The 144,179-nt window shown below is 40.4% G+C and overlaps 1 protein-coding gene and 1 long non-coding RNA gene across 6 annotated transcripts; one reads left to right on the top strand and one right to left on the bottom strand.

The window, feature by feature from the left end:
* Positions 1-54,739: 54,739 nt before the first annotated feature.
* Positions 54,740-73,155, bottom strand: LOC147651952 (uncharacterized). Of its 2 annotated transcripts, XR_015290079.1 has the most exons (4): positions 72,342-73,155; positions 63,898-64,222; positions 57,108-57,244; positions 54,740-56,984 (listed from the first exon to the last, which is right to left on the bottom strand). It is a non-coding gene; the product is annotated as an uncharacterized LOC147651952 (long non-coding RNA). The 2 variants fall into 2 exon arrangements; XR_015290078.1 differs by lacking the exon at positions 57,108-57,244 and having other exon boundaries at positions 72,342-72,812.
* On the top strand, positions 72,636-110,978 carry LOC111931566 (uncharacterized). Of its 4 annotated transcripts, XM_086900587.1 has the most exons (7): positions 72,636-72,661; positions 73,482-73,606; positions 74,451-74,733; positions 75,680-75,832; positions 76,341-76,456; positions 96,671-96,744; positions 110,865-110,978. In XM_086900587.1, the coding sequence occupies exons 4-7, from the start codon at positions 75,762-75,764 to the stop codon at positions 110,883-110,885; spliced, it is 282 nt and encodes a 93-aa protein (XP_086756713.1). In that variant the 5' UTR covers positions 72,636-72,661; positions 73,482-73,606; positions 74,451-74,733; positions 75,680-75,761; the 3' UTR covers positions 110,886-110,978. The 4 variants fall into 4 exon arrangements, 1 of the variants encoding a protein (XP_086756713.1); XR_015290077.1 differs by lacking the exons at positions 72,636-72,661; positions 75,680-75,832; positions 110,865-110,978 and adding exons at positions 73,045-73,104; positions 102,053-103,614; XR_015290076.1 differs by lacking the exons at positions 72,636-72,661; positions 75,680-75,832; positions 76,341-76,456; positions 110,865-110,978 and adding exons at positions 73,167-73,276; positions 102,053-103,416.
* Positions 110,979-144,179: the final 33,201 nt, after the last annotated feature.

Raw genomic sequence — 144,179 nt, 5'->3', positions numbered from 1 at the left:
TGGATATTCTGTAGTAGCAGTGTTCCCCATTCAACAGCCATGGCAGGAGTAAGACACCTGTAATTAGTTCATAAAACCAAGGAGAGCATAATGCAGATGTAACCTTCTGAAGGATTTGACTAAAATAGATATAAAATAGTCTTCCAGAGCTTTCTGAACTGCAGTTTTAGGCCTTTTCTTTTAGATTATCTGGTACTTAAGAAGGACTAGAGGACAAATAGAAAAAGGAAGGAAAGAACTGATTTAGGCTATTGCTTCTCTCTGCAAACTAAAATCTCATCAGGAGCACAATCTGTCTTCAACATTTTCTGTTCTTTCCTTGTTTTTCACTGACTCTCTGTGTTTAGACATTTCAACTTATTTAGAAAGTCTAGCTTCAGTTATTTTCTTTTGTAAGTTTGGAGAAGAAGTGAGCTTATGGAATAATCAATGTGTTGCCCCATTGCAAATTTGAGGTGTGTTCTGTTTCTGTCTCTGTAGATTGATCCAATTGCTGCTTATTGGTGCTACTTAGAGAAAATCTGCTTTTGTTAAAGTTAGTAGTGACAATAATATGCAGTTAGTTACTGACTTTTTGGGACAGCAGCTATTTCAGATGAGAATGCATTAATTTTTAAAGAGCTTCTGGTACTCTATAGTACAAAAATTTGTTTCAGGCTATATATCTGCCTGGTTTTACTCCTGGTTTTGTTATCACAATTAAAATGCTGTGCTCAAATAAAGACATCTGCAGCTGGTATTGTAGCATATCCCTAAATCCTTCTGGACAGGAAAGGAATGGCAATGTGTGCTCACATTATTTTAGAAGCATTGTGTGCAAGGCTTTCTAAACTTTCCTTTTCCTGAGACTGTTCACCAGGAAACCTTTTCCAGGTTTCTTTCACTTCTGTTCTATTTGCGACTTTTAAAGTATAGATATTGGTGTTCCCGGCCATGCAAAAACTATGGGGGAAAAAGAAAATTATTGTGGTTCCTAAAATTAGCTAAGCATATTTCTGACAGTCCCTGGGGGAAATGCTTTTAAAGGATAGTTGGGGTTTTGGTGGATTTTTTTTGATAGGTGGGAAGAAAGCAGTGTATGGACGAGTCACCCAGAGTCTGACTTCAGCTCAAACAACATACTGCTTTGGGGGCTAGATTCATAGAAGAAGTCAGTTTTTGAAGATAAAACACTTTGTTTCGCTTTTTGACATTAAGCTGGATTTTGAGTGTTTGGAAATGTTTGTATTTTTTTCCTTGCCTGTTCACTGTGCCAAGTGAATTCAGTGAGACTTTGCCAAGTGAATTCAGTGAGACTTCTGTTTATTGTTAAATCTTTGTATTAGGAAGATGCCTGACTGAAAGGTAAATGTTCCACTAATGAACACAAGAAGGCAGATTGCAAGTATTTGGAAAAGCACAGGATGCAAACTGTTCCTGCAGATATCAAGGTTCTACCATGTGTGGGATAATAGATAAAATACTATTTTGTCAGGGTACCGTAGTAACATCAAAATGCCCCAAGATTTCTTCAAGGCAAAGAAACTTGAGTCACAAACAGATTGTCTCATACAGAGAATTATATCAGTGTTACATTTAATTTAACTTTATTCATACTTGGAAGTGTGCCTATATAAGTGCTTATATAGGACAAGGATAACTTGTTACAATGTGGGCTTTTGAGTCCTGCTTTAGCTTGATAAATTGAAAGTACCAATAGAAGGATGCAGAATACCATGGGGGTGGCAGCATCAACCAGAATGCTGATGGCTTGCTAAAGCCACCAGGTAGCCTTTGAAATATGTGCTCAGGTTCCCTCTTCCTGGCTTGTCTGTACTCATCCTCAGGACTTTCCCTGGCTCAGTAGGTTTCAAGCATGGTTTAGGTTTTGAGGTCCAAAGTAGTGACTTAATTCAGCCTTTTCAAATTTTAAATTATATCTTCAATTCTTGTGAACCTGAAAATGACTAAATATGTCTGCACCTTTTGTCATTTTGGGTTTTTTCACCTGATTTTGGACAGTACAGGCTTCAAGTGGATCTTAGTCTACACTGACCTTGTCTGCATGTAGACAAAAGAAAAGGCTGCAATTCAGTGTGAGTGGGTATGAGGGAAGGCTTAATTTAATCCACTCTGTGGTGTTCAGAACAAGTACAGTGCTGGGTGTTGAAAAAGAAAATACAAAAATCATGGTTGATATTTCTTTTATAATCTATTCCAAAAGTGAGATGCAAATCTGTAGGCACAGTCCAGAGTAACAATCAGTGGATGTATTTCCTTATTCCATTATTCATCTCTTTCACAAGATTCTTTTGTTTCTGAATGCCAAAGACTCCCTAAGTCTTCACTACAAAATTAGATGTTAAGATGAACTTTTATATGTCTCAAAAAATTATGGAAAGCTATGTCTCTCTGTTATTTTGGCAGGGTTTTTTTGCTTTTCAGGCTAATGGAAAATGGCCTTTACAAAACATTGTTATGTCCCTGTTTTAATTTTACCCTTGTTTTCTTTTGACTTGATATATGTTCCTTTCTTATAGGTATAACTCATGTTCTATGATGTTAATTAGAATGAGCACATACAGTAGGCAGGGTAATTTATCTTGTATGTACAGTTAGAAATCAGATTTTTGGGCAAATGACTGCATTTTTGGCATGGAAAGCATTGGGACATATGGACATGTGATTGAATGTAAAAGAGCTAATTTAGTTTGTAACTCTTCTGACCGTGTCTCGGAATGGAAGCGAGAAATAAGTCACAGATTTGTATAAATTAAGGCTGTAAATGACTACTGTGATTATTTCATGAGCACTGACCTCGCCTGCATGCTGGTTTTCAATCCAACACCTTTGTTTGAATTAGACCAGGTACTGTGTTTAAACCTATTCAGTTGTGATTTCAAGGTGTGCAGAGAAAAAGAATTCTGGGTAAGCTATTAATGAACCTTACCATAACAAATTTCTTACCTGAATATGCCTGTCTTCAGGTTCAGTTGTTGCAGCCTTGTTCTCTCTTTAATTATGACACTGAAGAGCTTTCCCTGCAGATCCCTATTACACCACAATGAAATCCTCCCCTAGCCACACCTCTAGAATAAACAACCTCCAGAATTTTTTAAGTTCAAAATCTTAAGTAATCATTTTGTGGTAGGTGCTTTATAAATATTTTTAATTTTTCCATATTCCTATTAAAAGCTGGGCGTCAGAACTTTATGTGCCATTCCTGCAGGTCTTTTTCTGTAGACAAGTACAAGACTAAAATACTTATTTACATCTCAGTGTTTCTTTGCTTTAGAAGGTTTAGCTCTTTCAAGCTGTTGCAGTCTGTGCTGAGTTTTCCATTTTTGAATGTCTGATAGATGTAAATTGGCTATGGAAATTCTGTCTATAGCTGCACCTTCACTGCTAAAGAAGGATAGGCACAAATCATTGCTGTTATCAAAAACTTCAAGACATTGGAAACCTGTATCACCATCTGAAGGTATTTATAGATTTGCTGTGTCTGTGGTTTTGGTCACAGGTCTACAACAGAATTTCAAAAGATACAATCTTGGGTAGAGCCTTTTGAGAGCCAGCAAAGAGGGAACTCATGGGAGGAAGATGTGAAAAAAAGTTGGTGGCAGGGATGTGAGTTTCATACGGTGATTAAAGTTTGGCAAAACATGATGGGGATTGTGATGCCATCTGTTCTCTCTGTCTCCATTTGATTACATCCTCTTGGGATCAGTGGCAGCTTGATATTCCAGTGGACCTGGAGACAGCACTAGATAGTAGATCAGTAGATTTGATGGTAAATTTTGCACATTTCAGTCCTGATCTTTTCCTCTTTAGTGTCAGATTAAGGATGGCACAGCCAAGGGAAAAGCATAAAAAAGCCCACTTTGTCCAGGTTTCATGTTAAACTTCATCCCTGCCCTCCTTGTGTTTCTGTGTTGGGTTTTGCCCCATCCCCTGTCACTCATGGGTCAGAGGCTGATTGACTGCAGTCTGTCTGTGGCAATTCATTATTTACCACTCCACTTTTTAGTCACCTGTAGTCTTCATGGTAACAATTTTATGGATGGCTTTTTATCAAGTTATTGACAACATTTTAAAATAGATATTCAGTAAGCAATCACTTTGGCATTCACACTTGAAACAGTCTCTTAACAATATTAATTTAACAGTTAAAATTTTATTTTGAGAGCTTTATAATTGGATGGATTTAAATTGATTTATGGCCAGTCACATACTCTTTGATATAATCCTGGTTTCTAGCAATATTCAACTACTCTTACACACTAGAGCAAAGTTTATATTAGGTACAGCTAAAGGAAAGTAGGCTTATGTCAAGGGCTTCTGAAAACCCTCCCTCATAAAGAGAGTGTAAGTGGCTAGAACTGTTGTTTCATTTCAATGGCAAACACAAGAAACTAATAAATGCAGATTACCTAAGTAAATCAAAATTAGGGTGCTTCTGTTGAAGTGCAAATCTGCTGTCATAAAAATTTCTATAAAGTTATCTAATTTCCATAAGTAGGCTTTCTATTGGATAATGATTTATTCATCTAATGTTTCTCCGGAGATCTGCAAGAGAAGATATCTTGAATAAAAATAAATCCTCATTTTTTTTAATTTCTGTATAAAAGGTTGACACTGCTTTCTAAAGATTTCAGAATAAATTTTTTGTTTCTATTATACTTTTGTTTCAGAAAAAAGAGGTTACTCAGTCTATTCAGCTCTGTGGTCCATGGATTGTTACCTGCCATATATATATTTTTGCAATTGTTTCATCTCTCCAAGGTGTGAGAGGGGGACCTTTCAGATGTCCTGTAAAACATCCAGTTAAAATTGTATTTGAGGCTACCAGACTGAACAAGAACTGTTCTTTTGTTTCAATCCTGCAAATTGTATGAAACGAGAGACTGGTAAATGTTTGGGTTTGCTACTCGAGGCTGGTTTTTGTTCTGCACGTACTCATCATTCTTACTGAGTGACAGTGGGAATGACAGCGAGACGTATGCTGAAATAAAATCACTGAAATAGTTGGGGGAAAAACTGTGGTTGCAGGCTCGAGCTTTCTCTGCTATAGTCTTCAATAAAAGAAATTCTTAATTCTGGTTGCTCTTTTTTTTTTCTTTTTTTTTTTTTTTTTCCTTTTTGCTCTATTATTCTACTGGTGTTGGCAGTGTACACTGTGATCCTTGTAGCAGACTTCTGACTAAATGCTTAAGTAAAGCTTTTATTGTCCAGAAGTGGAGATGAGAATGAGTTCATCAGGATATTTCATCTCTTGGTAAAAGCAGTAGGAGTAGTTGGAAAGGAATAGGAGGAATATTGGTAACACTAAGCTTTTGTGCTTGTGAAAAGAGGGAAGGAATCCTGAAGACTGGTGGAAGCACCAAATGCTCTGCCAGGTCTGCAAGCCACAGCTGAAAGGCAGAGGGTGGCTGGAATATTAGTCAGACCTGTTTGCAGGCAAAATAGCCTTCTAATATTTCCATGTGGCTGGAAACAAAAGCAGAAGCATATCCACAGGCCCACCTTTTCAGGATGAGATAATGCCCTTGCTCTTAAAGCCACAAGCTGCCTTCCCAGAGAACTGTTCTTGGGAGAGTCTGAGATAAATAATGGATCTACAGAGTGGCCTTTGCTGTTAAAGCACGAGGAACACACGAGGATGATGGGAGTATCTGTGCTCTCTGAGCTGTGCAGTGTAACCTGCACTTCAGCTGAGGTACCCTGTCAGTGAGCACTAAAACTGCTTGCAAAAAAATCCCCCACTGCTGCAGATAACTTTATGACACTGCCTTGAATATGACAGAACATCAATAGCCCTTGCTGAAACAGGACTTCAGATAAGGTGAGCCTCGGGCTATATGTACTCATTGTTATGGTTCTCTTTCCAATCTGGCATTTCAAAAAGTTATTGCAAATATTTTCTGAGTGGGGCCCTTGGCTGGCATTTGCCAGTGCAGCACTCCTGCAAGGCAGTCCAGCTCCTCTGATATCACAGGAATGCTTTAGACTGCGTCCTCAATAAGTGACTAACCTTGCTTCTGGAGTGTCATGTCCAGAAAATGTTCCAAGATGAAACTTCATTTCCATAGAATGTTTGGAAAATCTTGTCAGTGCAGTGGTCTTGCAGTGAAGTGAGTAATGAAGCTCACTTGAAGTGACTCATTTTCAGAGGCAGCTTTTTGTCCCAGGTGAGGGCAGAGAAACCTTCTGACAGGTTGTGCCAGGCATTTGAACATTTGCTTGTGACACTCTGAAATACAGGCATGGTGAGAAACTTGCTCTGTTTTCTTAGGGATAAAAGTTCCAGGGTTTTAGTTCTTTCTTAAATGTTGTGGCTTCAAAATTATAATTACAGATATTTAGACACCTTTTAAAACAATTACAGGATATTTCATGTAATTTTTTATTCTTTCAAAGGTAATATACAGGTCTATGTGGAAATGTTTATTAACTACTTGCTTTCTAGTTATGTAATAGGAATGGAGTTTAGGTGATGCACATCCAATTGCTTGAGAACTGACATATATTAAAAAACTGTCAGATTATTTTCTTCTTAATGTTAGGTCCAGAGGCACCTGGATCTTCACAGTGGGTAGACATTAAGTTGGACAGTGTGCTGCAATGGAGCATAAATGTTTTCCTTTTGTTGTTATTTCTTAAAGAAAGAAGCAATGGTACTTTGTAGAAATAATTTAAAAGAAATAGACTATGATCAGTCTTCATGGTTTGAATACTACGAAAAAGATTCCAAGTGATATTTACAGAGTCACACTCAGGATGTGAGGCTTTTGTGTGTATTTGCTGCTCAATGGGGACAGTAGGAAGTGTTTGACATTATGTAGACAATATTGAAGTGAAGGAAAAAGTTGTTTCTGCACAATATCTTTCTGTGAATTGAAAAGCACTGTTGTGATGTGGCACTGCATAAATGGCAAATATTTAAATGATGTGCTTGTAAGAATAAAACAGTGATGCTACCTGATGCTGTGTCTAATAATTTTTAGAGATAGAGTTGCTGCAGTTTCTCAGTATCTTTCATGGTGTCACTAAAGAATTTATATGAAATGTCTATTTTTCTGGGGTTTTGTTAGCTCCTGTATACTTATATTTATTGTATCTGGCTCAGTATATTGTTTGTCTTTTATAATCTATATCACCTTCCCAGCCCATCAGTGCATTAGCTGACTGCAGGGCTGGTGATTTCGCTGTGCCTAATGGAAGGCAAATGCTTTTTATGTTCATTTTTAGTCAAATGATGTTGGCTGAGTTGTGAGCTAAGCAATTCATATGAGAGGAGGTATGTGGATTTACACCGAGAGTGAGGCCTAACAGCAAACTCCAGGAATGAGCTTAAAAAAGGTGCAATATTGTGGACACCTGAAAACTTCTTGAAATTGTATTGACTTCAAATTGTGTCAGTTTTCTGTGGCAGAACAGTGTTCTGCTGCCTGCAGTCACCATGCTTATGCTAAAGCTTCAGTTCCTTTCTGTGAAGAGATTCTTCTATGATCCAAATTTGCCAGCAAGTTTTCCCTGGGCACAGGAAGGGAACCCTTACTATAGTGGTTGTCTTTATTCAGCCATATGCCAACATTCTTTTCACTTGTTTTAAAAAAGGAAAGAAGCTGGGACAGCTTCTGATTTCTAAAAGTCTGAAAATAACAAAGTTGGAGTACCTGTGTTAAATTGGTGCCAGAAGGAAGAGGTTTGGTTCTAGTTCTTGCTGCCTAAAAATAAGTAAATAAGACTACTTAGCTTGCTCTCTTTTTAATTTTTTTAAATTTTAAAAAAAAATGTATTAAAGCCACTAAACTGTAGATGTAATAGAATTTAGCAGAATTACCCTCTGTAGAGCCAGATAGCCAAGATATAATGAAATATAAGTCTATTATCTTTACACCAAATGGGACAATCAAATGCAGAACTAATCCTCTGTGTGAAATAGTAAATAGAATGAGCAGTATATATTAGCTGCTGAGGAGGAAAAAAACATGTGGCAAGGGAAATTTTTGCATTAGATTTTAATCCTATGGTGTATTTTACATTTCTCAAGAGTATTGGGCATCTTCATTTCTGGAGCTATAGCATTTTAAAGAGAGGAGCTACCCAGGTAACAGGTTTTAACTATTCACTGTCAACTTTCAGGCCTAAGATTGTTTCTTTCTATTTTTAAAAAAGCCTTTATATTGTTTTAAAAAAAATACTTAGAACTTTGTTTAATTGACTGTAGTGCTTAAACAGTTTACAACTTCTCCTAAATTGATTTTACTGTTCTAATTAAGCCTAGTTTTGACATCTACTGTATTAGTATAGGCCACATAAAAATTAGACCCTCAAATTACAGCTCTTTCCCATCTTGTACCTCTTGTTTTTGGTAAATGAAGGCTCAGCACAAGGTGTGACTATATGGCTGAGAGAGCCAGGTAATGTGACAGTGGATCAGTCACCTCTCTGCTTTGTTTTGTCTGTCTTCAGGGCAGTGGGGAGCAAGCCCACAGCGATCTCCCTGCTGGCTTGGGGAGAATTGGTGTTTTCCTGTCACTGTGTCACACAGGAGCTGCCATAACACATGGATTGTGTGTGTGGATAGTGAACCTCTTTCCTGTCAAATTATTCCAGTCTAAGAGGAATATCGTGGGTTTGGTTCCAAATCATTATCTCATTGTGTATCTTTTAAAGCTAAAGCGTGAACATTATGAAAGGTACTATTTAGCATGACACATTGAACATGAAGGCTGGATGCTTAGCAAGCAAGAGAGCATCTGGAACTAGATAATTCTCAGAAAAGTGGAAAACCATCTGTGCTAGGCAGCCATAAATTAATCAAGCCCAAGACAAAAAGCTCCTCAGAATCCCAACAGGAAATACTGAAGCTCAGCTGCTTTCTTTTCCTGTGATCACTGCTTGCTCTTCAATGCTTCAGCACTCGTGGCTCAGATCAGTCAGACCAAGCACTACTACAATCTTTGCTGTATTCTAATTGTCAGCAAAAGTTTGCAGTAATAAGTTACTCAAAGTTTGCAGTAATGAGTTGCTTAACTGTGAATGGTATGTGAGTGGTATAGAAAGCAAAACAGCAGGAGAGGAGAGGTGTTTGCTTCTGCTTCACTGAAAGTATTGATGAGGACTTTGTTTATGTTGGTACAAGAGCAGCATTGGTCAGAAGGGGAAAACATTAGAGATACACCTACTAAAATCTCTTTGAAACTGATGAGATAGCTGGTAGCTAAATGCATTATTAAATACCATTTTCAATAAACAGGTTTTGGGGCTAGCTTTACTACTGCAAAGATGGCTTGTATATTGCAAATGGTCCTTCACTATAACCTAGAATTAATCATCTGTTCCTTGGAGCTATTGCCCCAAGTAAAAAAATAAATACACCAAAACAGAAAAATTAATGTTGGCATTCATAAATAATGTATTGTGCAGTTCTTATAAGGCACCCATGGCAAAGTTCCAGCAACGAAAGCTTTGGTACCTCTGAGCTGCCTGTTATCTCTGAGGGAAGCAATTGTGGTTATTTAGTGCAGGAGAGTTAGATTTAGAGACTGCAATAGCCATGAGGACAGTGTGAAGTATGTGGGAGTGGGAAGCATGTATCTGCTAACTGTACAGATTATTACTCACAGCATGCATGCAAGGAGATCTTTAGATTATCAGGCTCATGTTTTCTATTAAATGTTTTGATTGTCCATTGGCCATGTGTCAGTAGAAAAGTGATTCACACCCTCTAATTCATGCTTCCCATCCAAAGTGCAGATTGATGGTGCTCTACAGGAGCCTGCATCTTTATCTCCCTGCAGAAATCACACCGTCACACTCCAAGTGTCCCTTATATCCTCAGGTTTGTGCTGTTTAGTCAGAGCTGTGTTCTCTTTGCCTGTTGTTTCAAGGCAATACAGTGTATTGGCTGTCTGCACTGCCAAATTGCCCCACGCATGTTTGGATAGGTGCACCCCTCTTTTCTTCCTGGCTCCCTCCCTCTCCAAAAAAAAGGAAAAAAAATATAAAAAAGGTGGCTCCAGAACTGACAGCTTTTTTGGCTCCAGAACTGACAGCTTTTTTCATCCCCTTATGTATGAACGAGGCAGCTAAGCAGGAGTTGGGGGTGGGTCTGGAGAGGTAGGCTGGTCTCCTCTGTGTGTGTGTGTGCAGAACAAAATACTGACTGGCCACGAGTCCTGGTGGTGCCACAAGAACTTGAAGTGATCATGACTGCATTTCTCTTTTATTTTAGAATAGGTCTCTCTCTGATAGCAGTAAGACAAGTTTGCTTAATACTCTTCTGCTCTGAGAAGTTTTAACTGTGGTGGAGGACCCAGATGGATTGATGATATGTTGGGGGTTTTTTACTTTATTTTTGTGAGGTGAGTTGTTTATCCCTCTTACTGAGCTGACTCAGCTTTATTGGAAGAGCTGAAAAAAATTATGCCAAAAGCAAACTGTAGAGAGAACAAGAGATGATTTTTTTTTTATTTTTCTTGCCTGCATGTCTCTGGCAATGGAATAAAACCAGGACAACTCTGATGGCTCCTTACACTCTGTTTTATCTTCTATCTCTGTTTTGCCTTTCTAAGAGCCTGGGAGGGCCCCTGCTCTTCAGAGAGGGATTTGGTGAAGTAAGGCCATGCATGTGCTGGGGACACAGCTCACTGAACAGCCTTTGCCTTGCCTCCATGCTCACTGCCTGGAGCCCTCTGGAGAACTCAGGTTCTCTCCCCTGTTTTCCAGTGGGAGGCAGATGTTCTGGGCAGCAGGTAACCACCTTTTGACAGTAAATGAGGACCCCAAAGCTGGGAAGTATTCCTGGGTTCCTTGCTTTTTTTTTCTTCAAAAAATGCTCTCTTCTGCAATATAGATTATTAATTTTGGACACCATAAGAAATAAAAATCTACTTAGTAAGCATGGAATTAGAGATCAAATTACTTGGGCAGTTTGCCAGAATGGGAAGTTAAATAGATTACAGATAAAGCCTTATTAATTAGTATCAAATCTGCTTTGGTGCCATATGGATCACAGTACTTTTTCCCTTTGCCTCTTCTTCTTGTCATTATCTCTCCATTTCCTTTTCTCTTTCTGATGTGTGCAAGTGATTGTGTTACTCTAAAAAGATTAAAAAATGGCTTAATCATATTGAAAGAAAATGCTATGAATCCTCTTGATTTTAATAGCAGTGAAATTTAAATACAGAAAAGTGCTCTAATTGGCAGGTAAAAAGTGTTGGGGTCAAATAGTTTTTATCTTATGGAGGAAAGATTAGTAAAGTGGTCCCAATTAATTCTGAGGTTCATTTCATCAGATCAGCAAAGTAGTGCTCTAGTTGTACTGTAATTAGCATTTTATATTTTACAGAAACATGTAAAAGAGTGCTTGAATACTTAGTTTTTAGTTTTATTTTTTAAAGAATGTCCTAAAGACAAAAACATTTAAATGTAGTACAGCAATTCAGAAGAGGGCAAAACTGAATTTTTAAAAACAACAGAACTTGTATTTTGGTATATTTGGTTTTGGAGAAACTTGCTTAATTCATCTGTGTCCCTATTTTTTAGCCAGTTTAATTATGTGCCATGATGGCAATTCAGCTCAATGCTTGAAAATTCTGAAAATTTGAAAACAAAAACCAAAATAATACCCCAAGAAACCTCTTTTATTTTCTAGATTAAAGGAGCAAAATTTTGATGAAATTGCCAAAACTTTGATTTTGAAGAATATGCACAGGGAGAGGCATCCATTATTTGCCACTGTGAGTTTTCCTTTTGGAACTTGACAGCTTCTCTGAGTTTTACTGTTTGGTGGATAATCCTCTCACAGTTGCTCTTCCATGGAAGGCTAGAAATTAAGTTCTCCTCTTTACCTTTTCCACCATCACTTTTAATGTCCATAACAGACAGGAGATTTTCAATTCCAGGAAGATAAATATGGAACCATATAAATTGACCAACAGTCGAGCTGGTAGACTTACAGCTGCTCTTGTTGCAAAATATGCTTTTATCATTTCTGTAAAACAAATATACAGATGTAATTTGGTGGAACAGAAGGGAAGATGGAAAAAGTTACGGGTTATTTATATGCACACAGATGTCTATATTCACATTATATTAAAATATTATACACTGAAATGTACACCACCAATAACTTTGTGCACAATCCATGCACTCACGATAAAAAGTAGCAGATTTAATTTTTATGAACACTTCCCTCAATACGTGAAAGATCAGAAATTATGTGAACAAAAGTATGTGCTGAAACACAAAAAAAATTCCTCTTTATTCCAAGTGAAAAGCCACACCTTTCCAAATCTTGTTATGCTCAGGGAAGCAGCTTCTGTGAGGTGAGATGCAGGATAAGTAACAAGGTTGTTAAAGAGTTAGAGAGAACAGGGAATATTTTTGAAAGAATGAGAGCACTGCATGGAAATAGATATCCATAATAGAAAGTTATGACATTTGGCAATACTGTGCAGCACAAATTGGGGTTTGTAATGATTCCAGAGAGCCTTCCCAAATCTTTATAGAGCTTGAATTAATCATGTGCCAGAGAAGCACATCAGAGCTACAGGAAACCAGATGATGTGATGGTTCTGTTCACCTCATATATTGTTTTAAGTTCTGCTGTGGTATTTGAGGGCTGGAATTCAGAAACTGGACTTAGGCAGGAGTGTTGTATATTTGTAAGTTTTCTATGTGAATATAGCATAAATTTTAAATCAAAAGCAATAGGTTAGTGATGGGAAGTGCAGCCTGGAGTGCTCAGGTGGGCTTTTCGAATTTGTCATAGTGGTAAATATATATATATATATATATAAACACATCATTCAGGACTTATAAACCGCCTTCTTTTGTGTTACTTTTGAGCATGGTTTAGGTATATCTATCTCCATATAAAATAGCATTTTAATTGGCACTGAAGCATTATCTTTTTGTATTAGTTTAATAGACTTTAAAACTGGATTTGTGGTCATAAATAGACCAGCACATCAATAGTATTAGAAGGACTTGTTGATCTGGAAAGATCAGACAGTCTGGAGACTGAACATTATTTATGCTTCAACAGTCTTGTTCTGCCCATCACTTCATTCACTGGAAATTCATAAAATGATCAGCTCAAATAAATGTCCAAATCCCTGTTCCACCTTGGAAATTTTTTCTTTTCTTCCTCCCACAAACTTTCAGAGAACACGTTAGAACAACATGAAGGTTTCTCGCACTTTGTCTGGTTTAGCTTGATCAGAAGCTTTTGGCACTGCTATGTGTACTGGCACTTGGTTCCTCTTCAACATCAGATCCTGATCACATGAAAGCCTGAATCATTCTTCATGCTTCCAGGGCTTGCCCTAAAAATACACAAGAAATATATATTATGTAATGCCTGTCTTCTGTCTCAGGCTAAATAAGTGTTAATTAAAAGCAGGAAAGAGCACCTTAAGTTAAAAGAAAGAAAAAAGCTTTTGAGGCTTCTGTGTTTTGGTTTAGTTAAAAAAACCAAACAAACTCAAAAAACCAAGAACAAAGAAAAAAAAAAAACCAACAAAAAAATAACAAAAAAACCCACAGAAACCACCCCCCCAAAAAATCCAGACAGGAAACAGCATAATTTCTTGTCCCATGTAAAGGTAAGGAAAATAATTATATCATGTTCCTGCTTCAGTACCCTTCAGTCCATCAGAAATGCTTTTAGTGCAAGTGAAAGTTTGTAATTACTTCTCAGCTGCTCTGATCGCTCATTACACAACAGACTCTTACAAGGAGAAGAGATCATTTGCCTGTCAAGATTTAGTCACAGTCATTAGCACTCACCTTTATCTTGACAGAGAATAAAATGTTTTACTATAAGCTGCTAGTGATACATTCTGTGCACTGCTGCATTTCCTAAACAGGGAACCAATTAGAACTGCTATTACCCTGTACCCTCTCCTGGTGTATGTGGACACTTATTTTATTTCACTGAGCAATATCTTTTTATTGTTCACCCTTTCTGTCACACTTAGATATGCACAAGCACAATAATGAGAAGGTCACAAGTACTAGGTCAGAGTAAGGATTGGGGCACAAGATAAAGCACAGGTGCTCACTTCTGATGCATTTTGGTTACATAATTTTATACTGACTGCTGGGTGTCAGAACTATAGCACAAAGAATTCAGGCTCTATGTCATGAAACTATATGGAAAAAGGGTTAAATATATTTTAATCATCTTTGGTGATATGTGAATGTGTCTGGGCCTTACCAGGTATTTTGTTCCTGCTTCGAGTTCCTCTGTAGTGTGAAGGTCCCACAGAGGCAGGGAGAGGCAGAGTAACACCACTCACAGTCCTGTGATTTCCTTTGGGTGGAAATAACTGCACTGCACTTGAGTGCTCCTCCACAGCTCACTGATACCAGCTGGGGATACTGACAGTGCTCAAACACCTTTGGATCTGTAATTTCAGAAAGGATTTTTGTTGGTGTAAACTAATACAGCTCTGCTGGCTCAAAATTTTGATTGAGTCTGAAGCCTTCAATTATTAAACAATTGTATTTTTACACATTGGGAAATTCAATTCTCAAGTATCCTTAAAAATTTAAAAGGAGTGAAGTCCACGTGTTAATTTTAGATCAGCCCAGTGAACTGGGATTGTGTGATCTCTTCCAGTCCTAATTTCAGGGAACTAAAATTATTGCATCAGGAACGTGTTCCTTCCTCCTCATACTTGTTCTTTTATTCCTTTTTATGTTGTCATTAGTACCAAAAGTGCAAGCAATAGTGCTTTATTTAGTCAGGATTATTGTTTGGGGTTTTTTTAATGTATAGCCTTGGCCCATAGAGACAGTCAGTCATGAAAGAACCAGCTTAGTGGGAGAAAGAGCTTAGTCTGAGAGAACTGGTTTGTGCTTTTGGAAAACAGGATAGAAAAATGTAAAAATATTTGAAATCAGACTTTAGTGCTGTGCTACACTGAACTAAAACCCGCTGTTGAATCCTTGTCCCCAGAAAGTACTATTCACTGAGCCAGCCTCTCAGGGCTGTTCAACAGAGTGTGCTGCACTACATTAGGGTTGGTTTTTTATTTGTTTTCTTTTCTGGTCACTGGAATGGAGAGAGGAATGAGATTATCTAACAGCATTTGACACAGTAAAATCCTCCCCTTATTACTGAGGCTGTAGCAGTGAACAAATGCCTGTCTGGGAAGAGGTTATGGAGAACACCTGATGGTGAGACAGGAATAAACCCTCTCCCAAAGTCTGCACAGCACTGGGTAGCTGTGTGGACTAGTGATGGAAGGGAAAAGGCGGTGGGAGGGCAGGGAGTGTCATGTTCCTGTGTTCAGGGCTTTGGAGTGATGTAGGTCCTCGTTTTACAGACATGTATGGGTCTTCTTGCAGTTTTGGAAGTACTTTAGCACTTACATGGCATGTACTTTATGACTAATGTGAATATGACCTAGATATGGCCTGTTTAATCCTCCTCATAGTTGCATCTGAGGTAGAGTTAAGGCTTCTCTTTCAATTTTTTTAGTTTGTGAGTGAGCTGAGAGAAGGCAGCCTACACAGCATACAGCCCTGGGTGCCTTCTTCAGTGAAATATTGTCAGGCATTCATTGGCATAATACCAGCAAATTCAATGTCATTTTGTTGATGTTTTCTTCTGCTGAGTAGCCAGGAACAGAAATACGTAATTTCCAACTGTGGAAGCATGCTCACAGCAGAGTGGAAGTCTTTAAAACTATGAGAGTAAGTGCTTGTGAGAGTGCCTGGGGAGGGAAGGCGATGTCTGCAGTGTAGGCTGTGCTCTGGTTCTGTTCAGAGAGCTGCAGCCAGCCAGTTGGGAAGCAGAAGCAGCTCAGGTGATCTGTCTGAAGAATGGATTAGAAATAGCACAAATAGATGTTGTTTGACATATTAGTTGCAGTGGATTGTTTCTACAAATCTTTGTTTGCATTGGTTGCTAGTGGAATAACCCTCAGTATCAAATTTATTAGCAATGTTTTGTGCTCATGATGAACTTGTGGACAGAAAAATGAGCTCTGTTAATTATGTAAATGGTGAATACTTCTGGCAGAGGCATTTTGTCAAACTGCCTCACCTTTTTCCAGGTATTAGTCAAAGCAGGATCTGACCAGTGCCTGCAGGACTCCCTATGGCAGTAGAAGCTTCTCATTCTGTAGGCTGACAAGACACCTTATTCCACAGAAAGGGGTCCTTAGTGAACCTAACAATTTTATAGTTGCTTTTTTAATCTTTATCATAATCTTCCAGGTTTATGTTCAGTTTCATTTTGAAATAATACTCAGGCTCAGGTTAGAGAAGGGTCATTTAGCACTTAAAATTCGTAGTAAATGTGTTTCTGATCAGCCACATTGAAACCATTCCAGGAAGTCACAGCATGCCTACTGCAAGAAGGGTGAGCATCCTTTAGTGCTAAAACTGGAACATCTTGTTTGTCTTTTTTATCCAAGCTGCAACCTGGTAGGCCCTGGGAGGGGTGGTTGTGTATGTGAAAAATGAGGTTCACATAATTTTTATAGAATTTAAAAGTTTAATAAAAAAACAATTAGGAGAAAAAAATAAAGTAAAATATACAGATATGGCCGGGTGTCTCTGCATTCAGCCAAGAGATCACCCCTTACTGACAAAGGATTGTCCCTTAAAAACAGAATCCTACTACATATCCATAAATTCTCATACATATTCATACATTCCTCTTAGGATCTTCAGTATTCTGTTTAGTTTTCTCTTGCCCCCTTCCCAATAGATCAATCCTCTTGGTGCCATTGAGATTTACATTCCCTGATACCAGAAATGCAATAAATTTCTCCCCCAGAGTTCTGGTCACTGCTGTCTTCATCTGGATAAGATAGTTTATAAAAGAAAAAAAAAGGGTCTCCAGCTATCTTTTTCAGTCTTTAGGTTATACAGACAGAAGTAGTTTTTGTTTTAATGCTATGTCATAGCTTAACATATATGTATTACACCACTATTTCTAAGTTTCATCAATAACAGAAATAAAGAAAACTATATTAATACAACAAAGATTTCCATTCTTATACACATAACATTCATTTCAATATTTGCAAAAAGCCAACAATATATGTATCTATAACATGTAGAAACATTGCTCTGGTGAAAACTCCACGGGGCTGTTCTTCTTTGGCTTGTGCACCGTACCTTTGTTCATTTATGTGCTTTGTGTTTCCCTTGCTGCTGCCATTAGCACTGCAGAATATCTGATCCTGATTTGTCACAGGAATTGTCCCACCCTTGTTGCCTCCTGGCCTGTGTGTGGCTGCTGAGCACAGACTGGAGAGGGGTGGGTGGGGAGAGCTGTGTCACTGAGCTCTTTGCACGATGCCTCTCCTTGAACCTGACTCATGGGCTGCCAGGGACACAGCTCCAGGTAAAACAGAACAGAATTCTCAAAATTTCAGACTTGCATACTGAACTCCCAGTGGTGAGTTTTTCCTGTGTTTAAATGAAGCAAAACTTTAACCAGAGCAAGAGCTACATCTATGCACAAGCAGAAATTAGGACTCTAAACAGCATAGCCGTAGTCTGCCAAAATACCCTGATGCTGGGAAAGAACCCAAAAAGTTGTTATTTTCACCATAACTGGTGAGCATTAAGAGTGTGGATGATTTTTTATGGATTTTCCTTTCCATTTCTCAACCACATCTAAAGCTATCAGCATAGAACAGAGCAATTATTTCCAGCTATTCACACTGGATAACTGGACAAATCTTGTTATGCACACTTAACTTGTCGTGGTTTGTGATTAAGCCAGAAATCACTTTTTTCCTCTCTAAAACACTTGTTATCAAATGAGATTTAAAATGCAATCCATGTAAAGCAATTCATGTAGCCTAGGAGATTATCTTGGGAAATTTCATCTGATACTGGAACCCTTTGGGCTTCACAACAGCAGCAGTACCAACAATTTCATAGTAATAGCCATATCTACACAGAGCAACACAAAAACAGTGGTCTGAACAGAAAAAAACCCCCACTAGATTTAAATAGCTGTGCTATAAAGCATTATTAATCCAGGAATGCTGCATATTTCTTGTGGTAAAATAGCATTCTTAATTTTTTCTAAGGAACATTTTCTCAGAGCCACATTTAAGGCAAGTAACACTTGCAAACATACAGCTGGTAGCACAATTTGCTTGTGTACGAGCTATGGTTCACATTTCTTCTTAGAAATTCTGTTTCTGTGCCCCAAAACACTAATGCTAATGGTTTAAAAACAGATTTTTGGACTGGAATACAAGTACTATTAGGAAAAGGGATTTGTTTTGCCCTCTGAATTCTACAGCAGATATTAATGGTACGCTGTAACAAGTTCTCCACATAGTGAGTCTCTCAAAGAAATGGGCTGTGATTTTGAGTTGTGTGGTAGTATCTTCACACTCTGCTACCAATCAAAAATAACTGGCCCATTGTAAGTGTATCCTCTGGGTTTTAGTTTTATTTCCAGATCTGAGGGGGAATAAACAAGGGTCACAGTTCCTCAGAAATCTGAATTTTTGAGTCTGTTGAAAAGTTAACACAGCATGAGGAAAGAAGCTCTGAGAGCTAAAAATTATGTCTTAGTGTGGACCTAGAACTGTGCCTTATTCCTCATTTTACTTACTGAATGACAGCCCTGGAATTCCATCATTCTCAAGAAATATTTAAAGAACTTTAGGATCTTATCCTTTATGGTAGAGCTGCAAAGTCTGAATTGCTCTGGATCCAACAGGACTTAGTGCAGTGATTCTTGGAGAGCATTCTGTGATGGAGATAAAAGGTGGGACTCTGTGTGCTCAGCTGGGAAAGCATCGACACTGTGTCAGTATTTGAGCACAGAGATGTGACAAAAGCAGTAGGTGAGACAGCAGTGTGTAACTAAGATTGCTAGAGTGCAGAGTCCCAATTCAGAGGGGAGGGAGCATTTGGAAAAAGAAAGGAACACAATCAGTTTCAACTGAGCAAGCAAAAAGAGGCTTCATAAATATTGTATGAAAGAAGAAAATGAAGGGATGTGTGTAGTCTTCTTTAATAGAGGGAAGGAATAAACTGATCTCAGGGAATTCAGGAAAGTTATAGTGCTAACAAATCTTGGTCCTTCTTTCAGAGAATAGTGGGAATATAATTTGGACAGCACCAAGACTCCCCACAGGAGCAAACCCCATATAGTGCCCCATAACATTGCTCTCTTCCCATCAGCTGAGGCTTCATTTTTCAACACACTGGTTCCCAGTCCTGACAAAGCAGGAGCTGTGTCAGTGCAGGAGTGCTAATCTGTCTGACAGCTCTCATGCAGGACAGTTGGCATCTCTGAATTTTGCATCAGCATGACCTGGAATGAAGTACCAAAAATGGGCAAATGTCTGACAGAATGGAATTAATTGAGACTGAGTTTGCAATCTGTTTTCCTTGGAAAAAAAAAAAAAAAGTCTTTACCAGTGAAAATACTAAATATTTTTTTTTATTTATTTTAAAATACATAACTAATGAACTTGCATATGGCAACACTGTAAATTTTTTTCCAGTACAGAGATCGGTGTTAATACCAAAGCAGGTCACTCATCAGCCTCATAGAAATTGAGGAGATGCTTTCTTAGTGTCTCCATGCAATTTCAGAAACAGGTTTACCTTTAAAATGAGAGTTCTCAGGTTCTCACAGTAAGATTTGCAGACAACTCTTTGTAAGGATGAAGCATCAGAAAAAATAGTGCAGAAAAGGATTCAGAGTTTCTTTCCTTATCTCACTCATGTTTCTACTCCTATTTTAAATGCAAGGCAATATATTTTCCATATTTCAGGCTGGCATTATAGTTTTTCTAACATTTAAAGTATACTGTTTTTACTGCAAGGAAAAAAAAAAAAAAGAATAAGAATGATACGAGTGAAGAATTATCCTAAGAGTCAGATCTAGAACAGGGAGTCAGGACATGCATTTGGTCCTGGAGATCCTGGATTGGAATCAAGCACCAATGAAAAGAAGAATGCATAGCTAAAAGTACTCAGAAGCAAAAGGGAGACAGCCAGGAAGGCCAAGACTGAAGAGAATTGAAACCCAACCAAACAAATGTAATCTACCCTACTGAGATTTTAGTAATATACTCAAAGAAAGAAGGAAAGTAAAGGAAAATACAAGCCTAAGTATGTACTGAAAAAGGGTGAAACATTCTTTCTGTTTTCATTTAAGTCATTCCTGCTTGTATAGGGTATGTACTTAATGAAAATGGGATTAATGAGAAGATAGAAGTCAAAGCAGGTCAAATATATGTAATAGTAAAGAATGGTGTAAATCCACAGGGACAGGACCAAGTCACCCTAAGGCACTTTAAAATGGACCAATTGCTAATGAATTCCTAAAGGAACTACTTATTTAAAGGGACTTGAGTAAATTTGCAGCTGGTCATCTTCACTGTAATCCCCAGACTGCTATGTACTAAGTTATTACCTAGGCAGTTGTTGTGTAGCTTCAGGATAGTGAGTCAATAAAGTTAAATCTAGTCAAGGTAAATTTATGAGCACCAGATTATATTAATTTATCCTCCATTCTCCTTTTTTTCCCCTTTAGTTCTTGGTCTTCTAGTCTTGTTTCAAAGAAAAAAAAAATTAAAAGACAAGAAAAAAAAAAAAAAAAGGCAGTGATGAATGGTCATTTTGGCCAAGGAGTAGTTACCAGAAGGACCCCATGAAAATTTGTTGTGGAAATTATGTCATTCCATGCATTTGTGGCTGAGCAAAAAATGAGGTTGAGGATTAAACCAAAAATATTCACAACTGAAGAAAAAGATCAGGGTAGCTCAGCAAAAGTCTGCTTAGGAAGAGTTGCAAAATGATTTTTCAGTGCTGAATGACTAGGTGAGGAATAGCAGCTGAAATCCAATGCTGATAAATGTAAAATAATGATACCAGGAAAAATAACTTCTAAGCCATATGCCATGGTAAGTTTTACCTTAGCTACTCCCATTCAGAAGGACCTTCTTTAAGGTCACTGAGCGTAGCTCTCTGCAAATATCATCTGTGTGCTCAGTCACACCGAAAAGGCAAATAGACTCGTAAAAATTATTAGGGGAAAAAAGGAGAACAAAATAGAAAACATCTTTATGCCATCTATAAATCTAGGCTTTCCTTGCACAGTGGACTCAACAGGCAGCTCTGGTCACTCCTTGAAAAATGGCAGAGGGAAAGCAAATCCTGAGAAGGGCAGCAGAGATGCTGAGAGGTAGGAAATGCCTTGTTTGTGCAGATCTGGTTAGGCACACCCTGAGGACTCGTAGAAGGAATACAGCTGGGACATGCAGACACAGAAGGCACAGAGGACATTTCACTAATTCTCATGGCAGTCAGTGGTGCTGAGCACTGTTGCATTCAGTTTTAGCTCCTCTTTCCTTCAGCTGGATTGAATATGTATATAGCCTCTGTGAAAGTACATGCCTTGCTCCACAGAATTTCTCTCATTTAAGCATATTTTGGTAGGGTTTTAAAGAAATCTCTGTTTTGATGTTACTGAATGTATTTGCAAAAAGTGCTCTCTGCCCCATGGGAAATTAGATATTTTTAATAGTGCTCCTCAGGCATGACTCACATGAGTCTCAATGTTTTGGTCAATATTATGATTCTGCAGTATAAGCACATCAGTCCTTGAAAGAGGACCGAGTCCAGGAAGAGGAAAGATTGGCTAATTAGTGAGTTTTATTCTGTTAGAAGTCTTTTTATCTTTACCATTGAGTTCTGTGTTGTTTTGGTTTTTTTCCTAATGTAATTTTTTTTTATTTTTATTTTTTTTTTACAAGAAAGCTGTAATGTCATAATTTTTGGTATTAGGGACTACAGTGATTTGAATAGGAGATTTATGTAGTATAGGTATAGAAGAAATTGTTTCTCATGGGGGAAATAATTAGCTGAATTAGTATAGGGGTTCTAATGATCCAATATATTTTACAAGGGTTAAGGGTAATTGTTCTGCACTTCTGTGGTTCACAGGTAATGATGCTGATAATAAAGTATTTTATGTGAGGGGCACAGCCTTGCCTGGCCAAACCTTTTGCCTTCCCCAGTGATTCTCCAGCTTTCCTCGCTGAATGGAACCTGAGAGCTGCAAGTCTCACAGATCTGTGCATGAGCCTGTGTCAGTGCCTATTATACCACGCTGGAAAGCTGTCAGCCTTCACCATTATTGCAGAAAAGGCACTGAATGCTTCAATCTTCTCTGTCTCATGTTCCCCTGAAACAAAGTTTGTGCTAAAATTCAGTGAGCTTCATTTAGACAGAACAGCTCCATGCCCCATGCTTCAGTCCTTGAATAAGGATAGGAAATTGTGTGGATTTTTCAGGTTAAAATGCAGGACATGAGAGTAGTTTTTACATGTCATTGCTTGACTAAAGGTTTGGTAGAATCATTTGTCAGAGACTTACTTATTTTTTATCAGTAAGGTCTGCATGCATATACTGAAATCTCAATAATTCTAAGATTTACTGATAATTGGAGTTTACAGCATCCAGTAGTTAGGCAGTGAGTCCCTTGGGAGTGAGCCATCTCTAAGGCAGGCAGCTGCAGTATAGAGGTGCTGGAATTAATCCTGAGAGGTTGTCCTTGTGCCTCACATGTTTCACAGGGACCTCCTGACACTGGAGACCTGGATGAGAGTTCTTAGAACAGGCATAATCCCAGTTCACAAAAGGCTATGTCCAGTGATGAAAAATCTGTCAGAAAAAATTAGGCTTTGTCCCAGGCACTGCTTTGAGTCAGCTTAATCAGCAGTATGTGATTCTATGGCACTTCATTTCTTTAAAACCCAAATTAACCTCGGTTACAGTGCTTCTGCTTAGTTTCTGTAAATTAACAACAGGATATGACTTCTTGGAGCTGAGGTTGTGTTAAAAAAGCACACATGTGCAGAAAATAATAGCCAGTTAAATGGGAAGCTTGTTAATGCTTCTCTTGCAGTTATGTTCCTAATTACTTATTTTAAAGACAAAGTGAAGCTACATGTTTTTTGTTACCTTTGGTTGAAGCAGCTGCATAGTGCTGCTCATTTTAATATATTTTTCTTTCTTCTTTCCCTACTGCTTCTTCACCTCCAAGATGACCTACCCCACCCAAGCAAGCTCTGAAGACATGGTGCAGCAGGACAGCATCGTCCCCTCTCTGCAGTGACTGGGTGAAGCCAGTATCTTGCAGAGCTGGGAGTATTTCTTTAGTAGTTATCTGTCAGGGCTGGTGTGCTGTTTGCTCTAAGCCATCTGGCAGAGGAAGTTGTGCAGCTCACAGGGAGTTCCTAAACCTGTATCTGTGACCTGCACAGGAGTGGGGTTAGGCCGTGGCTCAGCTGAGATGCTGTGGAGAATAGTGTTACGCTTTTCTGTCACCTGTCTGTGAGACTGTGGTGGCTCCCTGCTGTAAGAGTTATTCCAAGTGCTGATGGCAAATTTGAGATGAGTCTTCCTGTTATGACCAATTTTTGTCATCCTTCTGCACACAAAGCTGTTGCTGCTCCTCCCAGCAGTAAGTTCAGTACACAGGCTGCTCTTAGAATTGATCCATCTGGTTTTTGTCCCTTGGATATCAAAAGAAAGAGGCCAGGTATAGAAATGGGCAAGTCTTGTACAGCAGCTGTTTGGAATAAACTGAGGTAGATTCTGTGCATCTTAAAGAGTTTTCCCTCTGACCTTGTGAAGTAAGTAGGGGAAAATGCATTTGAAAGTTAGAAACAGCCTAGGAGAGAACAGAATATAAATAGATTTATGGCAGTATCAGTGAGTGAAGATGGAAGACAAAGTGCTGTTACAATTGCTGCTCTCAAAATGAAAGCTATAAGGCAGAGCAAATCCTGTGCTGGCCATCTCAGCATGGTAAAGCTGCCAGGACACAGTTCCTGGCAGCACCAGCTTGTAATCTGAAACCCAGAAGCATTGGGAAAGATAATTTACCCATCCTTGTACGTACTTCAGTGCCAGTTAAGCATGCAGGTGCGTAAATTAATCCATATGTTGATAATAAGGCTTAATGAATCCAACTGTTTCTATTTAATCTGTTATATTGGAGGTTTCTTAATATGCTGGTATTGCAGCTGGTTTCCAGCTTTGTCTCATGAATCTGTGGCTCCACAGTGAAACACAAACTAGTTTCCAGCACAGCAGTCACTCCTGAGCTATGCCTTGAAGTCACATTGTGAGCATGCAGAACTCCATCAGCTGTAATTCCAAGGAAGGGCTGTACTGATATTACAGGATCATTGCCAGTGAGTAACAATCTTCAATGCAAAAGGCCCCAAACCTTTGGTTTCAATTCATTATGAAATCTTTAAAGACTGAGCTCTTTACCTGTTTAAACTGCCTTCTGTGATCAGTTCAGTAAGTGGAAGAAATCCTGAGTCTGCTGTGGACCACTGGAATTTACCAGCATATGCATTTTAGGTAAATATTTGAGGAACAGCTCTTCAGCTTGTGTGAAATGTCAGAGTATTAAAGGCAGCTTCCCTTATATGTGTGCCTCTCAAGACTCTCTTCAGTCTCTAAGTGTGAGAGGAAAAAAAAGAAAAAAAAAAATGGAAGAGAAATGTGCTTAGGCCGTGATTTCTTCCCACCCTTGTGAGGTGCCACCTGTGATGAGGTAGCAAATGCATTTAGATTTCACTGTGTACCATGCTCCCTTTGCACTGAAGTAAGTATCAGGGGTGTTAGAGAGCCAAGAACCTGTATGCTGCTACTGTTCATGCAACATTTTTGAACTCTGCTCAGCTTGAGTCACAGGACATTCTCATTTCCCACCTGATGAGCCTGGCCAGTGAGATTATGCAGAAGCTCATAGGCCTAGCTCTGGAAATTCTTGAGAGGGGTGCTCAGGAGCAGGAAAAGTGCAGGGCACAGTGGAGATGTTTTTCTAAGAAGTGGATTTTAGCCAGAGTGCTCAAGGGAAGGGTAGCAATGAGTGAATGTTTGTCCATTTATTTGAAGGAGAAATGACAGGAAGGATGGAGACAAGGCAGTTTTGCAATTGCCCTTTTGTCTGAGGTTTATTTAATGATTCAAGTCACATCTCTGCTATACTGAGAGAATGGGATTAAAAGCAAGGTGGGTGGAGAGGGAGGATGAAGGCATACTGAGTAGATTTTAAGCAGGGCAGCTTCAAAGTTTGGAACAGCAAGCACCTGTAAGTACACATATGAAAGCATTGAGCATCTAATTTATAATATTGATAGGCTGTATTTCTTCTGATGAGTTTTGCTACTGAAGTAAGAAGTTACACTTGAGTCATTTCACAGCATGTCAGTAATAGCAATTAATGCAATATGGGTCATGATGTCATGTGTGTTATTGAAGGCTTCAGAGCAGTGGTGAAAAATGAAACACAAAAACACATCCAGAGCTCATTCAGCCACACCAAAGCTCCCCTGTAGTAAACAAGTGGTACAGCTGGTGAAGAGATGGTGCAAGGCTGTGCCAGTTTGTACCCTTCTGTCAACACTGGGGCTGTGCAAGAATAGCAGGAGCTGAACCTCCATTCAGCGGCACCTGCCCTGAGCCCTGGAGGGAAATGGAATGGTAACAACTCACTCTGAGCAGAAACTGAGGGAATAAGGCTGTAATTAGATCCCTGCCAGCAGCTGCTGAGTGTGATTTGGACCATTTTATGAGCTTTTCATGATGTTGGTACAACTGAACCAGTGGGTGCTGAGATTTTTAGGATTTGTTACCCGTTATTCACTAAAGGAGAATTGTAATCAAAACAAGTCAGGGTGGTCCTGAAGAAATGTGTGACTCCACTCATAGAGCTGAAGTAAGATAAAAACCACAAGAGCTCAACACTCTTCAGTGGGATGCCAAATCTGAAAGTGTAAGATTAGATCATTAGATTCAGCCAGTGGTTTATGATCTAATAAAAACACTAATGTGCTTTGGTGCAGCAGAGGCAAAAGGCGTGGGACAGACCCTACGTCTTGTGTGAAGCCGCACGTAAAAGGGTGAATTGTATGCTGTAGCAGATGAGAAGTTCATACAGGCAGTCAGGAGCTGTGGACTTTGCAAAGTGCAGCTGGAAGGGCCAAGTAGATTTCCCTTCATGGAGGAGAGGAGATACAGTGTACTTGGCTAGTTAGTGACTGAATATTCAGTGTATTTTTGTTCCTAATCCTTCATTTGCTTCATGTCAATGTCAGCTCTGTCAGCTGCTGTAAAAATATTTTTAACTGGAGAGCTGATCACCAATGAGGTGGTGTCTGTGCTTCTGATATTATAAACTGCTAGTATTAATAATCTTCGGCTGTTTTAACATCCTTTATATCATAACATAGGAAGGGGAGGGGCATCAATCTGTATCAGAGTAATTCCAGTAAAAAGTTTTAAGTGTTTTTAAAGTGTTCATTTAATTACTTTATTTGATAGAGATTGAGATATCATTAAATGAAGATAATTAAATGGTTGTTTCCAAGCCCAAATTCAGGTCTGTTTGGCAGTGAATTAAAATGAATGTGGTTGTCTTAATTTAGTTTTCTTTTGTAACTATCTAAGGACCATCTCTTCCTGGCTATTTATTCCAAGGGAAATATTCAGAGGCTATTCAGAGTAGAAGGTGCATTGTAAGGGCACTTGAACAATGTTTCCTTCTCTCCTCATACTGACTGTAATCGTGTGAAGAGTTGAGAGACTGCTGAGGTTGAACCAGAGTCAGAGGAGGTATGCTTGGACAGTTGACATGCTTACTGTGTTCATTAATGAAAGATAAGCCAGTCAAGAATGAAAAATCTTTCTCTGGATGCTTTCCCTCTAGGAAAGAAAATGGAAATAAAGTGCTAAGTTTATATGGAGAAGTTATAAGTAGAAACTGAAGAAAATGAATTACAAACAATTTTATTTTACTCTAAACTTTCTCCTAAATGTCTTTTATATTTAGTCTCTAAAAATTCTATGAATACAAAGTTTTTTTTAACCTACAAAATGTTTTGACAACATTTTTCATTCTTACTTGCTATACAGTTTACAAACACTTTAAAGCTTTCTTTTTTATCATCAGTATGAAGGCTGATTTTTTTTTTTTCCTGGAAGGTAAGAAGAGAACATCTTCCATCAAAGACACAGTCTGTTTGCTGTAAGGCAGAGAAATAAAATATCTGCAAGCTATCTCACTTCTTAATAATCATTCTGAAAGACAAGACTGATAGTTTAGGGCCAAGGGTGAACAGTTGGGGAAATTTCAGTGGAGTAAAACTATAAACACCTGATCGGAATTACTGCATGAACAAATCAGTACCAGAATTTTCCATCATGTTCTCTGGGCAGAGGCAATGCCTTAATATTTGTAATGTGCCTAAAACCCTGTGTGTTGTGTGTTTGTGGGCTGGATCTTTAGTCTCCTACGAAAGTTGTATTTACCTCCTGACAGGGAGATTCCTATAATCTTATTAACTAGGCTACATAAACTTTTTCTTTCACTGCAGATCAATCTCATACAAGGGAAGATGACCAAGTCTTCTGTCCAGTGTGCTCTGTGATTGAATAGATGAGAAATGGTTCAGGGAATCATGAGCTTTAACTTGATTTTACTTCTGTGATATGACAAGCAACTTGGCAAGTCTGTTCATCTGGGGTTTTTTATCTCACTAGAAAAATAGGACTGATGCTCCTGCTGTTATCTGCACCCTAGAGAAATATCTCAGTTTGTAGATGGGCATCTGTGGCAGGTTTGGACCACAGGCATATATTTTTTAGGACTCATCCCTGAGGTTAGCTTGATATATTTGGGCCAGTTATATGCAAGCAGAATTTCCTTTGAGGACTGTTTTACAATAAATTTTCTCTTTGCATAATGCTAGTTTAATTTATGGTGATTGCCTCTACCCTTGCCCACTTTGCTAGTATTTTTCCAGTGGACAAGTACTAGAACAGGACCCTGAAACCATGGCCTGGCTTTAAGAGCTGGTGTTTGGCACTACTTACTGTTCAAAACAGCATGTCAAGTCAAAGTCAAAGGGAGAGTCTTCTGGATTAACTCACGGGGGGAGCTCTACAGTCTGCCAGGGAGAATGTCTGATGAGTACAGTGTGATCCTGATGTCTTTCCAATGGCCTGATGTTATCCTGCCTGACATTATCCCATTAGGTACATGATGTGAAATGGCATCGTGTTGCATGTGATAAAACCATGTTGCATTAAAAGCTGGAACAGTAATGACAAAGCCAAACAGGCTAACAATAACTTCCTTGAAAACCAACAAATAAAATAACAGTTTTCTAATCTACTATGGATCTTCCTATTCAGCTGAAGTTAATATAATTTCATGCAGGCTTAGCTTTTTACCGTTACATGTACCTTCACGCCCACGCACAGTTTATTTCTGGTTCTGCCTATGAATTCTTAATGTTTAAGGTTTAATAGGAAATGCACTGGCTGAGTCAATTAGTGCTGTAGCTACTACTACTTGTTTTAGCCCAACTATATCTGTTATAAAAGAAAATGTCATAACCTTCACAGCTGTCTCCTATATCCCTCATGAATAAAACAGGATTGCAAGTTCATCTGGTTTGCCAACCTTCCTGTGTCTTAGCAAAACACACTTGAGTATGATATTGCTCCTTAAAAAAAAAAAAAAAATATTTTGCCACCCATCCATTCTCCAGGCTATTGCAGCCATCAGCATGTCCAGACCCTGCCTTGGTCCATCACAACTGGAGAAGTTCTATGAGCTGGACTTGTATGAAATTATCACTGGCGTTAGGGGAAGATGAAGGTTGGTCAGTGCTTTTGGACTACAAGTGGAGTCCCAAGGATTTTCCTGTAGGCAATCTGCCACATTCTACCTATTTGCAGCTTTCAGGATGAACTCCTTAAGAACTGATCCTTTACCCATTAATGGCACAAGCAGAGCACGTTTTTCTTACAATGCGTGTGTCTTACGGAGTTATTTCTCAGTTTATCATTTGCAGATGTCATGTAATTAAAGTTTAGTCTGGCCTAAGGATTTTTTAATGGTACTTTTCCTATTCAGACTATCTCAGGGTACTTTGTTGGATTGGAGAATGATTATATAGGCAATTAACTTGGTCATTATGCTCTCAGCAATAGTTCACACACAGCTTTTTATATTACGACCTGAATTTTATAGAGGAAACTAATGTTAGTCTAGACATCAGGGTCATTCACTCCTCTTTTCAAAGAAGCCCTGTGGGACATTTCAACTTCTACTTAGAGGCCAACAGAGGGTCTGGCTTTATGATTGCTATTAACAGAGAGCAGCAGCTGGACTTGCCTAGACATGAAATGCTGCAGTGTCAACAGCTGGTTATAAAAATAAGTCCTGATCCCCTCTAAAGCCCATGACCTGCTGCCACAAAAGGGAGAAAGTCAATCAGTGAGCAGGACTGCAATGATTGTGTCTTAGTTTGTAATTGCTTGCAATTGTGCTCTTGGCTCTCTTGGATAGCCTTATAGCTCCAGATATCCTGGAAGTCCTTTGCTGTTCTTTGATGATGAGTACTCATCTGTGATACTGTGATTTTTAGGCCCAGCATTTTGGCCAATAAATTATGCCCATCAGTCACACATGGTAGATAACAAAGCATTCCCATAAAAATCCTTCTACAAGAGGCTCTCTTGGTGAAAGACAGTCTTGAATTATATGTGAGGAGCTTGTTTGTGTGATTGACTTTCTGTTTCAAGAATGGAATAACCATGAAAGGTACTTTTCATTCTTAGAGTCTAGAGTAAGGACTCCAGTGTGCCAGATCCTGTTTGTTCTGAGAATAGGATGCTGATGTCCTGATTGACAGATCATGCAACTTGTTGAAAGAACAGAACAGCTCTTTGGCCACGTGGGCTTAAGGCACTTTATTTGGGGTAAGGGCTAATGTACACTTGGATGACCCTCACTGGGGGTAGGGAACACCATCAGTAGGACATCAGTCCCAGTCAAAATTAATAAAACTGTTCTACATGTTAGAGATGTCCTTTGCTCCTCCTCATGACAGTGAAGGAAGCACCAGCAGAGAGACAAAATAAGCATTTTCTGAAGATAAGGACACACCTGGAAGGAATGTAGGTTCCTGCTCATTTTGCTCAACAAGAAAGAGTGGATGTCTGTCCAAGAAGGGCTCCAGTTTCCTGAAAGCAAGCAGAGATGGAGAGAGAACAAACTGAGTGTCCTCTTAACAGTGGACAATTTCCTTCATTTTTTAGGGAAGGGATATAAAAGTCACTGTAGCTGTGCAAGTTAGAAAGGAATTTACAGCTGTTGTAAACACCTACTGGGCCTAGCTAAGATGATTTTCTACTGCATGTCTATAAACAGTTTGAAGAGTTGGTAGTATTTCTGGCGGTGGCTTTGCAGCAGCAGGAGCCACAGGACAAAATATCTGCTGTGATTTGTGACTTGTCAAAAAAAACATTGATTTCCCTGCAGTTCATATACAATTTCATGTCATTCATTCCTACTTTGTGCTTTGTGGCACTTCCCCTGTTTTGCGCCTTGTCTCAGATGTACAGGGAATTTTTGTTTTTGAGTTCCCATGTAAATGAACCAGTTCTTCAAAATGTAGGTCATTGACACAGTCCCTTCCAAACAGAGTCCAAACTGGGTTTCTCAGTTGGAAGGTGATTACTTTGGTGGTCTCTGTGATCTGGCTATAAATTGGAAGTGCCTGATGAAAGTCAGTATAGTTTAGAAGAGCTGGCACGTAAGAAGTGCTTTCATAAGACAGGATTTTTGACAGGAGCATTAGGCAGTGAGATTTCTCTGAAAGTGTGGATCTGGTACTTGTCTGGGAATTACCAGCGTGGCAGCCCTTGGTAAAGCTGTGTGTGTCACCAGGGGCACTAACACATGAATGGAATATTATTTTAACCTAAACAAGCCCTCCAAAGGGAAAAAAAACCCCACATTCCTCTGGCTTGCAGTTGATAATCTCACAGATGAAAGTGGATTTGTTTTCAAATACTGTCTGAAGTCAGGGTGTCCAGCTTGTACCAGCTCATTTTAGTGTCTGGAATTTTTTTGATAATTTTTTTCAAAAATTTTCTTATGTTATAATGTTCTTTCAGGGTCTTCTCTTGCCTCGTGATTTTTGAAGAGATTCTGTCCCCATGCTTGTTTTTAATAGCCATTTGGCTTCTGACAGCACATGTTTTCTTATATATTATCTTCTATTCTGTATGCACTATGGTTTGTTTATTTTGTTGCTATTTATAGGAGGGTCTCCCACAAGGCTGTGGGCACTGGTAATGAATTTTAGAGAACAGAAATATCCTTGGAGAAATTTCATAAATGGAAAATAACACAGATGATAAACAGATGCAATGAGAGAGCATGTATTATAAACTGGTTTTTCAAGCCTGCAACACTCAGAGGAACCTGTCAGTCCACAGCTGAACTGTTATGGATCTGTCTCAAGGAATACATGCTTTATCCTCCAAGAATGATTATTTCCCATGACAAAAGAAAATACCAGTAGATCTACATTTCTTACGAAATCTAAGTATTTTTAATATGGAAAACATGAAAATTTCTGTCATTTACATGCAACCATCATTGTTTTAAGTGCTTTCCATAAAGGACCTCATAATCTATAATGCTTTAAAGGATAATAGAGGAGGAATTAATAAGTTTGCTGGGCAGGGATGAAGGCAGTCACAAAGATTCCTTTTTAAAATGTTGTAGATATTGTATATGAGGAATAGTAATAATCATTGATGAAAAATATTACCCTGAAATGCTGTTATACAATAATACACAGCACAATAACAGTTCCATGTGTAAAATACTGTCAGTGTTTGAATTCAAGACCAGTTGCTCACCTGGCCCCAGATGACAGAAGTCAGCCCTCTTCAGTTATGCTGGCAGTGTGCTGGGAGGTTTAGCAAAGCAAATGCCTCTTTCATTTAGGCTCAGCTTTCAAAACTTTTGTCATGTACCTCTCCATAAAGAGAGCAAGCAGGCAAAGAGCTTCAAGGAGCTCTTGCTCCTTCCTGACTTCCTCCCGTGGCTGGTTCATAGGGACCCCATAGCCAGAAGTGCTGGGGCATGCTCTTATACTCAGAATGGGGATTTTTTTATTTTTATTTTTTTTTGTGCTGCCTTCTCAGAACACAGGCATCCCCTTTGTGGCTCTTCAATTCTTAATCTGCAGGGCCTGTATTTGTGTGAGCAGACAATGTGTTTGCAGTGCAAATGAAGGAGGGCTGAACAGACATCTGCTTGACTTTTAATAATTGCTTACATTTCCAAATGTGTTAGTTCTAAAGTATCCAATCTGTACCCAAATCTCAAACAAGGCATTCAGAAACCTAATTGTAGAGTAGAGCAAAACATTTAGATTAGGAACAGATGCCTCATGCTAGGCACCGAATTTTCAGTGTGTTTTTCTTGCTTTAGGAGGGCAACTGAGCTGTGTGAGTCATTGTAGTCATCAGTTCAGGTGTTGGGGCATTATCTCCAGGCCCAGCCTTCTTTCTTTCCCAGCCAAACAAAACACTAATGGACACTAACTGGTAACAATAGGCCAATCTATGCTTAAGGTAGGTCTTTTCCATCATAAAGCTCTAGGCCTACAGCTCTTCTATGGTAAAGATAGCTCAAGAACACAGGATGAAATCTTTCATCTAGAATAAATGGAACTTCGTCCAGATTAATTCACAAGTGTGATACACAACAGCTTCCTCAGCTCTTCAGCACTTTTCTGTCCCATCCTGTCAGTACTCAGAGACAAGATTATTTTAGCTGCAGGTTGCATCTCCATTCAGCTGCATGCATATTAGACAGTTGTTTTTTCAAGTTATCACTGTGAATTTGCCCAGGCTATTATGTAAGCATGAAAACGTGGGCTGGTGCTTGTAAACAGTTTCAATACTTTAGGTACCTTGTGTTTATGCTGGGGTAAAGCATGAGCAATAAACTGTCTCTTCCCAGCATAAGGAAGTGGGTTTTTCAAATTCCAAACATGGGAGCCAGCATGAAGCAAACCACAGCTTTTGTACATTAGATCAAATTTTTCTGTTTCATTGGTGCTGACTGAGATCAAATGTCATGGTATTGATGGGAACTCTTCTCGTATAAGATACACAGAGTTTCCATTGCCAATATCTGTTAGATATTGGTAAAACTCCTGGTCATAGCTTAGTAGGAATTGTGCTTTGGCATGTATCTATGGATGTAGATCTAAATATTGAGAAGACTACCAAATGCAGTTAAGAATCACCTCCATCAAGTTCCTCATACGAGGCAACACCTAACAAGGGGAAAATCCCTAACAGATTTATGCTGTTTCTGATTTTTATCATGTGCATTCCAATAATAAATAGTGTTTTACTTTTATTTTTTCCACCTGAAACACAATTTTAATTTCAAAAGAAACGGGATTTCCCTGACCGTGGCTCAGTGGTCAATCCAGAAGGCACCTTACAATATTGCATGTACCCACATTTGACTAAACAAACTAATTACAGCCTAAAATCTGCTGCTTTTCTAGAACTGGGAATGGGATTAAATCCTGTTAATTAAAAGAGAAATCTGAGATAACTGACAATTAACTGACAACAACTGACATATTTATTTATATGTTTTGTTATGCTCAGTGTATACTCTATATACACTATATACACTAATACACTAGTAACAGTTAAAAGAGAGGACTAAAACGTTGTGCTGATAAAAACAGGTGAAGCTCTCTTGAAGTCAGTCCAAGTCTGTCCATTTGCAAGTGTTTTACTGCTTTGGACTCACTGAAGGAGATTTTTCCCTTTTGTATGTATAATCATTAAGTTAAAAAAAACCTAAAGAAAATGAACAACAGATTTTATTTGAAACAGTAAGGAATGAGGTGTGATTTCTTAAAAAACAAATATTTTCTCTGGTCTGTAAAGCAAGGAGGACTCCAAATATATTTGGATTTTCTGCTTCTCCCAATCTTGTTAGAAAATTCTAGTGCATTTTTATGGCAACAGAGCTCTGATGTTGCCAGTGCTGCAGTCTAGTGATGAATGGTCCCTGTCACTTTACCTAGCACTTTTTTCAGCAATATTTAGCTAAGTCTTGTAGAAATAACTTTAAAGGATTATTTGGGGTTCAAGGTGACATTCTGCTCTGACTGTGTCTTTTTCCTGCTTGTAGTTAGTTTAACTGGTTGGGAGTGTTAGGGGCAAGGTGTAAAATCTAATTCACCCTGCTCTCCTCCTCTCATTCATTAGATGGAGCATTGGCTTCCTGCAGCTTTCTCTTTTCCCCTTTTTTCCTGGATTCACGACTTTGAGTAAACTTTAAACATTTGATTTTGCATGTCTCCATCACAGCAGAGCTTGGGAACTTTGCCTTGCTGCATACTTGAATATCATGTGGGAAGTGGTAACATCCATGCAGGTTCATGGTGTTTGTGCTGCAAACAAGCCACATTCTCTGGAGAACCATGGCTAGATGTGGTTGTTTCTAAGGAACTTTTCCACATTACTCCTCAGTTTCTTCCTCTTCTGTCTCTCTTTTCTAGAGGCTCCCTTTCAAGCATGTGCAGAGAGCCTGAACAGCAGCACTGGCTTATTAGATTCTGCTTATTCTGCATCAGAGGCTTCAAATTTGGCTGTGGGCTCTTGCCAGATTGGCAGAGAGTTCATGTTCTCTTTCAAAATCTGCTGGGTGTCTTGGTGAAAACACAATTTTGTCAGCAGTAAAACATATTCTGCCAGCAGCCAGGGCTTGTTCTCTGTATTGATCCACATTCCCTCCCCCCACCCCAATTTGGAAGTGTTCTAATCAGAAGATTCTACTTTTGTGCTTATTGTTTCTACTGTCCTTCTGGTGCCACACATGATATCCTTCCCCATGATATAATTCACTTAAATAGTGCAGTTCAATTTATAAAGATACTTTTCAGCAATCTATATATTTTATCTTTGTGCCTATTGTCACACACAAAAATAAAATAAAAACAAAGAAAACCCCCTCCAGTTCAACTGGAATTTATGTTTTATTATTTGTTTATTGGTGGTTATTTGACTAATTGAAATCTCTGTCACAATGAAGAGCTTTCCTTAGCTGGGCTATGCTAGAGAGCCCAGGAAGCCTGAGGCAGGGTCAAATGTGAACACCATAGATGGAAAGTTTTGATGGCTAACAGAAACCCTTGCTTCTTTATCCAAAATGCTCAGACAATTTTTTTTTCTCTTCTTAATAAGCATTGTGGTTATTTTTGTGGAATCAAAATTGTTCCTTGAACATCTTGGAGCACCTCAGCTTTGTTTTGTTGATCCAGACTGACTTGGCAAAATACCAAATTTGGCTTCACATTTATTTTTTCTCCTTTGGGGTTCATTCATCACTGACAACTACAACTACTGAATGGCTGTGTAGGGACATAAAAGGGTAGGTGGGGAAAATCATCTTCCCTTGCAAATTCTATATAGTGGCTGTGTGGCAAATCCCTCTTCCTAATGCTTTCTAGGAAATTCCTGATGTTCTCTAAGTAATTTTTAAAGCTCTTGCTTTGAGTTCCTCTGCACTGAGAGAACCTGGTACCCCAGAGAAAAGCATGTTCTCCTTCCTGCTGCTCTTATTTGTGATCCAGTTTAGGTTCCTTGTGTTAATGATGGACCTAAACCTAATCTCAGCATCTCTTGGAGCCCTAAAAGCCTTTCATACTTCTGCAATTTTCTTATATTCAGTGATTGATAGCTGAAAACTGATTAATTCTTATGAAACTCTTGTTTACATGGGAGGTTTCACCAGCACAATTTTTATGAAGGACTTACCAAATGAATAAAAGGCTCTTTAAGAAGTGATTAGTCAAATGTCATAGGTTTTCCAATGCATCAATACCATGATTCTCATCAGGAGTCTTAATGTTCTATGTTGTTCCTGGAGGAATCAGCCTCTCCTGTTGGGTGTAGCACCATGCTCAGAGGAGCTCAGGTGGATAAGGCAGATGCCAAGAGCTTTGTAGCTGACTCGGGCTTCTCCATGCCTGGCCTGCTTTGAAGCAAAACTTTTCTGTCATCCTAACTGAAAAATCAGGGATTTTTCTCTTATACTGTAATGTAAGCTGAATTCCTGGCTCGATATTTTCATGGTATTGAAGCTGGACAGCTTAATACATCCAAAGAGAATAATTTGGAGATTGTATGTAACAGTTTGCTAGTGTATTTTCATTGTGTTGAAACCCAAACACATTTAAAATGCTAGAATTTTCTGGGAAGCTGCAGGTCTGAATTTTGATTAGTTCTGATGCAGAGAGCATCTGTGGCTCGGTGTGTTCTGTGGGTGCTGCAGGATTATCCCTGTAACTCTGTACCAACAATATAGTTGTGACATTGATAGCTCTGCTCAGTGCTCAGGCAGCTTCTGTCTTGCAAATGCAGCCAGCATTTACTTCAGGTTTCAGCTGAAGTAATCACATACAGAAGTTCACCATAATTTTTAATAAAGAGAATGGAAGTTTGACAAGCAAAAAACTTATTCCTTTAAAGTTTCCATTAAAGCTTCCCAGTATCAACAAAGAAGATAGGAAATAAATTACTTTACTAATTTTAACGAAACTACAGATTTTCCTGAGCATCTGGGGTTAAACTTGCAAAAAGAAACTTAAATTGTGAATTTTTCTTTTATTACTTTTGCCAGGGAAAAAGCATCTTACAATAGTCTGTGCTCTATAGTATACTCTATGAAAAATCAGCAAATGAGCAGTAATGAAAAAATGTTGATCTCTGGACTGATATTTTGACCCTCATTCTGTAGTGTGCCTTTTGTTCCCTGAGATGGGCAGGCTCACTGACACAGGTACTGTGGGCCAGGGACATGAAGAGGTGTGGTGACAGACTGTTCAGATGGAAAACAAACACCTTGGAAGTGGATGTGTCCTTTATCCCTGTCCTGACATGCTGGGCTGCACACTGTAGCATCTCTCATGGATGCTCCAGCGTTGCACTGAGGATGTAATCTGCTGCTTTTCTCAGAATCACCTCTGTTTAGCTGGAGAACTGCAGCTGCTCACACGGAGGCTGCTGGTCTGCTGCAGTCCATCCTTTCCTCTCTGCTGTGTTAGACATTGGCCAAAGAGCCTGGTGTTTGGTGCACAAGGCAGGGGTCCCCACCTCGAGGGCTCTGCCTGCGTTTGCAGTGCTAAATGTTGCCAGACCAAAGCAAGGCACTCACCTTGCTGTTTGTTTCTCTGTGCTGGACCGAGGAGAGGTCAGTCCAGTCAGACCTGTTCAATGCACAGCAGGAACAGCCCCTGCTGGAAGGGTCATGAGCTGACCAGGAAACCTTTCTTATTCCTCAGGATCCCAGAAATAAGTGACACACTCCTTTTGAGAGGGCAGGAGAGCCACAAGATTGCATCCATTTAAAAAAAAACAAAAACCAAAAAACTATGGTTTTGGTAACTAGGGTTACCACATTTTAGTTTGGTTTGTTTTAGCTTGGTTTGGTAACTATGTGTCACCACTCTGGGCCTGAGATGTAATCAGTAAGCAGCCCCTGATAGCAGAGACCTGCAAGATTGAATAAACCAGCTCATTTAAAAGCTCTGCAGTGTGCTGTGAATCAAAAGCATGCTCAGCTGCCTGTTTGCTCTGGATTCTGACTGGCTTGCTTATAATACCAGAATTATAAGCCTGTTTTGTTTTGATTCTGCAGAGGGTGGAAAAAGAGAGACAATAGAAGAAGGCAGGAACTATTTGTTATTTATGAACATATGTCATTGTACTAACTATGCAGAAACCAGAACAGTGACTTTAGAAGGAAACTCACTGAAAAGATTTGAAAAGGTTTTAATTAATTCCTCCCTCCCTCTATTTTATCTCTGTCTGGAAAGAGCTGGCCTGTGGCTTTTATATGGCTCTATGCAGGATCAGGTGCCAAACTGTGGTAATTAAAATTGGAAGTGAGGAGGATGTGGTAAGACAAAAAGCCATTTTTCTTGGCACGCACCTCTGTTACATTATTATAAAAATAATTTGCTCACAATTTTTTTCCAATTTTTCAAAGCTTCAAAATCCCCTTCAAACCACCTCTTCACAAGGGGAGGAAAAAAAAAGAGGCAAATTTTCACACATTAATTATTTTCTTCAAACTTGCATATCATTTCAGAGCCTCTTCTCATTATAGCCAGTTTTAAGATGATGTGGCTTTACCAATGTGTAAATGTAGAGATTCTGAAGGGGGAGTGTTGCTACTATGAGTTGTTCATATCTGTAATGCCACACCCCTGCTGTGCAGGGTGTTCCAAAGAAAATTGTCACTGAAAAGGTGGTAAACCCAATTAGTGGTGTTCCATAATCCACACTAAATAAGTGAGGAGAATTTGTGCCACTGTGTGCCAAGAATTTGGAAGAAATAAAGATTTGTTCCCGATGAGAAATTCAGGCTGAAATGATACAGGATAAATCAAACAATTGCAGAAGCACTTACCTGCACTCCACAATTTCTCTTAAAATGGTTGTAATATGTTTTATTTTTGGTACTATTTGTGGAGAGTCTAAATAGTATTCACCATCATTGATCTTGAAGGGAGAAGGAGAAAGAGCCTATATATAAAAAAAGCATTAATAGTATACAAATATATCCTTTACACCACATCCCAGGATAGCCAGCTTTGCTATGTTTTATCTGGGAACCACTCCGGCTCTGAGTGTCAGTCTGACTAAAAGCCCTTTGCTACACAATATAGCTAAAGAAAGCCATATCAAGCTATTCTATGAAGAATTTCTTATTCTAGTATGTAAAAGTCTGCTGGGTCTGTGAAAGGGTAGAAAGAGCAGTTTGGTCTCCCAGCCACAAATTTCCAGCCCACCATATGGGGATTTGAATGTAATAGCATTATTTAGTAGGCAGGGGATTTGTCCTCCAAACAAATGGGTGGCTGCTGTTTGCAGTATATGGAAAACTCCACATTTATTTAAAGGAAGAAGGATATCCTGGTTACATAGGGTAAATCTAGACATTGCTGAGGTGAAAATATCAGCACAGGTAGCGTAATTACCCCCAAATATTTTTGTCACAGTTCTGCACCCTTTCCTAAAAAATGGTTTCCAAGAAAGGCTCTTTAGATGCTAAATAGATTGTAATATTTAAATTCACATTCATATGAAATTTGTCACAGCTTCAACACCATAATGAGCAATTCAGAGAGCACAATCAAGTCATGTTTACAGTGCTGTTATTGGCATTCTCCTGTGAGTTACAAGGTGCTTGACAGCTTTTCTCTCCTCCAAGTTGTCCTTTTCCCTGTTTAATAAACACTGATTTGTGTCTCCAGCCAGCAGAGCTTAGTGTACTGTCACAGCTACTGTGACAGCATCGTTTTGCTTGATCTTGATGAGAAAGTGTCCTTTGCAAGCAATCCTGGGAATGCTCAGGAAGACAGATGGACACCATGGGTGCAGAGGTGGAGGGCAGAACTCCTGAGTGCTCAGCCCATTGCTGGTGCTGGTTGCCTCCAGTGCTTTGCTGCTTGTGAAGGGCAAGTGCTATAATTCAATGTATTAAGTATGTAAGTGGCTTTGAAGGATTAAAGTAGTTAAGCATGCAGCAGGAGAGCCAAAATGTCACCCTGCCTTCCTTCTGGAGATGAATGTGTATCTGTAGAAGCTGTCGTTGGAAGAATGTTGAGATGGTATGGGTGAAGTTTTTCTAGTTGGACTCTAGAGAAACAGAAAACATGTCTGGAGGCTACTGTAAATGGACTTCCTTGGTCTCTGGCATGAAATGAAAGCTCCAAGGAAATTTAGATGGGAATAGAGTTGTGACAGAGGTATTAAAATGTCCTCAGAGGCAAATCCCCACTCACGTATTTAAAATTTTATTTTGTCAACTGAACTCGCTGTGTGTGTGCCAGCAGCTTCTCACCACCTCATCTTAACAGATATCTCAGGACTTTGACCCATTCTGGTCACAAAGTCAAAGGTAAGGGGGAAAAGTAGCAAATGGCCTGAAAAATGTGTGTTTTCAGAAGATACTTGCAATGAAGTTGTGTCTATTTTTCCTTATATATAGCACTCACTGATTTCTTTAAATGGAAGGTTTAGCTTTGTAGCCAGGGATGCATGTGTACCTTTCATCTGGTGTCTCACCCTGTCTGATTGTCCTGAAGGTGTGGACTACCTTGGGCTGGTGTCTGAAATGAACCAAACAGGAAGAGTGGACCAAGACAGGTGTGTTGGTCACAAGCAGGGGTTGCTCCTGGGAACACACTCATCCTCTCCATAATGTGCATTGTTGTTGGTGTTAGCACAAGGCTGCCCCCAGTTTCTCTGTTTTTCTCTGCCCAGGCAGACAGTGGGAGTGCTGGAGTACCAGTTTGGTAAGCCAGAGAGCCTAGATTTGCACTGATGTAAGAAGAGTTTCTCAAATCAAGATCTAAAAAGAGTGAAAACAAAACCACACTGAAATCCTACAGGCCATTAAGCATAGAGGGAGAGCAGCTCATTGAGGAACAGTTCATCCAGCAAACACACACACTGAATGCATTTGCCAGTAAATGAGAGAGAAATTGCCTCCCTTCATGCTACACCCCTCTCCCCTCTGCCTTGCTTTTTGAAGCACAGGACCTGTGAAGAATGCCATCGGTTTAGCAAGAAATAGTTCTGATCCATGGCAAATAAAATACAGCAGCATATTCCCCATCATGGGTGGTAGAGATGGATGGAATACATGGGGTGATGCACTCTTGCTTTCTCTGCCTCCTAAATCTACCAATCTGAGCATTCATTTTGAGATAAGCCAGTGATTTGTACAGAAACCTAAACACATGGGAACACGCTGTCCTGTGGAGTGACAGGCAGGCGATGAAATCCCCAGAACATGCCTTTGCAGAGAATGGTTCCTTGGTGCAATCTGACAACTTCATCAAACAGCAGTTTGAAATATCACCAGAGGAAATGCTGTCCTTTGCTTCCTCTACATGGGCAAAAAAACAACCAAACAAAAAGCTTTATTTGCTTTCTACAGTGACACCTTGCTAGTTGTAAATGGGAAATTTCCAAAGTCTGTAATTCACAGCCTTGAAAGCATCCTCCCTGCGTTGTGTTGTCAGCTCTAGATAGGGAGGTGTGACATGCCAGGAATTGTCAAATGGTGGTCAAAAGATTTGTGAGTGAGAAATAGCTTTCAGTGACCCAGACAAGGCCAGGGGCCAGTCAGTTTCAGTCTTGAGTTGTCATTACTTGATGTACTCTACACAATTACTGTGTCTATCACCTGCAGTGACAGTCTCCTATTTGCTGAGAATTATTTTCAAAGAAGTTTCTGAATATGCAGCATTAGTTTCAGATTCTCTTTTTTTCCGAAGAAACCTTCTGCTATCCAGACCTTTCTGGATTCTCTTCTAAGCCTAGATGAAAAGGAAGACACTGCTTTCTTGAAGAACTGTTGAAGATACCAGCATGTATTGGACTGTCAAGTAACTGAAACAGCTTGTGCTCTGAGCTGTGCTTCTGCTGGATGTTCCTGGTGCTGCAGAAAGCACTGCTGAATGGGGCATGTACCTGCACTGTCACACTGCAGGTCACTGTCCAGCACATTAACAACACCACCTTTGGGGTCTAAATGGACCTAATATCTTCTATTCTGTTCTGTTCAGCTAAGGGGAACAAATGATGCTGCCACTCAGCCAAACATTCTGGAAGGCATGAAACAAGGAGGTTTCCATTCTTGCCCAGCAGCCCAATTCTCCATTGTCCAGCCCACACAGTCAGAAATGCTGCAAGACTTCCTTTAGTGCCATACCATGTGGTGCAGTGATCAGTACATGAGGAATGTTCTTCATTATTTGATAATACAGCCCACAGTTCAGGTTGATTTGTGCTCGCTCAACACTGAAGGCAGGTTACAGGAGATAAGAGACACCAAGGCCTCACACAGTTTGTGAAATCCTGCCATAATTCAAAGTTACAGCATGGCTGAGTCCCATTTGTCCAGGTCCAAAGGTTTCTTTTCTTTTAATCTCGTTGTTCACAGGGGTGTGGAACTGTACATTTGAGAAACAATTTGAACTTGACTTTTGACAAGACTCCCAGAAATAGACTTAAGCATGTTATCCTCTACTGCTACCTTTCTGGATTCTTGTACCCTTATTTTCTTTAGCAGTAGTTTTTTTAGGGCAGAAATGTCTCACCTAGCTGCATCTTCAAGGTACACATATATGTTTATAATATTTGGCCAGAAAGAAACAGTCTAAACATAGTATGTGACAGGTGTCCTTTGTGTGGTAGTTCCAACCCAAACCACTCTAGGATACTACTAATGGCTTATGCAATTATAAACAGCATTTTGCTTGATTAATAATCAAGATTTGTGGAGATCACTAATCTTTTTACTGTTTGGTGGGAGAGGAAATGTTTTTTCAGAGAGACAGCAGGTATTTTTGAAAGCAGAATGTACACATGGATAAAGCTTTGCCTTCTTTTCAGAGGTAACTGAAGTGCTTTGGCTAATATTGAAAGCAGCAACAGTATTAAATTAAAACAACAAGGAAGGCCAAGAGAGATGCCAGGAACATCATTCCAGACAGTAAATTTCTAGCTAAGCCCTAATGCAGAGACCATCACGATGCTCTGGTACTAGAAAGCATCAGAAAAGGCCTACTTGTGTCATGATTTTACCAGCCTCCTTTCCTCTCTCCTACACTCTGCTTCTGCTCTTGTCAGATGCATCTGAGTTGCAGATTCACAAACCAGTGAGTTTCAGGGGTCAAGAGATTTTTTTAGACTCTTTGGGATTACATAGTATTAATAATCCACTTTGTTGTTTCAGTCTGATGAACCGGTGACCTTGTGAAGGAAAGGAGTGCTTAAGAAAAAATAAAGCAACCCCTCAGAAAGCCCAGCCAAAACAAAAACCCCCAAGGCACTGGGCTCTTTAGTACATTTGTAATATTTTATAACATCTAAACCAATACGAATACAGTTTGGGAGTTTAAACAAGCATACAAAGGTAGAATACTTGCTAGTAAATTGCTTGGCTTTTCACCCTTTAAATTCAGATTGCTATGGATAAAAATAAATTTAAAGCAGGATCTCGGTTTAAAGGAACCTGTCAAGATACTTTCCCATCATCTGTAAAACATCTCCCCTCAGGCTATTCATTATATAACAAAACCCTGAGGATCTTCAAATTCAAATCTGTTGTGACTTTGTTTTTGTTATTTTTTAAATGGTTACTTCTTTCTGTTAAATGTAGTCAATTTGTTTATTGTAGGGTAGTACAGAAAGCATCACTCTTGTTTTAGTGTGATATATCATAAAGGAATTCTGAACAATAATTTGAAAGGAAACCTGGAGAAATAAAGAATGTGAAATCCTGTTTAGGAATGATGGAAAATTGGAAAAATTACATATTTTACATATATCATATCTATGTTATATTATATGAATTCAGATTTTTTTGAGTATGCAAACATGTGAGTGAATTCATCAAAATATTTCTTTGTGGTAATGCTGAAACTGATCCAACACATGCTGTCAGTATGCTTTGTGTGCACTTGTGCAGTTACTGTGACTGTGCTCACATAAAGTATCCCCCTAATAGAACCTGAGAAAGCTGGAACAAAATGTCCTCTTTAGTCTTTGAAATTTCTCCGTTAGCTTCACTGAAATTGGCAGGCTCCCTCCCAAACTCCTTCGCTGCAGTCAGAACATATTACCTGTTGGGGGCAAAAAGAAATCAAGCTGACTAATTCTGAATGCAGTTTTAAGGATGCCATATGAAAAAGCTACTTAACTTAGACATTATCAACAACACAGAGAAGGGTGTGGTGTCATTTTCAGAATAACTATTTCTCTTTGTTTTTGTGCATGCCTAGTTATCCCAAGTTCAGAAACACACACATTATTTTGAAATCTTGCCCATGCATGCAGATATTTATATCTGAAATGGTAGAAGAGCTTTAATTTGATTGGTGGCAAAGAAGGAAGGAAGCTCAGCCTGGATCAGGCTTGCATGTCTGTCAGACAAAGGGTGCAGGAGATTTAAGGGCAAGTGCATTGACTTGTTTGACTGAAAGATAGAAAACAGAAGGAACATTAGTTTTAAAATGTTGTTAGGAGTGCTTATAAGGTGCTATTTCCATCTTACAGTGAATCCTGAAATGAATAGGGACAATTAAACTTTAGTACATAAACATTCTGCCTTTCATGTGTACAGTGATTTATTCAGTTTCTTAACTCCCTTTATCACTTCACTTTATAAAATATTGAACCCAAATCAGATGTGGTGGACTCTTTCCAGTGGCACCAATGTTTAGCCTAAGCACCAGCCGAAGCAGTCAGCTTTGCTGGTCCCTGTCAGACTTTGCAAAGGCAATCCTGTGAGAACAGAGGCAGGAAGAGCCACAGCCTGTGCGAGCAGCTCAGGGCTGGTGGCAGCTCTGGCTTGCCTGCCTTTGTCACAGACAAATTCCTGGGCAGGAATTCAGTCTGGCATCTGCACAGGTCCAGCAGCTTGTTGCACAATGTCACTCTCAAACACTGACTTAACTTTTTAATAAGTCTCCTCCAAAAAGTCGCTGAGCAGTAGCAGTCTTTGGATGGGCATTTTTTTATGTGCAAAGTAGAAATTATGGTAGGCACACTTTTTAACACCCATGAAAAGAAAACACGTCCTTCATTAGCTTACATTAGAAGTATCTTGCTAGCTCAAATATTTTATTTAGCAACAAGGTGGGGGGTTGAGTTATTTTTGCATTTTTATTGGTGCCCATAATTCTTTTTCCCTGTTTTTGCTCATTTTTTTCACCACTGGCCACAGCATGCTCGTGGTTGCCTGCAGGTCAGTTTGCAAATGAGACAGCTGTTCCGATTTGGACACAGAGTGGACAGCATCTCCCTGGCAACTGGAGCTGCACAAAGGCTGCCTGCATGGCTCTGCCCAATACTTTGTTTCTTCCCTCATTTTAGGAGCCATCTCTCACATGGGAATGAACACTGCAGGGTTAGGTAGGACATAATGAACAGATACGTAAGGAATGGAACCTAAGCAATGGCATCTTTTCACTTCCTGCACAACGGGGCTCTGATATCCTTTCAAAACTTGTTTTAGTTAAAAATGTAATCTTTTGTGCTCAAACACATATGCACGTGGATGGGTTTCGTTGTGTGTGTGAAAACATTCTCCAGGCACGTGCCATCAGAGTAGGGTTTGCTTTAGTTACCTACAGCTCTGAAGCCAGCACAGAGAGCAGGAGAACATGAGCTGCCTTGTTGAATAAGAAGAGATCTTTATGCACACAGATTATAATTTTGCTTTTGTAATTCTCTGTTAGAGAAAATTAGCAGTGTTTTTTGTCGGCCTAAACCACTTCTGAATTATAGGAGACATCTCTCTTTCCTGACATCAGCATCCCCCCTGATGCCAGCTCCTCCACTCACCAGTGAATCGGTGGCAAGTTAACACTTTTGAACATTCTTTCCTCACTGTGTGGACACTGTCCAGACCGTAGGAGAGAGAGAATCTGAGGTCACGTGTGAGCTTGGAGTATAGTCTAGATATAGAAACAAGCTGGTTGTACCTGGAAAAATGTCTTACACGACTGGCTCTCCATGTGCTGTCAGTGAAGCTATCACTGAATCTTCTCCACTCTGCCCCTAAGCTTCCTTCTGGGAGCTCCCAGACGCAGAACTGGAGGGTAAATATGTAGAAATAAGTTACCTAGGGTGGCTGTTCCCACAATTAATACCTTTCATCCTGTCAGTTCAATTCTCTCCTCTCATGGAGATTTGCCTTTTAGACACCCTTGAAAGCTTTTTAGTTACTTTTTTTCATTAGTCTGTATACACTAGATGGGTTGCCTGGCTTTGGCTGTAATTGCTGGCAGATGTCTCGTTAGTTTAGGAGTGAAAGGTATACCACAGGAAAAACACCCCTGCCAAGAATCCTTACCTAATGACCCAGCCTCTGCTAATTGCTTGCTACTGCAAACAAGAGTTTCACTTGCCAGATACAGTGCTGAGTAGTGCAAAACCTGAAACAAACCCATACTCATGCAAAAAATATTTTTTGGGGATGCAGATAACAGCAAATGGCATTTCCGAGAGGAGGGCCAAGACCCTTCACCCTTCTTGCCTCAGGGTGTGATTACTCCTTTCTGGTGCAAGTGGGTGCTAATTACAGCTCTGTGGCCTCTTGGGGGGCTGAGGAAAGCAGGGTCTTGTTGCTCTGCTGCCTGAGAGGGGATCTCTGCTCGGGACACAGGGCTTTTCTGTCAGGAAGAAGTAAGGAAATAGATTTCCCTACAGTCATGAGGTCTCTGGCATGCCAGAAGGCATTGTAGTGCTTTATTAGAGAAAGGGAATAGAAAAACAGCATGAGATGGATATGACTAATAACAACTGGAGCCCTCGGGCCTGGGTTTTTGGTTCATTCTCTTTTTTTTTTTTTTTTTTTTTTGGTAGTTTGACTCTCCCTGTGAAGGTTAACTAGGGAAAAAGCCTCTTCTGTACCAGCAAGCTTTCCAGACTGAAGTATTGCAGCCATGTCTCCTTGTTCTCTGAAGGCTGCAAAGCCAATTGTTTGGTTGAACAGCTTTGTGGGAAACAGAGGCAGTTCTCCTTCTCTTCTTAGAATTTAGGATTTAAATGGCTTTAGAGTTGCTTCCATATAGGAAACTAGCACATGTGGTGCTGAGTACAATACAAAGCTACTGTGTTGGAAACCTTAAATGAAAATGCAGAGAAGAAGAGAACAATCTAGTACAGGACTTTGAAAAAGAACAGTTAATACAATGAAAATGTTTGGGAGAGAAATTTTGGTGGGAGACTCAGAAAATCTAGCTGGAAACACACATCTACCATTCATTTATGGAAGCTTTGGAAAGTGTCAGCAGAGGAGCAGTGAAGTAAAGTGGTGTCTCTGGCAGCTGGGCTAGCTCTACTCATGTATCTAAGTATGGAACAGGCTGGCTGGTGTAATCAGGACTTTCTGGGGGAGGTGGATCAAGTTCTGTGGGTGCTGATGACTTCCCAGATGTCCAAGAGAATGGGCCAGGGAGTTGTTGGCTAGTATTCATCTATAAAAAGGTTCCTTATTTCCAAGGGCAGGAAAGGAAATGGGAAGGAAGGAGGAAATGGGAGCTTGCTCAAATGGATTGGATCATAGGCTCCTTTCTGCTTCCTGTGTGCTGAAAATGAAAGACTAATTCTCTCTGAATGCCTACTTAGTGTCTCCTCTCTCTTGCAGAAGTTTTAGGGACCTTTCTATGGTCTGGTATGAGCTGGTATCAATATTTTTGTGGCAGCAGCTGTTGAGAGCTCGAGCTCCTGTGAGCAGGGCTTGTTGAAGTGCAGTCCTGGCTTTTGCAGCTAGGCTGCTTGATAGAGTGCTATCTCTTGGTGATTTCTCATTCCTCTGGGGCAGCAAAGCAAACAATGGAAATAATTTATGCTTGACTCTGATCCACATCTTCTGTCAGCCCTTGGCATACATCCATTAGGAAACAAGTTGTCCTGGCTGAATTCCCCAGTGAAAAGGAGGTGAGTACATCATTACATTTCCTACCAGTGTATATCACAAAACCAGTCTGGCATTAATTGCACAGCAATGGTTGCAACAAAGCATCTCCTAAGTGCAGTGATGGGAGGAGAGGGGGATGTCACAAAGCAAGCCTGAAATGCCTGGAGTTTCCTCCTAAACCTAATTAGACTTAGAGAACCTTTCTGTGTGGAACAGGCTTTGGATCTGTTCCAAAAAGAGCAGGCTGAGGCAAGCATGATCAGTAAAGATAGATTCAGGGAGCTGGAGGAAAACAGTCCAGATCTTGCCTGTGCTACTCATTGTTGGAAGACCCAGCTTGCTCAAACATTAAAGACTTCCTCAAACACTACACTGAGTTTAATTTATAATCTCTGGTGAAATCTTTTTTCCACTGCTGTGTTTAGGAGGAGAAACAATCAAGAAAAAGTTCTTTATGGGAATGCATGAATGCTATAATATCCCATAGGAAAAGTTCTCTGTTTCTACCTGCCTCCTTAATTTTTAAGAAACCTTTCCCACCACTCCCTTATGGATAGGAGAAGCAGGGAGAAGGACTTTAAAAGAGGATCAGAGTTCTCAAGCTTTAATAGTGCTCAAAGCAGAAGTCTCAAAAGACCCCCAAGAAGATTATTTTAATAGGAAAAATTTGGTTATGTATCTTCAAAATTGTTTATTAAGATCTTAGCAATTCCCCTACTCCATGCCAGAGGAAATCTGTCAGTGTCCAAAAATCTGTTTCAAAGGCAGCACCCTCATTTTTACGTTTTCCCTTGATTTACTTCCTGGTACCTGCCCCATCTTGGTTATGTGCTTCATCTTTCTGTTTCCCAGGGCTCTTGGTATTTCTCCTAAGTTCTTCTTCCTTTTCAACCTTGTATACATGTTCAGGTCAGTGAAACCAAAATTCATCTACTTTTCTTCTGGCTTCCCTGTTTCAGACATCAGGATCCTTGTCTTCTATGTTTTCCCTCCCCTCAGAAGTCCAGAGGGACGTAAGTTTTGCTTTACGATGTGCATGCTTTCCCCTGCTTATTTCCTTTATTTCTGAAATCTCTGTGTTTTCTTTTGCTAAGGAGTTAAAACATCCACAAAGAAAGCAGCAATCCGAAAACTTTGTTGTTTGAAAATTAGAAAAAAAAAAGAATGTAAAACATCAGCTGCATGCTTTTGGTTTCTTTAATAGTCTCTTTTCTTTTGCTTTTTTGGTAAACTGTATGAATGTATACCCATCTGTGACAAGTCCTGACTAAGTCATGGGAGGAAATTGATCAGGTCAACACAACATTCAGTCTCAATTCCAAAGAGTAACAGCTTTCCAATCCCTGGATGTGAAACTCCAAATTCTGGAGGTTTTTTTAATGATCAGAGTAACTAGCCACTTTAGTTTTTAGAGAATTCACTATTTAAGTATGGAATCGTACTAATATGTTATCTGTGAATGGAAGACACCAGATTGTCTCTAAATCAGTAATATGTGACAGGATAAACAAAGACAAAAGGGTTAAACCCTAAATCATTAAGATTAATCATGTACCTGCAACAAGTATAAATTACCTCAAAATGTTGCTACATCTGTATGGTTGTAGGAAAACATACTTGTTCAAAGAGAAACAAACAAAAATGATTGGAGATTTTGGAAGAAGAATCAACAAACATTAGTCATAGGGAAATATGATATTTTAAGCAATTTTCTGGAATATTTTTTACCAGAAATACAAGCTTACATGAAAGTGGTGTTTCTCCATTGAATTTTAGAAGGGTATTTCCGTCCCTAAATCTAGCTGAACTGTGTTTTTCCCCTGTTTTCTCTCAGAATTGTTCTGTACATCTCACACCATTATTTTTAGGCAAATGAATAGCCGGGGAAATTTCTCCAAGAGGTGTTCACAGTCCTCTTTTAAAAATGCAAGGAGACTGCAGTCTTTAAGGAGATGCAAACAGCACCTCAAATTCTCCAGGGATGTTTTGACTCAAGGAGCAAACCTATTTTCCCCTCAATTGATTCAGTAATGAAAGGATGGAATCCTGGAAACATTTATTAGCTGCTAGGTGAACTGGAGAGAGACAAGCGCTTTGGTTTGGTCTCAAATCTTTATCAATTAGTAAACGCAGGTGTCAGAGAGACAGGGAACAATACAAATCCTGTAGCTGCAGTGGTGCAGTTCACATTATCTGCCTGGCACTCCGCAACCTAAACAAATTCCCTGCCCCTTAGTTTGGAAAGAGGTGATATTTTAAAAAGCCATTACTGTTAAATCGATGCTATTGACAGAAGATCGGTCTTCTCAAAAGAAGCCATAACTCATCAAAGCACATTACCAGCTGGCTGGTTTAAAAGCTATCTGAATGTGAAATTAAAGTTTGATTCCACTGGTGTAATAGGATGCTTGTGTTTGTCAGAGATGAATTGCAAATGTTTCATTTGCTCACAGGGTTGCTTACAGCAGTTTTGAGTTGGCACACTCAGACAGGCAGGGAGAATAAGATAAACTTGCAAATTTTGCAGCTTGGTCAAGTGGTGTGGCTCTGCCTTTTGCCCCTTTTCCTGTTTGTGATGGGTCAGCATAACAGTTGCCACAATCTCAATCTTTTTAGGGTGCTGGGCCAGCCCAGAAGCTGAGTGCTGGCACCAGCATAAATAATTGCAGTGCTGACAGCATCTGTCTGGAAAAAAAAATACATGAATAATGGTAAAAGACAGCATGTCTCAAAATCCAAGCTGAAATAATGAGTCGGACCTTGTCATGATTTTGTTAAATATTTACCTCCCACTGAATCTGAGCTACCCACTGCCCTTCTGTGACCTTACGAGATATATATCTCTTGGAAGATTTCTGGCAAAATTTTCACAGCTGAATGTTGTTCTTTCAGCTGTGGAGTCTGACTTTTCGAATAAAGAAGTACTCTTTAGCCAACTCTTTGCCACACACATCTCTCATTTCCAGGTTTGCTCCGCTGTGTGTCTCCGCACGGGCTGGTTCCGTGGCAGCTGGGCCAGAGCCTGCAGGGCTCCCCTCGCACCCACAGCCAGCTCACAGCAATCCCCCGCTGGCCTGAGCAGCTTTTTGGCCACCACACACCCTTTTTTGCAGTTTTCCTTTGTTTATCCATCCCTCTGCTGGGGTAATCCTGAGATTAGGGTACGTGAGAACATATGTTTAGTGCTGCTGTATAGAAATTGGAGGTACTGATGGGAGGCTGTTACCTCAGAGAAATGCCAGTCCTTTCATTTAGGATCCAAACCCTGGATCTAGGCATTCTGTTCTTTTGTCTGGAAGAGACAAATGCAAAGCACTGATGCCAGAGATTGGTGCACACTATGTCCTACGTTTCTATTTTTCCCCTTGCCGTTCCCAGCCCTGGTGCTCTCTGCAGAGTGAGTGAAGGTAGAGTTAAAGGCACTATCATTCTGTTTATTGAACAGCACATCTATAGTTCATTAGCATCCAAATACCTTTAAGCTGATTGTCTCCTTGGTCACACTGCTCCAGAGCTTACAGGATGAAAGTACCAACAGTTCAGAAATAATGGATTGCATTGTTGCTGAAGGGAATATCTGATTAGTGGAGGCTTGCCCATGTACTGTATAGTGAAAATACAAAAATGCAAAGGAAATTTCTCTTTATTATTCACATGTAATCACATTTTAAAAACATTCATTATTAGGCAAACGTTTCTGGAAAACATGAGGCAGTTTATTCGTGGTCAGTGTTTTGCAGAGCTTTGATTTTTATTAAGGTAATTAAGAAAGAGGTTATGAACTCTAATAATTGCTAGGCTGGTCTCTTTTAAGGAAATAGTTTGAATAGGAGTAAGGTAAGAAAAAGGATTGTTGCTAACTTTTCTTTCTCAGACTCTCACCTGTGCCAGGCTGGAGTTGAAATGAGTATGGACTCACTAAGAGGAAAACGGACAGCATGGCTGTGTTTTTGTTAGCAGATGTATTAATCTGTGGTGGTTGAAACACAACTGAAGTGTAACATTTTATTTTTTTTTTAATCAGGAGAGGTGCCCTACTCATTCAGTAATGGATTGAAAGGAGACACTGCAGTGTGAGAGTGAAGTGCTTAATGTGAGTGCCCGAGCCTGGGATAGCTGGGGTGCTGTGCCTCAGCAAGGAAGTGTTTTACAGATCCATATGAAAGAATTTCTTATGCCTGTTCTCCCTGGGCAGCAGCATCAGAGCTGCACTCAGTGATATAAAAATATGATAACCAAATGGTGCAAAGAGATAAAAGCTGCTATCTGCTCAAAATAAAAAGGTCACTAGGGTCATGAAAAAAGCCTTTGCTGGAGCCATTTGCATTGTCAGCTCTTTCTGTGGAAATCCCTGACAGCAAAACTTGGAAGTGGCCCAGCCCAGCAGCTCTGGGATTTACCTTCATAAAGAAGAATAAGAAAAATCAATCTATTAAAGTGTCTGCATATCTTCCCCATGGAAAATACGATATTCTGTCTCTTGCAGCAGGAGAGCAGGGGATATAGCTGAGGTGGTGGGTGAAAAGCAGCACCCAGCAGCATCCGATGCAGGGGACACAGCCTGCCAGGTTCCCTGTGGCAGCCCTGTGCTCCCAGGGGTGGCTGGAGGCTGTGTCTCACCTGACTCAGGCACTGGCAGCTCATGCAGTTAGCCAGGTTAATCTGCCACAGGAATATACCCAGGACCTGCCAGCTCAGCCTGGGCGAGGAGCACAGCGTGGCCTCTCCTCTTGCTCAGCTGAACGCTTTATGCTCTGCCTGGTTGCACTGCTGGGGCACTCTGTCATTTTTCAGCTTGCTGAACACAGATATAAGTAAGTAATGTATACATTTCAGGCCTGCCACTGCCTAGGGTTATTTATGAATTAATATTTTCCTTATCATTAGTTAGAAGTAGTTTAAGCAAATACATACTGAATGCATAAATCTGCCAGCTCCACTCAAGTAGGGGACAGCAGCTGGAAAAGAACATGCCAATTTAGGCAAATTTTAGAGAAAATATTTTTCTATTTTCATGGCCCAGGGTGAACCTGATTTGAAGGCTCATTTTTGATGCATTGCTACGGAGGTATAGCCTTTCCTTTCTGCAAAATAAATTTTGGATAGCAAAGCCTGCTGAGGGTGTCAGAGACTCACTAATGCAGGAGATCTGCTGTCTCAAGATGCTCTGCACCAACCCAAATCATATCCAACTGAGGCACTGATTTCTGCTTCTGGATAAAGGGTCTGGAGTCCAGTTGGCCATTGATGATAAAAACCTATTTTGATGAGACTTTTTTTTTTTTTTCTAAAGCACTACAAGTTTTGTAGACAAGAAAGAGAAAGGCAAAGATAATGTTTTAATTATTCTTAATTTTACATACAGTGAACAGAAACCTGGATTGTATTTACTCCATCATTTGCAGAGCAGACAGACCTACTGCAAGCTGCAAATTGAGAGTTACTGTCTGTCTAGACAGCTGGAAATGAGTCTCCTGTGCTGACTAAAGGCTTCTCTCCAGTGAATGCAATATATGTACCCACGAGTGCCTGGCAGCCTGGCTCTGTGTGGCTGCAGCACACAACCAGTATAAGATTTGCAGAGCTTTGGATGTAGCCAGTTTTCTGCAAGGTGAATTTCCATCATGTCCTGGGTGCCTCCATCGTATTTTTAGGAAGAGAAGGTGGCTGGATCTAATGTCACGCTATCCACAAGCTGCTCTGTGGCATAAACCTTGTCACAGAGATTACATGGTTTGTTCCTCTGTCCTCAGATAGCAAATTCATTGCCTTAACAAAAGGCTTTTATTTCTTGTCCATACCTCAGCTGTGTCCCTCTAGCAGCTGCCTTTCACTAAGGTGCAGTTTAACACCCCGGCAGAGCAGGCATTCAGATGCTGTTAAGGCAGGCAGGTAAATTGAGTGTGTCTCCTTCATGGCACAGTTCCTCCCCAGCGTGCGGCAGTGAGCTATGCTGCTACTCTGAGCTGTAATGCTCTAAAGACTTCCAGACCATCTGTTTGAGAAAATGCCTCTTTTACCTTGCTGGGCATGTCTGATGGAAGCCATCACGGCAGAACAAGGCACTCTAAAGCTGTTTATCTCATCTAATGCTGCCACTGTTCTCCCTTTCTCTTTATATCTTCTCTCTCTTTCCTTTGTGAAATAGAAACAATATCAACACATTGCAGTAATCAAGGAAGCATCTGTAGCACCTGCTTTAGCTTTTGCATCTCGTGTGAATGAATGCAAGATGTGACAGGTTTGACAGATGGAACTGTCATGGAAAGGAAAGCAGGACTCGCACTCAGGGGCAAGCACAGGAAGAAAAGTGTGAAGAAAAGAGTGAAAAGGTCATCCTTTGTGTCACACCGGCAATTTATATCCAGTGCTTTCCCCATTAGCATGCAGCAGAGGAGGGTTTCACTCTGGAATGACTTGGGGAAAGCTGGGGAGCCACCAGAAGGATGCACTACACCTGTTCCCCCCACGGTACTGGAGCAGCTGGACCTGTGGTGAGCTCTCCAAACCCAGCTCTTGCTCTGAGGCACTGGCCAGGAGGTCTTATGGACAGCTCCTCTCCTCTCCTCTCCTCTCCTCTCCTCTCCTCTCCTCTCCTCTCCTCTCCTCTCCTCTCCTCTCCTCTCCTCTCCTCTCCTCTCCTCTCCTCTCCTCTCCTCTCCTCTCCTCTCCTCTCCTCTCCTCTCCTCTCCTCTCCTCTCCTCTCCTCTCCTCTCCTCTCCTCTCCTCTCCTCTCCTCTCCTCTCCTCTCCTCTCCTCTCCTCTCCTCTCCTCTCCTCTCCTCTCCTCTCCTCTCCTCTCCTCTCCTCTCCTCTCCTCTCCTCTCCTCTCCTCTCCTCTCCTCTCCTCTCCTCTCCTCTCCTCTCCTCTCCTCTCCTCTCCTCTCCTCTCCTCTCCTCTCCTCTCCTCTCCTCTCCTCTCCTCTCCTCTCCTCTCCTCTCCTCTCCTCTCCTCTCCTCTCCTCTCCTCTCCTCTCCTCTCCTCTCCTCTCCTCTCCTCTCCTCTCCTCTCCTCTCCTCTCCTCTCCTCTCCTCTCCTCTCCTCTCCTCTCCTCTCCTCTCCTCTCCTCTCCTCTCCTCTCCTCTCCTCTCCTCTCCTCTCCTCTCCTCTCCTCTCCTCTCCTCTCCTCTCCTCTCCTCTCCTCTCCTCTCCTCTCCTCTCCCCTCTCCCCTCTCCCCTCTCCCCTCTCCCCTCTCCCCTCTCCCCTCTCCCCTCTCCCCTCTCCCCTCTCCCCTCTCCCCTCTCCCCTCTCCCCTCTCCCCTCCCCGTTTCTCAAAAATCTGTTTTGTGCCACAGAAGTGTCAGCAATGTTGCAAACAGAGCAGCAAAGCTCCACTGATCTAGCAGACAAGCACAAAAAAAGGAGAAAGCTGTGTATATGTGTGCTTTATTTTGTTTTTCTGGGGTTTTTTGGTGTTGTTTTGTTTTGATTTTGTGTGTTTGTTTTGGTTTTTGTTTTTTTTTTCTAAATACCAACCTTGAATCAATCAGATATATTGGGTAGTTACCAGGGGTGGCCAGTGAAAAGACAGAAATTTGTAAGGAGATGCATTACCCTGGTAGGAGCAGAGTGTCACCCCATATGAAAGCAATCAAAGGAGATATTCTGACATGTTCATAGCCCAGAATAATGGGCTGTACTGACCCAAATGATCTATAACCCTGTGAAAAAAATCCCTTCATTTTGTAAAGATTTAAATACTGCTATGAGGATTATATTTGGGCACAGTTAGAAACTTTAACTTCTCCCAAGCATCTGAAGAGAAATCTGTATGCACAGACTGGGTTATGTTTCCGTTTAAAGGCAAAAAACAAAATACTGCTATAACTAAGTAGTTTAAACTGCATGTTAACAAGACTTCCTATTCTCAAAAGTACTTTATTTGATAAAAATCAGGGTTTTTTTCCTCTAAAGTTTACATCTTTCTTTCCTCAACTTCAATTCATTTTGTTGAAACAGAAAAAAATCAAAGTACTAAGGTGTTTTGGACCCAGTTCAGTTGGAAAATGTAATAATATTTTTACCTTTATGCACTAAGGAAATCAATAGATGTGTCGAATCTCAGTCTACAAAGCACGTTGGAACCAGGAGGACAAAGTGACTGGGAAAAATGAATTAGAGAAATGACAATTCTGGCTGCCATCAATTTTCTGCAGAAGTGACATGTTTATCATGGAAGTCACTCCAGCAAGCAGCTGCATTTCCAGTGAGTGTCATATATCTGAGATGATGCAATCTCTCTCTCCCTCATGTCAGATATATACACCAGCTGTGAAATGGCCTTCAGAGACAAGCAGGTTTGGGCTGTTTTTTGAGCTGACAACACATTATTCATGCGTTAGACACTGTCGAGATGGCTGTGATTGCTGTCAGACTCGGGAATCTTTTTCCAATTTTTTTATAGGCAAACATGAGCAATAGCCCAAGGGTCAAGCTTTTTCTTCCCCTCTCCTTTCTGTTTCCCCTGTTCTCCAGTCTGTGTAACTTTCTGAGCATGACATTTCGATGAGTAAAATGCAGAATGCGATACGTGAGGAATCCCAAAAGGCAGGCAGAGCATGGTACTTGACTTTCATGTCCTGTTCACCTTCAGCAATAATTTGGTATCTTAAATGGTTTCCATTTTGTAAATTTGATGATGCGTGGTGTGGGAAGGGAAGATGCTGTGAGGGTGGAAGCAAAAAGGAAGAATGAGTGATACAGAGGCTCAAAAATGAGGTGACTACTGGAAAGTCCCCTTGAGGGTGGTTCTGGTTTTTGAAGGAAATTGTTTCCAAGAAGCAAAAAGAATTTACAGACTGAGAAAAAGAAAAAAAGAAAAAAAATCCCTCTTTTAGGTGTTATACATGTCAGGACTTGCAGGCAGTTGTAGTAGTTGGTGCAGGCTTTATGGGAGGTGCGAGTAGTGCTGCAGGGTCCCGGCCACAGGTGGAAGGAAGGTTTTGGCACCAGCACAGTCTTCACCACTTGGTTAGTTTTTCTTCTGTAAACTAGGGATATACTTTAGTGATTAAAGACAAAATCTGTTATGGATCATTAGCTGCGATCCCTGCTTGCCATACAATCTCTTTAGATAACAGATAGTGCTATCTTTGATTTGAGCTAAGTGTATAAAAAAGTATGTTTGTTGCAGGGCATAGTGCCTGATGAACAAAGTGATGAAGGCAAGCAGTAACTATGTCAATAGGAAGTGTTTTATAAATAAGTAACACATTTAAAGTCCATTAATGAGCATCTGAATTGCTTTTCAAATATTTGCCTTGAAAATAGTTTGTCATTTATGTAGTTATGGTTTTGTTGTTTTTATTCCCTCAGGACTGTGGAGCTGTTGGGAGACTGTGGAAAAAACCCAAACAAATGAATGCTGCTGTAATATAAATTAAATAATGTAATAAAATGCCTGTTGTAGAGGGATAGCTCACGCAGCCCTTGCCAGAGCCAGGACTGTGAGAGCTGCAGGCAGTGATGTCACCCTTCTGACTGTGTCAGTCACTGCCAGTGTGACTCTTCCACAGAAATCTTCATTTCACTCCTTTTCATGATCCAGTGGTGCTACTAGTCACCCATTTTGCTGAGCAGGGTGTTGGGCAAGGCTCAGTTCTTGGAAAACACATCCTGTCAAAGCCAAGAAGAAACAAACAGGTACTGTAAGAGGCATGTCCTGCTGTAAAGGAACTGTTAAGGCAAATTTTCATCATTTGATTTCAAAAGATTTTACATAAATGTAAACATGTTTACCCAAAGAAGCTTATTCATTCAGACAGAGGGTTGAGTTATAAGTAGGAAATCTCAGAGCTAGTTAAGAATTTGTCCTGGAAGCTCCTTGGAATGGTTAATTAAATTGTTTTTTCGTGTCTCCTTCTTTTAGTACTGCTCTGTGGAAGGAAGAAAATTTACTTCAGGGAAATGTTTAAAGTAGTTTAAAATTTATCCAGGCCATGCAAATCCTTTTAGTTCAATTTTTATGCCACCAATGATTTCCATGAGCTGCCTTCAGTTTGAAATGCACTTAGGCAGTGTTTGTAGAAATAAACAAATGAAGTCCCTCTTCTTGCACATCATCAATTGTTCCTTTTCCCAGTTAGAGGTACAGAAGAAACATCATATTTGAGAGACATAGGCAGATGAACATGAAAGGGACCAGAATTTGCTGTGAGTGTTTGCTAGGCCTAGGAGACATTATTGAAAATGTATCTTTATTTTTCATCTTCATTAATGTTTGCCTTTATGAAATTGCTGATAAATTGATATATAGCTCCTCTAATAAAACAGAAGTCCATCCTCATTGCTAGACCTGTAGAGACTAAGTTCTGCATAGGAAGAAATATGAATTGTGTTGCAAACTTTCAGGGCAGCTCAGTCACAGCAGGACTTGAGAGACTGTCAGTTCAAATGGCTGAGAGTGGGGTGGGGAGCAGACAAACATTGTTGTTGAGGATCTTAAAAAAAAATCCATCCATGATACTTTTTTTTTTTGTTATGGAACTGGCAGAAAGTAGAAGAGGATGTCTTGAAAATAAAAAGGCTTGGAAAACATGAAATGGCTAAACCATAGTCATCAGTGGCAGAATGTTCAGGCTGTTTGGGAAGTCTGGCAGCTCATAGTTGTATTTCTGTTTCTGAGCTTGTATTCTGAGCCACTTCTCCCCTAGGGAACTGCATTGACAGTAGAAGTGGGAATGTGCCAGTGGTACTTGGCAGGAGGTGGAAAGGGCTGGTTTATTTAAGTATTCAGGCATGGCCACTCAGGTGTCTCAAAGTATGGTTGGTTTGTGCCATTTACTCACCTACTGCACAGTGAGGTCTCATCATCTGGAGTTACAGAAAGACCAAAAAACTAGAAACCAAAACCAGAAAACAGAGGATTCCTAAAAACCTAGAGAGGATGCTCCAGCATGGCTGAGATGTTTTCCATTTTCATACTTTATTCTTCAACTAAGAAACTGAAGTAGCCTAATGAAAATACAAGAGTTAAATTGCATGAATGGAAATTATCTTTAGTTGAATTTGGATAAAATGTAGATAAAGAAGCAGGAAAAGTACAAACTCTGATTTGTCTTTTGCTAAGAATGTCATTATAGGAAAATCCTTTTCTCTTTTCCTCTCCTGACCTCATTTGAAATGTTTCTGAACTGCCACCTGTAAGAACAGGGAACCAAGTGGCTGTAGGTGAGACTGCCTGAGTGACTGATTGTTGTCTATGGTCATTAGTAGAACTAGTAGAATTCTTCTAAATTTGGAAATGAGATGCTCTTTTGAACCTGAAAAGCATTATTTTCTGATTTCAAAGTTTTGAAAAGAAACAGAGAATTTGGAATTAATTAAAAAACATTATTTCTATTTAAAATATATTTTGGCTAAATGTTTCATTAGTTTGACATTTTAAAATAAAAATACTATATAAATATTAGTAATACTGGATAAAATGTAAATTCTTTTGGCAGCTGCCTTATATATCAGGTTTTCTTATTTAAAAAAAAACCAACAAACCAAGAAAACCTTTTATTCACTGAGATTTCTGCTTGTCCAACTCTAAGCCTTGTCAGATGCTGTCAGCTAAGGATAATTGCAGAGGAGTGGGTCAGACAGGAGAGCTCAACACCCACATTGCAGGCTTGTCTCTTTTCCAGATTTGCTCCATGATACCTGGAGTGTCACCACAATGAGTAAATCTTACTTTGGAATTACAATACAGCATTTTTCATTCAGACCAGAGAACTGCTGTGATAGGGACTTATGCAAAACCAGAATAAAACAAAATCAATTCCCCTACCCTCCGAGGAAAAAATCCCTTCACACACAACAAAATAAAGAGCTTGTTTATTGAGAAAAACAGAAATTTGTGTTGGGATATTTTCAATTATGGTGACTGGTTTAAGTTTCCATAAGGCAAATAAATGCTTTAGCTAAAAATTCTTGTAAAGGCAGAATTCACTTCTTCTCACACCTGTGCCACCTGCTTTATCTATATTTATACACATGTGCCATATTTATATATTTTTCTGGACAGTTCTCATTATTACCACCAACCAGGGTTGGAGAAGGAAAGTGCAGATGATGAAATAAATTGGAGTGTAGGATGAAAATTCTGCTTTTTCATAGGAAAGCTGTCAGATGGATTAATGGCTGGGATGAGCCAAATAGCTCCATTATCAGATCAGATAAAGACCGCTCCCCTCCCTGGCTAAAATAATTGAGCAAGGGGGCTCTGATATGGATTTTGTGAGAGATGAACTCCTTGAGAGTAAATTAAAGACAGGATAATAGAGTTCCTCACTACGCATGTGTAACCACTACTCTGATAAATTGGGATGAATGTAATCTTACACAGGCCAGCAACATCCAGGTCTGTCAAAAACCCAGATATATCTGTATCTATCAATACAGATGTGTTTTATTTTCTTGCAGGACTAGGAAGGAAGCTACAGAGCATATGAATGAAATGGAAAATCACTGCAGTGGGTATGCACATACGCACACAGACAGAAAACTCCATTATCTTCCACTCAACCATAAATAATACCTTTGTTAAGGAAAAAAGCATGTGTGGGGATGTGCAATAACCTCTCCCAACACAGCACAAGGAGCACAGGAAGCCAAGCCATGAAGGGAATGTCCCATCCTGGCCCAGTGTCCACAGCCCAGGGGAGCAGCTGGGAGCGTGCTGTGGGTTCAGTGACCCCACAGGGAGAAGTGCTTTGGGAGGAATTGTAACCTTCCATGGCCACACTCAGGCTCTGAAGTGACATGACTCACATCACCTGGATGTGAGCACAGGTGAAGGGCTGCCCAGTGCTGTAGTGCTCCATCAAATTCCCTTGGAAGGAGGTGCCTTGCACGGGCAGGAGCTGCCCTTCGCGTGGCACCAAGGGAATCAACTCCTCCCTGGTCCCACAGTGATTACAGTGTGGGGAGGGATGGAGGGAGGCTGCTAACTTGTGCTTCCCTCACAGGGGTGTGCTGAAAAATTACTAAAACAAAGTGAGGCTGCTAACTTGTGCTTCCCTCACAGGGGTGTGCTGAAAAATTACTTAAACAAAGTGAGAGGTCAGAGAAACTAACTGACAAGATGAGCGAGACAAATGATAAAGGAGGCTGGAAGAACTGGCTGGCTGTGTGCAGAAGGGCTGCAGATGAGATAGGAATGCTCCAAGCAGTGATTGCAAGGTGACTTGGCAATGTTCTGCAAATATTTGAGGGAATAAACATCATTGGGGAAGAGAAATTAGTACAACAAGTTTTATCATAGAGAGCAGGAAGATGATCTACCAGAAAAACTTTTTGAAAGACATTAATAAATGGTGAAACGAGCCTTTCAGGGGCAAGAGGAGATGTAACACTGGGTGAGATTTTTTTTTTTTTAAATTAAATTGGAAATCAGCCACAGAATGTGGTGTGCTAATGTAGGCAGCTTTGGGGTTTTGGTTCTCTAGTACACCACTGCTTCACATGAGTTCGTCCCTCAGGGATGTGGTGTTCTAGGGAAATGGTAATAACTAAGAAAAGCAAGTTGGACAAAATGCATCAGCCCTTTGACAGCATGAGAATTGAGTGTATAATCATGCTCAGCCTTGTTCAGAAGCCCAGAATAACAACTTGCACTTGTCTGTGTAGGGGCTTTGTCCCTTATTTGCAGCAGGAATGCTCAGTGTTGAGAACTTTTTTCAAATTGTAGATGTATAAAATCACTGAAATTTCTTGATGCATGCTGACTCTTTAAAAATAAAGAGCAGCACATCTTTGTGACACTGCTTGTCTTTAGGAAAGCTGTTAATTCTTCATCACTAAATTTATTTGTATTTCCCGATTTTGTTATTTATTACAGCTTCTAGCAATTTATACTATGACATGCTACAGCTATAGTTGTCTCTGGCTCCTTATGCCAGTGGACCCGTGGAGGATTGCTCTCAGCAGAGTTGGGTTTAAATCAGACTCTTTGTCAGATTAATAGGTTATGAGCAAGCACAGAGGCAGGAGTTTGCTCTCTGGGGCCCTGTGATTTCTACCTTCTCTGCCTGGCAGTGCTCCTGGCTGCTGGGGGAGCTGGCTCCCTGTTTCTGCTCACCAGGTGGAACAGCAGATGAACATTTGTCTGAGCATTTCTCCTGGCTGGATCTAAACTGATTCTTTTTCAGAAGTACTTGTCACAGGAATATTATCTGTATTAAGATCTGAACACTGATATTTTTTTTCTTTCCTCCTGTGTTTTTCTGCTGTTTATCTTCACTGGGTTTGCTGTATGTCATCCCTTTCAAAATGCTGCATCTTCCCTTTTCTTCTGTTTAGGGATTTGATTTGCCTCCTGAAACATGGTGGTACAAAAATGATGTTTTGGGGAAAGCCCTTAAAGGGGATCTGATTACCTTCAAGTCCGACACTCATCATCAATGCTTTTGTTTGCCACATTATCCATCATTTCTGAGTCACAGTAACAATTCAGGGATCTCACTGAAGACAGAAGAACCTCATGCTTGTCTTTACCCTATCATCTGTTTCCAAGTAAATGCTCCATACTATTAAATATCTTCTCTCTGTTTCCTTCATCTATTTTTTAACTTTGCATAAAATAGTTACGTGGCCTTGGTTAAGAAATGCTTGGGAGAAATCTCTCTTCAAATACAGAAGGATTTTCTCATCATCTACCCTGCCTTTATTCAATTCCCCTTTGAAGATAAGAAGGGATAGATGGATGTGAGTGAGACTTAGCATGTTATATTCTGCCACCAGACTGCTCTAGCAAGCATTTCCTATACCAGGGGTATTCCCACTTCAGCCTATCTGACCCCTGTTAATTGCAGTGCTGCTTTCCTCTTGCTTATTTGCAGACAAATGCTTGAAACAAGGTGCAGTGCTATAATCTGTTCTGAAAAGCCTCTCCAAGAGGACAGGAACTGTGGCTGCTGATTCGCTTTCCCATGTTGAGAAACCAAGCGGAACAGATTAACACACTTAGTGGTAACACACTTTTGAGTCTCAGTGGGTTTGACTTGTTCTTCCTTCTTCAAAGCAATTAACTGTATATAAATTTGATTCTGTATGGTATATGCCTTTGACTGTTTTAAGATCTTTTCCTGGTGATGGTGAGGTTTTCAATAAAACATGAAATAATTTACGTGACTGGATTACCCAAGGTCCTTTTTCATACAGCCCAGTGTGAGTAATAAAAATGTGAGACCTGAAATATGTCTGTGATCTCCAAAGCCATAATATCCATGCTACTTAAAACCTATTTAAATTAAAAAAAAAGAAAAAAAAAAAAGAAAAGTGGGCTGGTTTTGCTCCATCCTTCTATCTGAGAAAATGACCTGCATAACAATCAGATGCATTTTACTACTTAATTCTTTATTACAAAGTTTTGGAGAACCAAATTATTTTCTATCTCCCATGCAGAGGGAGATTTGCTCTGAATATTCAAACCTGTCACTCCTTAGTTATCTTGCTTTCCAAGATCTCACTTTCAGAATACTAAAATAAAAAAAAAAAAAATATAAATAAAAAATTGGCTCTTCTGCATTATATAGAAAGAAATGGAAGGAAGGAAGGCAAAGTGACAGGAAAAGCTTTGGGAAAGCAAAGCAGTGATCTTAAATCCCTTGCTTCATCTTCTATTTCTCTAGTGTGACTACATAACCATTTTGTTTCCCAAACATCTTTCAGCTGGGTTCCCTCTAGGCCATCTCAGATCCACACATCCCTCGTGTGTGCCTCCTGCAAGAGCGGCACCGTCTCTTCCCCACGGATCGTGTGCCAGTGTCACAAAGCATGTCCCCTTTGTTTGTTAGCAAGATGACCAGCACTAGCAGGCTGCTCAGAAATGCCAGCTTTAATTACAAATTTTGCTTTCAAGGGGAGCACACAGATTATGCCTGGGTATCTTAAAAGTGCCTCTTGCCTTTCTAACTCTGACTGTTGTGGTTTGAAAAATAATAAGGCTTCTGTTCTCGTGATTACTAGTCCTTACTGTCACCCTGTCCTGGGAGGAACCCAAACAGAAGCAAATGACAACCGACAATCTTGTGCATCTTGAGCTGCCTGATGTTATGAAATAATGCAATTTCCCATTAAAAAGAAATAAAAAAGCACTGCTTGCATTGTTTTCTCCACAGAAAATTGATCCTTTGGTTCTTGACTTTGTAGAGGGTGTCTCAGGAGCACTCAGTGTGAGACAGTGAGCACCACGTTCCTCAGACTGCCTTGAGTTAGCTTGACCCACAGCTGTAAACTCATCACTATGCACAGTCATGTGAAAACAGCTGGCTACTAATTTCTTCCTGGATGATGAACTACCTTGTGTGATATCTTGCTTAATAAATGAGGCCATAATAGTTATATTGGTCACCATTTTAGCAGAGTAAAGTGGATGAAAGCATAATGATGTTTACTCTGTAGGCCATAACACTTTCATGGAAGTATAAAGAATCTGAGAACTAGGTCACAGAAAAACATATTGCCTGAGGTATGCATCTATTGTACAGTCTTAAAAAAAAATAAAGAAAAAAAATAAATATATATAATCATATATACTTACTACAATTCAGGTCCAGGCATTAGACGATGACATACTTCAGATTCAACAAACTTAACATCAAAATTGACTTCAAACTCTTATTGTTTTGGGCCAGTTTTGCTGCCGTGTATAACTCAGATTGTTGAATCTTTCTATGCAATTCTTGAGAAAGATGGCTGGAAATTGATCTGCTTACTCAGAGTTTATTCCTCAGGGACTTACACAAAGAGGCGTTGTACGTGGTGAGCTGGCCAAAGAGTTCAAGGTCAGTGCAGAAGCTTGGCAGGACTGTGTTCCTTCACCCATGATATTCAATTATCTTGCTGACTGGATGTGGAGATGAGCCCTTGGGGATTACAAAGGAGAAAGCAAGGTTTGGGGATTTTATTAGTATGTTGACAGCTTTTTTAGACTTTGCTGCTGACCTTGGGTATAATCAAACACACAGAATTTTTACAGTAATCACTGCTTTGAAGAGGAAACAAAAGTTACCCTGAAACATGGGGCTAAAGGTTTTATGGTCGATGACCAGGAGAAATTTTTTCATGTCTTTAAAATTGTAGGGGTAAGAAAGGCTGGAGGAAAAAGTCATTCAAGTGGCTTTCTTTCAAAGTAATGATACTTAATCCTTTGTAATTTTCTTGAATTTTTATCTGTTCTCTGCTGGTATAATTCCACTAATTTTCTGTACCATCTCAAAGGAATGAATTGTCCTTCACTCAGGAGATATTAAATAAAACCTAAGAAGGTGATTTGCATCATTCTGAGCTGCCTACTGACACTATTTTTAGCCATGGAAGGTGATGGCTGCACTCTGTCTCTGAGAAAAACAGAGATAAGTGCATTGATTCATTCAAACATTTATGCACATCCTTAATATTTTTCCTGGCTCACAAACTGGTCATTCAAAAGCAAATTGTTGGTGGTCTTGTTTGTTTGGTTTGATTGGTTTTTTTGATTTATTTTTCAGTTTTGCTTTTCTAAGACAGCATAGCATGATGTGCCTCAGGCTGCATAGGTTCTAGAAAACAAAGTGTGGGTCATCTGCTCAAGGGGTGGAAAGCCACTGCCCTAAATTTGCTGCTTATGGGCTCAAAGATGCAAGAATAAGAGACAGAAGTCAAGAGAGTAAGTTCACTGCATGTTTAATTGGTAGGGATACGGTCAGCTGAGGTACAATTCTAATTTGAACCATTTATTTTTTGTATCATAACTGGCATTAAATTAATGACTTGAGAAGGAAAAGATTGAATTAATTGTTATGGGTTGATTTTCTTTATGGATCTTTTAGGAACAGGTCTAAGTTAAAATCTATATAGTTTTTTAAATGACCTTATGCTACTTTTAAAAGAAGGTTTCTTTGTCCCTTCTGTTTTTTAAAACAATTTAGTTCTCTGGTTAAGACTTTCTGGTTAAAGCAGATACTTCTAGAAGAGTCAAGCTGCCCTCATACATATTCCATTGCAGAATATTGACATCATGTGAAAACAGTGGTGATTAATCCTAAAATACTCTAGAGTAAGTCACTGAATAGCTAGTGCCAGGGAAATTAATTTTAGCTTAGAAAATCTATACTTACTCTGAGTTGAAAACCCAGGGAAAAGTACTACATGAGATTCAGGCAATAGAAAAGTTTTTTTTTGGAGGTAATTATTATTTTCTCATCCACTGTAGTAATTTGGAACCAGTAGTATTCTTTTAGTTTTATGAGCCCCTCTGGCACTGCCTGAGTTCTCTTCCTTCACCGCAGTCCGTGGTTTTGGTTAGTGCCATAGGGGCTGGATTTAGGTCACCAAACAGACTCATGGAAGTCTCACTTAAGTGCCACCAGAAAGAAATATACACTTCCAGGGCCTGTGTCCTATCTCCTAAAGTATTTTTGTAAGAGTCAATTCTGTTTTAAAACATCTCCTTCCTTCTGCTGACTCCCAGGGAGTTTGTGGTCATTAGCACAGATTTAGGTGTTTGTAAAACAGCCACCTGAACCTCCTGAGCTGCTTGTCACTGTGTTTGAGACAATGTCTAGAGTAATCATCAGGAGAAATGAGTGGAAAAATTTTAAAGAGTAAACATTTGTCTTTTTATTTAAAAAAATTTGTAAAGTTTTCTACTTTGGTTAGAATTTCCTTGATAAACAAAGTGCTTGGTGGTTCTGTCTGGTTGTAAGACTAAGGACTTTTATCTGATCTTTGAAATCTGTGGTTCAGGGCAGTGGTCACCCTTTTTCAAAATAACAAAATTAACTGTCCATGTTATAGGCTTAAGAATATCCTCACCAAAAAAAAATATAAAGTGAGTGAGCCATGTAGGGTGCTCAGTGTATCTCCTAGCTTATTTTCTGATTAAAAAATGACTGTGTTAGAAATCAATATTGCTTGATCTAATAAATCCTTCACTACCTCTGTGATGACATATATCCTCTACCCAAATTTATCCTGGTTAAACTTTTCCTAGAACAAACATTAAACATTAACTCCACCAGGAACCAGGTGAGTGATGGACTGAGTGAAAACTTGTGTTGCCTTATTTTAGCTAGCCCTGGATTATTCAGGAGTGCCAGAAGCTGCCAGCTACAGGGGTAGCATTTGAATACCCATGGCAGAGACAGCAGGCACAGTGGTAGAGCCTGACTCGCTTATGCCACCCTGCCCAGAGGCAGATCCAGCTGCAGTAGAAAGAGAAGTATTTTCTCTTCCATCTGAGATAGTCTTTGCTCTTTTTGGGAGCTGGGGAAAAATTAGAACCAATATAGTATCAAATCAAAATAGTAGGAATATTAATAGGAAAAACAAATTAATCTGTATTAAAAGGAGATAAAAGTATGTTTTATGGCTTTGTGGCAATGAGTGCACCCAGCATGTGCCCATTGTTTCCTCAAGAGAATAAAAGAGTAGCAGCCAAAAGGCATGGAGATAGCCTTGCTCCAGAATGTATTATAAATAAATGAAAGAAAAAGATCATGATCATCCTGCTGAGGTACTGAAAGGTTCCTCTGTGCTGCTCAGCAGGACAGGGGGGGATGCTGGTGTGCAGTGATGTGTCTGACACAAGTGGCGTGGGCTGCTCCAAGCAGCTCCGTGGCTGGAGTAGAGCATTTCAGAAGAAACCTCTCGAAGCTTTCTCCATGTAAAATAAAATGCCTACAAGTCTTTTTCTCTGAAGAAACATAGCTGAGGTGTTTTAAACTCCATTCAGCCTGCTGCTACACAGTGTATTTCCTAGAGCACGGTGTAGCACTGGCTGGGAGCTGCCTGGGACACGGTGCTGGCAGGCAGCATTCATCTTCATTACATCATCTTATAATGTATAAGGGAGGCCACTGCACCAGCCTCAACATCACTTGAAGTTTTTGAAAGTTAGAAATACTACTAGTCCCCTGTATCAGCTTTCCAATATCCTAAGATAAGGAAAAAGACTGATATTCCCTTTCACTCTGAGGCTTTATCTCAGAGTTGAGATTTCTTATATTTAAAATTACTATTTTGCCATAATAGTATAAATAAGGTTAACTAGAAAATGTTTCATGTTCTGTAAGGATACAGTTTGGCATCACTAAGCGATATGCAGCAAGAATAATATGGATGCATTACCAAAAATGTTCAAGGAATTTTGCTTCCGTTAAGCTAAAAAAGTATTGCAAATATAAGAAAATCTTCACAGGAGAAAAATTGATAAGGAAAAATTCAAAAGAAAATGTTTTTAAAGTATGTCATGGAAAAAAGATATTTTAGGTATCACTTGTATTGTTAGGACATAGCATAAGAGTTCATACGCCCGATCCAGGGACCGTGCCACAAAACATCACACTGAGTAGGGTAAAAGAGTCACAACTCTATCTTTTGTTTCCCTGGGAATTGCTAAGGCTCTTTTTTTGAGAGGTGAAGCCATGCAGATGGCTTCTCCAAAGCATCCTACTTCAGTCACAAGAGCCATTTGTGGTAATTTGTTTCTCCCTGCGTTGAACTGGTTTTGAACAGGCACAGTGCTCATCAAAATATTTTTAATTCCCTCCAAAAGAATAGAGAGATGTGTTTAAACATATGTGACAAATGAGTTCATCCGGTGATGTTTCTGTTCATTATTCATAACAGGCCACTGAGGATCAGTGTGCAAGCAGTAGCACTTCAGATAATGCTGACATCCCTGTGACTTGAAATATTCTCATGCTGTGGCTCTTCTTCTAGACTGCTTTTTTTTGACAGTCACAAAGCTAAAAAGCATTGAAGTCCCAGAATCCGACTTCACTTTGTCTGCCTCTGGCTGTGGCCCATGCTGAGTCTGTCCCTCCTAAAGAAGTGCTTGTCTTCATCTGTGCTGTTCTAATGGCTGTAGTCCCACCATGTTTGCCCTTGGGAGTCTGGAGTTCACTATTTGGCCTTTTTGTTGCGCGTTTTTCTTTTTACATCCTCCTGCCGCACAATGGGATGATGTTTTGTCTTTGCAAGTATCTAGTCCCAGGGAGAAGAATTTAGGTTTTGAGGTGCGCTGCCATCACCATGGATGTGTCAGAGGGAGGCAGAGCTGTCTGCTTTCTGCATTGTTCACCTCCCTGGGTCAGGCCATGGTGGAAGGGCAAGGGGGACTAACTGGAGTGGGCTTTGCCTCTGATTGTGCTGTGTTGACTTGATGGGTGTCAGATAACAGCATCTCAACATCTGTTGGTCCAGCAGCTTTTTAAATAGTGGAATTGCTGTTAAATCCCTACTGCAGGTAACATTAGACTTGAAGATAAAAACAAATTATTTTCTTTCTGTAACTTCTGCCACCAGCCCCTTTGTCACCTGCTATAACCTGTTTAATTACTGTAGTACTGGGGCCATTTTTATGCACACTGCCTGTTTTATTGGTCTGTTTTTTTCCTGGAGTGCAGAAGAGAAGTGGATGTTTCTAACAGAGTGAGATTTGCTTCTCAGAATCTGTTTTCTTTACAGCTCCTACCTAACAAGAGGAGAGCTTGTTCTAACTCGCATCTGCTGATGGCAGATTTCAAGGGTTTCCAGCCTGGGATAAGGAGTGGGTTCCTTCCAGTGCATTCCCTGTGTCATTGGAAAGGGCAGCTCCAGCTGCCATGAACCTGCTGGAAACTTCTGTGTTAAGATTATATCCAACAGAGTAGTTTGCCAGAGTTTGCTGAGTAGTACAAAAGGAGCAGAGTGTGACAGCATGACAGTGAATTTTTTGGTGTATCTGAAGCCTTGTTCTAGTTGCCAACTTTATCCCATGCTCAGTTGCTCAGTAAATTCATTTCATTTTAGCTCTACAAAAGTCTGCTGGCCTCACAGAACAAGTGAAGGAAAATAAGTCATCTTTCCAGTTCTGGAAGTGTTGAAGGGGTTCCAATTCCACCCTAAAAAATACTCCAATCTACTGACATTTTATTCTCTTTCCCTTATTTCTGGGTATCATAGACATGATAAGTAAAAGAAGCTCTGCTAGATCAAATTCTGATTTCATATGTCTGCCAGTGAAAGTTTTCTCCCAGAAAATACCTTTTCAGTTAAAAGTAATCTTCAACTTAGTTGTTTTTAAAACAAATTCAAATGAGGATTCTGCCATTTCTGCTACAAAACTAAAACACAATGATGAGTAACTGTGTGGGAAGTCCTTGACACTTCTTTTAATATGATGTGTGGCAATTTATCACTACCCATACTTCTGATTGCTTAAGCAGCTTTCAATCCAGAAGATAGTATTAGTACAGCATGTTTTTCTGTTTGATACAGAGCTTTGGGATATGGGATATTTGACTCAAACCCAAACACACCCAGCATGTTCCCACTGATCTTGTCATTGCAATATCCCAGTCACTAGGATGCCATGCTTGAGTTGCTTTTGCTGGTGGTAACATTGCTCATCAGGAGGAAGTCGTGCCTTAGGTGTGCAGTGTCTCGGGAGCAGGGAGCCTCTCCTGGCTGCCGTGGGGAGACAGGTTTGCACTGCTCCCTGTGACAAAGGGAGATCTGATGTGACAGGCTGCTGTACCTGCAAGAGGAAAAGGTCTGCCCGGGACAAGTGGTGAACATACTGGAGAAAAAAAAAAAATTACTTAGAAGGCACTTTTGCATGCAGAGTTATCTTGAGGTCTGGAATAAAGGGTTCAAGATGACACAGAGAGTGAAAACAAGCAGCTTAAAGAAAAGGAGGCCCCCTGGGCTTTCCCATCCTGTACAACCCTTAAGGAAGGTGAATGATGCCTTAGCCTGAGTGGGGACAAGTGTTGCCTGTGCAGAGAATGAGGTGTTGCCACCATTGAAGAGATGATCTGGGATCCCAGCTGCAACTCTTTATCATCCACAGTGCAAACCAGAGAACTCTGAAGCACCACAGGCACAGTCTGCTGTATTGACAGCCCTCATGAGAGAAGATTAGAAGGGTTTTGTCTGTGCACTTGAGCCTAATGAAGGGTGAGAGACTATGGAAACAGCCTATAAATACATCAGGAGAGATGAGAGCTGTGTGGGTGAGTGTGCTGGCACAAAAGCCAAGAGCAGGTATGGTGCCTATGAATAAACACAGGCTGTACCAGAGAAGCACTTTCTGCTCCATAAAGGATCAAAGTCTGACATGATAGAGACAGAACATAGCTTTTGGGGAGGAATGTGACTGTTTCATGTTTATTTCATGGGTTGTCTACAATAGCAAGTAGACAACCTAGTAGTAGTTGGCTCAATAATCTAATCTAATCTAATCTAATCTAATCTAATCTAATCTAATCTAATCTAATCTAATCTAATCCAATATAATCTTTTGTCACTGTTCTGGGCTTGTTTTGAGTTGGAGCCCACCAATCAAGTCAGTGTGTCACTAAAGGACACAAAATGATTCACAAAAATGTGAATCATTTCAAATTTCATCATTTTTCAGTATTAGAACAGGAAAAGAAGATACTTTATTCTCTGACTCCGGTATTTATAGGTTCTCAACAATGACCAGGGATTGGATAATTAAATTACCACCTTCCCAAGCACACTGGTCATGAGAAACGTCCATCAAAAGACGTTTCTTAGAAGGAAAGTGATAAACAATTTATGTTTATAGAACTTTAATGGGAAAGTAACTAAAACTATGAAAACTTTATCAGAAGACTTTAGGTTTCAGGGTGATGTCAGTCCTCTCTCTCTCTTTACCTTCTTCCCCTGCTCCCATTCTCAGGAGTCTCCTATGCAGGGATCTGTATCCTCCTACAGCCAGTGACATCTGCAAGAGGGGAAGATGTCCCCTTGCAGTGTCCCCTTTTGCCAGTGATTACACCAGACCCTATGATGAATGTGCAAAATATTTTGTTTTCTTTTAGCATTTTTCTAAGAAAATAAGTTGAACCCCTTAGGCTAGGTTTTTCAGTGAGATCTTCCTTTATTTTCTGTATAGGGAAGCCCTTTTAACAGTTATGATTCTTTGTGTGTCTCCCACATTGCTTCTGTGATGATCTAATTGTCTAATGTTATACACTGATAATTTACTAGATAAAAGAAGGAACTTTACCTGGATTAGTAATAGGAATATGAAATTAATTTGATTGACTTGGATTTAGCTATTTCACTATGCATGTAAAGTTCCTCTCCCTCACCCTAAACTCAGTATCCCATTTATTTCAGCTGTGATATTGTATCCCATTTATTTTAGCAGCAGTACTTTGCTTATAAATAAGGCATGGGACCTTAGTTCTATATACTTCTCTGAAACACTTCAGCTTGTAGCCTTTAATCTAGCTAGTTAGATAACACAGTAATTACTGACGGGAAAGATCAATGCCTCTAAAGCTCAGTGCATCCAAGGAGAACCTTCAGTCATCCTACAGAAGAATATGTTTCTGCATTGACCTCCCCAGCAGCGTCAGAGATGCTGTTTTAGCTGAGGTGGATGTGTGCTTAGAGGAGTGAATCTGAAGTTTGGTCTCTCATGTTTTCCAGTACTAAAATCCCTTTTACTTGCTGTATATTCCGTACTGCATTTCAGCTCCAGGCTTTTTCAAATTTTATTTGTAGATGTAGAAAAACCTATTTAGGGTAAAGGAGTTGTGCCCAACTCTACAGTGTCTGGTTTTATTCCTCCACTCCCCATAAGAATAAAGTCAAAGAAAGGGAAAGTCTCCATTTGTGTCTATTATGACAGTATGACAGCCCTGTCTTTAACTTAACAGGCATATATATGAGTTAATTTCAGGTAATTTTAATATGTGGATACAACTACTGGCATTGTTTCCAAATGAGTTTTCTTGCTTTTATTCTTACTGTTGATCATTAAATATGGTGGCTAAATAGTACCATATCACCCCTATGGTTTTGTTCCTGGAAATTTTCTTGAATAACAGCTGAAGTAATGTGTAGATAGTTACTGCAATTTAAAACCTCAAATTTATAAAACCAAGGACAGGGTCTGCTAACACAATAAAACACAATAGGTATCTGCAGACTCTGCTTTCTCCTCAGACTGAAAAATTGCTTCCATCTGCACAAAGGGCTCACCTGCTGCAATTCTGGTTTAGCTTTATAGGCTGTTACTACTTTTGACTTGATTATGGTTTAATTGGAGATACTCAACATAAGTTTGTTACCAAACTTGGGACGCACAAAGATTGGAACACGAATTCAAACACATAGGAAGCAAGAGAGAAATCAATGCTGCTTTCCCAAACTTGATGTTACTGCATCCTTGCTGAAACATTTGGAAATCTGCTGGCCTTGTTTAGAGCCTCTCCAGGGTTAAGGGCCACAAGATGTCAGTGTAGCACCAAACATGAAGGAGTGGCAGGCGGGTTTGTGCAGCCCCTCAAATTGTCCAGCTGGTAAAAGCCTGTTGACTCTAGCTGCAAGGAGAGGCACGGTGGTCAGGAAATGGCCCATGCGATGAGGAGCCGCCTCTGGGCCTGGAGCACGGGGGAGCGGCCGGGGGAGCGGCCGGGGAAGGCAAGCCGGGAAGGCAGGCCGGGAGGCAGGCCGGGGGGGGCAGGCCGGGGGAGGCAGGCCGGGGGGCAGGCCGGGGGAGGCAGGCCGGGGGGGCAGGCAGGGAAGGCAGGCAGGGGGAGGCAGGCCGGGGGAGGCAGGCCGGGGAGGCAGGCCGGGGGAGGCAGGACGGGGGGCAGGCCGGGGGAGGCAGGCCGGGGAGGCAGGCCGGGGGAGGCAGGACGGGGGGCAGGCCGGGGGAGGCAGGCCGGGGGAGCCAGGCCGAGGGGGGCAGGCAGGGAAGGCAGGCAGGAGCAGGCAGTTGTGAGCAAGGCTGTCTGTGGAGGTGAGAGCTGAGTGTGCCTGCAGGCCCTGGGCACTGCAGCTCCCATTCTCCTGGACAGCACTGTCCTCTGGGCCTGCCCAGCCCCCTCAGGCACACTCAGCCTGCTGCTTGCTGTGAACTGGCGGTCAGGAGAAGTGTGCTATATTTCACAGGTCCTACTCGGTTACAGTGGGTAAAGTAGTAACTCTTGATACTGTGGGAGGAACATTATTGAACAGGGGTGAGAAAAAGCAAGTGAAAGAACAGTTCCTTGCACTGTCCTCTGGGGGACTGCTAAAGAAAATCTAGTTCCGAAGTTCTGAGACTGATAATAGCTAAAGAGACATGTCCAAAAGCTTGGTTTTGTTGTTAATTTATTTTCTGTTTTCTGTTTCTAGGAGGTATAGTATGAGTTCAATACTGAACAACAAAGCTGTTTGTTAAAGTCATCTCTGCACCCTGGAATTGTGTTTTTCCAGGAGTGACTGTGGCTGGGTGCAGAAGGAACACTTGCTGTTTGCCTGTATGTATCTGTACCCCCAAGTGGGACAACAAAGGAACACAGAAACAATGGCATTGGAATGGTGCTGAGATGTCTGGGCCTGATTCCTTAAGTCCGTTCCCTCACTCACTTATTTGTTCTCTTCCCTTTGCTCTTGCCTCAGAGGTGGTATCTTTTTGGATTTGCTTAGTTTTCCTTACACGGTTTTCTCTTCCAGTTCAGATTTGTTCAGTCACAGTATGGGTGATTACAGAACTGAGAGAGAAATTGCAAATCATGGACTCATTGTCAGCTATCAGATTTTAAAAAATAATTGAAAGAAACCAGATATTTTATGATGTGCCAGATGAATAATTCCAGAACATATTTTATTAAAGAAGATGAAGTGTGGTGCTAATCTTTGGGAAAGTTTCCCTTCATTAGTACAGAGCTGTTAGCACAGTTGTGGCCTGGAGCTAAAGTTGTGACTGAGTGCCACTCTGAGACTCAGACATCTGTGTTTGGGATCTGTTTGGCTCAGGTGCTTCCAAAATACTCCCTGTCTCTCTTATGGACTGAAGCTAAAGCCAATGCCACAGATATGAAGAACTGAGAACTTAAATGATCACCATTTTCAGTTTGTGCCTCTTTAAATTTGTGCTTTTTGAATTACCTTTTTCCAGGCTGTTTGTCCATGAATACAGGTTACAGATATCATTGAGAACTGGGAAATGGGAGCCATGGCTGGGAGAAGACCTCAGTAGGGACTGCTAACCCATCTCTGTCCCTCCAGGGCAGAGACAGAGCTCATCTGTAATGACCAGACATAATGACATGCATTTCTCTAACTCATATTTTCTGTGTGTTTTGTGTCCTGTTTAAACAGGTCTCTCATTATTGTGGTTTTTGAAACTGCTTGGGAAATCTGAACTGAGGGGAACAGAACCTACAGCATTTCTCTTAAGCAAAGTTTGAAGCAGTACTTCATGCAGAGCTACCAGTCTCATCCAAAGCAAAGTAAACCCAAAAAAATCTTTCACATAAGTAGAATTTCATTTCATTGATGAAGATTGAAAAAAAGGTCAAAACAAATAATAGTGACACTAAGACCAGACTTGCTCGAGCTCATTTTAGCTCAGTGACCATGCAAGCCAGCTGAATGTTGCAGGGTGAGTGCTGAGTTCTTGGTTTTGATGTTTTTGTAAAAACTACTGGTTCAGTGACAAAATGATGACTTGATAAAACTTGTTTTATTGCTGTATTACTCATTCTTTTTTTATTAGATTCGTGCTATGGTGGGTTATAACCATCAGAATACCCAGGCAATTTTGTTTTGCACGCTAAAACCTAATCAGGCATTACCTAAACAATTTCTTACCATTGTAAGTGACAGCAAAGTTTGATCCTATTTCTGCCAGAATTGATATGTGAAAACTCACTAAGATAATACTTTAGATGAACTATGGCACTCATCAATTCTCCTCTTATCTTTCTTAGATTTTATGAACATAAAACATTCCTCTTTACATTATGGGCTTTTAGAACACATATATTTGGACCTTTTTGTGGTGAGAATATAAAGTGCTAGGTCTTCATTAATGTAGGGGCTCTTATAGCAGATGCATATGCATAGATATTCTGATTTTTATTACAGCTTGTTAAATTATTACCAGTCTGCTCAGCCAAAGTATTATGCCTTAGGTAGAGGAATTAAGTATAATTAGCCTGCTTTGTTATGTTTATTGTGGTAGTGGAGATGGATGAGTAGATTTTGAGCCACCAAATATTCTTGATGCTTTGTGGTTGTTTCTCTTTATGTACTGGTTAAAAACAATCTGGTGTTGGTGAAGCATCTTGTAGCAAAGTGAGCTAGGAGAAAGGAAAATCAAACAGCTTGGCTTGAGGTAACATTCTTTTCACTTTTGTCAGATGTGTACACTACACTGACTTTAAAATCTGCACTTTGATTTCACTGAAGTGCAGTAATTACATATTGCTATCACCCCAAAGAAAAATGCTAAGAATCTTCTAATCATGTGATAGATAAGAAAAAATATTAGTTACTTTAAGGCCTAATTTGAGACTGCTACACTGAAGTATGTGTCTTGTGCGTAGTGATTAGTATCTATTGGCAAGTCCAGGATGAAAAACTGGGAGTGCTGATGCACCTACAAGAACACATCCAAATGATACAGAGATGGCTTTATGCAATTCATTTATCTGGAACAGACATGAATGGATCTCTCTTTCTCCTCCTTTTGTATTAAGGTACTTTGGTTCACCACAATATCCAGTCACCTTTTGGTGTGAATGGAGTTAATTACTTCATTGATATCCTAATTAACATCAGGTTGTATTGTTGTTCAGTGACAGATGATCACTATATATTTGACCGTAGACTTAAAAACCCCTTTGTCCTTCATGTTGCTCTCATATACATCACAGCACAAAATCTGCTGCCACTCTTTGTGCTTTTGGGAAGGTGTCCTTTGCAGGAAGGCTGGGGTTCAGAGAAAATCTTTGTCATGCAGGCTTGCATTGCTGCTCTTTCAGTTTGCTGTCCCTCTTCAAACCCATTTTCCCAGCCACTCCAGAAACAGGAAAAAAAACCCCAAATCTTCTTTGACCAAACACCTACCCACCCATCCACCCCACCTATCCCAAGCTGTAAATCCAGGAGCTGAAAGCTCTAAAAAAAATTTTTCTCCTGAATTTGAGCAATCTCCTTTAGCTCAGTTGTACCCAGTTATTAAAAATACACACATTCTCCTTTCAGGGCTAACTTTGGACTGTACATGATGTCAGCTGCTGCTTGTCCTTCCATGTCTCAGTCTGCTTCTAAAGAAAAGTCGCTGTGGGCCTCTGCCTGCCTGTCACTGTTGGTCCTGCCAGGTGAGGCAGTGGCTCTGAGATCAGTATTAATGAGTGTGGGAACAGAGCCATAGCTACACGGTGCTATCAGCAGGTGGTGCTTCCCTCGACACGGGATGACAAATTGTCCACGTTGTGTATCCTCACCCATTTGCACGTGTGTGTCGTGTTTGTTTCCAGTGCAGATGTATTTCAGATTTGCAGTATTCTAACGTGGCAAACAGGTGAATGTCATGCAGATGAGGAGAATGTCCACTTCTTTGGCAGCAGAATTTTGCAGTATTGGTGTATTTATAAATATGCTGTTTGAAATGGGACACTGAAAACTAATTGCTGTAAAAAAATATAAAGGTTAATAATGCCCAAAGAGAGATTATGGAAAAATGAAAGTGCTATGTTGAAGAGTTCTCCAGTGTAATTTATTTCCCAGATAACCCAGGGCCAGATGATATCTGCAATATCAACACTTCTCATGCCAGTGAACTCCTATCTCATTGCATTTTCCCACTGCAAGCAACGCCACTGCTGTGCTCAGCCTAAGGCTGTCAGCACTGCTGCCCTACAGAGATCCTAGGAAACTTTTAAACGTTACTAAAGCTCTGGTGATCTCATAGTCAACTCACCAGCAATGCCTATGGGACATCTGACTAAATACAGTCATTGTGAACTGATGACCATGTATTTGCAATTTTTATTTCTTATTCTACTAATGCTGGGCCAAAACCATACTGGCTTGTCAGGGTCTGTTGCAGATTTCAAAACATGCAGATTTGCCCAAGGATAAAAACTTTCTTGTGTAAATCAGTTTAGGTCAATATTCAGGTCAATAGTGTGAAGAAATGACTACATCAGCTGAGCTACATTTCAGCGAGGATTCGGGTTTGAGTGGATCTGAAACTTGTTAAAACCTGGAGAAATAACTGTAATTCTTGTGTAGAATTGCACTGGCCTGTATGAATATGAATACCTGTCGTCTTGAATGCTGCTTCTAACTGGTGTTCTAAACAGAAGTGTGTTCAAGTATAGCTGCAGTTTAACGCAGGAGAAAGGCTGAGTAGTAAACTTAAAGTAAGCTGATGTGAGGGTTGTTCCTCCTAGAAGTTTGCAGGAAATTGACAGCATGCTTTTTAATAACCTACATAGTCACTGATTTGCACTTAGCCTCAAACAGGACTTCTTTATTTCCTTTATCATTACATGAAATGCTTTCCTCCTCCTTTTAAAGGAAAACTTCAAAGTTGTCAACCCAAAGTGACAATAATGCTGTTTGGAAAAATTCTCTGTGGCACGTAGTTTCACACCAAAGGCTATGAAGTGAATAAAATCATCCTGAAAAATAGCACTTGAGCATGAAAGGCCATCTCAGCATGTTTGAGCAATTCATGCAAGATACAGTCAAGGTTTATGTGATCTGAGTTTTCCCTAGGAGCATTAAGATTCCTAATAGCTAGAACAACAATTACTCCAGTAACATCTTTGGGATGCCATCTACTTATGAAGCTTCCTGGAGATCATTTAGGTTTCATTCCACCACTAGCAACATGGTTCATCATTCCTCATCTTTCTTGGGAATTGGGAGGAAGGCAGTGTGCCTTGTGATTTACCCCAGAAGACAAGCGGTGCACAAAGCAGAACAACGCTGTGATGTGCACATACGTACTCATGAATCACAACCAGATGTATCTTTAATTTCAAGCTCAGCAGCCACAGCCATCCCTTTCAGTGAATTTTAGTGAATTCTGAGTGTTTCAGAAATAATCTAGTAAACTTCAGACTGAATTTTTACCATGGAGAGCTTTCTGGCCCTTTCTTGGAGATTCACTTTATTCTCAACACATCGGCAATACCAAAAAAGTCTGTTCCCTGCCTTTTTTGCTTTCTTCTCTTCATATGTTCTTGAATAAAGCCAAATAAGTCTCTGAATTAGGAGGTTTTTGTGTTTGGGGCTTTGTTTAAATAACAGGAAGAGGTTTGAACATCTGTGGTTTCTTGATGGAGTGTCACAATTTGGCTTTCCTAAGCCATGTTATTCTTTCCCTTTTCTCTCTCCTCTTTTGGTGTCAGGCTGATATTTGTACCTTTTGATAAGCAGGCTTCCACAGGGACTTCTGGGCCTTAACCCCAGCATTCTCAGGCTGTGTTACTTTTGATAAAACCAGATGGTTTTGTGATCACTAAGCTTAGGAAAAAAAATCCAGGAAAAGTCCTTATTTTTCTTTCTCCTTTTTCCCTTTTTGGGGGATTTCAGGCCCCTTAACACTCCTCCAGAAAAAGGAGTAAATTTTTTTTAAAAGGAAAAAATAAAGGGAACACAATGCTGTTCCCTTGGAGCCCTGAAAGAAGTGGAGCAGGGAGCATAGAATACTTATGTGCCTGATAAATGGCTGTGTTGCAGAAAACTAAAACTCCAAAATGGTAAGACAAGGCATGGAGGTCTTATCTTGTATAAAGGATGATGATGTACACTTGTTTTAGGGAAATAAGATTGTTAGGCTGATTTAGGGCTTTGGCTTTCCTGGGACTCGATTAATACAACAGATTACATATAAAATAGTTCACATGATGAAAACCAGGAATAGTTCTTTGTGGAAAAACAAAAGCATTTGATAATCTGCTAAACAGCCTATGGGATGATTCTCTTCCATATGAATCCATTGATGTGGGACTACTCAGAGAAACCCTCTTAGCACCCTTTAAAGAGCCCAGGACCTCACTGGACATGCAGCTTCCCTGAGGATTTTTATTCTAGGGAATTTTTTTCTTGACAGCTCCTGTTCAAATTATATTTGGATAATATTTCCTAGACAGAAACACTGGTTGATGGGACTGGTGACACAAGGTTTTAAAAGTCCTGCACATGGATTTATGCCATGTGGAACCCCTGCCTTGTCTGTCTACAGAATAATGCATACTGTTTTCCCCTTTGTAAGTTTAAAAGTATTGTTATAATTTAGAGGAATTAAGAGTAGGGGTGCAGTGGAACATGCATGAGACTGGAAATGTGGGCTGTGAAGGGTAGGGGTGAGGCCACAGATTGAATCAAATAATGGAAATATGATTACACTAGAACAGAGCAAAACAGGGGCAGAAACTGGGAGATGTACAAATCCTGGTCATCAGCATGGACCCAGAAAACTTCTGGAAATGATCCCTCAGAAGCAGAAGGAACATAAAAAATGAGAAACAATCAAGAAAATCAAAACTTGGAAAAGGAGAGGTTAGGTTTACATCGTGTGTCCTCCACCGGATGGGTATTACGGGTAATGGGGCTGAAAAAGCATGGAATGAGCAGCTCATGTTAAAGTGGATCAAAGCCACTGATTTTGGATAGAGTAGGATTTGTCAGGATTGTGACAAGGTTAGAATGTGGGCCCTGAACTACTTTAAGGCATGCTCAAAGCTCTGCAACTTTGAGAAACTAACCTACTGCTACAGCTCACCCAAGGAAAACTGCTGTGTGACAACTTCAGGAATTTAGGCCAAATTGAGCAGGGAAAAGCAAAGACATCTTTAAAATTTACTTTGCTGTTTTCAAAGCTGCATTGTATTCCAGAAATGCAGGAACTTCTCATTTCCACATTTTTGCACAGGACTTATTGTTTCCCAATTACAATAAGGCATTGCAATTTCACTTAAGAAGTGGTCTAATAAGAAAGAACTCAAAACCTTTCAGAAAATTGAATACCACTAAAATTATAGTATAGTGAGAGTCTTTCTTAATTAAAACTTCCAACAGTTAAAATAAGTAAAGTGATTTGCATTTGATCTAACCTTTTTTTTAAATTTATGATTACCTACCAAAGTAAAAAAAAAAATAAAAAATCCATTATTCCCCCAGATCTAATTAGTTCTGGATACAGGTACAGATTTTCTGCCCCTTTTTCTTTTGGTTTCAGCATTCACCCAGCACAGTATCTCTTGATCTGTCAATTTTTCTGAGCCTTAACTTAAGGAAGATAGAGTTACTGTTGAAAAGTCTATTGTAAAGAAAAAGATTGATCTAATGCTAACAGAGCTGTTAAACCCCAAGGAATTGAAAGACACCCGTGGATTTAAAAGAAAGGAAACACTTTCTGTGCGGATAAACTGTGGAAAGAAGAGTTCTATTTATTGCATCTGGCCAGCAGTTGCTCAATATCAAGGTGTGTACTTCAATGCTGCATCCAGGCAGGAGGCAATGCTTCTGAAAAAAGCTTGGAGTTTTAGCCCCTAGCCAAGCAATCATTAAGTCATTTAAGCAGCATTTCTGATCCTTGAGACAGCTGTACAGGTTACATAAATTTCCTTCTAGAAAAGCCAGTAGAACTACCCAGGGCAACACCTAAGTTTTCCCTGCCTGATGTCAGGCTGGCTTTGTGCCTTACGGAACATCCCAGCTTCCCCTCCTGCTGTGCTCTCCCAGCTGAGCCCCCACAGGCTGCAGAGATGCTCTCATTTACCTTCTGCCTCGGTGAATGCCTGAGCAGAACCTGCTCCAGCAGGGAGAGCAGGGACAGTGCCAGGGTGGAATTTGCCATTTTTAGTGGACGCTGAGGGTTTGTCCACTCAGCCTCCAAACGTACTTTCTTTGTCCCGTCAGTGCAATAAACCACAGCAAGGACAGTGTTTGGAGTGAAGGAACTCAGAGACTCCAGTCATACTCCAGGATTCTCTCTCTTCCCAGCAAATAACAATCAGTGGTCAGTGCGCTTCAGAAAGGCAAATGATCTCCAAGCTCAGCAAATCTGTGAAAAGGCAAAAGGCAATTTCATTCTGCAAAATTTCCCACTCCTCCTCCAGATGTAAGCCGTGTCTTTTCTCTTGGTGTTGTAATCTGTCATGCACGTGTGGTTCAGACAGGACCAGGGACCTGAGTGCTGGATCTGGCTGAAACAGCTCAGCCTGCTCCCAAGCTCTGTGTTCTCCCTGGCCCATGGCAAGAAGTTGCCAGGTGTGTGTCAGGGTCAGTAGAGAGGAGCATATGCAGCACTTCAGCAATGACTGCAGCAGCTCCTGCATAATTGCAAGCATGTTGTCATTGACTCTTCGGGCTAATTAGGCCAGAGAGGTGAGATCACACTGGTAAAAGAGGCTGTGAGTGGGAATGGCTGAGATGTTTGCACACATTCGCTTCTGCTGCTTTTCTTCAGGCATGCAGGAGGTCAGCCAAGGAGCAGGGAGGTCAGCAGGGTATGGGAACAGCTTTAAACACTTCAGCTAGTTTCACCAGGGCTCAAGAGTCAAGCCCTAGGCTTTATCCTTGTGGGCTTGATCAAATTGCCTATGGTTTCAAGGTCTTTCTTGAAGATATTTTTTCCTGAGATGCTACTTTTTAAAGAAATGTTGGAACATTAGAAGTCAGAATTAAAAAATAGTCACACAACAGGAAATTTGCAGGTCAGTTTAAATCCTTCTCTACCTCACCTTCACATAGAGCAAAAACCTATTTTCTTGTCTCCCCCAGAATACAATACTTTTCAGTGATCTTTTTCTTTTTTCTTTTCTTCCTTTAACAGAATAAGTCCTCTTCACTCATCCTCCTTTGGTTAAGAAAATAACATTACTCAAAAACACCAGTGCTAAATTTTCAGCTCCTTGCAACACTCCTCTATAGCAAACATCATCCTGGGGAATGTTCCATCTCCTCATGCCTGCTCCATTTGATGACCTGGTAATGTTTGGACAGCAGGAATATGTGACCAGGGATTTATGGCTTGGATTACAGCAAGGGATAGGCGTCTGTGTCCAAACTTTCAGTCTTGGTTCTCTCCTTCCAAGTGAAAAAAGAATGCCAATGCTTTCTCTCTAGTTTTCTCCCTGAGAATTCCTGATTACAGTTCATGTGTCACTGCCACCAAAGCTGCATCATACCAGGCAGAATTATGAAGAAATAAAAAGAGCTGGTTTATTCCTTTTTCGTATTTACCTGGCTGTGGAGAAGGGACATCATGCTAGAGCATCCCCTGGTAACCTCAGTGTCGCTTGACCCAGAGCAGATGTGATTTTTCTGAGAGGCTGAGCTGTGTGACAGGGAACAAGCTGCTGGGATAGTGTGGACATCTGGTATGGGCTGTGCTTCAGAAGATGTAGAGAAAAGTGGCTGCAGTTTCTGTGTGCCTGGGGCTGCCCGAAGCAGTGCAGTGGGGAACTCTTACCCCTAGGATGAACTGTGGATGGCAAGAACAGCTCCTCTGCTGTCTTGGCCAAGAGCAGCAAAAGCGGGATATGAGCTGGCAGAGGCACAGGCTCAAATGTCTGTGCAATTAAGATACTTCACTGAGATTTCTGTGCTTGTATATAATAAAACCACAACTTTTGGAAATGAAGACATAACTCTTCCCCACTACATTCGTCATGGAATGATGAGACAACTTTTGATTTTTCCTTCCTGATGCCATTTGTCTGATCCAACAAAAAAGAAAAGGAATCAGTAGGGAAAATCTCTTGGGAGCACAGTATTTAACACTCATTTGGCAGGTGATATTTACCCTGTTTTAAGAGGATTAGACACAGTCATAGTCCAGAATACCAGTCAAGGTATCTCCAACATCAGCGATTGCTTTGCACAGTCTTTGCCCTTTTAACCACCTGTTTTGTAACACTGGGGGCCACTCCTGGTTCATCCTCTGTGCAGGGCCCAAGGCTTTTCAAAAAATGAGAGCGTGAGAGAGAGAAGCTCTGCAAACAAGACACATCAGTGTAGTTGTATTGAAGTTGCTATCAAGGCATTTATTGGTATGCCAATTGCACTTCAGCTTTCCAACTTTACAACTTCCTTGTTTTTCAAACCCACTCTTGCTTGTAACATTTGAAAACACACCATGGACAAAACATTTAAAAGCAATAGTGCAAAATGCCAGCAGAAAAATAAACGGGGAAATAGGAGAAATGAAGGGGCTTGTCAGTTCTGGGTTGTTTCATATTTATTTATTTATTACTTAATTTGGATTTGGAGTGGAAGGTATGTGTAATCATGTGGAAAGCAAATTAAGACTGCTCACTTGTGGGTGTTAAACACACACTTAATTTTTCTGAAAGAGGTGTCTGTTGAGAGATGATAAGGTAAAGCACATTTCCCAGCTGAACTCCACTCCAGAACCTTTTGTAGGGGATTGAGGTTCCTTCCAGCCCCAGTGGTAGCGCCAGGGCCAGAAGATGATCCTGACTCTGTGCTGGCAAGGTGTGCTGTGAGGCATAGAGGGGAAGGGGGACTATTTTCTTTCTTTGCTTCTTTCTAAATCTTCAGCACTTTCAGCTCCTTTCCTCTTCAGCTGAGCTGCCCCTGTGCTTACCTGGCTGTCCAAGCAATGCTCGGCTGGCAGCTGTGCCAGGCAAAAGCCTGTGGAGAGTGTCTGAGACCATGCCTGTGGCTTTTATCTGCTTTATGAAAGGGAAACTGGTGTTCTGCCATCAGTTGCCTGGACTCATGAATGGGTAATGAGAGTAACACAGCAGCTCTTGGTTAATGTTCATTGCAGAAGTCAGACCTGCTCCCATAACTGCACCAAAGGACAGTGAATCTAACCCTTGGGTAGCAAATTCTCTTAAAGCCTTGCAGAAGGGAAAAGTGAAACCTTTTATCACTGTGTCATTTTCTCAAAAGCATGAAAAATGGAGCAGGTTGAAACAGACGACTGGAAGGCTGCTACATCTGTAGCAGACAAACAGATGGGGAAAACAAACAGAGAAGGGATCAAGCCCAGGGCAAGAAGAAAGAATTTCCACTGAATGCATTTCTTGGGCTGGGTCAAACCTTTTAAGCACATGTGTTGGGTGTTTGAGGCAGTGCACACCTCTTACATCATACATGGAAACAGGGATGTGAGGCCAGCTTTGGCTTGAAAGGCTTGTGCAGCATTCCGTGCTCAGGACTGTGCTAGTGTGAAATGACAGCTACAATAAATGGCAAATACTGCCTTTTATGCATGTGCTTGCCATTCCAGCTGCTTGAATAAACATTCCATCAAACCTCAGCCTGGGAATTGAACTTGAGCTCAGATTATATTTTGTTTTGCCTACCTTATCCCTTAGCTTCCCGCTAAGGGTGGAACTGGCACCTTGAGGCCAGGCCCTCTGGGTTATTCATCGTGGCACACAGTAATCAGACATCTGACTTAGCAACCTCGAGCCTGGGCAAGGTATCTCGGTGTGATGTATGGAGCATGAGGAGTCAGGTGTCCTGGAATGGGAAAAATGGCAAAGGATACACTGAGTGGGGAATTTCAGTCAGAATTCATCAGGCGTCTGCCAGAGCCGTAAAGATCCTAGAAAGGTTTTACTGCCCATCAGGGGAGTTCTGCACATTTCCTCAAATAATGTGGGAAAGACTAGGGGCTTAATGGCTCATTTTCTGGCTTTCATTAGGTCATTTCATCCATTCTTGGGAATATTTTTCACCTATTCTTAAACCCACTTTTCATTTACATTTCATGTGCTGAGTTCTGCAAGCACACCTGCATTAATTATTTTCTTGAATTGTCCAAATATAAAACAATGGACTGAAAATGTTTCATCAGCTAAGACATGCATTTTCTATTAAATATTTGCAGCTTTTCTTAGTATAATAAGTTAGCCTGTGTTGAAAAATCACTCTAAAGAAAATGCTTAATTAAAAAAATATATTAAATTAATTACTTTATCTGGCTTTTATAATAAAATGCTAAGAAAACATTTTGAAATGCTGTAGTTGTAACAGATTGTTTTTCTTTTTCTCAAGGCAGCTGCTTTGATAAATATTTCTAGCTAGTCATAATATCATTATGAATTTGTACTAATATGATTCTATCATAATTGTTTAACATTGCATTAAATATTTCTGGGATAAGTTATAGAAACAATAATTGTGATTTTGTAAGCAAACACAGTATCTGAAAAGTACTCAGAGGGTATTTTTATTGCTTGTTGCATCGTGGGTCCTTTTTTGGTGGGAAATGCTGACAGGGAGTGTGTGTGAGTGATATGAATGCAGGGTTGTGTCCACTGCCAAGGCTGTGGTTGAGTGGGTGGGATTTGAAGTGTGCTAAGAATGTTGTAGGTTTCCAAAGGGAGTTTTTAAATCTGATAGTAGCCAGGCTCATAGGATGAATTAACAACAGGGGTGCTGGGAGGCAGTGGGGGTGTCGGGGAGGCTGTTTAGGGGGATGGAAACCTTTATCTCACTTGCCAAATACAAAATGAATTGATGGAGAATTTTGGCACACTGAGTCAGTGAAAATGCCACATGTGCTCATTCCTTAAAATGTACTTTTCTGCCTGAACTTGCAATGCTGCTGAGTTCAGTGGGAGAAGGAATGTAAATAAACATATATTTCATGTCCCCCCAGTGACTCCAGAGCAGGGCTCCTGTGCAGAGCCACGCGTGTGCTCAGGCTGTCGTATGCCACATCTGTCCATGTGAGCATGGGGACTGGGAGAGGAACACCAGTGTGGTGGTCTTGCCTCTCACAGTGACTTGTTCCACAGCCTGTCTCACTATTTCTGTGAATTTTATGTCCTTGGGCTCTAAAAATGAGGATAATAGTGATGACTTACCCTGAAATGTGCGCCATGCAGATGAATGAGGTAATTGTGAGGTTTTCAACTACTAAAACTCACAATAGCCACTGAAAGGAGAATTTGAAGGGCCAAATTAGTGACACAAAGGACAGGATGCATAACCTTTGTAACACTGGGTAACCATCTAGAGATGCTGCAAAAGGAAAAAAGAAAAATCTTACATCTTGCATCATCATTAACTGTAGATTGGGTCTTCTATCTTCTAAACCAGGGGTGCAGACACACCCTGCCCTCGAGGGAATGAGATATTCCCCCAGGGTTACCTGAGCCTGAGCTGGCTCTCCCCTGGTGCCCAGCTCTTCTGGGCAAAGTTACTCCTGTACTTTAAATTGAGAGCTTTCTAAGGATTCTGCTGGATGTGAGCTTTTAGCTCTGTCCCATTGGTGGTCCAGAGCAAGTGATGCTAGAGCGTGGCTGGCAGCATCCTTTCTGTGCCAAAATGCTTGAAGGAGCACCAGCAGGGCACTGGCTCAGACTTCTGTGTTCCCTTTCTGGCTAATGCCATTGTCACCATAACATGAAGCAGAGCACAGAAGTGAAATAAACCCTGGAAATTATAGTGGTATACAAAATTTTCTTTGCTCATATGAAATTTTCCTCAATTTAGGTAGAATTTTCAATGTAAAAGCTTTGTAGGCCAAAAGAATTTAGCCAGCTGTTCTATTGTGGCAGGCAGTTTTCTCACATTCAGGGTATGTTTCTTGCTGTTCTGAAGTCAAATAGAAAAGCCAATATTCCTTGTCATATTTAATGTGTCTGTTTTGGGAAAGCAAAAAATCTCCTCTACCAACATTGCCTCTACAGCAGGGCCATCTAGGTGTATTCTTTTGTGAGTTTTAATATGCCAGTGCTGTATTCACTGCTTTCATCCTTTACCAACTTTTTACCTGCTCTATCAGGAGGAAGGTTTTGTTTTGTTTTGTTTTGTTTTTTTCTCCTCTTTTGTGCAGTGCTGAGCTGATAGATGTTTTGAATAAGGCAGCTTTGGTTCAAATTGGGTGTACTGCTAGGGCAGGGTAAACTGATGAATTGTAAATGTTGGTTTTGGAAAGGTGTATCCAAGGCACTGCAGGTTGCTTGAACTCTAGGACCACTGCAGATTCTCTCAAAAAGAGAAGGAGGAGGGCAGGGAGGAGGCATCTGTAGCAAAAAATATACGACAGTGTTGCAGGGGATGACAGCCATAGCAAGAATGAGGGATCTGAAGTTAAACTGGGGGCTGAGACAGGAATCACCTCACCTGGTGCTAGAAAACTGCTTATCCCATGCAGTTAGCCCAAATTCCCCTGGGAGACAACTCATCTGGCCTACTTCAATGTCAGCCATCAAATGAGATTAATTAGGATCTAGGAACAGCTGTTGTCTTGCTGGACTTAACTAAGGAGAGCCTGGCCGCGTCTTGGTCGTCTCAGGTAATTTCCAGCTGGGTCCTGCACTGGGGTCACAAAGAGGCAGGGGATTTTTGCAGCAGTTTAGAAACCCCTCAGCTACTACAGGGAGTGCTGGTCCTCTGGGCCAAAGGGCAGGACTTGCTCAGAGCCCCCCGGGTCAGCAGGGTGACAGCCACATGGGGAGTTTTGGGATCCTGTGCACAGCACAAGCTGTAAAGGATGCTGTCCTCCTGTGCAGGAAAGCTGCTGCTTTTGGGGAGTGTTGGCACTGCCCACGGGCTGGCTGTGTGACAGACACCCTGGCCTGGCACTGGCAGAAGCTGCATAACCCACCTTAGTGAAGAAGGAGAAGCCAGCTGATCTCAACAGTCCTGTACCACCTTTCTTTTTGTACCCTGAGACAGTTCTCCCCGATTTCACAGTGCACAACACTGCTTTCCCAGTTTAAGACCCTGATCTGAAGCCAGCTCAAATAAATAGGAGCATTTTAGATAAAACCATAACTGAATGAAATCTTTACTGCATTTGCTTTTCAGGTTACTCCAAAATTCCCATCACAGTAAATTCTTAAAGATGGAGGATGATTCCATAGTTTAAAAAAAAAAAAAAAAGTGTGTGTTTCCTAATCGAAAGTCAAGAAATACATAATTTCTTTCTAGTAAAGGAACCATGTTCAGTTTTTCCCTTCATGAATTAAAATACTACCACTGTAATCAGCCTTTTTGTTTTTATTGTGCATTTAGAAGGTCCGTTCATTCACAGGATAAATTTATCTAATTGGATATAAAGGCAACATCTCTTTCATTATACAAATAACTGTGGAGGCTCTTCCTGCAAGCAAGTACATAAATATTATCTAAAGTTTCTGTTGTCATTCCTGACTAGGAAATACAGCTACAGGCAAAAGCTAACAAAATGGCCAGCTTCAAAGAAGCTGAGTCTTTCTGCTTTAGTTTTTTTTCTTTCTTTATCAAAACACAGTAAAGAATTAATGGCCTTCCTATGTGTGTGCCACAAGCTTTCTTATTTTTCCCTTGTAACCATTACAACCTAACAGAATTTTTTCATGTTTTTGTATGCTGGATATCCAGGATGTGTTACTAAGCACTAAGCAGGGAGCATTTTCAACTTGAGCAGCAGAGTGCCAAAGTTTGGTACAGCATCTGGCAGGGGATGGACACACTTATATCCCTCCTCCTCTTGTGCAATCCCCTTTTGCATTCCCTCAGTTCCCTTCTCATCTTTTACCAGAGCATCAGTTCTGGTTAGGAACTGGAATGTGTTTCCCAAATGGAGACAAAACTAACTGTAAGATTTTTTTTTTCCCCTTTTCCTTTGCTGCTGATGAATAGAACAGGGCTTGAAAATGGGATTGTCTTCCTGCTGATAGACTGCAGGGCTTATCTGTAAACAAAAAAAGTATTTATGGAAGTAGGTGTTAGTTGTGGCTTTTCATAGCTGCCTTGAGGTATCGAGGAACTGTGAGATTATCTCTTTTAGGGTTTTTTTTGCCACTCATCCCTCCAGTATCTGTACATCTACTGTATAAAACAGACTAGGAGAACAAAGACCATTGTGGATCTCATGGGTGTTTGACTCATCAGCTCTCTTTCTGCTTACAGAAAGTTTGGCCTGGTTGAAAAATATTGTTTATAAGTGCCAGAAAAGCTTTCATTTTCTCTGGTCTAGTTTGAGATTTTAAAACTTTTAGAGAGTAAGGAATTTAAAAGCATCTTTTCAAGATACCCCTTTAGACATCCAGCTATTAGATTATTTAGGAAGGTGTCAGGGAAGAAACCTTTCATGAGGTAGCAACTGGATTTCAAACAAAAGTCCAAACCACAAGAAATATCAACAGGGAGAAATACATTGTTTTTTTCACATAATTTCTTTTGGTGAAATCTTTGTATTGTGATTTATGGTCTAGTTCTGTGCTCAGAAAATGGTTTGTCTCTCACTATTTTTCATATAGGATGTCCATAATGTATGACTATTGGATTTCATTTATTTCCTAATTTCCAGTCTAGAATCTTTAAAACAAGCTTAGGGGCTTAGGGTTTTTACCTTTGCTTGGTTACCACCAGCAGTAAAGATTATTCAGGCCAAACTAGAAAGACAGGTATCAAATTTAACAAAGAAGGAGAACAAAACAAACAAAAAATTAGACATTAGAGATTCTCTTATATTTTATGTTTTAAATGTTTTTAATGCCTACTAGTTTCATTTCCAGTACAATCCAGTGCACTCTGGCACCTAATGAAAACACAGCAAGTAAATAGGAGGGGAGACCTGGAATGAAGAGAATGTTTTAACCAAGTCAGGCTTACCTGCTGTGAACTGGTGGGCTCAGCTGGGCTCAAGTCCTAGTGCTGAAGGACAAAGGGGAGGATCAGGGAGAGTGGGTTTTGGATCACAGGTCCTCTCTGAGCTGTGAGCTGCCCAATATTGCATCCCAAAGGAGGACTAGCTCTGCCAGCTGACTTGCTCTGGTTGGGTAAGTCGAGTCTGCTGAAACAGTAGGGTTTTGCAAACATGGCTCATTTCAAGTGAGATTACTGAGGGGATGATTATGCTGGGCTCAACAGCCAGATACAAGGGACAGCGACTTTTAGAAGACATTTTTTCAGGCTCTTTTGGGCACAAAGCTATTTAAGTGGGTGATATTTTTTTGTTCCTAAATTACACCCTAAATGGGATGTAGCCATTTTGTAAGGGTTTTCTGCTCTTTCTGTGCATTAAAGAGGGCAGTCATTTTCACCGGAGGCCTAGCTGGAAAAGAGAAAATGCCCATGTGGTCTAAACATCTCATTGGGGAAGACAGCAATGATGCTCTCAGGGCTCCAAGAAAAGCAGCTACAAATGTGAGACTGAAGGAGAAAAGGAGAATAATGCAAATGCAGGTATCTTGTCGAAAAAAATAATGTTTAGGAGTATCAAAATCTGTGCTGTGATTAGTCAGCAAGTGAAGAGAGGACAACGGACCTGCACAAGATGATTATATTGAGAGCAAAGATTTTGAGGGAAAAAATGGGAAAGAAAGTTTACCTGAGAATAATGGCAAGATAGTGACACACAATTTTTATTTTTTTTTTTTAATTCCACTATTCTTTAATATTGAAAATTTTGCTCATCTTGCCAGTTAATCAAAGTAGCTGCCCATCAGGGCTACAATTAAGAAAATTGTACAAAGCTGTTTTTTCCAGTGGAAGGTGTTCTGCTGAAGCTGGCCTGTCCTTGCTCATTATTACTAAAAATAATAAGTACACAAGCAAATCCATGTGAGATGTTCCAAACCCCAAGGCTGGCTGTGTGCAGCACATGGCTCACCTGCTGGCAGGGTCTGTTCTGGGCTGTGTTACTTTCCCTCCAGTAACAGTCTACACTGATGTCTTTTTCCAAAGCAGAAGTCAGATCCTCCACCAGAGATGTGCAGTGCATTGGAATTGCTGTTTTCTGGCCAGCCATCCTTGCTGTACCTCCGTGTTAAGAAGTACTCACAAATACACCAGCAGGAGAATTATTCTTTTAGGCAACCCATGAATCAGTAACATCTGTATTCCAGCTTCATCTCTCTGTATTGTTTGCTGCCTATGCAATTATATTTTGTCTTCTGATGAGGTCACTGTCATTGCAATTGTTTTAATTGTAGCTGATGAGTCGTGGGCTTTTGAAATCATTAGTGGTTCCTATGAGCTCTAGCAACAGAATAGCATCATTTCTTCCTTGCTGTTCTTAGTCTTCCATGAAAGTGAAATCTATACAGAACTTAATTACATTTTATATCTTATTTGTTGTTTTAACTGAACTAATATTTACAAATGGATTTGATAAATATCATTGCATTTAAAGGAAGGACCCCCTCTGTGTTGTCTTTTCAAGTTGCTGAAAAGAAATCAGAAAGAATGAGTTCTTTAGAAAACTTTAATTACTAGCTGGTTTCATTGACCTGCTAGGCTGGTGGCATCTGCCTTGCAGTCTTTTTCAAATCATTTATCTTTCATTTGGATGTTTAGGAATACATTAGCATGTGGCCGTAATAATTACAAATTATAATGATTAAAAATTAGGGGGTTTCTGCTATCAAGAGTTTTTCTCATTTCAGCCAAAGGCAAAATACAAGCACAGATTTCTGTTCTTTTCTTTGTACTAAGGGGATGAGATTTGCAGATGAGTGTAGGAGGAAGGAAGCAGCTGATGGCAAGTTTAAGGAAGAAAGGAAGCATTTTGTGGGGACTTCTTGACTCCTCCTTCTGTTAGAGGGCACTCTGGTTTCTTGTTTCTGGCCACAACCTGAAGCAGCTCTTGAGCAGTAAAGGCTGAAGTCCTGATTTCAGTTGTACTTCATGATTTCAGTTCTCTCACTTAGCCTTCTCCATCAGTTTTATGTTTTGCCTTTGTGTTTCTAAACTTTTAAAAGTGGTAAATGAAGTGACTGCAGGCATTAAATTAACAAATACTAACAAGTTCATCTGTATTCAGCTCTTTTTAAGTACCTGTTTACAGCGAGAAGAGAATTGTGTGTCGGTTAAAGCAAATTGCGCATTTTCATAACCGAATGCGTCTGTCAATTAAAGCAAACCTTGAGGCACTCCCAGAACCCTCTCTGACCACTCTTTCGACCCCCTCATCTGCTGTCTATCTCCTAGTTAGAGAAATTGATTTTTTGCACTCTTTTCCAATCTAAATGTTCAGAATCTGCAAAGGTATGAGCCATTTTACAGCCGCTTTACATTTGAGATGTGAACCTTCTGCAATTAGACCAATTACGTGGAGACAACTATCCCATTCCTCTCCTAAATGGGATGGGAGGAATTCAGTTAGACTAGGCAGTTGGGAGATGGAAAAAGTCACCCCATTCTTCCTTCAGTCCTGGATTTTTCATACAGAAGCCCAAGAGAGGGATTGGGCTAGAAGCTTTAAATTCTTTCTCGTCTTAGTCCAGACAGCCAGCACTGCTGGAGCTTCATGCTTTGCAATAAAACTCCTGTCTGTTGCAGCCCATCTGTAATGAATTCCTCAGTGAACAGAGAAGCCTGTGACACCTCAAGCATCCTTTGCTTGCCCTGGCGTTCCAGGCTCCAGAGCCCTGTGCTTACACGCTGCAGAAATGGAGACTTGGTGTGTGCAATGCTCAGAAGTCTCTGTTTGTAAATATTGGACTGTAAATTGCCCTTTTAGCTCTAGCACTTGCTTGTCATTCTCAATTTAATATAACAGCCAACTAATACTTATTTTCTGAATTTTTTAGGAAATGTAATGATCAAATTCATTTTTAACCTGGGTGTTTTCTCTGTCCCAGTTTTAGCTTCATATCTTTGTTTCTTTTTTCTTTTCTCTGTCACCTTTGTAGGCAGCTGAAATGTTCATTTTCCTTTAATGATCCAATCCTTACATCTTACATTAGGCATCTTACAGCTGAAATGTTCATTTTCCTTTAATGATCCAGTCCTTACATCTTACATTAGGCTAAATCAGGAAGGGAAAAATTACTAAACCAACCTGAAGACAATTCTTGCTTGTTAAGTGAATTAGTATCTTTCCAAGGAGAAGAGAGAGGAAACCAAACCACAATTATTTTAACAAATTTCCCATCTTAGTGTTTCATGGGAGGGTGATGTTTCTTACATAACAGGAGAATTTGTCTACCTTTGTCCAACACAGCTGCTCTTAGCCAGATGTGACCAAGAGTTGCCCTAAATGCATTTTTTTGTTTAATTGGGCAAGATATCTCTTTTGGGGCATGTAAAGTGTGACTGACAAACATCTGCCATGAACATGACTGCCTCTGCACTAGAAACATGTAAATAGATTTGCCCTGTTCCAACAGTCACTGGCATCTTCTGGAAAGTTTTCAAACATATTAGTGAATATTTAGAAATGTTTCTGACTTGAGTGTTCTATTTCCTCTTATTTTATTCCCTCAGCACCCTTTATTAGTGCAGTCATTTACAGGAAAGCTGAGATGCTGTGGATTTTTTCTCTTGGTTTTGCCTTTGCTCATTCTCTTATTGGTGTAGTTTGTTTTTTTTTAATATTACTCACCTTTATTACTTAACTAAAATTGACTATACCCTGGCTGTGGTATCTGCTTCATCATGTATGAATTTTTCCAAGAGTTTACTTTTCTTCCCTTTAAACAGAGCTGTACTGATGTATGTGAGAGATAGAGTTAAAGTAAGCTATGAGTTCCCATTATAAAGGTGATTTTATAATTATTTTTTTTAGGTACAGTGGGATGCTGTAGCGACATTGCTGTCTTTCCCTGGGAGTAGGACACAGGTGTAGCTCTTCGAGGAGGAAGGAGTAGGGCTGGAGGGAGATGGATTTCTGTGTGGTGTTAAGCAAATAGTTCCACCTGAGCAGGTTTTTTGATTTTTGTCACAGTTTATTTGTATTATTTGTTTTCTGCTTTTAAGAGAAATGAGGAAAGGAAGCTCTTGCAAAACATCACCAGTCACAAACCTAAACCATGGCAGTCAGAAAGTCAACACTTTCCCAGTTTTTCCACTTGTTTTTGTATCTCTTGGTTAAAGGGGCAGTGCTATCCTCAGCAAGGCAGCACAGGTGTTTTTTATGGAGGTGTTTTTATGAGTGGCAGTGTCCTGTTCAGTCTGGGGGTGGTGACTGCAGGGACACTCCTCGCCCCAGCCTGTGTCAGTGTGAGCCACAGGAACCACATGGCAGCAGTCTGCAGGAGGGAGGAGCTGAGGACAGCCAAAAAATGATGCTGTAAGTCCACTGAACAGCTCATTCCTCCATTGGAGGCTGCTAGATCAGTTCTGGAGTCCCATGGAAGTCCCAAAAATTGATTATTGGGACTAATTAAAGGCCAAATTATTGTGGACCTCCCCAGAGGGCAATGTTAATTTTGTGCAAACTAAACTCTGATGTTTCTCAGTTCTGGGAGCTCCATTTGTGTCTAACTGGAAATTCATTTCTCAGAGTTCTAAACTTCACAGATTTTGATCCTCAAGTTGCTGTCTCACAGTGGGAAAAAGAGATGTGCATTTCTCTGGGGCTTGACAAATCTCCCCACAACTCACAATTTTCCCTGCAGCCTCTGAAGCCACGGGGCAGGCTTGGTATCAGTACCCATTCTGCTGCTAGTTTGTGACATTAAACTGATGAGTGAATTTGTAAAGCAGAGTTGAATGAATTAGAAATTCCCATCGTCCACATCAAATTTATTTTTTGTTCTGTTTTATGGAATGATTCAGAATGGTTACTGAAAATGAGGCAAACATGATACAGAGCAACCTGAGAAACTTTTCTAAATAGAGCATTTAAGAGAAGCTGCTGTAGTATTCTGCTTTCATTTTTTCATTTGATTTCATTTGATTTTAAATCAAACAGATCCTGCATTCAGCTTTCTGTGTGTTGGGTTCACTGTGTTTTCTACATCCACTTAAATCCCAAACTTGTAGCATTACAGTTTACAGCAGGATGGAGTTTTCTGAATTAAGTGTTTAGGATTGCAGACAGAGTGAGGCAAATCCAGCAGTCACTACTGCATCAACACAATGGCCGTGAAAAGAAGTTTTATTGATCCACACCTAAATAGGTACATAAAATATTTTTGTTTTATAAGTAATGCCTGCAGAAAAGGCTAAGATATATTTCTAAATAAAAATGTTTCCTGAAAGAGATGAGCATAATTCAATTCTAAAATATTTTCCTTTTGCAGTACTTATAAAAGAGCACTAATAAAAACCCCAGAGTAATTGCTCACAAAGCAACCAAGCTGGTTTATGTTACACATGCTCTTGTGTAAATAAGTAAGCCATAGATCCTGAATGAAATCCTTTCCTAATCAAGGATCCGTGTTCACTTGCACTTCCTTCCAGATATCTCCTCTTGCTGGTAGAAAGCAGCCTGTGGCTGTTTCCCACAGTCTCTCAGCGCTGTGCCACTGAGAGCTGCTTCACTCTTGTTCTGTTGGCACTTGCAGGACATTTGGTGGTATAAATCAAACACTCCTGCTTCGCATGTAAAACACGGACGGGATTAAACCAAGTCTGTCTTTCCTGGGGAAGTGTCAGATGCAGAGTGTTCCCTGTGCAGAGATTTCACAGGTAACAAAGCAGCTGCAGCAGGCTGGGGGTTGTGTGTGTTGTGGCAGGGAATCCATCCTTGCCGGGCATTCACATGTTCTGCTGAGGAGAACTCCATGCTAAGGAGTTTATCTATCCAATTTGTGCTCACAGATATGAGGTCTTCAGGGAGGAAAATGCTGCATTGTGGCTGAAGTGCCCTGGCACAGAAGCCTTCCTGCAGTGTGAACTCACACTGTCAGAGCTGAACTACGATTCTGTTCCTGGAGAAGCTGCATAATGCATTAAAATAAGAGCTGGGAAAGGCTGAGCAAAATTTTGACTATTTCTGACACAAGGGCAAAAAGACAATTGCATGAATACTTGTTTGAGTCTCTGCAAAGGGCTGATATGGTAAAATGTTGTTATATGCAGACAGTCACTAATGCTTCTACTGCTATTTTTTAATGGGGTATAGACTCTTGGCAATACCCACATCATCTTTAAAAAAAATGAATAAAATCAGTTGATATACCAAATGTATTCCTTTTTATATTAAAATGTCTGTTGGGATACCATCCTAGGACAAAAACAGTTTCTCTCCTATGTAAATTAATTTTGTTCAGCTCGCTTGGATATATAAAAAAATGAAGATGAAATATCTCTAACTTTTCACAGGTTTTTCCAGTTGTTAGAATGAAAAAAGAAAATACTTTTTTCTTCAACCCTGCACACAGTGTTTCTTGAATAAACCAGAAAGTCCTTCCATATTTTTACCAAGTAATTAAACCACTGATGAATTTCAAACTGGTATCAAACATTTCTGCAGTTCTGCTCATCGAGTTCAGTCAAAACTCAGTTTACCTTTGAAAAATAATTCAGATGAAAAATTTCTAATCTGGCCTAGGTGTTTTCCAAGTAATGGATCTGACACCTTTGGAACATTTCTTTGAAGTCCTTGTCAAAAAACCCTCTAACTTGCTTTTCCATTGATCTCTACATCTCTGCAAACAACTTGGATTAACAACAAAACCTGTGAGAAATTAATGATTTGTTTGGCTTTGGAAAGTAAAACACTCTGTGCTCATGCAAAATGGGTCCCTACTCCATCTTCTTGACTTGGTGATTTTATCAGCTGGCAATTTCCAGTACATGAAGAACGAGGGGTGTCAGCAGGTCACCTGCATCAGCTAAAAGGAAACACACCTGGAAAAGTGGGAGAACTTAAAAAGCAAAACTGCTTTGAGAAAGTTGACTGTTTTCTCTTCATCTTTTGTTAGCTCTGACTGTGGCCCTCAAAGGAAGGAAATGTTATCACAACAAACGTTTCCAGAAATCTCAAAATCAGCAAAAGGTAAGGTTTATGGGCCTATTTTTGTATCCACTGCTTATATCTAAATGCAGTAGTAATAGGAACAGACAAACCTTTTTCAGCTGGAAGAGTCTCTGAAGACCTTTTAGAACAAATATTTAATGTTCCATTTTTTCTTTCAATGTTCATGTGAGCATAGGAATCTCACCAAGAACTTCAAAAATCATGAGGAATTTCCTCATCAGTTTTGCACTATATTATTTCTGAAATTTTGTTTTACAGCTCTGCTCAATCTACAGATACCAATTTCCTATGATTTGATCATGATTTGAGCAGCAAACCATCTCTCCACTGCTGTTACCCAGCCTACATGGATCTTGGCCTCTGGGTCTATCTCACGTTGCTGCAGATGTGTGCCAGCTTCTGGTTCTGAGACACTTTAGAAAAGAGATACACTTGCATGTATTTTGTGGTGAAAATAATAGTAGGAAGGAAAGGAAATTTAATCACTTTTTTCATAAGGCATGAGAGAAGAAAGTCCCACACACCTCATTGTCTCTTTTAGGTGACTTTATTACATTTTTTTGAAGCTAGAAGGCAGGTTAAAAAGAAAATCTAGCCTACTTAAACACTTGCAGTTCTTCAAGAAGAGTTCAAGATATAGTGCAAGGCACAATTAACATTGGCCCTGGCAGTGGCTGTAAAGTGTATGCTTAAAATGAGTCATGGAAAAAAATATAGCAAGTAGTTTTACTATTACTGTCAAAAATACACTTTATTATTAAAAAAAATAAGAAGACTTAATTTATTCTAATTAGGACACCTGCTTTAGAGAGGAGTATGTAAAATAGCAGCAAAGCACTGATGAATTTTTGCACCATGAATTACTTTTATTACCACCTGAAGCCCATATTTAACCTCCTGAGTACTGCAATCAGGATAGATGATGTAAGAGGGGACTTCTATATTAGTTGTGCCTGAAACATTAATGCCTTCTAGGTTTCTTTCCTCAATATATAAGCAAATGGAAAAAAAAAAATGCAGAAATAAAGGATACTGTGGTAGACAATAAGAAATGAGGTGACAAAACTAGTGAGAAGTGCAATAAGATAAGGGATGCAGCTGATGAAAGTGTGGTCACAAAGACTGTAAAGGGAATGGGTGTGATTAATGAGCCAGCCTGCAATGCCAATTGCATTAGTGACAGGAACATGGGGAAAAGTGGAGAAATGGGAGCTTCTGGGGCAGAACCTGAGGGTGGATATCTAGGATGGCAAAAACCACAGTGGAATAAAGGATTTAATTGCAATTTCAAAACTGAAGGACCTGTGCAAATCAGGAGAAACAGAAAATGCATGTAGTGGGATGGAAGCAAGATGGCAAAGTGTGGCTGAAATAGAAACTTCTGGACTCAAACTGCTTAGGGTGAGAATGGTAAGGTAGTTTTAAGCTACAAATGGCACTGAATTGTTATCAACTACAAGTTAAGGAGAATTTAAAGAGAAGGGTAGAAATAGGCCTGTAAATAAGTATGATTGAGTTGGAAACCCTGCACTAGAGAGCTGAGAAAAGCACCTTGGAATGGGGCTGCCCTGCTCTCTATGGAGGCAGCATGTAAACAGGGATGGCTGGGAGCAGGGTCAGCCTCTGTGGGACACGGGGATTTGGTGAGCTGGCAGCTCAAAGATAGGAGCAAAGTCTTTTAGAACAAGAGGAAAATATTTTAGAGGCCATTGTAAGAGCTGACTGAGGTAAAAATGGGCTGGCTGACAGTAGCAGAGCTGGGAGGGCAGTGTGGAAATGGCAGAGAAACTTTCAAGGAGCTGAGGAGGGAATTTTTGTTGCAGAAATGCCTCAGCTCGTGCAGTGGTGGATGTGCCTGGACACAGTCAAGTGCCTCCCTTAGTCATGGGTTAAGAACAACAAATTAAGAGGATTAAGAAGGATGTTCGAGGACTCTTTGGGATTGCTCTGTTATTGTAGGGCTGAGTAGCTGAGGCTCTGTGGCATTACTATTGGGGAAAGGAAGAATGATTAATAAAGCTAGGGCAGTGTCCATTGTATTAAGGCTCTTGAGTCCAAAATAGCTTTGAAAAGATGTCAGCTACTCCAAAGCATTTAAATACTAGCAGTGTCCTCAAGTTACAGGTAGAAATCTCATCTGGAGTTTATTTTAGGAACAACAGAAAAAGCCTTCAAGGCAAAGGGCTGTGTGTTCAAATGGGTTATGAAATCACTGAAATGAAATTGGGAGTTATGAGTTAAAGCAACACAGAAGAATCTAACCAGAAAATTAAGCTACAGCACAAAAAGTCAGGACAAAGTGATAATTACTTCATCATATTGATCTGGATACCAGTGTGGCTAAAGAAGAGCAAAAAACCTTGCCAGTGACATATGGAAAAGAAGAGAGGGCTGCAGACATTACTCATGGCCCTAAAATAAAATTGCCTGTTTTCAGCAAGGGAGAGATTATTGACCTGAGAACAAAACCAGGTAGCTGATGAGATGGAAATACATTCAAGGTAGAAAAAAATCTGGAACAAATCACAACAAAGAAAGCAGGGAATTTCTTCAATGACTTGGTCATGTGTTAGAAACAAGCTCTGAAGGAGGGCACTGAGTTCAGACCTGCAGGTGAGTCCCAGGATGTCAGCTGGGGTACCCTGGGAGGCTGGGTGTGGACCTGCTGCCTGGTCTAGTTTGAAATAAAAGCTGTTGTCTCAAAGCACAGTGAGCACTCACAACCCTCAGAGCAAAAGGGCAGTGTGCTGGAGCAGTGGGCACTAGACCAAAAACAATAAGCTTGCTGCTGGATAGTTCAGTCATCCTAAAAGGCAGGTATGATACCACAGCCTGATCCAATTGCCTAAAACAGCAGGGAACTCAGCTCTGCCAGCTCCTTGCTGACTATTTTTCTTCTGTAGCCAATCACAATATTCATTGCAGGTGTAAGATGCTACTGCTCTGACTTCATTATTCGGTGGCTTAAATGCTTTGACCTAAGTTTCTTGATTCTTGATTCTGTCCTGTCTAAAATGAAATCTCTACCCAGAAAACACCCTGAAGCAGCACTTCAGAGCTCTGTGACAACCAATGAGCCTTATCAGGTCAATGAATTAAAGCTGCAGCAGAACTTATTATCCAGAGCCTTGCAATCAGTGATACAATGTAAAGTCAATTTTAGAAAACTTTCTGTGCTTCCAAAAGACACCTGCAGGATATAAAGTTATTCTTGTTTCTCCTAAGTTTTGTACACAAGGTACTGGAAGACAACTGGGTTTCTCATATGTTTCTCTCACCATCAATGCATTTGCAGCCATTTGCTGCAACTACACAGTTGTTGAAAATATTTATTGAATATGATAAAACCATATAATTTTCCTTGGAGCCTAACCACTGGAACAGTGGGTTAAATTAAAGGCAGGTATCTGCTAACCCGTTTCTCTGAATCTGTCACATTTCTCTCTGCCACTTGTGGTGGGAGGAGGTCCTCAAAGAGAGGATATTTAGACAAAACCACTGATTTTGAACAGGCCAATCAAAACCACACACTTGCTCATAGGGAAGCCACTATGAGATTTAGGGTGGGATTTTTTTTTTTTATAGTATCTGCATATTTTTTACCTCTGGAAGGTGTCTGTTCTTCGGTAATCTTTGTTCTTTATGCATTCATGCACTTGTTTTTGGAATTGACTATTTTTATGTACTCATGTACTAGAGTTGCTGCCCCTCAGCTCTGGACCACACTGTACTGGCATTCAGCACTTTTGCCTAAAGTCACACACTGAGAAGTGAGACCACAGTAGGATTGTGTAGATGGCTGTGCCTTTTCCAAGGAACCAGAGGTGCTGGCTGCATTCTTGTTGCTGCACAGATCACTCAACCCTTGCTTCTAAGCAGAAATTTGCCCAGCATGCATTGATTCCACACTAAGAAGTCTCTGCCCTGTCCTTTTAGGCAGATATGAGTCTCCCAGCTGGTTCTCCAGAGCTGGTTCAGAACTGAGTCTCCAAGGAACAGTAAATTCTCTAATACTTTTTGTTCTGAAAACTGTGAGAAAACAGCTTCATCAGAAATAAAAACTAATCACAAAGTGCTGTTAATGAGCTGTAAATGACCAAGAGTTCCTGTCCAAGTGTTCATTTGATTGTGTAACTCTGTTGATCTCCCAGAAAAGCCACACCTTTGGATGAGGGGAAATGCTCAAGGTGGAATCAGTAGAGGTGATTTGTGAGCATCTGAGGAGCATCAAGGAGCAGAACCGTTCCATGGTGGTATCAGAGGCCCTGGCAGCGAGTGTCACAGGAATGCGAATCTGTCCACATCTCAAACCAGAGAGAACATGAAGTATTAAACATAGACTTTTTAATTATCCATCTGTGAAATCTCACAAGCTGCTGTTGATTATTAACTCTCACACTTGTGGGTGTCCATGGGGCTGCTAAATATATGTTGCACTGCTTTATTTGTTTCAGAAAAAGGAAGGCAAAATGGATGGACTAGAAAAAGAGAATAAAGATCTTTTAGGCAATTCTTCTTCTACATCCCAGGAGAGAGCTGAGAGCTCATGGGTTCTGATCCAGATCAGCAGGGTGTTATAACACAGAAATAATACATTGTGTTTTGAATGAAAAAATGTGTTGTATAAGTCAAATTAGAATTCAACACTGGATCACAACATTTTAAACCTTTTAATTTACATTTGTAAGGTGATCCAACTCAAGACACATTTGACAACAAAAGAAAAAATAATCTTTTTGAACACATACTTCCTGTTAGCTCCTTAATAGACTTTTTCTCTTTTCAAAGCTGAAATAAATAAAAGATGGGAAAAAATCAATATGTAAACAGGTGAAGAAATTTATTGGCTGAGAGTGTGGGCAGAACTAATTTAGATAAGGCTGTGCTTCTGCAGTAATCCAAGGTTTCGAAATAACCTCCTTTGCAAATGTTTGACCTTAATAAACCACAGTGGATGAAGATGTACCAGAAAAGTTTGCTTCACTTCTGGTACTTATTGATTAACTAAAAACATAGGTATTATTTGCTTTAATCAAATTTTCTTTTTTTTTTTTTAAAAGACTTGTTAGCCTAAATGTTCTTCCTGTTCTTCCTGGAACAAGATACCAGTTCTTTGACCAGTATCTCATTTAGAGGTTTTATTTGGAATTTTGTAGGAGAAAGCATTTTTATCCCATTGGTTTCAGCTCTATGGAAGTTCAATAGTGAGGATCTTTTTTTTTTGAGAACAAGCCGTCCATTAAAAGAACTTGAAGTGTGATTCTTTATAAACAATTTTCCCATTTGAAGATAGAACTTTATTATTTATTTATTTATTTATTAACAGGGCTCTATTTCGGCCAAAGACAGGATTGAGAAAGCCTTCATAGTGGGACCCAAAGAAGATACATGCTAAAACCTGTGCTAGAACCATGAGCTGTTGGACTCTGTGAGCTGTTTGGGCTCATAATCTCCAATTCTTTATGTCAGTCCAGCCTGCAGGGTTCCCAGCTGAAGCCTGGGAAGATCTGGCTGTCCCAACAGATCAGTCTGCAATACAATAAACAGCATTTCCCACTGGTCTTTTGTGGGAAACAACAGTGGAGGTAAATACAGGAATTCTGGGATGGCTCTGAAAAGCGCTGTAGCTAATGGGAACAGCTGGACTCTTGGTCTGTCTTGGTTATTCAACAAGTTTGGAACTGCAAAGCCTGTCTCTGATCCTGCAGTTGTGCTGTTCATGCCTTGCTTGTGCCTCCCAAACAGCCAGGAGGCAGCTGCTACTTTGTGCACCTTTGTCAGCTGCATTTCTCATCAGCCTTGACAAGTGGCCAGCATTCTGCAGGTTGCTGCTTTCCACGTGGTGTCCCTGCAGCTGAATGAGAGGGAAAAATGGTCAGGAGATCCGTCTCTACACACCCATGCACAGTGTTTGGAGGGGCACTTCTTACATTCTGGGTGATGGTTAGTCCTGAGACAGGTAGCAGGGTGTTTTCACTATATGTTGGAGACACCAGGAAGGTGACTGAATGAATGATACAGAATTAGATAGGCTGGGAAAGACCTTTGAGATCATCAAGTCCAGCCTTTTCGTGTCTTGGTAAGAAAGATGTACAGATTTCCTTGTTCCAAGCAGTATACAGACTCTGAATTGCCTTTGTAAACATTCACAATGTATTCTAGCCATGCTCCTAAGCCTTCCAACTCACATGGAATAAAGGAATTGTTCTTGTGGAGCTGATGAAGGAATTTGTATGAATGCAAGCTGGTGGATTGGAAGCTTTCAACAGCTCAACAGGGCCACTCCTTTTGCTTCTGCTTCCAGGAGAGGTCAGGGAGTTAACCTGTACAGAAGACATCCTAATTGCTGCTCTTTCTCATAAAACAATTATATCTGACAATATCTGGTAAAATATTGTCAGATTGGGGTAAACAACAACAACAACAACACAAATCAATGATTCCACAGAAATCGTTGTACCTTTCAAGACTTATCACAGACCCAGGGTATCAGACTTTCAGCCTACCATCCACAAAGATACTTGGTTGTGCAAGAAGTATAAAGACAAATAAGGCAAGAATGTTATTTTAGTAGGGCCTGCCCTGTAGTCCAGCATCATCTAAGATTTTATTACTTATTTGTCTGAGTGGCTGTGCAAACTATATGAAACTTCTGCATTTAAAACTGAAGTAAAAATGAGTAATATTTAATTGGTGTCTTTTTTTATACCATACTGGGCCTGTCACCACTGATTTTAAATAAGTGACTAGACTAGCAAAAATCTTAAATTTTCTCACATCCTCTGCTGCCTCATTATAAAGACATTTCAGACAAGAATACCATAATTTTTTTTCAAGTCCTTTTATTTCCTCAGACAGTAACAAACATGGGGGGAGAGGCTCTTGGCTGAACCTGTCAGCCATGCATGGGAGAACATGAATCTTGACTTATCAACAGAGTCATCAGATCTCTCAAAATTTAAGTTCTAGCTTGGGTAATATACACATATTATTTCAGACCACTGACTAGCAGTATATCATCAGAAGAGGAGAGGAGCTTGAGATCTGTTTCCTTCACACATTGGCAATAAAAAAATCACTGCTTTTTTATGTTCTTTCACACTTCTTGAAACAAAATTCTCTCACAGATGTTTTGTTCAGAGCTCAGCTTGATGAGCAAAGACATATGTGAGGAACACATGAATCAGCATCTTCACATTCAGACTTGTTTACTGCCACGTGTGGAAAGTCTTGGCCAGGAGGTAAGGGGCTTTACCACCAGTGACAAAAGTGTGACTCTGTGTTTGAGTATTTTCCTCTGGTTCTAGTACCAGGAATTTCCTGTACGTCTGTGTGATGAGACAGTCCAGCAGGAGTGAAAGCAGCACTGGATGGCAAGGGTTCAATGACTTCAGCCCTCAGGTTTCCCTGGTGGAAACTGGGCACTGGGAGGGAGGCTGGCTGCTGACAGGGAGGGTGAGGAGCACACCAATCCACTGCTTCCTTTAGAGATGGTCCCATAGCTGGGATCACAAAATGAATAATTTCACAGAGCTATGATGTCAGTGTCAGTAATGGGAATGAAATTATTTCCTGCAGGAATGGTGAGAGCTCAGTTCACCGTGGCAAGCCCCATCTCAGAGGTCCCTCAGCAGCACAGCATTGCTACAGGCATCACTGGAGGATGTGGGAGCTCGGCAAAGTTCCCACAAATCCTTTTTAGGATTATCAGTCTTGGAAAGGTCATAAATCCCAGCCTGGGATAGCTGTGGGAATGCCAGTCCCAGTTATTGCCTGAATACAACTCTGTTTCCAAAGGGAAAGGTTGCTGCTGGTTTGAGGGCCTTTCTGTGACTGGCCCCATGAAGATGGTGAAGTGTTTCTGAAGAGAGGGCACTCAGCCACACCACGGGATTCACCACTGGCCATTGACCTGAGGGGCTCTTGTTTACTGGAAGTTTTTGTCATCCTGTGCCAAAGCTGTAAAATCTCAGTCTGGAAAAGCATCACAGCATGTTACCCTACTGATGTCACACATTGCTTGTGCTGCTCCAGAAAGTCACTGTAAGGGGTGCAGAGCTGGGCTGTGCAGCTTGGGCACTCCTGTTCCTCTGCCTTTTGGACAGCAATGGGCTACCTCTGCCTCGGGGTCTAGAGCATCCAAATATCAGCAGTTCTGTAAAGGTCTGCTCTGGGCTTTGGTTTCTTTCATTAAATCCCAGTATTAACACTTGCTATCCGTCATGGGGAGCTGGAAAAAGGAATTCTAACATTAAAGAACTTGAATATCTGAATTTGCATAGACATAGCTATTAATCTCATTCTCTGTCCTCCCCTAACTACAATCCTGAGTCAGGGTCGTTATGAACTGATTGCATTCCATACATTATTTCAAAGTGTTTCTTTGTCTTTCCATCTCATTTTGGTTTCCCCTTTAGGAAAACACTCAATTTCTCATTTCTTATTGTATTCAGGTTCCAGTGAAATGTTTTCAGACTAAAAAAGCAGTGATTTTACCGTGACACTAGAACTGGAAACATTTATTTGAATCTATATTATCTAAATATTTTACATCTGAGTTTCAAGACACAAGGAAATAGTTTCTTTTCCTTGAAATCATAATTACTACACTGATAATCCCTCATTTTCAATTTCACCGATTTCCTGTTGGTAGATTCATTTTTATCATCAGTGTCTGGCCAGTTCAATCAACTGTTCCTGTAGGATATTTTTCTGTGTTTCTATGTATTTTGTTAGTGAGGAAAACAAAAATAAATACCCAAAACCACACATTAAATAATCTATCAGAAATCTCAGGAGGTTGAAAAAGCCCGATATTTCTCTTACTCTTTTGTCACTTTAGAAATAAAATACCAGAATAGAGTTTCTTCTCCCCTCAAACTCAATACAATTTATTTAACAGGGTGTCCTACTGCAAATAATTTAAGTACATTGAAAATAAATATTAGATTTATATAAACAAGCAGATTGAGTAACCTGAAGGGAGATTTAACTGAAATAATCTTATCGCAGGCACAATTTAGACGTTGTTTTGGTTTACTTTAGAGGATATATATTTTTAAGTTATGCTATATTAGGGATTTCTTTGCACATCATTTAACATTAAAATATAAAACAAACAAGCAAGGTAATGTCTTATTGAAATATTCATCAGTGGCTGACTCTGTGTCTGTGTGTACTTTCAGAGCTATTCTGTATCTCTAAGGAGATGAAAAATAATTTATTATTAGTGCATATTCTTATAATCTAAATATCACCTCAGAACAGGAAGTTTTGGCAACATAGTCTGTCTTGCACTCTCTGCCAGGAAAAGAATTGTCAGATGTTTGCTTGTTTTCAATTGGGTGATCTTAACCTGATGAAAGGCAAGGTGGCCATTTTCTCATAACTAGAATTTCGTGGTTTCAAGAAGTCACCAGGAGTCTTAAATATGTCTTCAGGTAGTCACCATGTTTTCTAAAGGAAGTATATAAACTAAATCAGGAGAAACTGGTCTGTCTCTTTACCCCATTCCTGAAATGAAATTGGCAGCCCATATGCTGCTTCAAGATCAGCAGAAAGTAATGATCATAGTGTATCATATTTTGTATTTCTGAAAAGAGAAAATAACTGCACTTGGGCTTTTTTTGGGGGGGGATGTATTTTTTTTAACCCGGTAGCAAAACAACTCTTCTCTCAAGAATTTCATCTTTTTGAAGATGAAAAACTAAGGGCTGAGAAATATCTTATTTCTTCACTTCAGAGTCAAAAAACGTACCAGAAGAACTTGGAAAATTACAGCATATTCAATGTTTGATCCATTCTGTTCCCAGCCTTAAAAAGAAATGATTAAATATTCATTTTGAAGTTAGCTTTGCATGTATGCTGTAGATACAAGCCTGGTTGACAGAGTGGGTTCAGACTTGTAGACATCTTTGTACATGTAAGAATAAATAAACAAGAGGGCTCAGAATAGATGAGAAAGTGCAAACCTGTTTGTTGGGTTTTGCTGACAAACTCTCAGGAGTGACATGTAATACATTGCACCTGATGCAAATTTATCATGGGGAGGTGGCTTGAAATATTTAATGTGATGGTAGGGGGCAGTTTTTCTCATTAGGGATTAACACAGGAAACAGTTTACTTTGCCTGTGCAGCTGCTTTAGATAAGTCACTTCTGAATTTACTGCTTCAAATACCATAAAATGAAACCTAGAATAAGCCATAACCTCTGGTAGATGATCCACTCTTGTTTTACCTTTACATGCTACTTGCAGTGCTCTTGTGGAAATTGAAATGCCCCTTTTTTAGCAGAATATGGGTGGCAGAGGTGTGGTAACTCCTGAAAACATTTTGTCAGGGAAGGAATTCACAGTCAAACACAGAAATCCTGGCCTTTGCCAGTGTGTTCACTGCAGAGTGAGAGCACTCTGACAGGGCTGCACTTCTGAGGAGCTACTGCAGTTCAGAGAATGGACTCAACGTTGGCTTTGAGGAATTTACGTTCTCAGTTAATGGAAGAATGCCATAATTAGCAGATTCAGCAGGAGAAAAGCAGTATTAACTTGAGAACCCTTTCAAGTAGCCCATTTATTTATTGTTCTTAAAAGATGTCATTAAACCCCTTCATAAAGTATGAGAATTGCCCCACCAGAAGCTTAATATTATTCTATTACAAAACAAATTTTGACCAGAGTATTTTCACCTTCGTCTCTTTTTCCTGTGCGCTTTCTTCTGTGTAATGATGAGGATTAGTTGGGAGGGCAGAGGCTCCTCGTTCAGATCAATGTGATGTAAAGTCAATGTCACTCCAAACCCAATGAAAAATGACTCAGGGTTGATGGAGAATTGCCAGTCCCATCTGGTGGTGACACTTATTCCCTAAGTGGAGTCTTAGCTGGCTGTACGTGATTTTATTTGGGATGTACCTTCTGTAATTGAGATAGAAATGACAGCATAGATGTGAGAGCATCTTCATACACTCCTTGCTGCTCTCTACATCTCAGCCACTTTTCTTCAGCACATTTTTCTTTTCTCCTTATTCCTAAATTCAGATTTCAGTGTAGCTAAGAACTGCAGGATGTATTCCTCCTGTGTTAGGATGAGAGCAGAATCATTGAAACAGCCCAGAATGCAGGAGTGAAACTGAATTATGGCAATTCACCTGGCAATTCACCTAATATTTCACCCTTTAACTTCTAGGACCTTTCTGACACAGTAGCCTCATATTCTTTAATTTCCCTTCTTTTGCAGGCTGATGGGCTTGACTGCTTCAGGCAGCAGAAATTAGGATGCAAGAATGGCCTGTGGCCTCACAGAGCAAATGCTGGTGTGCTTCTTGTGGTGCTGTGCTTGGGAGCTGGAGGGTGCTTTTGCTGGAATTATTATTATATGCTAAGCAATAATTGTTTGAAAATCAGAAAAGATGACTCAGGTCTAAAGGCCCTATCCCTGGGCAACAGTACTGGAAGGGAAAGCAAGCAAAACAAAAAAGCAATGAATGTTAATTGGCAAGTATTTGATACATGAGATTCTGGTTTTGTTGTCAAAATAGCTTGATAGCTACAATTGCCAACGTTTCTCCGTGTTTTAGTTTCAGCTCTCTGGAGGAAAAGTTTTTGGGAGTAAATGCCAAGGTGGTAGAAGTTTCAGCATATGAAGGATACACTAATTGGGAGGTGGGGCAGGAATGGGGGACACAGGGTTATTTAACATGTGCTGGCAGAACTAACATGGCATGTGAAATCCACATTTCAGTACCTGTGCTGAAGCCTCTAGCTGCCACCAAGAATGTACCTAAGACCTAATTTGTGTCTAGACAAGCAGTGAAGACCAGCAGCTGTGATTTCTCTAACAGTTCATGCTACCATAGCACTCCACTGCATTATTCATGTTTTCCTGATGCATGAAACATTTGGTGTCAGAACATCTTTCAATTAAAAAAAAAAAAAATAAAGGTTCAAATAAGAGGCAGAGAGAGAAAGGACAAGATCTTCTGTCCAAGAAAAGGACATCAGATCTTACACAGAACTGTCATTAGTTGTGTTGGTATAACTGGCAGTATGACCAGGGATCTTGAATTCCTCACAGAAATAAAACCAGAGCAGTTCACTTTCTGCTTCTTTGTTCTTCCTCTATGTTGTTTGGCTTCTTAAAGTGTTTCAGAAGAGCTTGGATGTCCTTGAATTTCCATTCTTGGCCATTAGGTTAAAATTCCTCCAGATGGGGATGTGTTTTCAGAGTGACACTGGTCCTTCAGCTCCCAGCATTATCCTGACAGCGTTGTTTGTGCCACATTGATGATGTTCTCTAACTTTACACAACACTTTGGCACATTCTTTATTTTCCTTTTTTCCTGAAAAACCTTCCAACTCCCCTTTCTCTGTTGGCTGCACATTATAACCTATATGATACCTCTGCATGCCTGCCCTAACAACTGGGCTCTTGAATGATATTTAAATGATATTTATTAATTTGGCCATTTGGTTCTTCCCTGCTGATCAGCTGTCAAATAAAAATTCTCACTTTACTGTACATGTCTTTGAGTTGATGCAGATATTTGAGCATTTTCAGGAAATGCTTTAGTGCATTGATTTTATTGTCCATGACTTTTTTTTTTTTTTTTTTTTTTTTCTTTTTTTGGTGGTGAAAAATGCCATTCTGGAAGTAAGAGATCAAAACCTCCCAAATCTCCCCAGAACACCACATAAACATTGAGCAGTGCTAGTGGAAGTGTCCTGACATGAGTTCAGCCTTTCTGCTCATTCTAAATCTGAAGAGATCACTTTGACATGGGGCATTAAGCAGTTTCCTGTGGTGATTTCTCAGTCCTTGGTCTCTGGTGAGATTGCAAATAGAGGTGAGAATTTCTGTCAGCTTTGATTGTGTTTTGGAAGCTGCAGACGCTCCTTTTTTTAGGAAATTGTGTAATTTCTCTACAGCTTTCTTTTAGGAGCAGCTCACTTTCTCCACTCCATCCTAGTGACTTGCATGAAAACTAATTAATGATACAGTCTAATTCAGTTTATTTTTTTTTCTGGCAGAAAATTAGATTTTTTTCAGTAATAGATCTTTAAAAAAAAATCAAGATAAATATTGGCTTTCTGAACAGATCTGGTAAGGTCTGAATTGCCCCCAGAGAAAGTAAAACGAAGGTGCCCATGTTTTAGTAATGAAATATTTGTCATTTTTTTGGTATCAAAACTGGACTGTGAGGTTTGGGGATTTTTGGTAATTCAACCCTTCCTCACTTTCTTCAGTATCTTTTGTCCATTTATTGTCAAAGTACATGGTACTCCACCAGAATATGGTGGCTACTTGTTGCTAAGTAGAAAAAAACAATAGAAAAACTTTGGGCCACTCCTTCGTCCTCTTCTTTTCCTCTGTCTTGTTCTTTTCTACTGCATCTGCATTGAATTTTATTTTTTTATCTTCATTTTATTCCTGGGCTTAATTTTCCCAGAAATTTAGAGTAAGGCTCAATCTATGAGCAGTATTCTGAAGAGATATCTGAGTTGCAGTAAGAGTGGGGACTGTATTCTTTGCTCATGTTAACCCACTTTGTGGTAGTGCAGTGCTTTGAAATTTGCAGGGAAGACAGCAGAGTTTGTGATTTAGAGTAGTGATGTTAGAGATTAGCCCTTGTTGGATTCAAGTTGTTAAATCAGGTGAAATTCACAGATCACCTGTTTTATCTCCTATTTCATTTGCCTAATCTTACCCAGGCTGTCAACCTGTTCTGTGCATGTATGGACAAGGAAAGAAGAGAAATTAAACAAGATGCAAAGGATTTTTTGGTGTCTCTTCTGTTGGGATTATGGTTGAAAACTTCCTCCTAATATTCTTGCAAGAACATTTTGCCTCCAAAGCTGAGGTTGCCTGGCATGCTGTACAAGCTATACTATACTTCACTATACTATACTGTAAAGAAGAAAGATTCCATAATTTAAGATTCAAAATGGACAATTTATTAACTGAACTATTTAATTTGACGTGAAATTTTGAAGAAATATAGAATTGTGATAGTGAAGGTACTTCTCTGCAATTCATCATGTGATGTGGGTATGAGAAATTCAGGGTCTGGTCTCTTTTCTTCTATTGTAGCTTCTCTTCTGGACTTTTTTGGTTTTTCTGGTTTTTTGTTGTTTTTTTTTCAATAGGTCTGCATAGACAGCCTGTAAATTGAAGAGTTCAGCAGCCTAAAACCAGGTTCTCCAACATCTGCAGCTGTAGCTGAAGGACAAATCAGCTCTGATCATAGACTGGAGGGAGCAGGGACCACCATGCTGGGCACAGACTTGAAATGTAGGAGTATCTTCAAAAAAGCAATTGAATGTCTTCCTGAATTCCCATTTCTGCTCCTTACATTATCTGTGTCACATTAAGAGCCTTTCTCCTCCATCAGTTCATTGCCATGAGGATGAATGAGCTGTCACACACGGAGTACTCTGGGCTAAATCCTGCCGTCAGATGACTGAAATTTCATTTGTGTCAATAGAAGTTTCATCCACGTGCACATCCAGGCATTTTTGTGCCTGTGGGGTGACATTTGCTTAACATTGTGGATTCCGTAGATGAAAAATGGGAGGAGCTTTAATTTTTAAGGGGAAGTCATGATTTAGCCACCTGCAAATGTGATATAGTTTCTACTTGCTACTTTTAAATCACCATATGAATTAAATAAAAAAACAAATCTACAATCAAATTTATGAATCTCTCTATGAAAATGGATGGTTTTTACAGCAGTAAATTAATTTTTAAATTAATTTAAAGTCGTAGTAATTTTTTACCTCAGATTTATTTTGTGTTGCACATGTTTTTTAAAAACCCATGATGCTGCAGTGTTTTTGTATACACAACAGGCATCTGTCACAGTAAAATGTATTAAATGCAGTATTGAATATCAGAAGTGGCCAGGTGATTGGAATTGGACCTTATTGAATCCAATAAAATGTTTTTGTTCACTTCATTAGAGTTATTTTTTTAATTATAGACATAGAAATAAACTGTTGCAATTTCATTATGATATTTTATGCTTCACTGTTAAGAATGGAAATAAAAGGATCTATACCTACTTCCTAGAGTAAGCCTTTGAGAGAAAGGTGAATTCTTCACAAGCATTAACTGTAAAAATATATTGTCTTTGCAACAAAGTAAGATCCCACTATCTAGACTACATAAAATAAAACCCACTGTTACAGCACTGTAAAAAAAAATAAAACTCAACTTTTCTAAAGGCTAATGGAGTTCCTGATATGAAAGTGTTGTGTTTGAGGAATAATAGATATCACAAAGAAGTAAATCAGTTTTAGCAGAAGTAGCACTCAGTGAAAGATCAAGGGGGCTGGGGGAGATGTTGGTGACAAATTTGTTGTGACAATGCTGTAATAAGATGTTTTCATTGGTACTGTGCTCTCTCCTTCCCCTGGCTGCCAGTGCATGGTGGTTTTGTGTCTGGAAATGAAAACCAACCTTAACATGATGGATCAAAACTTGGAGAGAATATTTCTGTTTACTTTTGGGTTTTTTTGGTTTGTTTGGCTGAAAATGTCACCCACTCCAGTGTGAGAAAGTAAACACCCCTGCACCAGAGCCTGGCAGCAGACGTGTGACAAGGACACTGAATGTGCTCAACCAACACCAAGATGATCTATAATACAAAGGTCAAAATAAACTTTACAGGGTAAATAGGAAGGATGACAAGTGCAGCTATTTCAGAAAATTTTAGAGTGACTCAAAGCCTGCTGACTAAAATCAGTGGGAGCCAAGATTGGGGCATCAAAGAAATGTGAAGGAAAAGTTTGTTTCTAGAGGTTCTCTTGCTCATCATGCTAATACTTTTATTTTTCTCCCTCCTTTGTAGGTAGGGAAAGACTTTGCTTGTTCTTTCAAGTTCTTTTGTTCTTATTTCTTAGTTCTCCTCTTAAAAAGCAACAATTTGAGAACTGAATTGCTTCCATCCCATTGGATTGAAAGAAAAGATTATCTGGTTACCTTATACTTTGAGATAAAATAGGTTTAGTACTGTTTCCATTTTAAACATAAGAGCTTATTAAAGCTGTGTGAAGAAAATTGCAAACAGAAAATATTAGCAAATTCTCCTGAATAACAAGCATATCCTCCAACATTATTTTTTTTTTGAGAAAAAAAAATCTAAACAAATCTTATAAATTAATTGATAGCTTTAGTTACATCAATATATGCTAGGGATAAACTGCCAAGAAAAAAATTAATCAAGAAACAAACATTGCAATATTTATGCAACTATCCTCAGTATTAAAAACAAAAGGACAAACCCCAGAAAATGTGTGATGAATAATGCAGTTATTTCTAAATGGAATTAGTTGTTATTTTAAGTTCTCTGTGTCACATCACAATAGTTTTTTAGGATGTGAAGTGACAGGGAAGACTGGGAGGCCAGTCTCTCCCAGTGAGTGCCTGTCTGCTCCTCATGCACTTTGTAAAGGTAGCAGGAGTTTCATCTGGGAAGTCCTTGCATAAACAGCCCTGGAGTTTTTTGGAGCTGAATTGGCTCAAATCTATGATTTTGAAATTTTGGAGAAAATAGAGGTCAGAGGGGGTAAGGCATCTCAAATCAGAAGCTGAAAATGAAAGTAATGTGTCTGAAATTCGGGAAAGGAAGCATTTTCCACCCATCTTGGCCGGTATTCCAAGTATGTACTTGAAGGACTTGGCAGTATTTTAAGTATCCATTAACACACTTCCCTTTTGGAATTACTACCACTAAAAGGGGTCAGACTCAGGGGATATATTCAGTGTACAGCTGCAGAAGCTGGCACCAGGGCCACCACCTGAGCTCTTCTCTCTGTGGCAGCAGAGGTCAGCCTGTCACTTGACCTTGGTGACCTTGGTGGCCTTCTGAACACTCACCTCCATTCTTTAAAAAGGACATTGTAGCTGAGCTGTGGCAAACAGCACAGGATGGCTAAAGCCACCTGTGTCTCCCTACAGTGACACAAGCAGCTCTTTCCCTGTCGTCTTTGTCACTATCTGCTCTCTTTCAGTGCACAAGGGAGGAAAGAAGAGAGAGAGGAGCTCTGAACTACTCACTGCTGGCCTGGAGACTGTCAAATCTGCACACTGAACCCCATGTCTTTGGTATGGTGGCCAATGAATATCCTTTACCAGTCGGGCTCTTGGCTTCAGGGCACCAACATCGTTATTTATGCTGTGCAGAACACTGTGCCACAGGAGCCAGGTGTGTGATCTTTCTGGAAATCAATGGTGACCTTTTGTAATGTAGCCATTGAGAGCAGCCCTAGAGGAGATGAATCTGTGGGGTGTTCTTTCTTTGCAAAGAGTGAGACATGCAGGTATATGGAAATTTTGCATCTTTATTTCTCCCTACCAGTCTGTATTTTCTGAACCAACACCCAATTTTCAAGACGTTTTCTGTTCCTCTGACCACACTTTCTAATAACTAGGTCCCTGTTAAATATCTTATGATTTCTTTGAGTGGTATCAAAAGATATGGTCATTTCCAAAACCCTTGGAAAAGTGTCAGGTGATTTCCATTATACAACCTACCCTGCTTTGCATGAGGGGAAGAGGCATTCAGGAACAGTTTGTGGAAGTTAAAAGCTCTCAAACTGCCAAAATTGCTTTCAGAGTTCGGAGTCTGCCTCCTTTCTTGGAATTTTCTGACATCCACAAGTATTCCTTTGGAGTCTGCAATATTTCAAGAGCTGGAACACCTTTCCCATCCATTTTCTGTCTCTGAAGTGATGGTGGATGTGTCTCACTGATTCCATGCCCCGAGAGGAGGGTGTGTTATCCAGGACTGCACTCACGTATGGGATGTACGCCCCACGCAGGGCGTAGCCAAGGTTTCAACTGAAGCTGTAGATTTTCATCCCAGGGTGAAAGGCTAAGTTAAGTTTCCTGAAGAACTTGCAACACATTTGAATGATGTCACTGCTATTTTTCTTCCATGCATTCAGGGACTCTGAAATGCCATAACTTGTTCTAACATTAGCAACCCTTCAAATTTTTCTCCTCTGTGCCGTAAGTTCCAACACATTAATCACCCTTCCCTTAGATATTCCAGGGTAAAAGAACATGTTTTCATTTTATTTGCTCTTTCTTACATGTCAAAACTGTGCTTGTGTTTATTTATTTATTTATTTTTCTGCAAGGAAAGAAACCTTTTAGCTTTCATTCTTTTCTCTTACAGAAATCAGCAATGTCAAGTAAGGTCTTCCCCTTTTATGCTGATATAGGTCCCTCATGATAAAAGCGAGATATGACTCATACATATGTTACGGCAGAAACATTTCTACACAAATAGGCTGAGGTAAAAGCACTCCCTGGAAACTTCTTGTGTAGGATGTGGGATGCAGTGTGTGTCCTGACTGAAAAACTGGCCAAGGTGTGAGTGGGTCTCGTACGGGGCTTTAGCTGAGTTGGATTTCTCGTGAAGCTCTGGCACTGGTTGCACTGCAGACCACGCCAGGACCCACACCACAGCCATACGACAAAAGATCCCATCCTAAACAGCTGCATCTGGCACGAAGGGTCTTACAGTGAAACAGGTAGCAAAGATGTGGCATAAATGTGCCCAACTGGAGGAGCTGGAGAGCTGGAAAAGGCGGGGTTCAATGCTGCTGCAGCGCTGAGAGCACTGCAGTAGTTAGGAAACTCTGTGCAAGCCCTTCAGACTGCTGATGAGGGAATGACAAGCTCAGAAAAAAGTTGACTAACACCAGTTTGACAGAATTTGTTTTTGACAGACCATTTTGTAGTTTTAATTCCTCCTGAGACTCTTCCAATAGCCTAAAATAGCTCAGTTATGATTTTACTTATCCCTGTAGCAAGCAAGGGATCAGGATATCAATGCTGACTTCCAAAGCAGTAATTGAACATCAGGGTCATCCCTGAAAAATTCCATCCACAGGTAGATGGTTAGGTGCAACTCTAGACTTGTTCTGTATCATTTTGTCATGGTACAGTGATTAGAAATGTATCATAAAATATAACCCTCCAGGCTACTCATGCTAAAAGTGACTAAATAGTAATCATATCATTTTTCTTTCAGTGCATACCTAATGGGAACAGAGTACAAGTAATTATTGTACAAGGGAAAAAACATCTGTTGTGAATACGATGTAGGAAAGATAAGTAGTTGAACTGTGTATCTGAGAGTTTTTCCAAGAACAATAAATGTACTATATGTATTCAAGCTTGAAATGTGTTGCTATGGTAGATACATTAATTACTAAAATAGCAGCACATGAGTGAAAAAAAGGCTTGAAAGTCCTTCTGATATTGTGGGGGGAAGCAGCGTGGAGCTGAGGAGGATCTGTCCTTTTAAAGCAAATACGTACCTGAACGCTTTTTGCTGGCACAAAAGCATTTTGAGATTACCTGATCTATTACAGCTCCCTCCTCTGTATCTGCCTGATGCATGAGGGACTGAGAGCCAGGAGAATGGGGATAACATCTTCATACCTGTCCATACCTCAATCAGGCCATTCCCGTTGTTTCCCTGCCTCCTTGTCAATGGGCTGGCTCCCACCCAGCGCTGAGCAGAGCATTGTTCCCAAGGAGTGCCCACTCTCCCATTTGACAGCAAGCAAAGCTATTTTCTGTCCCTGAACTCTGCTGTATTTGCATATTGAAGAAATTCTTGAGCTGCCTTTTTTTTTTTTTTTTTTTTTTTTTGAGCCTCACAGTGACCACGGCCTTTGAATAAGAATTCTGTCACCTGAGTGTGTACACAGACAATTTTCCTGACTCCAAAGGCATTACAAACTATTAGAAGAGGAAAAAAGTAATCTGTCAGTATCTAATTTCCTGGAAACCTCATGGTCAGTTCAGGTGTTTAGAGAAAACAGCTGTAATGGAAAACTGTTGGACACATAAATGGTTGTTAGAAATAACTCAGATGTCCCTGCAGAGCTCCTAGGCCTTTGCACAGATGTTCTGAGCTGAGAATTTGGTGCCACAGGTACAATTTTCTCCCAAATTAAAATCAGTGTCAGACCTCATCTTGAATGGCAATACTAGAAGCAAATGTCAGTAAGATCAGCTATTCCTTCAGTTAAGAGGCAGCTGGAGCAGCAGTGCAGGAACCTCTGTGGGGCAGCAGCAGAGCAGTTTCTCAGTTGTTCACCTTTCCATCACATGCAGTTTAAATTTCTTCTTTTGAATGATGCTAAGACATAAAAAAGTCCAGATGCCACAAAAAAAATGTTGGTTTTATGTAATTCTGATATCAGTGGAAGAAAAAAAAGCCAAGACAGAATCCATGAGGAAAATCTATTTTGTAGTCACAGAATTAAAACACAGATCTAGAGCAATATTCCAGATTAAAAATACTTTTATACCTTACATAAAAACATGTATACACACCCAGTGTCTCTGATGCCAAGTATGGTAGTGGTGTCCAAAATGAAAAATGGCATTCAATGAAATAGGTTTTGGAAAGGCAGAAAGAATGGCCTCACTTCATCTCTGGCTCTGAAACAAAACGATGCCTGTGTAATTGTCAATGAATAATTTGCATTTTTATAGTTTTTTGTTGCTGGATGCATATGCAGAAACAAGATGGCCTACAGCATGGGTTGCTTTTACTGTTCTGTTCCCTTTCTCCCCACAGAAGCTCACTCCATAGCAATACTGTTATCCATAGCAGGATGCTTCTTGGAATCCTGGACACTCATCTCTTTATCAATAACCACAAAATAAAAATCAAAATTCTTCTAATAATCAATGTTAACTTCTGTAACATTTGTAAAATGGAAATGTATGCATAAAATAAATTGGGGAGGGGGGGGGGAAATCAAAGTTTTTATGGAAACAGGTACCACAGATAATCAAAGATTAAAAAATGAGAGAAAAGGAGAAAGAGAAAAGAATATATTTCTTGCAGTTTTTCTTAAAGCTTTTGTCATTTTAGCTTATAACAGTCCATTCCTCCCTAGCCATATGTCTCAGGTATTTTCATATGAAGTTGAGTTCTTATAGAGGAGCTCAGTATTTGTTCAATAATTATTCCTCTTTAAATATTGTTGTGGTTTCTGTTAACCTTCCATCCAGGTGGTTTATGAATACAACACAGTAATTTTATTAAAGGAAAGAGCTGCAAGCAGAACTCTGAAGAGACCTTATTCATGCACAGTGCAAGAGAAGGAACAGAAAGTCAATTAGCTAGCTGTAAAATTCTCAAGGAAAGCAATTTTATGGGATAAATCCAGAATTGAAAGACTGCAAAGGAAACGCACTGGGATTGGGTGATTAAAATTCATCAGAGAGGGTAGAGTCCAGCAGTGATGTTCCAGAACATACACCATCACCTCCCTAATCCACTCAACTCTAATAACCACAGCTTTAAAAGTACTGTTAATGGGGGGCTGGTTAAACTAGATTGAAGGAACTTGGCCAGACCCCAAAGAGACTTGGTGCAGCACCCTTTCCATCAAGATTTCTGATAGGGAAGCAGTAGTGTAGCTGAATATTGCAGCAGTGGTTGGTTCTGGTGACTGTGTTACCCTTAATGCTTCATTAGAAGTGCAGCTTCAGTGGCAGAAAACCAGCAGTGGTGAATGATAGTGGTGAGAGAGTTGATATTTCAAACTCTAGAGAAAGAATAAATAGCTGATCTTATTTCATTTTTTCCCTCCGAAAGATAATGCTGGATCTTTCCTACCACTGAAGGAGGTGAGGATATTACATGCTTTGTTCTCCTTCTTCCAGTTTTCTCTGGGGAAACGAATGTGAAGCTTGCATTTTCACTTACTCTGCTGGTGGCCTCAGTCGTACACACGCAATGCTTGGTTATTTTGTTTTTTTTAGGATACATTTCTCTTTGCCTGTCTCTGGTGTCTTGACGCATTTTTCCAAAGAAGTGGCTGTCTGAACGAGCTAATAGTGAGAGTCACAGATGGACAGGCTGCACTTTCGAGTTGGCAGATGGGGACTTGAGACAGGAAGATAAATCTCTTTCAGACTGCTGGGTTACTGGGGAGAGTTGATTAGGGGGTCTCTGAAGTAAACACACACTGCTGCATATCTGAGGAGCAGAGGGATCAAATGGTACTTCTGGCTGAACTGAGGGGTGTACTCAGCTGCCTGAGTCACCTCTGTGGGCCAGTGGCTGTGTGGGATGGCACAGAGCAGGCTGGCCCCAGGAGCAAAGCTGCTGTACTCACAGCCCTGCAAAAGCTAGCCATGGAATCGGAAAGCACCAGGGAACAGAGTCAGGGACTTAAGGACTTCAGAGACAGAGACATCCTGCTTTCAAACACACTCTGTCAATTCCTGCCTACTCACAGTTATGTTTTCCTTCCTTCTTGTGCGCAAGGAAAATATCTATAAACAGGCAGAATGGCATTTAAATGTCACCACTGGCTGTCCTTTTGACTCTAAAGGAAAATGAGAAGAAGGATTAATTATACCAGGGCTAGAGGTGGGTGTCCTTTGCCTTTCCCTTCCTCCTCAGTGTCAGCAGTAGAGCCCAGAGACCGAGCTGTGGCTCGGGCTGACGTGTGTCTGCTCCACAAACACGCTGAGACACCTGCAGACATGGGCCTTGGTGACACTGGTGTTCTGGGAAAGCCTGAGGATAAGCAGGAGACCAATTTACTGGTCTGGTTCTTTTAATTCTGCTTCCCACCAATGCCTAGTGGCAGGACTCAGGAAATGTTATTTTTACCAAAGCTGAGGATTTTCTGCACATTATTGAACAGGCAAGAGTCGACATCCAAAAAAGAAATTAAATAATTTACCCTCGAGCTTTGCAGAAGTCAGCCAACATGCAAAACCTCATATTTTCAGAGCACACGAGGATTTGTCTCCATTCTTTAACAGTGTTTTATATGTCCCTTACAAACTGCCACCTTCAGAAACGTCATATATGTTCCTTGGTAGTGGTTTTAATCAAGCAGTTTTATAGCCTTCTTTTAGGAAGATAGGAGACTGGGAATCACTTGTACAGATATTTAGTTTTTCTTTTCCATAAATAAGTCATGGCACTACAAGGGGATACAGTAAGAATGCTTTTAACAGAGCTGTATCTCTTCTACAGCATTGTTATAAAATGGGGGAAGTCAGAAAATACCTACTTAGCATATGCATCATTTTGCTAATCCTTCCTTGTTTCCCACATGATGGTCTTTTGTGATGTTTCAATTTTTGAAAAAAATGCAAAGCAGCAAGATTTTTCTTCTGAAGTTTTAAAATATAATTTGTATAGTCTCAAGTCTTCCACTGTGAACATGTTTTGTGGACTGAACTGCATTTCCCTCCCTTCCTGTTCAGCTCCAATTTCCTTGCTTTAGAGTTTTCCGTTTCCCCCAACAGCAGCATGATCCACGGCCATGCACAAAGGTTGGACTTTTCTATGTTTTCCTTACCTGCATCAGTATTGACAGGCACATGCCTATAAAAAAAAGGGCACCTAGTATTTCTTAAGCTGTGTGAAATCCTGAGGCAGTTCTTAGTGCCTTTCTTGGGGCACAGAAAAGCAAAGTTAACTCAGTGACTGCTCCTGTTTCCGAGTCTCCCAGTAAGTGTTGGGGCTTTGTTTGTCTTCCACAATAAGAAGTGAAGGATTTGATTTATTTGATATTTTTCCCTGACACATAATGAAACCCTTAAACTGATAAAAAGGAGAAATAAGTAGAAATTGAACTGACAGAAAGAGATATATATTTAAGGCTAAAATAAATTCTTCATTTTGTTTCTGCTTTGGAGTTTGGTCAGAATTTGGCCTGTGTAGAAGATATGCCCAGGAGGTTTGGACATGGAAAGACACCTGGGACAGACACCATGAGGTCTTCTGGCAGTCTCTTGAGGCATGCACCCCTCTGTGCAGGCTGAGATCTATATAAATGTATTTAATAAGTATCATTTGGTGTTTATTAAACACAGAACACAGTGAGTCCTGCCAGGGATCTGTAGCCCATGATCTGTAGCCATGATCTTGGCCCATATAGCCAAGAGAGGAATTTCTTTATTATTATTAGTTAAGCATTACTTCAGTATCAGCTGAATATGCACAGCTTGTTAAAAAAAAAATAAAAATCATGCTCTAAAAGTAGATTAATTTTAAAGGGTTATCCCTTCAAAATCCCATTGCTACCCTTTGGAGTTTGGGTTATCATTCTAAGGATAAAAGGATAGCAAAGGCTCATGCCTGTCAAACATCCAAAAGAAATTAGTACATATGTATTTATTGAACTGATAAAACCTGTTTTTGTGAGCAGCAGTTGTTTCAGCCTCTTGCTAGTGATTGGTATGTCATGTCCTGCAGAAAATTCCAATGCTGTCCCTGTGGCCAGTGTGCAGCTGTGGAGCCCTGGGACTCCTGAAGACCTTGCCATACCTTTGATTTTGGCACAAGAAATTAATCTATTATTTCTATACAACTTCCAGGGAAGTGATGATAATTCAAACTCTCTTTGGTCCCTATGTGTAGACTTAAATTTATCATTTTAACATAGGTCAATTTTGAAGTTGCTGGAATCTTCAGTTATAACATATTTAGTTTCTGGTTTTCAAAGGTTCACAGCAGTAAGTTTTATTATTTATTCTTGGAAGACTGCATTGGCAAAAATAGAGGGTGAGCTGAGATTTGAAGAAAAATCCAGAAGATGAGCGCAATTTTGAGAGACAAAGCGTGAAAGAGCCCATGAGTGTATTTTTGTGTCTCTCCACACATCTTACAGAAGTTAATAGAAAGGTCACTTTCTATTATAACTTTCTAATAGAAAGGTGCCATTGTCACCCACTTAAAACAAATGGTTTCCAAAGGACTCTGGTAGTCTCAGGAAGTTTTTTCAAGCTAATGCAAACTTCCTCCAAGTGTGCATTGGTGCATGGGCCTGGCTATAGAGTAAGGACAGTCACCTAGAAATGTCAGGTTACTGTAAACAAGAGTTCAAGTTTATTTTCAGTGTGTATTTATGCCATACTTCTTAAAAAAAACCACAATAACTTTATATTTTAATAATAGGTTTTCATTCTCAATAATTCAAGCATTTAATGTCCTATCAAATTTTAGTTTCCTTTTTAATAGCATCAACTACATAGCATGCCTAGTATAAGGGAAAATATTTTTTACTCACATACTTTCAGAGACACACTTTAAAATGTTTTCAAGTATACTTTTCAGGAAATATGAATTGCACAGAATATAAATTTCCCTGATTACAACTCAGAACTCATCCCTTAAAGGGAGGGGAAGGTACATAGAGAAAATGTTGTACTCTGTACTGAACCTTAAATCAGACTAAGTGTTTGCAAGTGTTTGTGTTTGTATCAGCTTTCATGAATCTGAGGCCACATTTATCATTCCAGCTTTTTTTAGGATGGTCCTAATAATGCTAGATTGCACCATACTTAAAACAAGGAAATAAATTTCTAATAAGCAGCCTCTGAATAAGGACTGAGAGTAAAACATTTGCCTTTCCCTTAAATGAGGTCCCAGCTCGGAGCTGGAGGGCAGGGCTGGTGTTTTCTGAGGATGGGAAATGGTTTCAGCACAGAGACCTCCCTCGTTACTCCTGCCTGAACTTCATGCACTGAGGGCTTGGCAGTGGTGGTCATAAGCTTTCTGAAGCAGTGTGCCGTGTTCATCATCAGGAAACAGCCATAAGTCACACAAGGGGTTTGCTTTTGTTGTTATTCTGGAGTTTATTTATAGGATTTGTTGCCTGGTGTCCAGACAAGCTGCATAGTTTGAGCTACCCGTGGAGGAAATGCAGACAGCTCAAAGGTGCACTCCTAGCTCCAGGTGCTGTTTGCTACAAGCAGTGACCATTAAAGCTGCACGGGCCCTTCAGTGTTGACAACATACAATTAAAGAGTTGCATATGGAAACCTAACTGAAGACCTCTTCCTTTTGATATCTGTTCAGGATTTCCACTGGTGCCAAGCAAAATGGTATCTTCCCATATCTAAAACAAAGCAGGCTGCACAGGCTAACAAATAACTACACTTTTTATAAAGGAAGGCAAATTTCTGAAAAGTCTGGGGGGCTTTCCCCATGATTTCCTTCTATATCTTTTGGCAAAATGCACTTGACTCTTTGTGAAACAAATTTTCCTTTCTTCATTAGTGCTCATGCTTGTCTAGAAAAGCCACCACTGCCAGGTGTGTGAGCCTGGGTTGTGTGATGATTAGCAGGAGGGTAATGAATTTACATCTGTGGGATAAATCATGGGCTCCAGCTGGATGTAAACTCTGTGGCGTTGTTCTGTTTTATAGTGATGCCTGGAGAAGGCTGACCTAGAACAGAGGCTAGACAGAGTTAAGAATGAAGTAGGTATTTATTGACAGACCTTAAAGGACACACCTTGGGCAGTACAAGAACCTGGCCAGGGCTACACCCAAGACAGACCCCAAATGGTCACACACTGGTCATGAGGTCTCACATTTTTATAAGTTTTGGTCAATCTGCATATTGAGGTTAATTGTTCAATTGCTGCTTCAGATGATGAAGTCCCACCCTTCCTGTTTTCTCTCTTCAGTCCAAAATTGTTTATGCTTTTGGGCCTGAAACTTGTAACAATTGTTCTTGGTATGGAGCTGGAAAAGGAATTGTTTCGTCTACCTACTCTGTGAAGAGAGCTCAGAAACACTTAATATGAAACTCAAAACTACACACCTAGGCAGCACAGAATATGAAAAATATAAAAGCTAAAACTTAAGGCATCATTAAGGCATCATTCTACCAAAATTCTGTGCTTCAGAAAGAAAGAGATTTTAGTAATTTCCAGAAAGTAGGGATGGGAAAACTTAATGTTCCTTTGCTTTCAACGAAGTCTGAAAACTATTTTCACCTGGTAAGTTTTGCAAAACTCTTTCTTAATTCATGACCTTTTTCACTTCTAAATATGAATGCTATGTAAAGGTTTTTTAATATGGTGAGAAAGCATTTACTTTTTCTCCTAGACTTCATAAGGGAATAGTGTAAAAACAAACTGAAACCAAACCTTTATATTTTCATAAAAGCCAGATTAAATTAAATCTTCAAAAGTTTTGAGTTCTGCTCAGATATTCTGACTTTTTATTTACATTGCCTCTTTGTCACCTTGGAAACACTACTCTAGGCAGAATAGCACAGTGGAAATGTGGGTCCCAAACACAGTTCTTAAATTTCTCCTTTGCAAAACGTCTCCCAGAACTTGCAGATGTAGAGAGAAACTTTGCCTATGAGTATTTCAGTATTTTTCTCCATCTTTGGTATTTACATTTGTTCACATTTCTTGTTAACAAAAGGGAAAAAATGACCTTGTACATGTACATCTTCATCTCCACAGTCACCTTCCTATAATATAGCAAAAACCTTTCCCTGTAAGCAACAAACTGCACTTCATGAGCAATACAGGCTCCTGTTGCTGAGGCTGAAGTATTAGGTCTTTCCTGAGACACTGATGTAAGAGAATAGAGACAGAGCGACACATCCTTCTGCAAAGCAATAATTCAGCCTAGAATTATATTATAAAGAACACCAAGGCAGTATCCTGTTATCTGAATTTTAATGACTGTATCTTTTTTATCCTGTCAGTTGTAGCAAGGATATGAGAGTTTCATGAAACATTAATGGCTCTAACTGCAGTCCTCTCCATTTCCTTTTTTTTCTCTTTTTTTGTTCTCCTGATGTGATGTAAAATATGAATTTGTGCAGTGGAACTGCTTTCTGCACAGAGCTGTATTGTTCTCTCGATCTTGCAGCAGTGACTGTGATTCCTGTTTGGGCTGGGAGCTTCCACACAGGCTGCCTAGGGAGAGGGAAAGGGCTGGAGGTGCGTGGAGAGGAAGATCTTGCTGATGACAGATCATAAACAATTTTAAATGCAGTCCATATTTTAGGGACTTTCAAACAAAGGGCCAACTGAATGTTCTGCAGTAGCCTCAGTCTCGTCTCTAGACTGCTGGCTGCTGGATGGATGAACTGTTCAAAAGGCAAAAAGCAACAGGGAATGTCAGATCCTCTCCCCCCTCAACCCCCAAGAAACAGGACTGAGCATGGGGTAGAGAGGGGCTAAACCCAAACAGTTTTCAGGGCTCATTGGGTGTGAGGGTACACCAAAGGATGTGGAGGGTACTGTACATGCCAGGCACTGCAGTGGGGCTGCTGGGCAAAGTCCTGAAGGATAATGAATTCCTCCAGCAGCCAGTCTCTCAAACCTCAAACCCATGCAAGGGGTTGCTGCTGTTTGACTGAGTGCTCTCACATTATGACTTCCAGGGGAGCACTGTGGGAAAACACATAGTTCCCAAGCCAAGTGAAGAAACCTAGAGGCAAACAAGCTTAACACAGGCACAGAGGCCAAGCTTGTTTGGAATCCAGTATGTGAGGTGCTGTAAAAAGCAAATTCAGCACTCTGATCCACAAGATGCATAATAGGAAATGTTTTTATTTATTCAGAGGAAGCCTGTTACAAACATAAATATGCATTGTGTGATGCCGTAATGTAGTGGCTACAACGTGGCAACAGTAGATGTAAGCCATGATGTGTTTATTTTCATCCTAAGACAGCATGACACCGACATGTTCAGTGAGGTGTCACCACCCCACGGTGACACGTGTGTGTAGTGCTGTCTGCCATTCCCTGGGACCGGGGTATTTGCTGTGCTCTGCAAATGTTCTGCCCTCCATGAACATCATCCTGACAAACAAACCCACAAGGCTTTGGGGAGCAACACACCAACACTGGCTGTCAGACTCTGTGCCTTTGTGCTCTCCTTGCCTCCCCATTCCCTCAGCAGCTCCATGAGCTGGGAACAGCCTGACCTCCAACACTTCCCCTCTTTTTGTCTCTGGAAAATAGATGGCAAAAATATGGCTTACTCTTCCAGAACCTGAGGAGCAGTTTTCTTCACTCTGTTGTGGAGCTTGTGTCTGTCTGGAGGAGCTGGATGAACTGGGGATATCAGGGATATGCTGGGTGAGGCTGAGCCCTTCTACCATAAGTACATTTAAGTTAAAGCAGAGGTTTCTGTGGAAAGGTGAACAGACAAAGCATTAGCTGCTTTGTTTTGTTTTTCAATAAGCATTCTTTCAGTTTTCTGTGATTTTCTGCTCTGGGAGCTGTGAAGAAGGTTGGAAAGGTGCACTGGGTGTGTCATGGCCTGTGTGCATCAGGTGTATGATGGCCTGTGAGAAGGAGCTTGAGATCTTGTCCAGTAAATAAAGCAATGTTTAGTAGCAGCAGGTCTTTCAGCACTGAGTTAGGTTAGCATGGACACTCTGAACAGCTGGAGAAACAAATGGTGTGGCAATGTAGTGTGCTGTTTAGTCATGGACCAGTGGAGTCTGCTGCTGTCCACAAAGCCAAACTGATAAATGTAGGTGTTAACAGATCTGATGCATATTTAGATTTCATCCATTAGAATGAGCTATTTTGGAATAAGCTTACAAATGAATAATCAAGTTACATTCTCTGTGGAACAGACCCGACTGCTAATATACTGCAGGGCTTTAACTAAAAGAAGTACAGAAAAAGGCCCAAAGAAAGTATATGTGAAATAAAATTCAGTTCACTCTGACTATGCTAATTAAGGGAGCTTCCACATTTCACCATGATTAACTGAGACACAGTGGAAGAACTCAATATATGTGGAAGTTCATTTAGTTGTCAGTAGTTCTACCTTTTTATTTAACAAATGTTTCTTGATTAAATGGAAATCTCTAATTGCAAAATGATTCCTGATGCAGCATGTCACAACAAATACATTCTGTTACAAAAAGAAAAATCTCATCTGTTTATATTATTTTCACTATTGTCCCAGGCTTTCTTAATTCTTCCACTTTGCTTCATTCAGCATAAAGTTCACAGTATGTCTTTCTGAAACAACAACAACAACAACAAAATGGCATGCCTATTATCAGTGAATCAGCAGCATTGACAAGTGGGATTCAAACAAATCTGCTGTAATAATGGTAGATGGTTTTTTTGAAATCTGAGTTTTTTCCTGATAGAACAAGGAAAGGTTTTGATGGAAAACGAAAAAGGTGACATTTTGTGCTAGTTGACATCAATGCATTTCCCTAGACTCTAGAGAAATTCTCTTTGTTGCAGAATCAGGGCCAACATTAGGAGATTAAGGGTTTATATGACAGGCAGTTAATAGAACGATGTTTGTGGGAGGAATGTCTGGTTTTTCTAGGGTAAGAAATATAGGTGAAGAAAAGGAAGGGTAAAACAGAAAAAGCCAGAAGAAAAGGAAGGGGAAAATCTTCAGAAATGGAGTAGGCCAGTCTGAGGACTCCCATGCACTGGTGTTTTGAGGAGGAAACTGGATTTGCATGCAGTGTAATGAACAGTAGAGGCATCCCATGCCTGGCTTGGTCTGTCCCCTAAGTGCAGCAGCAGAAATCCCTGCCTTCAGCGTTAATCTGGATTCACTGAAAGCAGTACACACAGGGGAAATGCTTCTGTTGCTGTAATATTCTTTGGGAAAACAGGAAGCACTTGTAATGGAAAATGTGCAATATGAGTGATAAAGAGGGTCACTGAGGTCCAGTCCTGCAGAAAAATGACCTTAATTTGTTTTCTAAGTATGAAGCAGGAGGGAGATAATACTTCCCCTGTGTCAAAGCTGATTGTTCTAGAACTAATGTGAAAACCCCAAAGTTGGAGAAACACATTAAAAGGAAGGACACAACAGCCAAAGAACAGGCACAGACCAAGACAATACTTCCCATCCCATTTATTAAATGCTATTTATAGTTTCAGCTGTGACTATACATGCAAAGTCTGACCATATATAGTAAATACTATAAAAGTGGTTTTCTTATTCTATTTAGGATTTTATTAATAACTGGCAGTGTTATCACAATATACATTAATTACATGTAGAGCTACATTTGCATAACACCACAGCTGCCATTTAAAGCAAAACCAAACTCAGACATTTGGTAGATCTAAGCATTTTGTTTGGATTTCAGAAAATGTGCCTGTTAGAAGATTTAAGCAGACCATGAAATAAGGCAATTTCCCTGCTGTTTTTGCCTATGTAATTCATTCAGCACAGGTGCTGAGGAGATACCAGGTACCAAAGGAGTTATGTTCTTATTGCCCGCTGGTTGCTGGGCAGTCTGTTTTCTCCACTTGGCATTAAATTCACTGCAAAGGTACTACTCAATGTAGTATGTTCAGAATGTTCAACCCATACAGGGAATTTTGGGGGTTTCTGCTTCATTGGGCTTTTTTTTTCCTTTTTTTTTTCCTTCTGCCAAATATCAAGTCCTCAAACAGAAAAATAATGACATACATAGGTATATATAATTCATCTTTCATAGCAATGAAAGTTTCTTTGTCATTACTGCATAAACCTGTGAATTAATGTCCTGCCAGATGTGTAATATTTTAAATAGTAGTTGGCTGTGGAGGCAGGAGGTGTTGTTTGCCTCAGGATAGACAGACAGAGCAGAGCTCCAGGTCTGCCCCTATGAACCATTCCCAAGCTGATTTCAGATGCTGTGGGGTGCCACATCCTGCATGTCACACTGCTTTGCAGCACTGCCAGTGAAGCCTGTGCATGAGGGCTTGCTTCCCAGATCCCTGCCATCACTTTATGTCTGTGTGGTGGAGCTCCTACTTCTTCCTGAGTTAGTGTGCTGAAATGTTGACTTTTCAGAAATTCCTGGCATGTGAATAAGTGCAAGGGTAGCAAGAAAAACAGCAAGTGTTGAATACATTGGTTGCTTCCAACTCAGCTGCTGAGTATGCAATGCTGTTGTTTCTGACATACTGCTGTCTTGTGTGATACTTTTGTAATCTTCTTTTTTTCTGCACTGAGAACAAGTTATTGTGCTTATGGGCCTGTGTGTAACTGGAGCCTCATTGACCATTGCACAGAGCACTGTCCCCAGAGACTGAGCTAAGCAGGAGGTTTCAGACAGGTTTTGCACATGTTTGGGGATCTATCATCTTCACACAGCTACTGCTCTCCATAACAAATTCGTGTTAAGTACCTGCCCTTAAGTGTTTCCATCGCTGGAGGTCCAATTTCCAGAAAGTCAGCTGTCCATTAAATACTAGGTGCACAGTTTTTTGGTCTCATATCCCTTGTTCGATTTCCATTGAGAAAACTGACTTCAGTTGAGTTGATCCAGGTATAAATCAGAGTGATAGAGGGCAGAATTTGTCCCTTTCCTTTTCAGCCAAATTGAGTGCTTTCAGTGTCTGGAGAAGTATAATCTTCCCTCTTCCTGACTTGTTTGATGCTTACCAGAATCCCCTGAAATCTACGACAGAGATGAAATAATCCACTTTACTTTCTGCCTGAGTGATGTGCCTAATACCACATCTTTAAATACTTGCACTCCTGTCCAGCTTGCTATTTCAACAATTTGCTCCTGTATTAATACATACTCCTTCTGCAGGTGAAATACCTGTAAAACTGATGCTTAAAAGCACATGTAGGGATAGGTGCTCTCCTCAAAGGCTGATACCTTTGCTCCTGTTTGTCTCTTGCCTTTCATTTTTGCTTTCTAAGCAATATGCTTTTCTCTCCAACCCTTGCACATTATTCATCTTTCTCACCTCATTTTCAAGGCCTTCTCCTGAGCTTGGAATTCTCCCCTGGACCAGAACACTCTGCCACCACTTTTTCCTCTAAGACAATCAGTATTTAGTGCTAACTCACTACCGTGTTTCCACTGCTGATCAAATGTTCAACGTTTTTTGTCCAACTTGTCTATCTCATATTAACCTGAAAATCTAGCTATCAAATGTCAGCTTCCTTTTGAGTCAGCTGTTAGAAAATGATCCGATAGGCTGGAACTGGGAAAGTGCCTGGTGGCCTGGGCATATGCACTGTATTCCTTTGCACTATGGGATGAATACAGAGCTCCTGAAAGTGAGAAGTGATTTGGGTCCCCAGTAAAACTTGCTCCGGGGTGAGTTACACATCAGAATGTGGAATATTCCATGCTCCACTCCCTGGGGCTGTCTGGCACTGTAAGCAGGCAGCAGTTGTATGTCTGAATGAATGCCAGAAGGAGGTTCACTGCAAGGAGAGACGAGATCAGTCCCAGTTAATCCCTGGTCCTGAAGCAGCAGCTCTTACTTTCTTAAAGGGAAAATTGGCTGTGCCTAAGACGTAATCTCTGTGTTAAAGATGATATTTATGTTGAATATGCCTTATGTTGATAAGCCTTGTGAATATATGACAGAGTGCCAGGGTGACACCAGCCTGTTCTTGCTCTAGGAATCAGGAGGGCTGGCAGAACACAGTGCAGGGCAGCTATCTGCTGTATTTGCTCTTGTTGTGTACAAAAGAGCCACCCAATATTGTTCCACATATTCTCATTTACTAATGCCTAACCTACAGTGGATGGAAATGACTCTGCCTCTCTCACCAAGTAACCAGGTATGCAAACATGTCCCTGGACAAACCAAGCAAACAAAAATTAAAATCCTGATTGAATCTTTGTCATGATGCAACACAGTCAATTAGTGAAACCACATGAATTCCTGAGTTTGCCTAATAGTCACCCAACTTTCAGACATGTTTACAGCAGGAAAATTTCCTTGATTTGGGTTCACATTAGGATTTAGGTTCCACCACCCTACGAATTTTCTCATTTCAAATAAAGATATTGGAGAAGATCAGATGTTTTTAAATTTAATTTTTACTAAAGGTTTTTGGGGTGCAGAAAAATAACCTATAGCCACTTCTGTCTACTTCTTTATTATTTTAGTAATTTAAGCAGGTATTCTTAGGTTTAAGCGAAGAAAGCTTTCCTGTTTTCCATAGCTGCATAGTTAATCTGTAAGAACTTTGACATTTCATAGAATGTGCTGTTCCTAGCCTTTGTTGGTATCTGCATATTTCTCTCTAGATTTCTGACCTGATATTTACACTTAATGAATGAACATGAAGTCAGACTCTTGAGGTCTGATCAGGTTTTTTGTGATAGACTAAGCCACAGAGGATAAACTTTTAGGTATTGTTTCCTTTATTAATATCTAGTCTGCTCCAAATGATAGTAGTGAAGAATTTCTGGATCCCTTCGAAGTTGTGAACAGTTCAGGATTTGTGCCTCTTGTGTGAAATAGTGAGCAGGAAAATTTTCCATTCTGATATTGCCTGCCATGCTTCACACTGGTGTAAATTTTGTTACAGCACAAAAAACTTTGTAGCCTTGTGAGGAGGTTGGGTGAAACAATGAGACAAAGCTGGGTGTTTCTGGCCCATACAATGAATGACATCACAGTCAGGCCATTGGTTGTACATCTCACAACGTATGCTTTAATTGGCAGATGACTGAGAAATTGAGAAGTTTACTTTTGATGATCCCTCTTGTTTTTTCACAGTAGTGTGAAGACTGGTACTTCTACCCCAAGGCATGTAGTACAAAAATAATCACATTCCCCCAGTCTGTTGAAAGTGCAAAGGAGAAATTAATGTGATATTTCCTTCCTTCCTTCCTTCCTTCCTTCCTTCCTTCCTTCCTTCCTTCCTTCCTTCCTTCCTTCCTTCCTTCCTTCCTTCCTTCCTTCCTTCCTTCCTTCCTTCCTTCCTTCCTTCCTTCCTTCCTTCCTTCCTTCCTTCCTTCCTTCCTTCCTTCCTTCCTTCCTTCCTTCCTTCCTTCCTTCCTTCCTTCCTTCCTTCCTTCCTTCCTTCCTGCCTTCCTTCCTTCCTTCCTTCCTGCCTTCCTTCCTTCCTTCCTGCCTGCCTGCCTGCCTTCCTGCCTGCCTGCCTGCCTGCCTGCCTGCCTGCCTGCCTGCCTGCCTTTCTGCCTGCCTGCCTGCCTGCCTTCCTTCCTGCCTTCCTGCCTTCCTGCCTTCCTGCCTCCTCCCCTTCCCCTTCCCCTTCCCCTTCCCCTTCCCCTTCCCCTTCCCCTTCCTTTAATATTCTGGTATGCTAAAAGGAATGGTGTATGTGCCTCACTCAAAAGAACACTGTTTTCTACCACAAGTCCACTAGAAAATTTCAAAGAGTTGCCCTTTGCACCATGAAATTCAATCCCCAGGTACCCACCAGGAAAGAAGATACTGTGTGAGTCAGGATCCAGTGAGATATCACCCAGACTGCAAAACCCTGGGTAGCAATTATATTAAATCCTGGGTATTAATATAAGATACTGCACTTCCTGGTTAAAGTTGGGTTCAACATGTGTACCTAAAGAAGGTAAATTACCTCAGCATTTACTGATCTATTTATTTAGGCAGTTCTACTTCCCTCACGGATTACCTCCTGTATCTCTGATATGGCTCTGTTCCACTCAGAATAAAAACAACAACCTCCTTGAGGTTGTTCCTGCAGCTGTGGGTCTGCAAGGAACAGAGCTGATTGACATTAATTTCAGTGATATTTGGACCTAGCACAGGAAGAGCTGCAGGAAATCCCTGGAAATCCGTGGAATGCCAGGCTTTAAAATGCTGGGTAGTGCTGGCTGGTGATCAGCTAATGATGAGGTGTGACTGTACTTGTTAGAGGAAACATTTTCTTCATGGCACAAAAACTCCCTTGGGAGGCCTTAGCAAATCATCCCCTCAGGGACTTCATTGCAGCTACAATTCCCATCTCCTCCCATCTGGACACTTGTGGGCTCTGCTCTGTCCTGCTGCATTCCAGACAGTTTTCTGTGGCACCACACCAGCTCAGCTGTTGGCATGAGCAGAAGGGAGCTGCTCAGCAGCAGCTGGCAAGGGCATCCCAGCAGCCCAGACCTAACCTGCTACCAGACACTGAGCCCACTGATCCAGAGAGTGCTGTCATTTCAAGGTTAAGTGCACAATCTGGAGATGCTATGTGGGAGAGCCATTCCTGTGTTCACAGAGTGCGTGCCTAATATGTATTTAGTTTTACTAAATACCTACAACTTTTTCTTCAGTAAGTAATGCTGCATGGATGGAGCGCTGAAAATGTTATTTTTGGATAAGAAACAATGGATAAGTGTTTGACAATAAGCCTCTGTGTGTGTCTGTGTGTGTGTGTGTAGATGCTGGTGTTGAAATATCAGTGAAAACAGTCCTTTAATAAATATGTGAGGGTATTTCATTGAGATCACATGCGATTTCATACCCTGGTAGCTCCACAAAAGGCAATAAAGTGGTCTATGCTACTAGAATAAAACCAAAACATTAAACTTAATCTACTCATAAAAGCAGGGGGAAAAATGATAACTAGTTCTCTTTGGTGTCTGTATGTGAAAACCTTCTGTCTTTCCTATGAACACACACACACAGACTCTTCCAGGGCAGAAAAACTGGAACTAAAAATGGGAAGAAACTATTGTTGAACAGAAAACTGCCCATGTCGCATTTCTGAATATATCTTAATCTTTGACTATGGGGGCAACTCTCAAGAGTGGCTCAGTCTTGGGTTTGTCAGTCTTCTGGGAAGAAATTGTCACCATCTGCAAAGGCAGAAAAAAGTAATAGAATATTTATAAGAGGATTTTTTTTGTTTTTTTACTGTATAACTCTGATAAAATCATGTTCTTAATAGCGTACAGTAATTTTTGTAGATGGGAGGTAACATCATAAAACCTTTTCATAAGAATCAGGTGAAGGTATTTAGTAGAATCAGTAATTTATTCTTAAATACAGTGGAGAATAATTCACTTTCGATCATTCAACCAAAAATCTGGGGTTTAGTGGGTTTTTTGAGTAAAATAGATGAAATCTTACATCTGGATATTTTCCGAACTTCATTAGATCTGCTTTTATTTTTTCCTTGTGTCATCTTAGAATATGCTCTAGGACTAACAGCACAGGCTAATCATGAACAAGATGCACACACAGAGATAAATTCAGTCAAAAAGGGTTATCAGCTGGTCACTGCTAAATTTGGATTGCACTAAAATGGAAATTCTTCAAGTACATCACAGTTTGGTTGTTCATAAAGCAGTGAAGTAGCAGAGTGTCCAGTGGAAAAGCTTTGCTTTACCCCTGTGTAACTGAGCTAAGAATTCTGAATGAAGGAAAAACTGTGCAGTGACACTAACAAGTTGTTCACATGCTGAGACAGAGCTCTAATACAATTATCATTAAACATGTCATAATATTTGCAACACAGACGTTCATTTTTGTAGTCTTTTAGAGAGGTTATAAGAAGTAAACTTAGAAACCTCATTATTCTTTACTTTCTTTCTGAATCTATTGCAGGTAATAATTTTTCTCCCAACAATAGACTGTAATTTTGTTATGGCTGCAGAAATTTCTTTATGAATGTGCTAACACACATAATTCTCTAATAGCATGATAGATCCATAATAGATTTAGTTAATCTTCTGTTACATTGTCTCTGAGCTGTGCTCATTAATTATAGTGGAACAGCACAGGATTATATGTCTTGCACTAAACTGCTGTTGCAGGGATCTGGCCACGGGTTGGGGCTGCCCCAGTGTCAGGTGAAGTCAAATCACAGCTCCCATTAATGTCACTACACAAAATCTGTGCCCAACAGCTGCTGCTGTCATGGGGGCTTCGAAAGGCTGGGCAGGTTTGTGCTCTGCATTAGTGGGATAGAGAGGAGTGATCCTTCAGGTTCCGGCCCCAAAGAGCACACAGCATTAAGAGCATAAGAAAATGGGCAGAAGCAGGATGGGAGGATCAGTGTTGTGAGGGAAATTGGATTTCCTGCCAAAAAATGTCAGTATTTCAGATTGTCCTTCAAATTTTAAAGGATTAAATTTGACTTAAAAGAAATTACTAACAATTTCTAAGAAATAAGGAAATACTTAATTTCTCAGCATTTTAAACACAAACAAACAATACAAAAATCTCAGTATCATAAATTGGGTTAGGCTGGTTAGCTTTATGGAAATATTTCCAGTTCACTTTGTTCAAAATCCCCCTGAGGTCAGCTCATTCTCAAGTATCAGCAGTGCTGTGTTTTAATACCCAATCTGCCTTTCTTGCTAAGATTTTTCAGACAACTTGCACGTATAAATTTCAATCAGCATTCTCTACAGGACTTTTTAAAAATACTACTGAGATCAATTTAAAATAACATTTCCAATGAAATTTTAAGCTTCCTACAATTATTTTCAAAAAGTACTTTTCATACACAATTATGTTATTAAATTGTTGTCCATATCATAAAAGGGAAGACAACAAAATTGCTGTTAAATGAAAATACAGAACAATTTTGTACTCATTAAAGAACAGGATTGCAGAAATGGGATTGTGATATGACACATCACTTTAAATTTCTACAAAAAACGTACCTACTGTATATTTTGGTTTGTGTGCTTCCTAAGCTTTGAAATTCTTCAGGCTGGCTTTGTCTCCAGAAATGCAGGAGTTAGGATCACTGAAGTGGAAATGGGGAGAAGTGTGTGGGAAGCAGGTGGATGTAAGGAAGGGATACACCCTAACACCCCCCAGCATTAATAGATCATTGGAAAGAATAAATTACTTTGCTCTCCCTTGTCAGTTCCCTCTTTATTTTGCTGCCATCCTCCATCCACCCCCCCAACCCCCAACTGCAGCTGCTAGTTCCACCCTACTCTTAAAGAAAGGCTTTGACATCTCTCCTCTGGCCTTCCCAAGCAGAGTCACAACCACCTTGTACAAGTGGCTCTGATGCAAAGCTTGTGACACGTGCCAGAATAACGTGCCAGGGTTTAACTCAACACTTTGGCTAAGTGATGCTGCCAAGCTGATACTGCCGTGGAGGAGATGAGGCTGGGGGTTTCTGAGCAGCTGATAGAAGCTTCCCAAAGGCAGAATAAGATGCTAATGGGATTCTGGGGTTAATTAACCCCAGATAATGAGGTTAATTAACAGGGTAGAAGTTAGAAATAGAATATGACAGGTTACTGATGGCTTACCACGATCCTGTATCAAGGCGACTCTGCATGTCAGGAGATGGGATTCCAGACCAGTAATTTAGGGTTCCCTCTCATCAGCAGGAAAGAACTGATTAGTTTCAGAGGTGAGGAATCATTTGGGTGACAGTGATTGCAAGATGAGTAGGAAAGGAAGGAGTGAGAACAGCAGGACTAGATGTAAAAGTCCTCACAAAGAAAATTTCAGGTTATAGTTAATAAGTTAGGTTTCTGAGGTCCTTTTGGAGATTGAAGTGTACGAAATGCTAAAACGAACCAAACAAAAAAATCTCAGAAGTTGTTTTGAGGGGATGGGGCTGGAAGAAAATGAGTAACTTCTCTGATGAAAGGGAAAGAGAAACTGAACAATAATAAGAAGTACTATGGCTCCATCAGGAGTTTAGAAAAAAACTGGACAATGATGCAAAAGAATAAACAAAAGTGGACGAAATTTAAATAGGACACAAGGTTAAGGATGATTGGCATGGACATGTTGAAAGAAAGGTGGAAAAGCTGAGGCCCAAAATTAATTACCAGAACATAAAAATTGAGTAGAGGGCTGGCATCCTCACAGAGGAGATCTCAGTGCAGGAACAGCAGCCAGCCTGGAGCAGGGAAGGCCTAAGATGAGGAACCTGTAGGATTGAGGTGACAGGACATGAGGATTTCCATCAGACTGAGGAAGGATTCCTTCTTGCCCCTTGATGTAGTCAAATATCCTCACTGAAAATAGCAAGCCTGTGCCCTTGCTGGCCTGGAGATTCAGTCTGGTTCCCCAGGTACTACTGAGCTGTCTGTGTGCAGCATCCAAGTTCTCCCTGCCTTGGGCCCTCTCCTCCAGCCAAACACCATTCTTCACAACAACGGTGAAATGTCTGAGAGTTCTGTTTTTCTTTCAAACTCAATATAAATTGTTTTCAAGTTTGGGGGCTGAGTGTCTGCCAGCTGTTTTGCATAAGCATTGTCTCTTTAGGATAAAAAAAAAAAAAAAGAATTGGGAAAATTATAAATCTTACTTGTAAAAAAATACAAGAAAAAATAATTTAGTAAATTTCTCCACACCAGAGGAATGACTTGGTGAGAAGCCTGCAATAGTCTCTTATTTAATCAAAACAGTATCTAAATCAGCTATGATGTGTTTTCCAGATATCTTTAATTGAACTGTGGGAAAATCTTCAATAAACCCCTGCTTCTGGTTTGTTTTGGTTTTGGCAGCCTAGAGACTCGTCCAGCTAAAAGTGGTTTAAGTAAAAATGCAAGCATGCAAACCAACGCTCAGGCTGAATAGGTTGCAGCACTGCCAGTAAAATCAGCCTGATTTCTAAAACCTGTAGGCAAATTGCAATTCCTTGTTTGTGCCAAAAACATGGCTTTATACAGTGTTCTGTGAGGTCTGAGGAAGTCTCAAGTAGGGTTGTCCTGCATGGCTGAGAGTGTGAGGCCAGCACACGTCTTCCTGGAGAGTTTTCAGCTTGGGGCTCCTATTTTGTAAGGAGACAATTGCCACTTCTCAACTGCTGCTAATAGATGTGTGTGATCTGAAAGAGACCCAGAGCTGCTAGCACCCAGTAGTATCAGGCTTTTTTTCTCTGCTAGTGAAAACAGTTATTCTCACAATAAGATGCAGTGCTTGACAAAGGAATAAAAAATGGCAGTTTTTACCTTAATGGGAGCAATTTGAGAAACTGGAGTCATTTTAGGAACACACTGCAACACGGCTGGAAATGCATTAAAGGTGTTGGTGTCTGACTTTGTTGAAAATGAGGAGGGCTTGCAATAGCAGTAGCCAAGTTGAAAATGAATGCTGCACTAAAGGAGCTTGAGCACACCAGCACCAGCAAAACTGAAGCAGGGTCTGAACAGCTGCTGCAGTCTTAGCAAGGACACTTCAGGGTAGTGCTGCATTTGTCCTTTCTAAGCATTAATTTTTAATAAGTATGACTTCAAAGAGTCCTTCATGTCAACTCATGTGTATCTTTGCCATTTCCATCCAGCTCTGTCATTCCATGTTTAAGTGAACATTGTTTGCAGTGGTGCTTGTGTGACAGCCCTGGTGAATCAATGGCAGCAAAGGGCTGGGACTGGGTTGATGTTTATCTGTGAATTATTGGAGTCATATCTGGCAGAAAATCACATTTCAGTGGTCACAGAGAAGATGAGTCTTGGAGATATTGTTGAGTCTGTTGGGAGTGCATTGTGGAGTATTAGTACACTTTCCCTACACAGACAGTCTCTGCTACTACACAAATCTCAGCAACAGCACAAGGAGTGGATGACAGCTCTGGAAACAGTGATTTTTTGTCTCCAGCACAGGCACTTCCTAAGCAGAAGCTTTGAGTACCTTTTCACTGTCCTTGTTGTGAAATGGAAACTGCCTTTGCTCACTTGTTACCATGGCAGGTGACACTCCAGATGCCCCTCCCTCTGCCAGGATCAGCAGCACAACCATGGCTAGGGGGTGATCATTACTGTACAGAGATGCTGAGCTGTATTCTGCTCTTACAGTGTTATTATGAATAGTTAAAACAACACATCATCTCTAAAGTACAGAACTGGTACATTCTAGAATCCATTAGCCCTTTGAAAATAATTGGATATCTTCTCATCTTTGTTAATTCGCAGCCTTTGGTAATTCACACTGGGTGATCTCGTCATTAGTGCAAATTATATTTAAGAAGTAGAACTTATATATATTCCATTCTACAAAACCTTCCAAGTATGGTAGGAAAACAATTGTGCTGCCAGTTACTTGATTTGTGTGGTATTATATTAAAGAAACCCTGGTAGAATTTAATTTGGTGCTCTGGGTTTATGGTGTATCACAGTTTATGTTGTCCTCAAAGAAGTAAAATTTAATTATAATTGAAATACTAAAACAATTATTTTTTAAAATATTGTCAAAAAATAAAAAAGATATTTACTTATTTCCTTTTCTCTTCCAATATCTTGTTGGAAAGAATAAACCATTTCTCACTGATTTTTTCAGAGTGGAATAATAAACACATAGACAGACTTGCAACACTATTGTTAAAAACCGTAAAATTATTGTCTCAAAGAGCTCCACAATTGCTACAGTAAAAAAAAAAAAAAAATTCCTGCAGCTCTGGTGCCAGTGTAATTTCTTTTTGCCATATAAATAAACAGGTTTTTAGCTACAGAGTACATGTAATAAAGGTGTTGTCAGATCAGAAAAGAGGGTTCTCATTAACTGATTCTGAAAATATAAGTTAATGTTTTTCAAATGGATACAATCAGAAGAATGCTTCTGCAGCCTTACAAGCAAAGAGTGCTAATGGAGAGAAAGGAAGTTATGAAATGAGTTGAAAGAAAATAAGATATGGGAGAGTGTTCTTGTAGATATAGGGCTGACACAAGGACAAAAATGCATCTACATATCTTTGCTTTTGTGTGTGAACCATTTAATACAGGATCTCAAGCAAGGATAGTGATAATAAAGTGTAAATTCATAACATAATTTCTTCAAAGTAGCAGACAGAAAATGGCAGGTAAAAAAAGCAGCATTGCTTTTTCCAAATTAGAAGAGGTTTGGTAGCTCTAGGTCAGAGCCAGGGCAGGAAGGGAGGCTTCAAATTCAACCTGGAGCATTTAGGATGCAAATCTCTATTCTGTGTTCCGAAGAGTAAAAGGACAATTTTCCTAAGTAATGAAACTGGCACAGCAGTGCAAATTCTTCTCTGTTCCTTGTCCTTCTGTTATTTATCAGGGAAATTAACAGCTGTATTTACAGCCTCTGAAGTGCTCGGCTGAGGAGGAGTCCTTGGAGACTGCGGAAAGACTCCTGAAGGATGGTGTCTCATACACCACTCAACTGTTAAGTCAAAGGAAATAAGACATGAAATGAGAGCAGATTATGGGCACAACATCAGCATGGCAGCATCTGCAACAGTATCTGCCACTGCTGTTGGAATGTGAGACCCAGCAGGATCAAACAGCTCTGTCACGGTGGGTGGGTGCACCAACTCCCACATGCTGCTGCCAGCTTCCCAAATTGTCACATTCTTCTGTTCTTTATGTTTCAAGACTAAAGGCTTTTTTTCACAGCCTCCTAAAAATGTGGTACGGAGAATCTAATGCAGTTAAGTGTTTGCTACTTTTGTATCACGCGTAAATAATTATTGATATTGCTAGGTTTAAGCCAAAGCAGGGGTCACTGTAGGTCACAGGGTTGGCAAGGGAAGGAGGGCACTGGTGACAGCAAATATTGGCTTTTTTCCACATAGAAGAAACGAGATAATTCACAAGGAGACCCACTACAAATTACCCAATGAATAGATATATTATGACCTCCCTTTCCAGTCCTGAGTTTCTGTCCCTCTCAGAGCAATCTTTCCTCTTACTTCAGTTGCTGCAGTGTAGCGTCTGAGGCTGCCCCTTACCACTGCCCCAAGAATTCACACAGCAAGTGCTTGCTTTTCCTCTTGAACTCAGTAGGAAACAGGCATCAGGCCTTCCCAGCTTGTATCCATAAGGTGAAATGTCTTCCAGGATACTTCAGGGAATTTCACCAGGTCACAGAATCACAGAATATCATGAGTTGGAAGGAACCCACAAGAATCCATAAAATAAGAGGAAGGTAGCCCTGCTTTTTAGTAGCAATTAGTCAAGTAGTAGTCAATTGGCAGATTAAATCTGCAGTAGCTGTGAGAAGCTGGCCCTTACAAGGAGCATTTAAAGCCCCTACAACCTGTTCCAGAGGAAGCTTTGTGCTGGCACAAGAGTGGGTGTTCTAAAGGTGTTACAAGCAAGTGTCTCTATAAAGCAGGCAGGGCGGTCAGTAAATGAGTGGGAACTATTGCAGGGACCAGATCAATTTTGTGCAGGCCTCCCCTGAAGAGTCACCTTCAGAAAACATTCCATTTTGTCATATAGCCCAGTAATAAAAAAAAAAGATGAATTTGCCAAGTCAGAGACTGTCAGAGACAGGGAAATTCTGGTATACTGGACAAAATAATACAGATTTATTCACACAGATATGGGGAGCAAATGCCATCAGCTCATTTATCCTCAGCTAGTATTTGACTGTGTCTCTTAGAATAGTTGTATTAGAAGATTGTATAGTTCAGCAGCTGATAGTTTGTACTAAATCTGCTTTTGCTAGCCATGGTAAGTCTGACATAATTGTGTCAGACAACAAGATGCCATTTTATGAGCATATGCTTAAGCCATTGCAATGAATTATGGCACAGCATATCCCCATCATCCTCAGTCTAACTCACTGGTTGAAAACAAAATAATAAAGTATCTTCTAAAATGGCAATGGAGGTCAAACTCTGACCCATATTTAATGTTGTTAAATTACCAAATGACATCAGTGGAGCATGGGTTGTCATCTGCTGACATCTTGTTCAATAGAAAACTGAAAACAGGGTTGTCTAGGTGGTTAGAAGTGTCTGTCAGAGGCAGTGGGTACTTGTAGACATGCAGAGCAATAGATAAGACAAAACAAAAATACCCAATGTGATATAAGGGCCCAGAAGCTGCAGCTGCCTCACAAAAATGAAGCTGTGCATGTCTGTGCTGGGAAGTTGTGGCTGCAAACAGCACGGTTGTCAAAACATGTAGACTTGTCCAACTGTGTGTGTCATCACTCAGGTGTGTGCTGGGGAGAACTAGGTGAGCCTCCTCCAATCCCAGCTGCAGGAGATACAATGAACTGGTGCCACAGAGTCAAAAACTGAGGGACTGCAACGAACAGAGTCGAGAACAGAACAAAATCAGAACAGCTGAAATTAAAAGACAAAAAGGAAGTTGTGCTTTTTTCTCAGGGAGTCAATGCAACCCCAGTCTGAAACAGATGACGGTGTGGTCCTGTGTCTGCACTCCTCTGGAAACCACTCTGTGCCATTCCAGGAGAGTCGTGCCCAACTCCCATCAGGTGCATCCTCCCTCTGCCACTGGAAATTACCTTGTCATTACTGGGTGATGCTGTTCCTTTCCTTCAGAGGATTTCTTCATTGTAATGGCTGATTCAGATCGTAGAAAATGGCATTTTCTTCTCTTTCTGTGAAGTTTGCTTTGTGCAATGGGGAATTAAACAATGAATTTAATCATTATATGTATTCTCTTGGATATAGGGCCTAGTCTGGTATATTTAACTATGGCACCTTTTCTGCTCCTCCATTCTCTCCTGGAAAGGAAAGGAGATTTTCAGGCCTGTCATAGAGGTTATGTGCTGGTTTCGCATTAATTGATATTTAGTAAGGAGGGAAAAACCACCCATGGAAATGATTTTCCTGACTGAGGCTGCTAGGAACTTCCTCTGTGCCTGGAGGGAAGCAATGGCTGGCTGGCTCCGAGGGCTGACATCTTGTTTGAGCCATTTGGAAGCTGTGTCCACCTCTGTGAATTCCACATTTTAAAAACAGACAAGCCTGAGAAAGCTCTCCTTGAAAGCTCTCCTTTGGCTTCTGGCCTTGAACAGGTAACTGGAGGCCGGCCCCTGCTTGGCCCGTACCGCCTGGCGGGGCCGGGCCGGGGCCCTGCTGCTGCTCTGGCCCCTCCCGAGAAGCCCTCTGGGGCCCGTTCCGGTGGGGTGCCCGGGGACCCTTCCCAGGGAGGCCGAGCCCTTCCTGGGGAGTCCACCGAGCCCTTTCCAGCGGCGTGGTCAGGCCAGGTCAGCCCAGGGCTCGGTTGAAACTCTGCCGCTGCTGGGTTTCACCAAAAATTGCCGGGCAGGGGGAGGGGAAGCCATCGGCCCTCAGCGTGCTGCCTCTGAGGGCCAGCCTGGCTGCTGAGATCCTGGCCATCCTCCCCCAGAGCAGCCACCGAAAATCATCCATCGTAAACAGCTCTGGCTGCTGCCCCAGCAGAGATCACATCACCATCCACAGGCCTGGGCAAGATGTAACCTTTTACTGCACAGATGGGACCTGCAGACCGTGATCCTCAAGGGAGAGAAAAGGACAGAGTGACAACACATAGAGAGACAACATGAAGACACCAAGGTCAGTGAAGAACATTCAGATGGAAGGAGAATGAGGACATGCCCTAGCATTGAGGCTGAAAGTTCCTTTAGTAAGGCCACGGAGATGGACTGATACCTTAAAATATCCCCTTTAATTAATGAGAAAGTTTGGGGGAATGAAGTGTGCAAACTGTAGATGTGAGCAGAAGTATCCATGATGAAGCAAAATAGATGTTGGAGTAGCTGTGATCCCATGAGAAGCTGGAACAGAGAGAGAGAGATGAAGGCCCTTTGCCCCCACGGAGAGAATAAGAAGACGTCTGTTCCCAGAGATAAAGATGATCCAAGAGATAGATGAAGAGAACCTTTGCTTTTGAACAGCTTGTCCTTAAAATAATACCCCATAATTTGACATGGCCTATAAACACAGCTGTAGGAGGACTGTGAAAATGGGAGGAGTTTCACGTTTGCAAATCTTTTCCTGGGCAGCTGCTATTCGTGGAAATGAAAAGCCACGAGAGAACTGTTTCTTGTGGAGAAGTCTCCATGGCATGGTGAGAGAAAGCTCCTCTCCCTGCAAGGACTGATGAAAGACTATTGTAGAGTTGGTAACTGGCTTAAAATCCCAGGTTTTGTCTCTACATTTTCAGATGGGAAAGAAAAGAAGTCAGGCAGGGGGAGGAAAAGGGTTTGGAAGGTTTTATTCTGATGCTTCTTATTCTTCTAGTCCTTTTAATAAAGTTTAATAAAGTTTTCTTCATACCTTTTAAGTTTTGAGTCTGCTTTGCCCTTCTCTTATTCTGTATCTCACAGAAAGTGAGTGCACTGGTGCTTTTTAAATCCACCACATTATCTGGGGCATTGGCCAATCAGCAAACATAAACCACTACAGGATGAATTGTCAGCTTGTGAATTTCTTAAGGTTAGATTATTCTTCGGGTTAAATTTTTCTCCATAGTCTCATATTTTGGAATAATATGCTATATAAAATTTAGGGACAAAATTGAATCTTTAGGATGCCGTGATCATTCAGTAGATATTTCACTCCTTTCTCAAAAGCAAAGACTGCAAGTTATTCCTTGGGGCTTTTTTTTTTTTTTTTTTTCCCTGACTATATGTTTATTTTGAGTACCTGGAGATACACAAAAACAAAAAAGAGAAGGAAGGAAAGAAAGGAAATGGATGAGACAGATCTTAAGGCACAAGCATGCAGCCCATGAGGCTAATGGATGCACCAATATCCTGCCTAGCTGTGCTAGATCACTAGCACTGTCTTGATAGTGCCATTTGAGAGTTGTTCTAGGGCATCAGCTTCCTTTAAGAAATACCCCACCTCACCACTGACCTTATTTTTTGAACATAATGTTAGATGATAACCTAGAGGATAGAAGGTAATGGATAGGAACCAATTTAATCTGAGCAGTTGTGAGTGTTGGATGAAGCTGTTCTGACTGCATGTTGACTTTCCAGGTAGTGTCAAGGTACAAAGTTTTGTTCAGATTTCAAAACTGCCATCGGTTCAAATTGCTGTGACAACACATCAAGCCAAGTAAGGATGTTCCAAGCCTCTCCCTTAGCCATCCTGACAAAGCTGCTATTTAGCATCCTCAAATGCTGGTGTTCATTTCTTGGTCAAATCAATCAGATGTGACAGAAATGCCATGCAGGAACTGAGATTACTAATATTTTTTTTGCAGTTGGTTTTCCTATTTCCCCTTCAAATTATGACTTCAGAGAAAATCTCTTTAAAAATGCAGCTGCGTTCTACTTCACGCCATGCTGGTGTAGCTT

This window comes from Cyanistes caeruleus, chromosome 8 (genome assembly GCF_971803275.1).
Source record: "Cyanistes caeruleus chromosome 8, bCyaCae1.hap1.1, whole genome shotgun sequence".
NCBI classification, from domain to species: domain Eukaryota; kingdom Metazoa; phylum Chordata; class Aves; order Passeriformes; family Paridae; genus Cyanistes; species Cyanistes caeruleus.
The sequence above is the reverse complement of the archived record's forward strand: the minus strand, read 5'-3'. Positions and strand labels throughout refer to the sequence as shown.

What these genes read in the sequence shown, in the direction of transcription:
- LOC111931566 (XM_086900587.1), top strand. Translation starts at nt 75,762, where the DNA reads ATGGCTTTATGCAATTCATTTATCTGGAACAGACATGAATGGATCTCT. An exon ending in GTCACTGTTGGTCCTGCCAG is followed by an intron (nt 76,457 to 96,670) that starts GTGAGGCAGTGG and finishes ATCTTTTGTTAG; the next exon opens with CTCTGACTGTGGCCCTCAAA. An exon ending in AATCTCAAAATCAGCAAAAG is followed by an intron (nt 96,745 to 110,864) that starts GTAAGGTTTATG and finishes TTTTTTCAATAG; the next exon opens with GTCTGCATAGACAGCCTGTA.